The sequence below is a fragment of the Citrus clementina genome, unplaced genomic scaffold, assembly GCF_000493195.1.
Source record: "Citrus clementina cultivar Clemenules unplaced genomic scaffold, Citrus_clementina_v1.0 scaffold_7, whole genome shotgun sequence".
Taxonomy (NCBI): Eukaryota; Viridiplantae; Streptophyta; class Magnoliopsida; order Sapindales; family Rutaceae; genus Citrus; species Citrus x clementina.
In genome coordinates, this window is record NW_006262075.1 from 1178993 (window position 1) to 1318042 (window position 139050).

The 139050-nt window shown below is 34.4% G+C and overlaps 18 protein-coding genes, 2 non-coding genes and 1 pseudogene across 28 annotated transcripts; 13 read left to right on the top strand and 8 right to left on the bottom strand.

Moving 5' to 3' along the window:
• Window positions 1-705: 705 nt before the first annotated feature.
• LOC18037620 (transformation/transcription domain-associated protein) lies at window positions 706-23306 on the top strand. 2 transcript variants are annotated; one of them, XM_006425434.2, is made up of 35 exons: window positions 706-1084; window positions 1433-2151; window positions 2679-2804; window positions 2902-2987; window positions 3299-3407; window positions 4498-4593; window positions 4722-4784; window positions 4875-4934; window positions 5806-5874; window positions 6609-6690; window positions 6810-6862; window positions 6938-7033; window positions 7109-8341; window positions 8718-9719; window positions 9799-10134; window positions 11003-11261; window positions 11357-11579; window positions 11683-12085; window positions 12257-12406; window positions 12533-12754; window positions 12904-13125; window positions 13647-14300; window positions 15244-15504; window positions 15617-15964; window positions 16255-16667; window positions 16743-17172; window positions 17564-18862; window positions 19227-19487; window positions 19573-19863; window positions 19944-20423; window positions 20587-21018; window positions 21556-21834; window positions 22078-22629; window positions 22729-22932; window positions 23070-23306. In XM_006425434.2, exons 1-35 carry the CDS (start codon window positions 1027-1029, stop codon window positions 23205-23207), a joined length of 11709 nt encoding a protein of 3902 aa, XP_006425497.1. In that variant the 5' UTR covers window positions 706-1026; the 3' UTR covers window positions 23208-23306. The 2 variants fall into 2 exon arrangements, 1 of the variants encoding a protein (XP_006425497.1); XR_002904550.1 differs by lacking the exons at window positions 22078-22629; window positions 22729-22932; window positions 23070-23306 and having other exon boundaries at window positions 20587-21196; window positions 21556-21640.
• Window positions 23307-23512: 206 nt separating this feature from the next.
• LOC18037812 lies at window positions 23513-25084 on the bottom strand. The gene is made up of 3 exons (XM_006425435.2): window positions 24912-25084; window positions 24349-24803; window positions 23513-24224 (listed from the first exon to the last, which is right to left on the bottom strand). The coding sequence occupies exons 1-3, from the start codon at window positions 24988-24990 to the stop codon at window positions 23685-23687; spliced, it is 1074 nt and encodes a 357-aa protein (XP_006425498.1). The 5' UTR covers window positions 24991-25084; the 3' UTR covers window positions 23513-23684.
• A 1903-nt stretch (window positions 25085-26987) lies between these two features.
• On the top strand, window positions 26988-27106 carry LOC112097063. Its single transcript, XR_002904721.1, has one exon. It is a non-coding gene; the product is annotated as a 5S ribosomal RNA (ribosomal RNA).
• A 1029-nt stretch (window positions 27107-28135) lies between these two features.
• LOC18036490 (naringenin,2-oxoglutarate 3-dioxygenase) lies at window positions 28136-31782 on the top strand. The gene is made up of 3 exons (XM_006425436.2): window positions 28136-28644; window positions 30491-30919; window positions 31314-31782. Exons 1-3 carry the CDS (start codon window positions 28285-28287, stop codon window positions 31611-31613), a joined length of 1089 nt encoding a protein of 362 aa, XP_006425499.1. The 5' UTR covers window positions 28136-28284; the 3' UTR covers window positions 31614-31782.
• Window positions 31783-35393: 3611 nt separating this feature from the next.
• LOC18037432 (protein WUSCHEL) lies at window positions 35394-36935 on the bottom strand. The gene is made up of 3 exons (XM_006425437.2): window positions 36469-36935; window positions 36265-36362; window positions 35394-35962 (listed from the first exon to the last, which is right to left on the bottom strand). The coding sequence occupies exons 1-3, from the start codon at window positions 36872-36874 to the stop codon at window positions 35591-35593; spliced, it is 876 nt and encodes a 291-aa protein (XP_006425500.1). The 5' UTR covers window positions 36875-36935; the 3' UTR covers window positions 35394-35590.
• A 9417-nt stretch (window positions 36936-46352) lies between these two features.
• On the bottom strand, window positions 46353-47529 carry LOC18036243 (annotated as a pseudogene).
• A 2548-nt stretch (window positions 47530-50077) lies between these two features.
• On the bottom strand, window positions 50078-53991 carry LOC18036244. The gene is made up of 6 exons (XM_024180768.1): window positions 53642-53991; window positions 52859-53476; window positions 51730-51815; window positions 51254-51564; window positions 51061-51132; window positions 50078-50968 (listed from the first exon to the last, which is right to left on the bottom strand). The coding sequence occupies exons 1-6, from the start codon at window positions 53817-53819 to the stop codon at window positions 50686-50688; spliced, it is 1548 nt and encodes a 515-aa protein (XP_024036536.1). The 5' UTR covers window positions 53820-53991; the 3' UTR covers window positions 50078-50685.
• Window positions 53992-54614: 623 nt separating this feature from the next.
• LOC18035824 lies at window positions 54615-55540 on the top strand. The gene has a single exon (XM_006425445.2). It carries the CDS (start codon window positions 54923-54925, stop codon window positions 55439-55441), a length of 519 nt encoding a protein of 172 aa, XP_006425508.1. The 5' UTR covers window positions 54615-54922; the 3' UTR covers window positions 55442-55540.
• Window positions 55541-55623: 83 nt separating this feature from the next.
• On the bottom strand, window positions 55624-60288 carry LOC18037032. Of its 2 annotated transcripts, XM_024180544.1 has the most exons (8): window positions 60128-60288; window positions 59779-60008; window positions 58315-58712; window positions 58187-58217; window positions 57435-57517; window positions 57147-57322; window positions 56307-56387; window positions 55624-55932 (listed from the first exon to the last, which is right to left on the bottom strand). In XM_024180544.1, exons 2-8 carry the CDS (start codon window positions 59942-59944, stop codon window positions 55884-55886), a joined length of 984 nt encoding a protein of 327 aa, XP_024036312.1. In that variant the 5' UTR covers window positions 59945-60008; window positions 60128-60288; the 3' UTR covers window positions 55624-55883. The 2 variants fall into 2 exon arrangements, with proteins under 2 accessions (XP_024036312.1, XP_006425506.1); XM_006425443.2 differs by having other exon boundaries at window positions 59779-60288.
• A 2814-nt stretch (window positions 60289-63102) lies between these two features.
• LOC18035886 lies at window positions 63103-66069 on the top strand. 2 transcript variants are annotated; one of them, XM_006425446.2, is made up of 3 exons: window positions 63103-63389; window positions 64241-65108; window positions 65639-66069. In XM_006425446.2, the coding sequence occupies exons 2-3, from the start codon at window positions 64249-64251 to the stop codon at window positions 65811-65813; spliced, it is 1035 nt and encodes a 344-aa protein (XP_006425509.1). In that variant the 5' UTR covers window positions 63103-63389; window positions 64241-64248; the 3' UTR covers window positions 65814-66069. The 2 variants fall into 2 exon arrangements, with proteins under 2 accessions (XP_006425509.1, XP_006425510.1); XM_006425447.2 differs by having other exon boundaries at window positions 63104-63311.
• Window positions 66070-67082: 1013 nt separating this feature from the next.
• Window positions 67083-69255, top strand: LOC18035922 (transcription initiation factor TFIID subunit 14b). Of its 2 annotated transcripts, none has more exons than XM_024180648.1 (6): window positions 67083-67278; window positions 67469-67557; window positions 67643-67864; window positions 67949-68136; window positions 68259-68380; window positions 68876-69255. In XM_024180648.1, exons 1-6 carry the CDS (start codon window positions 67255-67257, stop codon window positions 68969-68971), a joined length of 741 nt encoding a protein of 246 aa, XP_024036416.1. In that variant the 5' UTR covers window positions 67083-67254; the 3' UTR covers window positions 68972-69255. The 2 variants fall into 2 exon arrangements, with proteins under 2 accessions (XP_024036416.1, XP_006425511.1); XM_006425448.2 differs by having other exon boundaries at window positions 67083-67271.
• Window positions 69256-85975: 16720 nt separating this feature from the next.
• Window positions 85976-87944, top strand: LOC18037444 (60S ribosomal protein L8-1). Its single transcript, XM_006425450.2, has 2 exons — window positions 85976-86562; window positions 87378-87944. The coding sequence occupies exons 1-2, from the start codon at window positions 86123-86125 to the stop codon at window positions 87718-87720; spliced, it is 783 nt and encodes a 260-aa protein (XP_006425513.1). The 5' UTR covers window positions 85976-86122; the 3' UTR covers window positions 87721-87944.
• Window positions 87945-89463: 1519 nt separating this feature from the next.
• LOC18037445 (peptide methionine sulfoxide reductase A5) lies at window positions 89464-92445 on the top strand. Its single transcript, XM_006425452.2, has 4 exons — window positions 89464-89856; window positions 91066-91178; window positions 91305-91449; window positions 91923-92445. Exons 1-4 carry the CDS (start codon window positions 89575-89577, stop codon window positions 92118-92120), a joined length of 738 nt encoding a protein of 245 aa, XP_006425515.1. The 5' UTR covers window positions 89464-89574; the 3' UTR covers window positions 92121-92445.
• An 803-nt stretch (window positions 92446-93248) lies between these two features.
• LOC18035733 (peptidyl-prolyl cis-trans isomerase Pin1) lies at window positions 93249-95220 on the top strand. The gene is made up of 2 exons (XM_006425453.2): window positions 93249-93767; window positions 94849-95220. The coding sequence occupies exons 1-2, from the start codon at window positions 93533-93535 to the stop codon at window positions 94971-94973; spliced, it is 360 nt and encodes a 119-aa protein (XP_006425516.1). The 5' UTR covers window positions 93249-93532; the 3' UTR covers window positions 94974-95220.
• Window positions 95221-95602: 382 nt separating this feature from the next.
• LOC18037388 lies at window positions 95603-97237 on the bottom strand. 3 transcript variants are annotated; one of them, XM_024180730.1, is made up of 4 exons: window positions 97108-97237; window positions 96913-96991; window positions 96390-96653; window positions 95603-96241 (listed from the first exon to the last, which is right to left on the bottom strand). In XM_024180730.1, the coding sequence occupies exons 2-4, from the start codon at window positions 96973-96975 to the stop codon at window positions 95870-95872; spliced, it is 699 nt and encodes a 232-aa protein (XP_024036498.1). In that variant the 5' UTR covers window positions 96976-96991; window positions 97108-97237; the 3' UTR covers window positions 95603-95869. The 3 variants fall into 3 exon arrangements, with proteins under 3 accessions (XP_024036498.1, XP_024036499.1, XP_006425517.2); XM_024180731.1 differs by having other exon boundaries at window positions 96438-96653; window positions 96913-96996; XM_006425454.2 differs by having other exon boundaries at window positions 96913-96996.
• A 2491-nt stretch (window positions 97238-99728) lies between these two features.
• On the bottom strand, window positions 99729-100997 carry LOC18037389. Of its 2 annotated transcripts, none has more exons than XM_006425455.2 (3): window positions 100796-100997; window positions 100100-100363; window positions 99729-99989 (listed from the first exon to the last, which is right to left on the bottom strand). In XM_006425455.2, the coding sequence occupies exons 1-3, from the start codon at window positions 100871-100873 to the stop codon at window positions 99789-99791; spliced, it is 543 nt and encodes a 180-aa protein (XP_006425518.1). In that variant the 5' UTR covers window positions 100874-100997; the 3' UTR covers window positions 99729-99788. The 2 variants fall into 2 exon arrangements, with proteins under 2 accessions (XP_006425518.1, XP_024036616.1); XM_024180848.1 differs by having other exon boundaries at window positions 100100-100366.
• Window positions 100998-116819: 15822 nt separating this feature from the next.
• On the top strand, window positions 116820-118235 carry LOC18037784 (GDP-mannose 4,6 dehydratase 1). Its single transcript, XM_006425456.2, has one exon. It carries the CDS (start codon window positions 116946-116948, stop codon window positions 118050-118052), a length of 1107 nt encoding a protein of 368 aa, XP_006425519.1. The 5' UTR covers window positions 116820-116945; the 3' UTR covers window positions 118053-118235.
• Window positions 118236-118687: 452 nt separating this feature from the next.
• LOC18036560 lies at window positions 118688-121434 on the bottom strand. The gene is made up of 6 exons (XM_006425457.2): window positions 121034-121434; window positions 120840-120923; window positions 120657-120744; window positions 119838-119926; window positions 119197-119308; window positions 118688-119112 (listed from the first exon to the last, which is right to left on the bottom strand). The coding sequence occupies exons 1-6, from the start codon at window positions 121073-121075 to the stop codon at window positions 118883-118885; spliced, it is 645 nt and encodes a 214-aa protein (XP_006425520.1). The 5' UTR covers window positions 121076-121434; the 3' UTR covers window positions 118688-118882.
• Window positions 121435-121980: 546 nt separating this feature from the next.
• On the top strand, window positions 121981-128942 carry LOC18036561 (heterogeneous nuclear ribonucleoprotein Q). Of its 2 annotated transcripts, none has more exons than XM_006425458.2 (11): window positions 121981-122436; window positions 122810-123873; window positions 123942-124031; window positions 124107-124571; window positions 125037-125151; window positions 125234-125398; window positions 125520-125770; window positions 125886-125979; window positions 126073-126125; window positions 126207-126293; window positions 126390-128942. In XM_006425458.2, exons 1-10 carry the CDS (start codon window positions 122235-122237, stop codon window positions 126276-126278), a joined length of 2571 nt encoding a protein of 856 aa, XP_006425521.1. In that variant the 5' UTR covers window positions 121981-122234; the 3' UTR covers window positions 126279-126293; window positions 126390-128942. The 2 variants fall into 2 exon arrangements, with proteins under 2 accessions (XP_006425521.1, XP_024036009.1); XM_024180241.1 differs by lacking the exon at window positions 121981-122436 and having other exon boundaries at window positions 122822-122875; window positions 122965-123873.
• A 1941-nt stretch (window positions 128943-130883) lies between these two features.
• On the top strand, window positions 130884-131824 carry LOC18036949 (histone H1). Its single transcript, XM_006425459.2, has 2 exons — window positions 130884-131156; window positions 131236-131824. Exons 1-2 carry the CDS (start codon window positions 130989-130991, stop codon window positions 131644-131646), a joined length of 579 nt encoding a protein of 192 aa, XP_006425522.1. The 5' UTR covers window positions 130884-130988; the 3' UTR covers window positions 131647-131824.
• Window positions 131825-132820: 996 nt separating this feature from the next.
• On the top strand, window positions 132821-132912 carry LOC112097064. The gene has a single exon (XR_002904722.1). It is a non-coding gene; the product is annotated as a small nucleolar RNA Z223 (small nucleolar RNA).
• The last annotated feature ends 6138 nt before the right edge of the window (window positions 132913-139050 follow it).

Below are 139050 nucleotides of genomic sequence, written 5' to 3' on the forward strand. Positions count from 1 at the left end.
TTTTTGTTTTTACCGCAACCACAACTGTTTACTATGATTGGCATAAATCTTTAAGTTGTACTTGTAGGTGATCAATTCCCTTACACCATCGTGTTTGCGGGGAAGTAGGTCATCCTTTAAATTGTTTGTGATTAACTAATCATTTTAGCAGATTTGCTATTAAAATTTGAAAAAGTAAATTACTATTGAAGCATCAAAGAAATTTGAAGTATTATTTTTCTAAAATCACATATATAATGCATTGTTCTAAATTTTATTTAATGTTTGATTATTTGTAAAGTGAGTCAATTTTTTAAAAAAAATCTAAACTCTATTTAGATTATAATTTTTTTTCAGATTATTTAATTTTAAAAATATTTTTATTATAAAAATATAATTGATCGTAACATTTGCAAAAAAAAATAAATAAATGTTAAGAGTAATGATATACAACTTACAAAGTTTGTTTATAAATATTAAGAGTAATGACATACTACTTACAAAATTTGTATCTCAAATAATTGTAATATTTTATTAATTACTTGAATGACGCTCTTTAGGAAAACAAAAAAAAAACAAAAATTAGGGGTAAAAAGGGTTTTCATGTTATATCGTCAGTTAGTAATTCCAATGAAATTTACGAATAATTTGGGGACGTAAAAGTAAAATGCCAAAATGAAAATCCATGTGAAATTGAAACGCAACGGATGACGGGGCAAAGAAGAATTTCACTGTACACCGAGTGATATTGCAGCCAGAGAAACCGCGAATAAAAAGAGAGGGAAACTAAATCTAAAGCGAAGTGCGGGTATCTCTCCTCTCGTGGACTGCAACCCCCATTCGTTTCTTAAACCCTAATTTCACTCTTAGCCCCCGCAAAATCACCTTAATTTCACCGTAATTCCATATATGTGTACATAATTAGCTCAAAGCAATCTTATTATTGACGCGTGAAGTAGAAATTGCAGAGAAGAATTAGATGGCATGAAGCCCTAAGTTTCGAAACTGAAAGTACAGGAAGCGAAGGGCTAAAATTTTTGCTACAACATGAGTCCTATTCAGAATTTCGAGCAGCACTCGCGCAATCTCGTCGAGCCCGACATTAGTACTCCCTCAACCCCTTTTCGCATCACATTATTGCTCCGTTTCGTTTCTGAGAAAATTTAATTAAATTAAGGAAAAACAATAAAAGAAAATTGGAATCGAATTTTCTTACAAGCCAAGCATGAGGATAACTTAATGAATGCAGAGTGAGATAAGCTAGGTTTAAGTTTATTATTGTCCAAATTGATAGTTCTACTTCGGTTTTGTTAATTTCATCTTAGCCTTGGTCTGTATTTTCTGCTGCATTTTCTCAATTACCAAATTGCGCTCATGTGTATTCCTTTTGTTTACCCGATGAATTTATGCATCATTTTATATAACTTATTACATCTATTTGGTTTTGGAACAGCCATTCAGAGTAGGTTACAGATGGCAATGGAAGTGAGGGACAGTCTAGAGATTGCTCACACAGCGGAGTACTTAAATTTCCTTAAATGCTACTTCCGTGCATTCTCAGTGATTCTCTTACAAATCACGAAGCCGCAATTCACAGATAATCCAGAGCACAAGCTAAGAAACATTGTTGTGGAGATCCTTAATCGGCTTCCTCACAGTGAAGTTCTTCGTCCCTTTGTTCAGGATCTCTTGAAGGTAGCAATGCAAGTACTAACCACTGACAATGAAGAGAATGGCTTGATTTGTATTCGGATTATCTTTGATCTCCTTAGGAATTTTCGGCCTACGTTAGAAAATGAAGTACAGCCATTCTTGGACTTTGTATGCAAAATTTACCAAAACTTTAGATTGACAGTTGGTCATTTCTTCGAGAATGGAGCAGCAGGTGCAGAAGAAGCTAAGCCTATGGATACGTCTTCTTCAGATCAAGTGATTACTGGTACTGGGTACACTGGGACAGGGCAGCTTAATCCAAGTACCCGTTCATTCAAGATAATAACAGAGAGTCCACTTGTGGTCATGTTTTTGTTCCAGTTGTACAGCCGGCTTGTACAAACCAATATCCCTCACTTGCTGCCTTTAATGGTTGCTGCTATATCTGTTCCAGGTCCTGAAAAGGTTCCTCCCAACTTAAAGACTCACTTTATTGAGCTTAAAGGTGCACAGGTCAAGGTGAGTGATTATTGTTTGTGATGTTATTTATTATGGACATAAAAGCATGCTTTTATAGAAAGCAGCTTTCCTTTGAGGGACTCCCAGTACTGACTTAGAGATTGTAAATGTAAACCATGCTAAAACATACTTGATATTCAATCTTATTTCTCTGTGTCTGCTCTCATGTGTGCCAAGATCTGCAACTGAATTCAATATGGTCAATTTGAAAAAAAAAACAAAAGCAAGAAATTTTGAGAATCCTTCTTCTCTTCACAAAAGTGGGTTAATAGGTAGGTACATAAAGAAATAAAACATATGCTTGAGTAGTTGATGGGTGAATCATCTGGGAAAGGTTTGCTTAATCTTATAATAAGTTGTTGTCTAAGATTTGATTGTATCTTTTATGCATAAAATGAGAATGTAGAATCCAGTCAAGTAGACCAAAATACATATGCGCACGTGTTTCCTGAAATTTATAAGTCTGTTTTTCTCCCTTTTTAAATGTTCTGCATGAATAGTTACTGTTTTTTCCTTCATCATTGCAGACCGTTTCCTTTTTAACTTATCTGTTGAAGAGTTTTGCTGATTATATCAGGCCACATGAAGAAAGCATATGTAAAAGCATTGTGAATTTGCTTGTTACATGTTCAGACTCTGTATCCATTCGGAAGGTAAATTCCTCTTGTGTTTTAAGTCTCTCTCTCTCTCTCTTGTCTTGGATGTTTCTCTCCTGGTGTTAACTTGATGGTCTGTGCATATTGGATGCAGGAATTGTTGGTAGCATTGAAACATGTTCTGGGGACAGATTTTAAGCGGGGTTTATTTCCGCTAATTGACACACTATTGGAGGAGAGGTAAACTCTAATTGGTAATACATATAAATGCTGTATTATTAAACACAAGAATTGACCACAATGCAATATTTTGTGCTTTAAGCATTAGTGATTACAAGTAATAACTAAGATGCTAAACAATGAAAGTGAAAAGGTTACCACAGAATTGCACTATGGTCAGTGACTCCAGACAGCACTAAAAATCATTGTCAAAATATTTTGTTAAAATTTTTCATTTTAATTAAAAAGAATTGATATCAGCCAAAGATTTATCTTGAGTGTGCTGTTAATTTCATCTTTTCAACAATTACTCCCTGTTATGTTAATTTCAGGGTTCTCGTTGGAACTGGGCGGGCATGCTTTGAGACTTTAAGGCCATTAGCCTATAGTCTACTAGCTGAGATTGTTCATCATGTTCGCGGAGACCTCTCCTTATCCCAGGTGCTGCTTTTTGTGAAATGTCTGAAACCCAGTTTTGCCACTTCTATTTTCGTTTCCTTGATGATGTGCTTCCCTGGAGTCAAAGATTTAAGCATTTGTTTAGGATATAGATAGAATGGAGTATGTAGTGTGGTTATGGGGGAAGAGAGAGGGAGTCATTGGTTAATACAACATACACCTATATTCACATCTTATGTCCAATCTTATGGCAACATACCAAGAAAAAGAAAAAGAAAAAATTGCCTAAGGAAAACACCCACCCCTCACACCACCAACATTAAGAATGACAATATGCTAAAAATGTGAGAAATACATCAAATGAAAATAAAATACCACCACCACCAGTATGCAAACTTAAAAATTGATCTAGTCTGTCATCAGATTAACAATCTCATTCAGATTGTCAAGAACAATTACAAATAGTATCATTAAACATACTCTATGATTTCTTAAACATGCTTTATGATTTCTTAAAAACAAACTCGCGCACACACGAAAAAAAAAATCCAATTATATGCCATGTTAATGGATTTTGAGAAATGTGATAGTCTTTTTGTTTTTAAGGTACATATAACCTCTAGGGCTAACAGAAGCATACATTTGCTACTTAATTTGAACTGTAATTCTTTAATGAGACTATGAGAGAATGAAAATAAGGTTGTGATTCTATAGTAGATGCAGTCTTAATTTGTCCTGCATTTTGGATTGTATCATGTGAAAACATCTTAAGAAGATAGACTCCAAATCATCAGTTCCCTTTTTCGTTTTGGATTGTATCATGTGAAAACATCTTAAGAAGATAGACTCCAAATCATCAGTTCCCTTTTTTGCACCCTTCGAATTTGTGGCTGTCAAAACTAAAGAGATGTTTGGTGGGGACTGCATACTTGATGGTTTCAATTTGTATCTATGTATAAGTGTGACATTTCCTGATGAACATCTTATGTATTCTTGCCTTTCTGTCCTGCCAATTGTTTGATGGCAAGTGTTTCATTACTCATGTGATCTGTTGCTGCCAAATGTTTTGTCTACAGAGTTATTTTTGCTTCTTATCATCACAATGCTGACAATTTGTATCATTGTGTTGCAGTTATCACGGATTATCTATTTGTTCTCAAGTAACATGCATGATGCTTCATTGTCGCTCAGTATTCATACTACTTGTGCTCGGCTGATGTTGAATCTGGTGTGTATGTTAATTTAATATGTTGTATACCAATATCTTATATACCAAACCGTCTTATATAAGCTTAAAACTTCTTTGTGGTTCGGTTCACATTAGCTTAAATTTATCTACTGGCTTCTTTGAGACAGGTGGAACCAATCTTTGAGAAAGGTGTCGACCAGCAATCCATGGATGAAGCACGGATTCTCTTGGTATGAGTTTTAGTCTGATTGGTCTCACATATTGTTTTTTACTGTAAATCTGTGAACTGTAATTACTTGTTTCATTTTTCTTTTCTTTAGGGTCGTATTTTGGATGCATTTGTTGGCAAGTTTAGTACCTTCAAGCGTACCATTCCACAGGTAATTTGTGATCGCTGTGTGAGGTTCCATTTGGTATCTTGTGGATAGTTGACTAAATTTAGTTCTTAGTAGAGCATGATGCTTAAGTGCAATCTTGAACAACATTCAAAGGAATTTATTTCTGGTGAATCACTCTTGTCATTTTGTTTGTTCTTTGTGCTTTTTCCCTAAAAGGATTTACTTATTGGTTGCTTAACTGAGTTAACTCTGATATTTAGTGTTTTGTGTCTTGTGAAATGCTTTACTTTTGAACCAGCCTAAGGCCCATATATGCTTAAGGCTATTAACTCTTTCCTTTTCCTTTTTGGAGTTAACATGCCATTTCTTTTGGTGATAATGTAAAGTTGATAATATGAGATTTATTGATATGATTAATTTAATGAGATTTTGTAGATATGACTAATTTAATGAGATTTATTGATATGATTAATTTTATCATTTTAGGGATTCCTTTTTACTTGCTGCAGTCATTAAATGAAATCTTAGTACTGCCTTTTTTCCCCCCTTTTGTCTGTGTGTGTGTGTTTAGAATGAGCATGTTTTGTAGAGAATGGTTGTCCATTTTTCTCATAAAAATTATTCTTTTGTGGTCTTAATGAATATGGGAGAAGAAGTCACTTATTCAAACACATTCTATAAAACTTAGCAGAAACCTGTATGCATGATATAGGTATTATTCTATTACCTGCTGTTTCAACTTGTATGGACAATCTTCAATGTGTTTGGTCCTGATGGCCTAAGCAATGATTTGAATCTTTATTTCACTAAGTAAATTCATTAAACTATGGTAGACCTCTTTTGCTTCTTGCATATAATCTTAATTTATTTTCACTCAATGCTAACTAGTAAAAATTTCATTTGCTGGTATTAGTTGTTGGAGGAGTGTGAGGAGGGAAAGGATCGTGGTACTTTACGGTCAAAGCTTGAACTTCCAATTCAGGTTGTTCTGGCAACTTCTTGTTCTCTTTACTGCCCTCTTTATGAACATTCTAACATCTTTTAAGATATGGAACTGCTTAATTGTTTTATCATCTGTTCTTTCCTTCATTTTATTTCCCCTTAATCTTGTTTTTATTGCATTGAAGCTCATTGTCACATTCATGTTGGTTTTTATTGTGACCCTGGTGCTTGTGCAACTTGCAATTTCTTTTCACTTGAGGAAAATGAAATGGAGTCACTCACATGTTATATGTCTGGATTGAATTTTGTGATGCTTAAGGTTTAGTTACGTTGGTGCACTTGTTTTGGCTTTTGCAATCCATTTTTCAAAAAAGAAAAAAAGAAAATAGAAAGAAAGAAAATTGGTGCAAACATTTTATGTGGACTAAATTCCACGAAATGTTTTTGAAAAACATAGAACTGTTTATCACTTTGTGTATGTAGTAAGGAACACTATTTCTATCCAAAAATTGATTTTCAAATAACTAAAAATGTGATGCCACGCATTTTTGTTATACTTTTGCATACTATTATTTTCAAAAGAATATAGAAGAGGCATACCTGGATACTGAAAAGTCCAAATTTAAATATCAAATTTATCTTTAGTGAAGAACTTTGATACCAATTAAAGAATGAGACTAATTGAAATCCTTTTCCTTTCCCCTTTTGAAAGCACCATGTTATCTTTTTTCTGGAGACTTCTTTTTAAGCTCTTCATGCATTATTTGTTTGCAGACGGTTTTAAACTTGCAGGTTCCTGTGGAGCATTCCAAGGAAGTTAGTGACTGTAAAAATCTGATTAAGACTTTGGTGATGGGTAATATGCTTTCTTGAAATCTGAGAATGCTTGATCTACTGATAAAATTCTTTGACAACTATGTTTCTCATGGTTAATTATGCCCATACTAACCAGTCTTTGGCTGGATGCACTTATAGGAATGAAGACTATAATTTGGAGCATCACTCATGCGCATTTGCCCCGATCACAGGTATTTCTATAATCTATTCGTTATGGTTTTGAGGTGTGATTTTCATTTCCTCATGTCACATTCCCACTTGCTTAGGTGTCCCCGTCTACTCATGGAACTCACCAACCAGTGCTTGTTTCATCCTCTAATTTGCCAGCACCTCAAGCATTCAAAGGGTTGAAAGAGGATGAGGTATCATGCAAATTTGATCAGTGTTAGTAAGGTTTCTCTTTGGCATTAGCCTTTACTGACTTTGACCTTGGGTAGGTGTGGAAAGCCTCTGGTGTTCTAAAAAGTGGTGTCCACTGCTTAGCCCTCTTCAAGGAAAAGGATGAGGAGAGAGAAATGCTTCATCTCTTTTCTCAGATTTTGGCTATTATGGAACCTCGGGATCTTATGGACATGTTCTCATTGTGTATGCCCGAGCTTTTTGAGTGCATGGTTTCCAATACCCAGCTTGCTCATATATTTTCGACCCTTTTGCAAGCCCCTAAAGTTTACCGGCCTTTTGCTGATGTTCTGGTTAATTTTTTTGTAAGTAGCAAACTTGATGTTTTGAAGCATCCAGATTCACCTGCAGCAAAACTGGTTTTGCATCTCTTTCGGTTTATATTTGGTGCTGTTGCTAAAGCACCTTCAGATTTTGAACGTATACTGCAACCTCATGTGCCGGCTATTATGGAAGTTTGTATGAAAAATGCTACTGAAGTTGATAAGCCTCTTGGATATATGCAACTTCTTCGTATGATGTTTAGAGCACTTGCTGGATGCAAATTTGAAATGTTATTGCGTGATTTAATTCCAAGCTTGCAACCTTGCCTAAATATGCTATTAACAATGCTCGAGGGTCCAATGGGAGAAGATATGAGGGACCTTTTGCTGGAGCTATGCTTGAGCTTGCCTGCACGCTTAAGTTCATTGTTGCCATACCTTCCCCGTCTGATGAAGCCTCTTGTTCTGTGTCTCAATGGAAGTGATGACCTTGTGAGCTTAGGTTTGAGGACGCTTGAATTTTGGGTGGATAGTTTAAATCCTGATTTTCTGGAACCCAGCATGGCCACTGTGATGTCGGAAGTGATTTTATCCTTATGGTCTCACTTAAGGCCTGCACCCTATCCTTGGGGTGGAAAAGCATTGCAATTACTTGGCAAGTTAGGTGGTCGTAACAGACGATTTGTCAAGGACCCCCTTGCACTGGAATGCAAGGAGAACCCAGAACACGGATTCCGCTTGATTCTTACATTTGAGCCCTCAACCCCATTTTTGGTGCCACTTGATCGATGCATAAATCTTGCTGTTGCAGCCGTTATGCAAAAAAGCAGTGGCATGGATGCTTTCTACCGGAAGCAGGCCTTAAAATTCATTCACGTTTGCTTAGCTTCTCAGCTTAATTTGCCAGGAAATTTTGTTGATGAAGGATGTACGCCTAAAATGTTGTCTTCATTGTTACTTTCTTTGGTGGATATATCATGTTGCTGGTCTGAGACATCAGATGTAAAGGTTGGTTGTATATAGAATTATGTTGGTCAGAGCTGTATCTGCTAGTGACTTAGTGGATTATTTGGGTGTAGCTCATTATGTGCTTGCATTTACAGCTTATATTATCTGGTTGTCTAAAGTTTGGAAGGTTTTTATTGTTCTTATCTTCTTACATTTGCAACTCACACTTTTCTATTTTTTATTTTTGCCTGGTAATTGTTTTGTCTCCTGCAAGTAGTATGAACGGGCTAGAAGCTCATTTAATTTTACAGAATGTCATGTTGGCAACAAATGGCCAATAGGGAATTATGCTTATTCTCATTTATTGTGTTTGCCTAGTTTCTCTTTAAACGAATTTTCTGCTACCTGACTGATAATTAAGGCATTCTTTTTGCAGGCTGATTTAGGTGTGAAGACAAAAACCCAACTTCTGGCAGAGAAGTCGGTTTTCAAGAGTCTGCTAATGACTGCCATAGCTGCAAGTGCAGAACCAGATCTAAGTGAGGCCAACAATGATTTTGTTGTTAACATTTGCCGTCATTTTGCTATATTATTTCACATTGATTATACCTCAACCAGTGGTTCAGTTCCCACTGCCGGACTTGGTGGTGCCTTGCTTTCATCAACTGTAAATGTCAGTTCCAGGTCTAAAAATAACGGTACTTCTAACCTGAAAGAGTTAGACCCTTTAATATTTTTAGATGCATTGGTTGAAGTGCTGAAGGATGAAAATAGGCTCCATGCAAAAGCTGCTCTTAATGCATTAAATGTGTTTGCTGAAACGCTATTGTTTCTTGCTCGCTCTAAACATGCTGACGTACTAATGTCAAGAGGAGGCCCAGGTACCCCCATGATTGTCTCCAGTCCTTCAATGAATCCTGTATATTCACCGCCTCCTAGTGTGCGCATACCAGTTTTTGAGCAACTTCTACCCCGTATTTTGCATTGTTGCCATGGAACTACATGGCAAGCACAAATGGGAGGTGTTATGGGACTTGGTGCATTGGTCGGAAAGGTTACTGTTGACACTTTGTGCCCTTTCCAAGTAAAAATAGTTCGGGGTTTGGTTTACGTCCTTAAAAAGCTACCTATTTATGCTAGCAAAGAGCAAGAAGAGACCAGTCAGGTTCTTACACAGGTTATTCGTGTGGTGAATAATGTGGACGAAGCAAACAGTGAGCCACGAAGGCAGAGCTTTCAAGGGGTAGTTGAGTTTCTTGCTTCAGAGTTATTTAATCCTAACTCATCTAATATCGTGAGAAAGAATGTGCAGTCATGTTTGGCAATTTTGGCTAGTCGTACTGGTAGTGAAGTATCTGAGCTGCTTGAGCCTCTATATCAGCCTCTGCTTCAGCCTCTTATAATGCGTCCGCTTCGGTCAAAAACTGTTGATCAACAGGTTTTTTTTTTTTTTTTGGTACTTATCATCGAGGTAATTTATCAAAACTATTTGCTAAATTTATTGATCTTGCTTTCAGGTTGGAACAGTTACAGCTTTGAATTTTTGTTTAGCCTTGAGGCCTCCTCTTCTGAAGCTGACTCAAGAATTAGTTAACTTTCTCCAAGAAGCATTGCAAATAGCTGAGGCTGATGAAACTGTGTGGGCTATGAAGCTTATGAATCCCAGAGTGGCAACATCATTAAATAAACTCAAAACCGCGTGCATTGAGCTACTCTGTACTACAATGGCATGGGCAGATTTTAAAACTCCTAATCATTCCGATCTACGTGCGAAAATCATTTCCATGTTTTTCAAGTCTTTAACATGTCGGACACCAGAAATTGTTGCTGTTGCAAAGGAGGGCCTACGGCAGGTTCGTTCAAAGATATTAATTTGACATTAATCTATGTAATTTGGATATTAATATTGAACACACTTTGATCATTGAATTACATAATTCATTGTCATTTGTAAATTTTATCTTAAGACTTTTTGTGTATGCATCCATGTGCTTTAATCTTCTTCACCCCGTTCCAGCTCAACAACTAGAATGAAAAAAAAAAGAAGGAAAAAAAAAAAGAAGGAAAAAAAAAAAAGAAATGTCAATGCGTCGGAGAATAAACAGTTGATTTCTATCAATAATCCTGCTAAAGACTGAACCATAGACTACTTAGTACCGATGCCACAGAAAGATATGTTTTTAGTCTCGCATTGAAAATCCTCCTCCTTTTTTGTTTTTGTATTCCCATAGAAAAGAAAAAAATGTAAAAAATATGAAAACCAATCATACTGTTTGTATTTTAAAGATCATATCACCATATCCGACTGGCATACTATAATGTTTGACATTATATGTAGCTCTGGACCATATGTGTAAATAATATTTAGTAAATGCAGTTTTTAGAGGAGGGATGACCACTTTATTCGATGGTTATGCTTTTATCTCCTATATTATTAATATGAATATATAGTTTTACTAAATATTATTTACACATATGCAGTTTTTAGAGGAGGGATGACCACTTTATTCGATGGTTATGCTTTTATCTCCTATATTATTAATATGAATATATAGTTTTATTTTTTACAAGACATATCAATCATTATGGATGGTTTGGCAACTGTAGATTACCATATCATGGATTATCTAATTCAATCAGTTATTATACAATAATCGTAACAAAATTCTATTTGCAATAGGGGATTCATTTGGTGTTCTGATATAATTCATTTTCCTTCAGGTTATCAATCAACAAAGGATGCCCAAAGAACTTCTTCAGAACAGCCTTCGGCCAATACTAGTCAACTTGGCACATACCAAGAATCTCAGCATGCCTCTTCTGCAAGGTCTGGCTCGCCTGCTTGAACTGTTGTCCAATTGGTTTAATGTTACCTTGGGTGGGAAGCTGTTAGAGCACCTTAAGAAATGGTTGGAGCCAGAAAAACTTGCTCAGACTCAGAAATCATGGAAGGCTGGTGAGGAGCCAAAAATTGCTGCAGGTACTTCATCTGACTAGTTACCGCAAGACTTGCTTAACGCTTGTGTTCATGTACATGTATTGATGATCTCTCGTTGATGTTTCTTTTCTTGGCAGCTATTATTGAACTGTTTCACTTGCTTCCCCAAGCTGCATCAAGGTTTCTTGATGAACTTGTTACCTTAACTATTGATTTAGAAGGAGCTCTTCCCCCAGGACAAGTCTTCAGTGAGATTAATAGTCCATATCGCCTTCCGCTTACAAAATTTTTAAATCGATATGCAACACTTGCTGTTGATTATTTTCTTTCTCGACTAAGTGAGCCGAAATACTTTAGGCGGTAAGCTTAAGATGCAGGATTAAAGTTGTTAACATTTACTATATTAATGAGCAATAACAATTATTCTCAATCCCTTCTCTATTTTGTCTGTTGCAACATCCAGGTTTATGTATATAATACGATCAGATGCTGGGCAACCGCTGAGAGAGGAACTGGCAAAGTCTCCACAGAAGATACTTGCTAGTGCCTTTGCTGAATTTCTGCCAAAATCAGAGGCAGCAGTGACTGCTGGCTCTTCAACTCCATCTGCTGCTTTATTGGGAGATGAAGGCTCTTCCATTCCTCCACCTGATAGCTCTGATTTATCATCTGCTGCCCCGGCTGCAGCTTCGGCTGCAGCGTCAGATGCCTATTTTCAGGGCCTTGCACTTGTTAAAACATTGGTCAAGCTGGTACCTGGCTGGTTGCAGACTAATCGTATTGTGTTTGATACCTTGGTTCTTCTTTGGAAGTCACCTGCAAGAATATCTCGTTTGCGTAATGAACAGGAGCTGAACTTAGTGCAGGTATGTTTTATCACTCTAGATTTTATTTATGTTTGAGATTTGTTATCATATGATATGCCAGGGTTTCTCACAAATTAGGGATCTTTGTATTTTCTGTTGTGAAGCTGGTTGTGTATGTTAATGAATATGTGATTTTTGAATCTCGGTTTAATTATGATGTCTTATATGCAGGTGAAAGAAAGCAAATGGCTTGTCAAATGCTTCTTAAATTACTTACGACATGACAAGTCTGAAGTGAATGTTCTCTTTGATATCCTTTCCATCTTCTTGTTTCATAGTCGCATTGATTATACTTTCTTGAAGGAGTTTTACATTATTGAGGTAATTTGTTATCGGGTAATCATAATACAGTCACTAGTTCCCACTTTGAAACCCCCCCCCCCCCAAACCCAAAAAAAAAAAAGCATGGTCGTATGTGAATCGCCTAATAATTTAATCTTCTTTCAGGTTGCAGAAGGTTATCCTCCAAATATGAAGAGACCGCTTCTCTTGCATTTCTTGAATCTTTTCCAATCTAAACAGCTTGCTCATGATCATTTGGTGGTGGTCATGCAAATGCTCATTCTACCGATGCTAGTCCATGCCTTTCGCAATGGACAAAGTTGGGAGGTTGTTGACCCTGGTATTATAAAGACAATAGTTGACAAACTTCTGGATCCTCCAGAAGAGGTGAGCATTTAAACATGCAACTTTTTTTATTTATTTTATTATTGACTTTCTTTTAGCAGTTTTGTGCTTAGAATTTGCATAATGACATCCATCGAATATGATTAGGTCTTGCCTATAATATTCAAGCATTCTGTCCTTTTTTCTCCTAGGTTTCTGCTGAATATGACGAGCCCTTGAGGATAGAACTCTTGCAACTTGCCACATTGCTTCTTAAGTATCTCCAGAATGATCTTGTTCACCATAGGAAAGAACTTATCAAATTTGGTTGGAATCATCTCAAACGGGAAGATAGTGCCAGTAAGCAGTGGGCATTTGTCAACGTTTGCCACTTTTTGGAGGCCTATCAGGCCCCAGAAAAAATTATTCTTCAGGTAAGTTTTCTAGTGATGCATGGACTATATTATAAACCTGATATCTGGTTTTTTGCATTTCACTAATTATACTAATTTTAACCTTGTCAGCAAGTTCTTGATCAGATCTATCATCCAGCATCTTCTGTGCGTTTTTATCCTGACACTGTTATGGGCTGGTTTAAGCTTTCATATAAATGAGTTGTGATGTAGGATACCTCAGAAGCCAAATACTACAAATGGGTTTACAAGAATTTATTAACCTTAGTGAACTAATAAATATTTTGGAATTGTTGAGTTTTCAAGATTCTAATTCTGCATTACTCTCAAATGAACAAATGTGTATGTAATTGCATTCATTATAAAATTCATGTATTGCATTCACTATAAAATTCATGTATTGCATTCACTATAAAATTCATGTATTGCATTCATTATAAAATTCATGTATTGCATTCATTATAAAATTCATGTGAAGTTATCTTTTCTCTTGTTGTATTCTAGCATGATTAAGTATACTGATTTGTGTTTAAAAAATATAGGTTTTTGTTGCGCTTCTTAGAACTTGCCAGCCAGAGAATAAAATGTTGGTTAGGCAGGCGCTTGATATACTTATGCCGGCATTACCAAAAAGGCTACCTCTGGGGGATTCTCGTATGCCAATTTGGATACGATACACCAAAAAGATTTTGGTTGAGGAGGGTCACTCGATTCCTAATTTGATTCACATTTTCCAGCTCATTGTGCGCCATTCAGATCTCTTCTACAGTTGCAGAGCCCAATTTGTACCTCAAATGGTTAATTCTCTTAGTCGCCTCGGATTGCCATATAACACTGCAACAGAAAACAGGCGTCTAGCCATTGAGCTTGCTGGGTTAGTGGTCAGTTGGGAAAGACAAAGGCAAAATGAAATGAAAATAGTGAGTGATAGTAATACCCCTAGCCAGATGACTGATGGAATTAATCCTGGCTCTGCTGGCACTGACCCTAAGCGTACAGTTGATGGATCAACACTTCCTGAAGATCCAAGTAAGCGAGTCAGATTAGAATCTGGTCTTCAATCCCTCTGTGTCATGTCACCTGGTGGTCCCTCATCAATCCCTAACATAGAAACCCCTGGATCTGCTGGGCAACCTGATGAAGAATTCAAGCCAAATGCTGCCATGGAAGAAATGATTATCAATTTTCTAATAAGAGTGAGACTTTCTCTTAAATTTTCCTTTCCTTTGTAGCAAGATTAGTAAGATACAGGTTACAGGTTGCAATTCAATAATGTCTGTTTTCCAGTTAATATCTGCATATGGATTAGAGCTAAGCACAGTACTCAGCACTATTTGTAAAGCCTTTCCTCCATCTGAGCATGGTTTCCCTTTATAATATGTGTTTATTCATTTTGGATTACCTGTTAAAACATTTAAAACTCTTCTTGCAATTGTATCCATATGTTTGTGTATTTGTATGCATTTATGCATGGGGAAGGGTCTATGGTACCATATTTTTACACATTTGTTACACAATTTTCAGTCCATAAGATCAACGCGCTTTCATAGGTTGTGATTAAATCTGACATGTACAGTTAACACGTCATCTTTAATGCACATGAGATGCTTTCTCAAGCATTCCAAATTACACCAATAAAAAGTGTAAAAAGTGAGGATCTTGATCCCTGTATGTGTACAAACACATTGTACCAGTAGCTGTTGCTGGTTAAAAATTGGTTTCCTCAGAAAAAGCTCCCTATCTCAACAAGCCCACCACTCAACCCCTGATAAGCAACCCACCCGATGGTGGAAAGGCATATTATAGAGAGAAATTGTTTTTATAAATATGTTGGAAAGTTGATCACGCTTCCTGTTTGTTATTATTTAAAATATGTGCTTAATGTGTTTGAGATGCATAGTGTCTTATGTTGCAATTTTGTTGAAGGTATAGGAAAATTGGTCTCTTTGCTCATCTTACTTGCATAACCACCTTTTTTTTTGGTTTGGTCTCCTGCGTGTCAAGGCGCATAATTTATCTTGTATTTATGTGTCTATGACATTTTAATGCTGATATAGTTGCATTTTGTATTATTATTAGTCTGAGGTTTTTTGAGTCACAGGGTGACGAAAATTATCATCTCCTCCTGCCTGTAAACAGGTTGCCTTGGTCATAGAGCCCAAGGACAAGGAAGCAAGTATCATGTACAAACAGGCTTTAGAGCTACTCTCACAAGCTTTGGAGGTGTGGCCAAATGCCAATGTCAAGTTCAATTATTTAGAAAGGTTACTGAGCAGTATTCAGCCATCTCAGTCAAAGGACCCTTCCACAGCTCTTGCACAAGGCTTGGATGTAATGAACAAGATTCTTGAAAAGCAGCCGCATTTGTTTGTTAGAAATAACATTAATCAGATTTCTCAGGTATGCCTACATGCAATAGGCTAACAATTGCAAGCTGTTTGTCTTATGATTTTTCACAAGTTTGCTTGTAATTAAATTTTTCCTGTTTCTCATCCTTGCAATATTTTGTCAGATTCTTGAACCTTGTTTCAAGTACAAAATGTTAGATGCTGGGAAGTCTTTGTGTGCCTTGTTGAAGATGGTCTTTCTTGCTTTCCCTCTGGATGTAGCAAGTACACCATCTGATATAAAGCTTCTGTATCAGAAGGTGGATGAGCTTATACAGAAGCAAGTAAATACAATTGTTGCTCCTCCAACGTTAGGTGAAGAGAACACTTCTAATTCAATTAGCTTTGTGTTGCTTGTCATTAAAACGCTGACAGAGGTGCAGCAGAACTTTGTTGATCCTTCCATCTTGGTTCGTATACTCCAACGCCTGGCACGTGATATGGGATCTCCAGCTGGCTCTCATGTGAAACAAGTAAAGAATGCCACTCTGTTCCATGTTCACTGCTTACTCTTTTAGCAAATTTTAGTTTCCTTGGTGTACCCATCTCTATCTGGTAACTCTGAGAAGCCTTCACATTTTCCTGATGGTGCATTTGTGATAATGTTGATGGCATGTGGTTGTATTTCACTTTAAATGTTTGGTCCACTTAGATAGGTTCTTTCATTTGCAAGTTTCATATTATTGATTGGCATGATCCTCAAAAGATCTTTTTTGTTTAACTTTTCTCGAATGACATTGAGCACAATCTTCTTCTTGTCCAGGGTCAACGAGCAGATCCAGATTCTTCTGTGACTTCTTCCCATCAAGCTGTTGATGCTGGAGCAGTCGTCTCTAATCTAAAATCTGTCTTAAGGCTTATTAGTGAAAGGGTCATGCTGGTGCCTGACTGCAAACGATCTATCACTCAAATATTGAATGCTTTACTCTCAGAGAAAGGAACTGATCCTAGTGTGCTTCTTTGCATACTTGATGTGGTAAAGGGGTGGATTGAAGATGACTTCGGCAAATCAGGCACGGCTGGCTCATCTAATGCTTTGCTTTCTCCTAAGGAGATATTGTCCTTTCTTCAGAAACTTTCTCAAGTTGATAAGCAAAACTTCACCCCAAGTGCTCTGGAAGAGTGGGACCGGAAATATCTTCAACTTCTTTATGGATTATGTGCTGATTCAAATAAGTATGTGCTTGCTTTGAATTCATTTGCATTGTATTTTGATCAAGATACCAATAATTCAATTTGATTGACATCCAGATATTCCCTGTCCTTACGTCAAGAGGTGTTTCAGAAGGTGGAAAGACAATTCATGCTTGGTTTACGTGCAAAGGATCCTGAAATCAGGATGAAATTCTTCTCACTATATGATGAGTCTCTTGGGAAGACATTGTTCACAAGGCTGCAGTACATTATTCAAATTCAGGACTGGGAAGCATTAAGTGATGTCTTCTGGCTCAAACAAGGACTGGATCTCATTTTATCGATCTTGGTTGAGGATAAGCCGATAACACTTGCTCCAAACTCTGCCAAGGTTCTGCCACTTGTGGTTTCAGGTCCACTTCCAGATGGTTCAGGAACACAGTCTCATGTTGCAGATGTTCCACAGGGTCCTGATGATATTCCTCTAACATTTGATAGCCTTGTTCTGAAGCATGCACAGTTTCTTAACGAAATGAGCAAACTTCAGGTTAACCATTTCCACCTTTTGGGATCTCATTTTTGTTGTGAAATACTTAGATCTGAATCTTAATTTCGGCCTTTACAAATCAACTACATATATGGATTATAATTAGGATGGTATCGTATTGACAAATTCGTAGTTTGGAAACCAGATTAGTTGGGATGGCAACAACTGGTTCTTTGTTTGCCATATATTTCTTTTTTCATTTATCATTTTTTTAATAATATAAATGAATAAGTAATTATCTTTATTTTATTGTTTGCTTTATACATTTCTTTGGGACAGAGCAGTTCCTGATGATAAATGTTTCGTATGCATACGTTTTGGAAATTTTTCCTGTTCATTTGAAATGCATATCTGAGATTTCATTTAACATGACCTCTACTTTTTCTCCTAGGTGGGTGATCTTATTATCCCTTTGAGAGAGCTGGCTCACACTGATGCAAATGTTGCATACCATCTGTGGGTATTGGTATTTCCCATTGTCTGGGTGACGTTACTTAAAGAAGAGCAGGTGGCACTAGCTAAACCGATGATTACTCTCCTATCTAAAGATTATCATAAGAAGCAGCAAGCCAACAGACCAAATGTTGTGCAAGCTCTTCTAGAAGGGCTTCAGTTGAGCCATCCTCAACCGCGGATGCCAAGTGAACTCATTAAATACATAGGAAAAACTTACAATGCATGGCATACCGCGTTGGCTTTGCTTGAAAGTCATGTAATGCTGTTCACAAATGACACAAAGTGCTCAGAGTGTCTAGCAGAACTTTACCGTCTGCTCAATGAAGAAGATATGAGGTTTGGCTTGTGGAAAAAAAGATCAATAACTGCAGAAACCAGGGCTGGACTTTCACTTGTTCAGCATGGTTACTGGAAGCGTGCTCAACGCCTTTTTTACCAAGCCATGATTAAGGCAATTCAAGGGACATATAACAACACAGTACCAAAGGCTGAGATGTGTCTTTGGGAAGAGCAATGGATTTACTGTGCCAGTCAACTTAGTCAGTGGGATGCTTTGGTGGACTTTGGAAAGACTGTTGAGAATTATGAAATACTGATTGACAGCCTTTGGAAATTGCCTGATTGGACATATATGAAAGATCATGTTATCCCGAAAGCCCAAGTTGAAGAAACTCCAAAACTTCGCCTAATTCAAGCCTTTTTTGCCCTGCATGACAGAAATACAAATGGCGTAGGGGATGCCGAAAACATTGTGGGGAAAGGTGTTGATCTTGCTCTGGAACAGTGGTGGCAGTTGCCTGAAATGTCCGTTCATGCAAGGATTCCTCTTTTGCAGCAATTTCAACAGCTAGTTGAAGTTCAAGAATCTGCTAGAATACTTGTAGACATTGCCAATGGGAACAAGCTTTCCAGCAGTTCTGCTGCTGGTGTGCATGGAAATCTTTATGCCGATCTCAAGGATATCCTAGAGACGTGGAGGCTGAGAACTCCAAATGAATGGGATAATATGTCCGTTTGGTATGATTTGCTTCAGTGGAGGAATGAAATGTATAACTCTATCATAGATGCATTCAAGGATTTTGGGACCACAAATCCTCAACTTCATCATCTTGGTTATCGTGATAAAGCATGGAATGTCAATAAGCTTGCTCGAATTGCTCGCAAACAAGGCCTTTACGATGTTTGTGTGACAATTCTAGAAAAGATGTATGGCCATTCAACCATGGAGGTGCAGGTATTAGATACTATAAAAAACCCCTATGTCATGTAGGAAAGTATACTTTTTTCCTTCATCAGATGCTCAACATCTCCTATATATGTTGGAAATCATCCTAATAAACGTTTCGCATTATACTGAAGAACATATTCAGTTGTGTCAATCATCACAGCAATTTGGTTGTTCATATCCCCAGGTTTAACAGTTCTGCTTAAACCTCATAATATAGTTTCTAGATTCGAAGTTTAATATATAAATTTAATCATTTTGCTCATCCTGGACAAGCCACCCGAAGTGTGAATGCACTTCTGAGCACATTTTTCATTTTTTTTTTCTATGAAGCACTTGAAGTATTTCATTGGTTTTTTATTCCATAATGCAGGAGGCCTTTGTTAAGATAAGGGAACAGGCAAAAGCTTTTCTGGAAATGAAAGGGGAAATTACTAGTGGGCTTAATTTGATCAACAGCACTAATTTGGAATATTTTCCCGTGAAACACAAAGCAGAGATTCTTCGTCTCAAGGGAGAATTCCTCTTAAAGTTAAATGACGCAGATGGAGCTAATGTTTCTTTCTCAAATGCTATCAGCCTTTTCAGGAATCTACCTAAAGGGTGGATAAGCTGGGGACAGTATGCCGACATGGTAATAATTTATATACATCGTTATGTCAGAAGTATCATTTGTGACTCAACTGAGTACATATCTGCTATTTGACTTGTAATTCCAGGTCTACAAAGAGAACAATGAAGAAATTTGGTTAGAATATACTGTTCACTGCTTTCTTCAAGGTATTAAATTAGGCGTTTCTAATTCCAGAAGCCATCTAGCTCGCGTTCTATATCTTCTCAGTTTTGACACTCCCAATGAGCCTGTGGGTAGGGCTTTTGATAAATTTGTGGACCAAATACCACATTGGGTTTGGCTTTCTTGGATTCCACAGCTACTACTTTCCTTGCAGAGAACAGAAGCACCTCATTGCAAACCTGTTCTTCTGAAAATTGCCACTGTGTATCCACAGGTAATGTTTTTAAACTGAACATATGTGCTATGCATTTTCATTTAGCTAAACTTGATATTTTTTCCTTTTAAAACTATCAGGCCTTGTATTACTGGCTCCGCACTTATTTGCTTGAACGCCGGGATGTGGCAAATAAATCTGAACTAGGTAGAATGGCAATGGCACAGCAAAGAACACAGCCAAATGTCCCTACTTCCTCTGCTGGTTCTCTTGGCTTGGTTGATGGAAATGCAAGAGCACAGAGTCAGAGCGGGGGAATTTTACCTTCAAACAACCACATTCATCAAGGCACTCAGTCTGGTGGGGCTGGATCTCAGGAGGGTGGTAATTCTCATGGTCAAGAACCTGATAGGCCAACAGCTGGAGAAAGTAATGTGCACACTGCAAATGACCAACCCATGCAACAAAGCTCGTCTACTGTCGGCGAAGGTGTTCAGAATGTAATGAGGCGTAATGGTGCTTTGAGCCTGGTAGCGTCTGCTGCAAGTGCTTTTGATGCCGCAAAGGATATAATGGAGACCCTTAGAAGCAAGCATGCAAATTTGGCTAGTGAGCTTGAGGTGACCAATTTTGTTTCGATTAATAAATTCGAGACTGGAGAATTATGATTCAAGTTGTCACCGCCATAATTTTTTTCTTGATTGCTCTTTATATTTGTCATCATTTTAATTGATTCAATAAAACTGGGGATACAATGTGTGAACTCTCTGAAATTGTTTGCAGAGTTTGCTTACAGAAATTGGTTCGAGGTTTGTTACCCTGCCAGAGGAGAGACTACTAGCTGTTGTTAATGCTCTGCTGCACCGATGTTACAAATACCCTACTGCCACCACGGCAGAGGTTCCCCAATCCCTCAAGAAGGAGCTTTCTGGTGTTTGCAGGGCTTGCTTCTCTGCTGATGCTGTCAACAAGCATGTGGACTTTGTGAGAGAGTATAAGCAGGATTTTGAGCGTGATCTTGATCCAGAAAGTACAACTACTTTCCCTGCCACCCTCTCTGAACTGACTGAAAGACTGAAACATTGGAAAAATGTTCTTCAAAGCAATGTTGAGGACAGATTTCCAGCTGTGTTGAAACTTGAAGAGGAAAGCAGGGTATTGCGTGATTTCCATGTGGTTGATGTAGAAATTCCTGGACAGTATTTCAGTGATCAGGTAATTGTATCAGTATTTTCACATTTGTTAAACTTACCACTTTCCCCAAAAGCTTAAGGTGATGCATAGGGGGATACAACAAGAATATTCTAGCAACACTCTCCCTAACATACAAGACCCACAGACTAAATACTAGCACAATCATAATGATAATGCAAGTCATTATAATTTAACTAAGGTGGGTGGATTCTAACACAAATCACTTGGTCAAACTAGCTCTGCTACCATGTAAAGAAATCACTTGTTAAAAGTTTAAGCAGTTGATTAAGCTAATAGGTAAATGCATGGCATAGTGTTTACACACTTTAAACAATATTCATTTTATCTCATAATGTTCTCTGCCTTACACATGTTGGCTCAATTGTAGTACTCATATTTATGATGCTAAATATGGATGTGGAAATTGTTATTCCTGTCTTTAAACATATCTAAAGTTATTTTGAAGAAGCCTATTTGTAAGTTGAAGTTGTGCTACAGTTTTGCATTATTACTCCATTTGTAATCGTTCTAGTGAAACTTCTCTATTGGATTCTTCAGGAAGTTGCACCTGACCACACAGTAAAATTAGATAGGGTTGGAGCTGATATACCAATTGTGCGAAGGCATGGAAGCAGTTTCCGGCGTTTGACTTTGATAGGCTCTGATGGCTCTCAACGTCACTTTATTGTTCAGACGTCTTTGACCCCTAATGCTAGAAGTGATGAACGCATATTACAGCTTTTCAGGGTAATGAACCAAATGTTTGATAAGCACAAGGAAGCAAGACGCCGCCACATATGCATCCACACACCAATTATTATTCCTGTTTGGTCCCAGGTGCCGAGTTCTCCCTTCTACAAATTTTGTTCCTTTTTTTAAAAAAATAAATAAATGAATGAAAATGATGGAATTCATAGTTCTCGAATGTGCCTCTGACCGAGTTTTTGTTCCTTTTGTATTTCCTTGTTTTACTTGAAATAATTGAATGGTAATTGCTGACTAGCCTGCACTTTAGTACATGAAAGATTTGAACTAAAGCCAGTGAAATCCTCTTATAGTAACTGATTGATGCATGAACAGGTTCGCATGGTTGAAGATGATCTGATGTACAGCACCTTCCTTGAGGTTTATGAGAACCATTGTGCAAGGAATGACCGAGAAGCTGACCAGCCCATTACCTATTTTAAGGAGCAGTTAAACCAAGCTATCTCAGGCCAAATATCACCTGAGGCCGTAGTAGATCTCCGCCTCCAAGCGTATAATGATATAACAAAAAATCATGTGTCAGAGAGCATTTTTTCACAATTCATGTACAAGACTCTCCTAAATGGCAACCATATGTGGGCTTTCAAAAAGCAATTTGCCATCCAGTTAGCCCTGTCAAGTTTTATGTCTTTCATGCTGCAAATAGGGGGAAGGTCCCCAAACAAGATTTTATTTGCCAAGAACACTGGGAAGATATTCCAGACAGATTTTCATCCGGCATATGATGCAAATGGAATGATAGAGTTTAATGAACCAGTGCCTTTTCGTCTGACAAGGAACATGCAATCGTTCTTCTCCCATTTTGGCGTGGAAGGCCTTATTGTGTCTGCAATGTGTGCTGCTGCTCAGGCTGTGGTTGCACCAAAAGTAAGATTCTCTGCAAACTGTCCTTTTTTATTTTTGTCAAAATACATACTGGTGTTATAGAAGTTTTGATTGGCTTTTTCTCTTTTTGTAATGTTGCAGCAAAGTGAGCATCTATGGTATCATTTAGGCATGTTTTTTCGTGATGAGCTTTTATCATGGTCTTGGAGGAGACCACTTGGTATGCCTCTGGGTCCTGCTGGAGGGAGTGGTTTGAACCCGATTGACTTCAAAGATAAGGTTAGCACCAATGTTGAGAATGTTATTGGCCGGATCAATGGAATTGCCCCACAGTTCTCTGAAGAGGTAACCCCAACCGCAACACCATCACCCCCCAAAAAAAAAAATCTTGTTTTCTTTTTAAGATTAAGTTGTTTGAAATTTTGAATACTGGTCCTAGTTGGTGGGCGTTGATGAGATTTATTTATTTTGATTGCATTCAGGAAGAAAATGCTCAAAAAGAGAGTGTGTTGGTGGAGCCACCACAGTCGGTACAGAGGGGTGTCACTGAATTGGTTGAGGCTGCCCTGTCAGCAAGGAACTTGTGCATGATGGATCCAACATGGCATCCCTGGTTTTAACTTGGCCGCAGTTTCGGCTTGTATAGATAATTTTCTTTTCTCATTCCTGTTCCATTGTATAGACTAATTACAATTCGTAATTTTGACGAATTTCTGTCCTCATAGTTGTGGTATTGTTCAATTATTTTCCAGCGTAACCAAGTGCCTAAAACTACCTTGCACGTATATAAAACGAAAGCACGAACTGAGGTGGAGACATTAGTTCAAAACGTCACATCATTGTGATTATGAGCTTTTTTCTTTTTTTCTTTTTTTCATCAAAATAATTGCTCGGCCAATTTCTTCTTCCTCAATTGCAATGGGAGATTCATCAAATTTCATTAATTCAAAACGTCATCACGTCGTTGTGATTACAAGCATTTTTTTTCTTTTTCTCATCAAAACAATTGCCCAGCCAAAAAATGACGAAACAGCATAAACTCAATGATGGGACATCAGAAGTCAAGTCAAAACAAAACCAATGACAATGAGAGAGCCTCAGTCGACAATTTCTTCTTCCTCAATTGCGAAGCGAATGTGTTTCCCTTTCGGTGTTGGCAAGCCCTTCAAGGATAAGACGTTGGGCGAGAAACCAATTGATAAATTATTATTATTAACAGTTAGTTCTTCTTCAGCTATTTCATCATCGCTGTTGTACAAGTATCTTGTGTGCCGTCCTGTAAATTTAGCCATTGTCTGCTCCGTATTATTCACACTAATCTTGCTCAGTTCTTCGCAGAGTTCATCAAGCAATACTTCATCATACTCTTCAGCTTCATTTTCTTCGTAATTGTCGTTGTAAGATTCATCTACTTCCTCTTCTTCATCATGAATGCTTGCGTTGACCTGAATGGACCAAACAGAAGAGTCATCCTCATCTGGATATGATTTCTCTTTGCCGTCACTCTTTCCCGCGTCAGTCTCCACAGAGGAGCACTCTGTTGATTCTGTTTTCTCAGAGAAATCCAGCAGCAAAGAACGAGATATCGTATTTATATCCGATTCAATTCCCTCTTCGATCTTGATCTCACCGACCACCTGATAATCAGAAACAACAATAAGAATCAATACTGTACACAAGAACGAAGTTCAATATTTAAAAGTCAAATTCTCAAATTTCCAAGGACAGAAACCATTCAGAATTTTCTACTTATACACGAACCAGAGAAATCAATTGTTCTTGAGTAACTGGCGAAGCATTGATTGAGGCCAAATCATTATCGTTGTTGGCATCCTCAGAAAGATTCAAGACTTGCGGCGTATTGGCTGGAGTTGGAGCATGAAGTCGCATTGGAGAGTTTACAAAGCCTTGAAGATGAAGAAATGGGCGACTCTCCAGAGAGATTTTTGAAAGCTCAGCCTCTTCCTCAACTTTTTGCAGGAGAGTCTTCGCTTGACACCTAAGCAAAGCCTCTCCAGAGCCAGGTGTGTTGTTCTTGGCTCTAATGGTCCTTCGCTTGGCCACGGCCGATGATGGAGTCTCCTCCAAGACCCCCGTTGCAAGCCCAACAATCGGTGAATCATTTGTTATATCAATCAGCGCAGACCGATCTTGTTGTTGTTTTGTGGCTCTCTGTCTTGATTTTGAAACACCCTTTTCAGCATCTTCAATTCTCCCTGGAAAAATATCATCAAAGTAAAGGATCACGATTATAAAAGGACTATCCAATCAAGAAGTGGTTTCAAAACTTTACTTTGAACAGATAATTAATTAAGATGACTCACTTGAAATGGGAATATTGTTGACAGCAGCCGAAGTCTGTGACCTGGTGATTCTTCTTGTTGACGATGATGGGGTCTCCATTGAGATTCAGGAAAGATGAAATGAGAGTAATCAAGCGTTAAAGAAAAGTAAAGGAAGCAAGAAAGTAAATCAAGAAGATGTTTTTTCATGTAAAATGTGCGACGGGTATATATGAAGGCAATTAGTGGACGGGTTTGAACGGTAAGGTAATATGACCGTTAGAGCCAGCGCTCGCTGCCACATCCGTTCACACGTGTGGTAAAACTAGCCGTTGGGATTTTATTTCAATTACGCAATTGCAATGTTCACTGGGCCGAGCCGATACAAGATGGGCTGGGCTCTTTTTTGCCAACCCCGTCCGCATTCAACATATGCCACCCTACAATTATTTTTCATGAAACCTTAACTGACATTAAAAAAAAATGCCCCTTTTCATGAAAATCACTACTACGAATATAGCCCATTTAATTTAATTAATACCAACTAAATTTCGTGTATAATTATAGAAACTTTGTGTGAGTTAGCTTGTGTATCAGACAATGCACCTTTACCAATGATTTTGTGGCATTCGTATGTCGGAGCCCAATCAGAGCCCAGGATGTGGACTTGGTAAGAAACCATGAAATCTTAGTCAAAAGAATTTTTTTTTGATACGATCAAAAGAATATTGTTAGAAAACGAAAAGTTCAGCATAATTTAAAAGGTTTAAAACGACAAAGCGAGTTCACATCAATCACAATTCCTGAAACCTAAAGATATAAAGGAGAAGGGAAAAAAAAAATAGGAGATTGGTAGCTAGGCATGGGGATGGTAATGGGGTGGGTTGAGGTTAGGGATGGCAAAATAACCTGGACCCGGACGAACCCGGATAATCCGAGCCGGATTGAACCCGTACCGAAATGTAAAAAAAATTCGGGTCCGGAATAAATTTTAATAACCCGGATATATCCGGGTCCGGGTCCGGGTTTAGGTTAACCCAGACATCCGGAACCCGGACCCGGATATCTAATTTTAATATTATTTTTTAATTAATTTTATTGATTAATCTAGATGTGTTATTGCTTGGAAATGTATTAATTTTTTATTTTTAGAATTTTAGAAATTAATATTTGATTCATTGATCCGGGTTCAAAACCCGGAATCCGGAAACCCGAATTTTTTCGGGTTGAACCCGGACCCGGACCCTGGTGAAAAAATCCGGGTCCGGGAAAAGAAAATGGTATCCGGGTCCGGATCCGAAAAGGCTAAACCCGGACTCGGATTTTGCCATCCCTAGTTGAGGTTGGGAAACGTACCTCATTCTTATCCTCTCATTTTTATTCTTCTAAAAATTTCGTCTTTATTTTCTACTTTATTTCTTAGTAAATTTAATACTTAGAAATGCAGTTGTGTTAAATATATATTGGGAGAGCTTTATCATTCTCGTGGTCTTACCCAGTTTGAATTTATATTAGTCGAGGTCCAATGTAGTCTTTAAATACCACATGATTTAATATACCAAAAAATTAGTGAATTCCTAATATACTTATTTTATAGTAGGTATGGATATATGATTTCAGTAAATTAAAAATTATAGAATTAAATAAAATCATCATCATATTATAAAGTATTTAAATTATTTAAAAAATCTAAAATTTTGAAACAATATCTTAAGATGATATCAAAAGTAAAAAATATTTGAAAAGGAGAGAAAAGAAAACATAACAATATTTTAAGGTTGAATTAATAAGAATTATATTGTATGATTTTCTTTTAGTTATAACTTATTTATATTAGGTAAAAATAAGAAGAAAATTTATTAACCAACAGTATTTATATATAATGAAAATTGAGGTGGGGTGGGAGTTAGGTGGGGAGTACAAAACTATATATCACCTCATAGAAATTATTTGTTCCCCATTATCCGCTCCATCCTCGAAAATTATCTAATTTTTTTTTTCATTTAAGATGGCCCCCATGAGACCCCAAATCCGTAGAGAAATTTCCATCCCCAGCCAGGCAAGGTAAATGCATGCTTCATGAACGACCAGTCGAGCAGTTAAAGTTAGGTTTAAATCGGGTGCGATCATACCAGCACTAATGCACCGGATCCCATCAGAACTCCGCAGTTAAGCGTGCTTAGGCGAGAGCAGTACTAAGATGAGTGACCTCTTGGAAAGTCCTCGTGTTGCACACCTCCTTTTGAAGTTATATATAAAAAAAAAAAGTTAGGTTTAAATCACGTGATGTGGTCTCAACTATACCTTACATATGACCAAATAAATTATTTATTCTATTCAGCTAATTCACTTATATACTTTCTTTCTTAAGCTATAGCTACTTTCTCAAATTAGATATAGTATATTATATGCAACTAATTCAATAGTATTTAAGTAATTTAATCTAGCCGATCACCCAAGTTAAAATCTAATGAGAGATAAAGATGAATTAAAAAGAATTAGATCCTCTCATTATTTGAATTTCTCTGAATTAAAGATCTTATAACATATGTGTATTTTCTATATATGATCAAGATTTATTTCTTTATTTTATTTCTATTTAATGACTACTGAATAAAAAAAATTAATAAAAATTTTACCTGCTTCTCACTTTTTAAAAATTATAATAGGGTAAAAAAAATCCTCCACTTTGTGAAAGGATAAACGGGGGAAGGCGTTGGCAGATAAACTAAAAAAAAAGGTTGTTCGTATAAAATTGGGATAAATAAAACTATGTGGTGACCGAATTTACATGGCATTTGACTTGACAGCCAATCCGTACTTTGCATGCCGAAGACGAATACGGCGCCACGTAGCTAGGTTGCCAGGTTTGTTCGAATTCGTTTATCTGATTTTTATATGTATAACAAAATAATAAAAATATTTATTTCTGAATTTCTGTATACTAATAAAAATTATGTAGTTAAAACTTAAACGAACGCACTAGTCAATAGAGAGTGATCCATTCAATTCAATGCTTAAAAAAAGTTAAAACAATTGAGATAAGATTTTCTATATAAAGCTCCTCCGTTACCCAACCACGTAGACTCTAGAAGCACGTATGCTGATACGCATGTGGGGTGGTAGATGGATGCCACTTGAAGTGTTAAAACATTTAAGAGGATGGTAGTTCACGTGTTAAGAGGTAGCCACAGCTGCCACGCTTTCCAACCGTCTAACATCCGAAGCCGCGTCCCCCTCGTACTCCATATAATATATATAGATAGGTGTAAAACATGCACACATGCACATTAACCCCCACAACACAAGCGGCAGTTGCGCATCACCCTTGGACTCACTCTTTTGCTTTTAAACAGATACTTATACATTTGCTCTAATATATTATTATTATTTGTGCTTCATCGATCATCAATTCATGGCTCCTTCAACCCTCACCGCCCTTGCTGGGGAGAAAACCCTCAACCCAAGCTTTGTCCGCTTTCAAGATGAGCGTCCCAAGGTGGCTTATAATGAATTCAGCAATGAAATTCCTGTGATTTCACTTGCTGGGATTGATGACGTCGGAGGCAAAAGGGCTGAGATTTGCAAGAAAATTGTTGAGGCGTGTGAGGACTGGGGAATCTTTCAAGTTGTTGATCATGGTGTTGATGCTAAGCTTATATCCGATATGACTCGTCTTGCTACAGAATTTTTCGCCCTGCCCCCTGAGGAGAAGCTCAAGTTTGATATGTCCGGTGGGAAGAAGGGTGGCTTCATTGTCTCTAGCCACCTTCAGGTACCAACTCTCTTACTCTGTCCCCTACACACACACACACACACACACACACATACATACATACATATATCAGGTTATTATTAGTTGTTTAGGCAGATTTTTACTTTAGCTATCATGTGTGTATCCAATTTTTTTAAAAATGAAATTACAATCTGCCTAACACAAAAAATTTACAATCAACAGGGTTAACGATATTTAAGATTGACATAATTATATCATTGCGCGCATGTATAGCTCAGAACCCTACGCCCAAATAAAATAGAATCTATAATGATATAGAAAATTCAATGAGATACCATTAGTTTAAACATATCCTCAACTCACAAGTAGTTTATTTTTCTTGGGTTTGCCCTCCTTGTTTTTCTCTTTATCTTCAATTTTTCTTCCTCGTGAATTTTCTAGTTTGAAATCTACTTTCACGTGTATTAGAAATAAGAAACTTGTTTTATGACTTTCACCAAGCATATATTTAAATACTTTTAGGTAGCGTTTACTTTTTGAATTGGATTGGGAATCCTGAGGAGTGGGAATCCTAGGATTGGGAGTGTGAAGTGGGAGTGGGAGTAGGTTGTTAGCTTACACTGGAATGGAAGTATGGAATAGAGATCAGAATCTAATTTATGTGTTTATTTTGTCTTGAATTGAGAGTAAATAATTTCAAATTATAATTTTATCCTTATTTAAAGAATTATAATTTTTAATTACAAAACTAATAAAAAATATATTTAATGAATAATATTTATTTTATTATATTTTTAAATTTATTATAATTATTAATATTCTTAATTATGAACAATAAATTATTAATTTTAATATAAAATGAAACCTTATTTTATTTAATATAATTATATTAAATTTATTACTATATAAAATAATAATATAATATTATTTAGTACAAAATTAATATTTTCTTAGAATAAACTATTTATTATTATTAATATTAAATAAATATAGTACTATTATTTTTAAAATAAATATAATAATATTATATTTATTAATTCTCTATTAATATAATAATATTATTTTAAAATAATTTTAACTTAGAATCAATACAAATTATTATTTAGTTAAATATAATATTATTATTCAAATAAATATAATAATATTATTCAAATAAATATAATATTATTTATTTTATTTTATTAATTATAAAATATTAAATTAAATTAAAAAAAATAAAAGGATAAAAAAGGGAGAGGTGGGAGTGGATTCCCACTCCCACTCCCCACTAAAAAAATGAGTGGGATCCACGGAATTGGATTCTCACTCTCTTCCTATTTTAAGAAAGTAAACGTTGAAATGGGAGGAATCCACACTCTTCACTCTCACTCCAGCAAATAAACACAGTCTTAAGTAGTGCTTGGCTATCAATTTATTTATAAGAAAAATAATTACGGTTGCTCACAGTGACAATTTGAAAGTGACCCAAAAGAAAACGACAGCACATTGGTTTTCTAACTCTTTGAATGAAAATGTCATGGATGTTCTAAAAGTATTGTTCTTTTTCAATTTGATAATTATTTATTATTTTCCACAAGTATATTTCAACTAATTGTGAAATTAAAATATCCATACACGTGTTAAGCAGTAAATAAATAAGGAGGGTAACAAGTGGAGCACGCCCAAGACTTTTAAGACGATTAAAACCAGCATATAATTTAAGACGTGTGTATTCCGAAAATGCATTCAATATTTGACCAAAAGAGATATGCAATATTGACGTTTCATTTTCCATTGGAATATCGTAACGAATTAATTAAAAAGTTATGTACTATTACCCAAATGCTAGACTAACATAGGTAACTGAAAGATATAATGACATTTGGAAATGATATGGCGTAAGCAGGGTGAAGTAGTAAAAGATTGGCGTGAAATAGTGACGTATTTTTCATACCCAAAGCAAAGCCGAGACTACTCTCGTTGGCCGGACAAGCCAGAAGGGTGGATGGAAGTAACAAAAGAATACAGTGACCAATTAATGGGAGTGGCGTGCAAGCTTTTAGAAGTTCTATCAGAGGCAATGGGATTGGAGAAGGAAGCTTTGACTAAAGCATGTGTGGACATGGACCAAAAGATTGTTGTCAATTACTATCCAAAATGCCCACAACCCGACCTCACTCTCGGACTCAAACGCCACACGGATCCGGGAACCATCACACTCTTGCTCCAAGATCAAGTTGGTGGCCTCCAGGCTACCAAGGATAATGGTAAGACGTGGATCACCGTTCAACCTATTGAAGGTGCTTTTGTGGTCAATCTGGGTGATCATGGTCATGTAAGTATATATATATGCTTACACTACTTTAATATTTCTCTCTCTCTCTTTATTAACACACACACACACACACACACAAATTAATTAAGCACTAATAATTAATGAAAATATCCCTAACATTTAAAGCAATGATTTTGTATCAGTTTTGCCATAATTAAATTTTATGTACAATTTGTCGGCGATGTGCAGATGGTCCACTCTTTAGCCAAATCTTTAATGAGGGATGTACAATATAATTTGCAATTTGCTTTAGTCTTGAAAATGAAAGGAAAAGTAACTAGACCAATTGAAATAAATAGCATATTCATTGAATCTGAAAATTGAAGTTGTCTCACGAATGTGATAGTCATACATATACATATACATATACAAACTAATTATTTATGATGATCAGTATCTGAGCAATGGGAGGTTTAAGAACGCGGATCACCAAGCAGTGGTGAACTCAAACAGCAGCAGATTATCGATTGCTACATTCCAAAACCCAGCACCAGAGGCAACAGTGTATCCACTCAAGATAAGAGAGGGAGAGAAGCCTGTACTGGAGGAACCAATTCCATTTTCTGAGATGTACAGGAGGAAGATGAGCAAAGACCTTGAACTCGCCAGGCTTAAGAAGCTGGCCAACGAGAAGCACCAAGATTCCGAGAAAGCTAAATTGGGCACCAAGCCCATTGAGGAGATCTTGGCTTAGAGCCTTTGACCCCTAATTTAAGGCTACCCTACCCTTCGTTGCTTCTTATGCATCGCATTTCCTGCTGCTTATTTACTTTTTATTATTATGGGATTCTGTATGTTTTCGTGAACGATGTCAGTGAAAATAAAATGGAGCTACTTCTTCATTTGTTTCAATCAAATATCAATCGACACAGGGTCTTGCTAAATTAAGAAATTTACAACAAATATCAATGTAATTATTCACAATTTCTCACTTATTTTATTTTGTATCATTCTTGCTATATTAAACGATTACTTTTGAATTACTGTGAGTTGCATATAATTTTTAAAAATATTGTGAATCCCCAATAGTAATTAGCAACAAAATTAATGCTAATTTTCAATCTGCTCTATAGTATTGCACAATAAGATAGTTCTCAAAGGACATTAATTAATCACAGTAAAGCAAACAGAGAAGCTAACAGCAACAGGATTGCCTATCAACCAATAAAAACATTAAATTAATATGAACTATTTGGCATAATATCGATCTGAGTATGCAAATACAGGATTTTCATTACCGTCAAATAGATGAGAGTTGGGTCACTGCATACAAATAGTTGCATGAAATATGTATCTAAAGAGAAAATTTATGAATCAAAATCAAAACAATTAAAAAACAAAAATAAATTAATACCTTACATTTTTAACTGGATATATAGATATGTATTTTCTGAATGCTGTGAACTAGAAACAAATCTAACCAAGAAGTCGTGCTGACCTGCTTCCATCTAGCTATTTACAAACATAATTAATGTTGCAACTTTATTCATGCCCAAAAATCTTTACTATAACATAACACATGCAATTGCTCAGTAAGGAATTGCCTGCACATTGTGGTTACTCTATTTCAAATTACAACAATGAATAACGAACACAAAATTGAGTGGACTAAATTCACACCCCAAAAGCATGTAAAAAAACAAAACAGGGATTTGTGTTGAGTTGTCACTTGCACATTAGATTGTAAACTAACGGCAAAATACTGACCTCAAAACTTGATTGTGAAGCCATTGCCCATCCACTTCTTCCACTTTCTTATGTCGTGCAGTTAATTTCTCCTTTGCCTTCGAGTCCCAATTTCAAGACCAAAATCATCACTGCAACTTACTTGGATGAATCATCCGTATGAAAGATTTTGGCCAATTACATGGAGAGCCACGTTAACTGAATTAAGGATCCATCTCATCTTGATCATGTTGGAGACAATTAAATTACGATTTCAATTTGTCCATATTTCGCGCTTCGCACCTTACACTATCCCTGCGAATATCAATTAATTAAAAAGTAGAATACAGTATAGGGTTTATTCGTATTTACTTTTTCATACATCTGCCCCTTTACCATTAATTAAGTAAGAAACGTTACTAATTATTTGTCTTTTTAATTTCATTCATTTTAATTATCGTGTAATTTTGCGTAGTATTATTTTTCCCAAGTTTAGCATTTTCATATAGGTTTAAGGCATTAGAAGACATAAAAATGCAATCAGCAATCTAATAAAAGCCAAAAAAAAAGAAAAAATTCTATCTAACTATCTTTTAGCTAGGTTCACGTAGCTCTGCTTTTCCCCCAAATCCTTCAGGGGAGGGCTCTCTCTCCGTTTGATGCAGCAAAGGGGCTAGACCGAGCCCTGTTTCGGCCTCTTCAGTCCTGGACGGGCAGGACTTTTTGCAGGCCCATTAATGTTTAATTGTTTTAAAATTTTTGATTTTTTTTTAAGAAAACAACTTTGATATGTTTTTATCATTTCCTTAATCCATTATTAGTATTGTCCAATTTCCTTGTTCAATTTGGTAGTATGGAATTTATCTAACTTCGTTTTGTTAAAATTTTATTTAACAATTTATCAAGCTATGTAATACTAAAACTTAATATTATTAAAAAAAATGAAATTAAAATTGAAATTGAAATACAGATGAATAGAATCCAAAAACAGTATCACTTATCCCAATCAAAAACTAAAGTAACCAAATACAAAACCTAGACAGCAGAATGTATTTAGGATTTTAATTTTATCATTTAATGATCAAGCCAAAAGCTTTAAGATAAAACCCCATGCTCTGCTCGGCCCTTGGCACCTAAAAACTTTGTCAAATATTAGCCATGCCAGATCTGGCCAAGCCAGGCTTTTTGGCCGTCGTAAGTATTCTACGCTGAATTTTCTTTTCCTTTTTAGTTACTTTGGCCTAAATGTATATCTTCTTCTTCTTTTTTTTCTTTTTTTTTGGGTGCAATAACGAGCCTATCTAAAGGTTAAGGCAAAACAGAACGAGGGTATGAAACCCCAGTAACTGTATATCTTCTATGCACTTGTAAATTGATCATAATGTTTAAGAATATGTTAATTTTATTTCTAGGTTGTTGAATTTACTGGCTTGCTGATGGTAACAAAGTTTCTTACTGGTTAAAAAAAAAAAGGGCGCCCGGTTTTAATAAATCATGATTTAAGTTTTTAACTATTATATCAATTGATCTAATTCTTCACCCAAGAGCCGAACGTAAATAAAATTTTTTTTTTAAAAAAAGGAGGAAGATGCCCAGACTGCTTGTAGAGCCACAGCCGCTGACATATACAGAGCAATTTATGTAGAGGACAGATGCGTACACTTTGGTAGGACTTGAATACAACTCGAAAACTTTAAAGACAGCCGTTCCTTTTAAGAAGTCGAAAGGGAAAGCAAACAAACTTATAAAAGAGTCCTTTAAAACACTTTCACAAAATAGGTAGAAAAGCGTGATGCTAGAGAAATGGCTTATATTGCTGTTATTGGACATTACGTAGCCGATGCATCAGAAAGCTCTTGAAGATCTTCTTGGATCCACAACTAAATCTTTAAATATCTATCGTCCATGAATAGAAGCATTCTCTATGCTTTCCTCATTCAGCCCTCCCTCACTCTCAATCCTCACTGCCCTAAACGACACTGGGATCATGCCGTGCCATATTGAGTGTAAATATGCCAAACTATAATAGGGAAAGCATCCATTCACAATCTTGCAGATGTCGACCTTTTCATTGATAAGAGTTGTTGAAGACGCAGGATAAATAATTAATGAACAAAAAATGAATAAAAATAGATTTCCGTTTCACTTGTTTAAATAACTCACAACTGGACCATTTTACAATTTAGAAGAAACAAATCCAATAATTTGGTGATAGTTACGAAGTGGGTTCAGACTCCAAAACATATACCCCGTATTGTATAATAATAGAAGTAATCATTTTAACTTTTGTACATGATTTTCACTAGAACAATTTTTCATGTTAGATTATGCAAATTGATATCATCGGCAAATCATACTTGACGCACTAGCAACACCCTCATCTCTTTTTAAGGGTCCACGTAAATCTCTGTCGATAAATTACACGCCCATTCTTTATGCAAGCGCATGAAGCCACTAGCATTGTGATTAATATATAGTCCTTACACGCATTAATATATATACACACAAACATCTCCTAAACCGGTCAATTTTCCATTATTTTTGTCTATGAAACTGATCTTTTATACAATAACTTAACGAGGCATTGATGGTTGTACTTCGTAGGCTGCTTGTTTGATCCACAAATCTTGAGGTAGTTGAGACAAAGTACAAAAATGAGTACATTTTGCAGTATAATTAATGAATAAGTTATTGACTTTCTTCCTTAATCCGCGGGTTTCACTGTATTAATTATTAAATCACGTAATATGGACAAGGTGAACAGAAAGATATGTATATAATAAACCATTAAGTTATAGGTTAACACGTGATAAATACACAAGAGACCGCATAATTAAAATTTAACTTAAAACAAAGATGACAACAGTACGTTAGTTAAGACAACAGCAGGCTTACATCTTAGCTAGCTAGCTAGCTTATGAATCACATAATTACTAGGTCATTATTCGACTTGATTTTCATCATTCATATTTATGGTACTGATCACCAATGGTTGGGAATATATTTTTATATAGAGCCCGAGGATCCGCTGGTGTAGGAATTGAGGCTGAGCTCAAGAGAAGCTGAAGAAGAGGTGCTGCTACCATCATTGGAACCATACCAGCCGGAGTAGTAGCTGCTTGAATTTGGCTTGCTGTTCCAATAATCGTTGATGCTGTCTTCGCCATGCATGGGAAAGAGAGGGAGCGTTTCAATACCTGGGTGACCATTTTCTTCATCTTCTTCGTCTTCTTTGTCATTTCCTTGGTTGCCATCCGCAGAGTTCTTCTGGCCAAAAAAAATGTATGATGAAGTGTGTGGGTCTATACCAACCCAGCCATAGTTTTGGCTTCTGGATCCGCCAACAACACTGCTACCAGTTGATGATATTGAGCAGTCCTAGTTTCATTAACAAAATAAACATGCAAGAGATCTGGTGAACAAATGGACTTAAATAAAATTAATTAACGAAAAGAGGATTGTTAGTTTTCATTAAAGATGTTTCAAACATGTACTCGTGCCGCTCTCTCCTTTTCAATTTAATTTGAACCAGAAAGCTGTAGAGGAATGATTCCGTTAGCAGATATAAACAATCACAGTACATGCATGGGTACATTTTATGTTACTCGTTTTATCCCACAATTAGATTCCTTTTGAAATTTAGAAAGAAGTAGAGTATATGACCTCGTGTGCCAACTTACCCTAAAATTCTTCTCCATGGTAACAGGTCCATATCCATGGTCTCCCATTTGACCACCAGTATACACAGAATATGAAGGAAGTGTAGCAGAAACCCCAGCTACAAAATCATCATAACCAATTACATAATTATTAGCCTAAAACCTCTGAAACATTCAGGACACATATATATATGTAGTTATGTAAAAGAAAGATGAAACAAGTACCAGAGGTTATAGACTGAGACCGCGATTTGTTAGCGAAATCTTCAGGTTTCCAGTTAGTAGCAGCAGCTGGTCTCTGGTGCATGGGAAGATTATCAGCAGCAGAGGTGGAGCTGCCTTCGATCTTCTTTTTCAGCCTCTCTCGCGCTTTGTAGTTCTGAAACCAATAAAAGACATTTTTACCTTCGATCTTGCCGTACTGTCTAAGCCTAGCAGAGATCTTCTGAATTTGTTCGGCAGTTGGGGACCTTACGCCATTATTGTAGTAAAGTTCCTTCAATATTCGTATCTGGTCAGTTGTGGGAGTCCAGCGTGGGCATGTTGGCCTGCAGTGACAGTTGTTCCCTTTGCCGCTGCCGCCACAAGCCCCGTTTCCTTGGTGTTGGTTTTGCTGCTGTTGAGGCTCCATATGATATTATATATGATGCAATCAAAACAAGGAGACGCAAACAAAGAAAAAGCAAAGAGATAGAAATACAAAAGAGAGAAAGTGAAAGAAAGGATGGTAAGCGAATCCGAATGTGAATGTGCATGAAATGGAGAGCGCTAGGCCAGTGAGTTATAAAAGGATGATCAGAGGGCAAAAGTGGCACATTGGTAGATGAAGTAAGGATATTGGAGTAATTAAAATCTGTCTGAGCACTGAAGTTGACAGAGAGTAGTGTTATCAAAAAGGTAAGGGACAAAAGATGATATAGAAAGTGAGGGTATCAGTGGAAATCACTTCATTGAAAAGGCACGACCAAGTATATATGGTTACCGGTTAGTATCATCAGCTTTAATTTGAGAAAGACAGTGTGAAAAATCATATATTGTGCGGCACGAAATTATGAATTAAAAAGCAAGGAAGAAGACAGTAGAGTGAATGAATGAATGAATGCAAATGTGCAATAAATTAATGTATTTTGTGATTTAGAGTTCACGGCGAGTGGGGACTCTCCTTTTAATAAGGTATGGTACCTGTTTTCACTTAAGGGTGAAAATTTGTATAAATTTATCAGAATTGAAAAGCTACTGCGCTATCCGCCCTCCATTTTCCGATATATAGAGGAATATTACATGACCAGCTAGGCATAGGTCCTTCTTCCTCACCTGTTACATAAATAGGTCGGTAGCTTTTAACAACTGTATCATATATGCAATCTTTTCATTGTCCTAGCTACTTTATGTAAGAAAATCAGGGATTTCAAAAATGAGACGCGAGTTCCTTAAAGAACTTGGAGACGTGTCAGTTGAATAGGCTGTACAAAGATGCTCTACGTGTAGGGTTTGGAAAAAAACAGTATTTGAAATCAATTATGATATTCATGATTGTAGGCGATTACTTAATTACTATAGACGATAAAATGAACAACAGCTTGGCGAATAAGAGTCCATTATGCCCGATTGTCCAAGTGAGTTTTAAGCTTTTGAATATATATATAAAATAATAGTCCGTTGTAGATGTTGAAAAAGCAATTTCGAAACTACTATTTATTGGGCAACAACTATAGGATCTACTTGTTTAATTTATTAAAGAGTATACTCCAAATAAAACCTATTTTAAGAGATAGTGTCTCGTCAATTAATTACTCTCCTTTTCCCTTTCTATTCTCAACTAGTAATAACGTTAAAGCAAGGTGGTTTAAAGTAGAACAACTTTATCTAAAAGAGGAAACCTTTTATTTATTGGAGCCAACTTTGAGCTGAAATGATTGTCAGGAATTGTATTGAGAGAATCATGATATTCAATGGATATCTCTCGTTGAATTTATGGTCGTAACTCAGATTGTAAATAAAACTAATGGGCCAAAATCTTTTCCGCAAACAAGCCGTTTGGTTTCACTAACCCTTGAATGGAACTATATGACTTGAAATTGAATCTAATCAAGGAAAGGAAGCACCGAGAGAAAACAATTGAAGTGAACAAAGAATTAATGAAGGAAAAACGAATTTCACAATCACAAAGTGTACTAGTAGAGCACGCGCCCCTAAAAATAAATACAAAAGCAATAAATTGGTGTGGGGTCATTGGTCATTGTCTTTGAGACTTTAGCACGTAATAGAACATCATCATCATCATCATTAGAAAGAAGAACAAGAACTTACTTTCGCTTCCCTGCCCATCAATTTGTACCCTCACCATCCCCCAACATCCGCATTCAACACTTTTACGGACTCACGTTCTCGAGACTCGAACCTTAAAAATATTCAAGGAGAATATATAAAAACCTTATAGCGCGAAAATATTCTTCAAAAACAGTAAGAATAATAGTAATAATACAGGATTGCCTTATGGCTCCCTATCGAGCTATAGATTTCATGTTGGGATAGGCCGCCCAAAGAAATCGAGAATTTCATCTTGCGTGATTTGTCTTGGTTATTAATCTTGACTAGTTTTCTTTAACAATATTTGGCACTCTACTTTCACTTAATTTTTACTTGTTTATTTAGTTTAATAATTTTTCCCACAATTTACCCTTGCAGCTGTTAGGGTTAATTTTATTTACTTTCATTGGTAAATTAAGAAAAAAGTATAAAGATCGTTAGCTTTATAATTGGAAAGAAGTAGATCGTTGCACTTACGAAGGGTCTTATATGCTATTCAAACAATGAACGGTATACATGGAATCTGGATATTCTTAATATCTTTTGCAGAAAAGAAAAGGGAATAGATTTGCATCTTATGTCCAATCCTTCGTATAGTGACAATTGTTGGCTTTTATGAGATTAGAGTTTCCACGGTGTGCATAGTTTTCAATAATCAAGCTGATATCTGATGATATAAGCCACAGAGATTGCAGCATGTTCTTTTCTTTCTTTTAGTCTTCCTCTCATGATTACTAAGAGAGATAGCTTAAATATTATAATTATAATTATTAGCTCAAAATAATTCTTTTAGAAAGCACTTTTTGGTATGCTTTCATTCATCCTTCTACTGATTGCTTAATTCCTGTGGTCTCGTGTATGCCAGAAAGAAGTGACGGATCCATGGGGGAAAAAAAATAAAAAACAAGATTTCTTGGATTTTTGGAGTTTTTGTTGCTTACTTTAATACAAAGATCAATTCTCATAATAATAGCGTACTCAAAAAGGGTATACTTCTTGGTTTCTGCATTTTTATTTTTGGGAAAATTAAACTGAAATGTTTAGTCTCATTGAAATCCATTCTTCTGAAATACTTGATTCTTTGAGATCTTGTTATGACACTTACCATCATTAGATTTTCCTCTCCTTATCATTCATTTACTTGAACTTTCTCTTAATTAACCTTTTTTTTTATTTTTCCTTTCAGATGGAGCATGGAGGGAGAGCGTTTGTTTCTTGGGAAAATAATCTCTAGTAGTAGTAGTCATTCTCTTGGTCATCAACTTTTCTTGAGAAATTGATTTGGCAGTCCACAATATCTGCCTCTCTCTCTCTTATCCAAAATTTCTGAGGTGCTTACCTCATGAAATTTTCCCTATTAGTTTGTAGCCGTAGTGATACTGTGGCACTGGCGCCCGCACACTCACTTTTCTTACGAGTCATCAATTCCTCTTGGTAGCTTCCTATTGTCACACTCTAGCTATCACATTATCACTTCATATCTCATCTCCTACTACTTCTAGGGCTACGGCTAAGCAGTCTAATTTTCGCTTTACTTTATGTCTTTACTAATTCTAAGACAAGGACTAGCAACCGCATCGAGGAGGAAATCCCCAGCCACAAGATTTTGTCTTTACTGTGTCCCTCTAAATTTCTTTATATTATATTACAGGGAGTTGCTACGATAAGGTACTCTATAGTCTATACTACTACTATTATTTGTTCAATTTCGTAACCCTCGCAATCTTACACACATTTACAACCTTACAATTTTTATTATGAGTGCGCACAACAACACTATGGAAGCATTTATTTCTGGATTTTGAGTGGGAATTTTAAGATTAAAAGTGTGAAGTGAGAGTAGAAATAGATTATTTATTTATTTACACTGAAATGAGAGTGTGGAATAAGAATCAAAATCTCATTTATGTATTTATTTTTATCTTGGATTGAGAGTAAATTATTTTAAATTATAATTTTACCCTTATTTAAATACTAGTAGTTTTAATTATAAAGTGAATAAAAAATATATTTGTAAAATAAATTATTTATTAATATTCTTAATTATATAAATCATAATTTTTTTATTAATTTTAATTTTAAATAAAAATTGTTGATAAGAGCAACACAACTGAAACATCATTATTAATAATATAGTACAAATTAATATTTTCTTATAATAAACTATTCATTATTATTAATTATTAATATTAAATAAATATAATACTATTAAAATTAAATAAAGGCATTAATATTATATTTTCAAATAAAGACAGTATTATTAATTCTCTATGAATATGATTATTTTTTAAGTAATTTTAACTTAAAATCAATATAAATTATTATTTTAACTAAATATAATAATAATATATTTAAATAAGCTTAATATTATCAAATAAATGTAATATTATTTTAGTTTAATAAATATAATCATATTATATTTAATAAGAGAATGGTAAAAAGGGAAGAAGTGGGAGTGGATCTTTATGAGAGTCAAATCTCACTCCTTACTTTAAAAATGAGTGAAATCTATTGAGTGAGACTCTCATTTCTTTTCTTAAATGAGTAAATAAGTATTATGTTGAAAGAAATTTACATTTCTACACTAACAAGTAAACACTGCATCTAATGTTGCATGCACAGAGACTAAAGTTTGACGCTACTATCACGACTGTTAATGAATCACACTATACACCATATAATCATACTGTGCGTCGTTGTAATCCTGGAACCCAAACCTCCCAGCCGTTGCGTACAATGTATGGTTGGACTTGGACCACTCTTAGAATCATCCTCAGTCTCATATTTATTGCTTCTGGTCTTGCTTGCTCCGAGTTAATTACATTGTATCTGTTGGGAAAATATGCTCTTTAAAAGCATATGTGTTTATTTAATTGTAATAAACAATTTTTCTGATTAATAAAATAAATGAGGTATTTTATTCAAATATCTTAATTGCATTAATATTTGTATTAAAGTCCATTTAATCATATTATATGTATTTATGTGATCACCATGTGGATTCACAGAAGACATAAATACAAGTTATCTTATGATTAAATAAATTTAGTTCGCAGTTGATAAATAAAGTTGGGCACTTTATTTAGGTATAGACTGTAATAAATTCATTGAATGATTTGTCTTAATCATGTATGAATTTATTAATATAGTACGACTACATTGAACAGGATCACATATGAGATTTAATTAACTTTGTAATAACTGTCAGACTTATTAAATCTCATAGGCGTTGATTTTACTGTAATCTTAATCTTGAGTTAATTATGATTTCATGATTGTAATTGTTATTCCATTTGAGTTACCAATGGGCACGACACATTCTTGTGGTCAAGATTACCCGGTATCTTGGTGGGAGCAATTATGAGTATTGGAGTTATGGATTAACAATATAGAATTTGTACAACACATCTCTTGATGGGTTTTCGGCACTTGATCATAGAATTCTCTGGCCAGAGTGTGTCAACATATTTAGTATGTTGAAAATGATCATTAGAGAAAACCAGTAAGGATCAAGGAATAAGATATTATTAAATTGATTGGACAGTTGAGATATCAATTTAATTAACGATGTGGTACAAAGGATTGTGCAGTAAAGAAATCAATGTGGCTTGGGACGAATTATTATTCGAGCATACAATTATGGAAGTCAGTTCCAATCTTTTAGTGGAGTAGATTTGGAATTAAATAATTGGGCTAGTTTAATTATAGGCCTAATTATTGTAGCCACTATTGTATGTTCCCAAATGATCCCCGGGTTAGCTCATTTAATTGACTGCACCACTACTGGACTAATAAGTAAGATAACTAGCGATTTGGGTCAAAAGCCTAAATATATCATTTAGTGGGAGGCTCCATTTAATTAGCTTTTGTATAAGGGGCCTTATGTTATTTTACAAGGTGGGTCCCCTATTGAAAAAGTAAATAAACGTGAGTTTTATTTAGGACATTTTTTTGAGCCTAGGGTTTTCACTAAAGGGAGATATATAAGGCTTATTTTTCCCTAAAGAAAAGGAGAGAAGCCACTTTATACAGATCAGAGAAAAAGATTTTTCTCTCCATTGTTGAGAGAAAAATTTTCTCATGCTAGTTGCTTTGGTAGTGATAAAGGCGCCCACACGTCAAGTGCAGATCGAACCTGAGTCATAACCTGGAAGATCATTGGAGACAGTTCGTGATCTAACAAGCGTGGTGGTGACGGATCGTGATCTAACAAGAGTGGTGGTGGCGGATCGTGATCTAGGAGCCTAAACCACTTCAGCGGAAAAAAACCAATTCAGATTTTCAAGGTACGATTTCTGAATTATGTATTCCTATCTATTATATGAGAGCGGTCCTTAAAAGGTTTTATAAAAATTTTAAAAACCTGATTTTTCCCCAACAGTATCGCCACCATGTCAACAAAACATCGCATGCTTCAACTTCATTTGGTAACCTCGTTAAAAGAGGCCCCCCCCCCCCCCCCGCCGGGGGGTGGGGGGATTTCAATTTTCTATCATCTATTGAAACATAAATAAAAGATATACGAACACTTTCAATGGAGATTTGAATAGATCTATGAGCTTTCAATTACGAGTACTATTTCGTATTGTAATTACTTATTTTATTTTTTTAATTTGAATTTTTGTATAGAAGTTGATAAGCAATTCAAATTCTTGTTTAATTCATCAAACTTGTTCATTTGTAGGTTATCGTGCATCGATTGTGAGAAGTTTTGATTGTTTTTCATAAGCGTGATGGAAATCTCACATTTCGAGTTAGTTTTTACAGTTGAAAGAGACACAAGATCATAACACTTATACAAGTGCGCCCAACTTCACCACCTGTGTAACATAGAAAAATGGATTGTCTGGCCTTCAACTCAAGGACCGATGAGCGTGATGGAAAGAGATTCTTTCAGTTAGCTTTTGACGTTAAGAGAGACTCAAGATCATCTAACTTAATTTTGAGTGATCAATATTTTCTTTTAAATTTTTACACCCATGGAGGATACACGTAAATGAAGTATATATTTCTTAAATACTTTAAAATAATTAAAACTACAATGAAAATATCCACCTCTCTCTTAGCTTTATGTGAAAATTGATGACACAGTTGAATATGCTCCCTTCCTTCATAAAACACTGCAGTTGGTTATTTTTGTTGCGCTAAGCATTTTTATTTCTTTTTAGGCTAAAAAATAATGCCATTTTGTGAAAACAAAAATGACAGAGATTTTTAAATGACTCAAATGTCTTTCTTTTTTATTTTTTTAAATCAATGTATTTTGTTTTATTATAACAAAACAAGATAATGAAATAAAATCTCATTTCACTTCTTTTTTTTTTTTTAGAAAAAAGCGAAAAACAGAAAATGCCCACCAAAAAAAAAAAAAACTTACTAAAACAAAGTTTACTCGAGTCATTTCAGATTTTAGGTCATTTCCATCACTTTGCTTTTCTGTCAAAATAGCATTTTTCTTTCACAAAAAGCTTGGAATATTATTAAATATAATAAAATAATACAAAGGAATCCTACATTTGAGTCTTCATGTGTGATGTATTACTCATCTTATTATTTTATTCTATCAATTAATAAATAATATCACATTAATTGGAACTCAAATTAATAATCAAATATGAAGATTTCTAAGGTTATAAAAAAAATAATATAACGTTATCTAGTCAGGCCGGAAATTGCTTTATGGTAGCCCATTCCTGACCTAGACTTAGAACTGACTGAGGATTATCTTGCCCAACGGGAAGAGCCGTGCTGCTTTTTACTCCTTTAATTGTTATTATAATACTGAAGCATTACTTTGCTGCTCATTCCTTCACAAAGTAAAATAAGCAGCAAATACAGAATGAAAATTTTTGTATTCTTCTCAGTTTCTTGGTTTTAGTTTGCTCCATAATTCATCAATTTCCTATCTGTGTGATAAGGTGTTTCATGAGAGAGAAGCAAGATAAGTAATATTCATCTAACGAAAGCCATTCTTTTGGCATACAGATTTCACAAAACTGAATTGAAAATTGTCACGTATGGGGTGCACAAAACAGTTATCGTTTGGGCCTCTTTCAGGACTCGGTAGTTTGCAAAGCCACTTGGATTTTGGAGGAACAGGTGCTATTGGCATTTGCCATCCCCTCAGTATCCTCTCTTTCTTATCTAGTAGTGATTTTCAACCCTCGTATATGAACTCACAAGACGCCACTTTTTTTTTACCTTATTAAGTTTTAAAATCATCCTCTTATCTCAAAGCGATCTCATTTTTTTATCACCATCTACTTCTAAATTCCATTGTGTTTAATCGTAACTATCTTTTTCTTTTCAAAAACTTGGATCAACACACTTAAATGCAAGTCTACTAAAATTATATAATATATAATCAATATGGGACACCTCAACTACTCAATAAGATTTATCCAATTAAATTTCATAGCTACAAAGAGAGTTTAGTTACTGTCAAATATCAAGTGAGTAGACAATTTAGTTGATGCTTTGAATCCATTACAGGCTTGATGCTTTCCTAAATTTATGAAAGATGATTATTCTTGAGTTGTCTCTCACATTGGTTAGTAAAAGAAAGATACTTAGGTTACTAAGTAGGATATGTCACTCTACACAATAAGTTAATTTTTTAGGTTGGATACTTAAAAATTTTAAGCCAACCCCCCCTCCCCAATAATTGGTATTAGAGCTAGACTTTAGTAGTTAAAATGTGGTGGTAAAACAACTCAGGTATGTGTCGAACGAAAGAATCGGATTTCGACAATGGTTTCGTCTGAGGGAGGATTATTGAGTTGCATTCTACATTGACTACACATTAACTAGTAAAAAAAGATACTTGGGTTAATAAGTACGGTAGACCACTCCATCCAATAAGCTATTTCAGCAATTAAGACGTGGAGGCCTTGTCTATTTTAGAGATCAAACACCCCTATTATGATTCAGCCAAATTTCAATTATGGCCAATGAAATTTGTTTATTTATCATTATCATCATATTTAGGAGAGTGCAAGTTGCAAATTCTGTGACAAAATTGCTAAACAATTTGTTGGCGAAAGAATTGGTCAATTGGAGACTTGGAGTGGCGCCATGCGAGCACTGTCTCGCTGGTACCATTTCATGGTCCACAAAAATCATGATTAATACCTACTAATAAGCTAGTGCTCTGAATGTACTTCAACCATCCAACAATCTGCGTTTACTTGTTGTAGAAAAATGTCTTCCACAGTAATTGAGAGACTAATTCAATAATTTTAATTTTTCTTTTTTTTCTTTTTTTTTCGGATGGTAGCATAAATGATTAATTAATGAAAGAAAAGAATTTTAGGTTTATTCTAGATGTGCCTATAAAATATTTTATTTTATTTTTAACTTCGATGAAAGTGATTTTTTTTAGTAAATTAATAGGTATTTATAGATCATTAGACCGCAGGTTTAATGATGGACTAATGCCCTCACTAATATTGAGAATATCCGCCTAACCTTAATATATTGATCATAGTAAAACATTATTTCAAACATTATATGTTACATTAATTTCTTAGAATTATTCTTAAAAAATATGTTTCATAATTCAATATCTAAGGAGTGTTTGGAGAATTATCTCCAACATTATAAATATTCGTCAAAATTTAAATGTCAAAACGTTTATTACAAAGGGAAACTCATGCACGCATAACCTTCTTAAGGCAATATAGGGAACCACGTTACACACGGGCGAAAATTTTGAGCAAAATCAAACTCATTCACATTTGATTGTTAATTCAGCTAGTATTGAATTTGCCTTTGGACAAAGCATTGATCATTGACTAGTTTCAATCAGGAGTAGGTCGGGCGTTTATTGCATCTTCAAAACGATGGTGAGACCCTACTCTTATCTCTGTAGAGGAATCATCGGCGTCTGGTGGGGGGTAGTAATCTAGTTTGATCTGCGCATCCCTGGCTTTCTTAGGATTTGGAGTTGGAGAAATCAACATCGACATGAAATGTTCGCGTGCAGTGCAATGTACGAACACTTTCCTCAGCATAATACAGTTGCCTGTCAACGCAGCTGCAAGCCTCGATAGACTCCTCTGGCTAACATCAGGGTCTTTTGCTGGCCAATTATCAAGCTCTTTCAATGTCAAATTCCCAATTCCATTCAACACAAATCTATCCCACGTGCTCAAATCTGCTGCTCTATAAGGCGCGGCTTGATTATGCCCGTCGGTATCACCAAAATCCAATACCAATTTTAAAAGCCGAGGATACCTTGTGAGGCAGCTTAATCCCCACGCTTTGTCATCTCGCAATAACTGCTTCTCTCGCGAATCTCCTTCCATCTTTATACGAATGTTCTCCAAAATGGGACATTCATCGAGACCAGCCACAGGCAAGGGCGTCAATATGCAGCTTTTGAATTCGATCACAAATTGGCTCCAGAGCTTTGCATGATGCCACAGCGCCAAGATTCTTACAACAATAGATCTTGACCTCCACAAGAGTTTCGCGAAGCAAACAAGCCAGTGTTCTCAACCCATCAACTATAATGTTCTTTCATCCCTCAACTTCAAGCTTAACCAGCTTACTGCACCCTCTTCCAATGGGCACCAAACTCATATCACTCAAGTCCCCGAAATTCTTTATCGACAAAGACTCGAGCCATTTCCAGCAAGGCAACCCCATCAAGCTGCTTCCAATTACTCTCCAAACAAACACATGCAACTGTCCTAGCTTCAACACTTTCAAATTTACACACTTTGACTTCAGCGCTTCCAAAGCCGAACCGCTGCCTCTCACATTCTTTCCCACATCGAGAGCCAATTCTTCAAGCAGAGTCAAGCCATTAAACATCTGTATCAAACCCTCTTTACTGATTCTTGCATCCTCTGCTGTGAAACCGTCGTCGTCAGGATCTTCTCGCAGCGCAGCCAGCGTCGAGGTTTCGACCAGATGAAGAAGCGTTAACGTTCTTTTTTTTAGCTTTTCTGAAACTACTAGGAACGATTGCATTTTTTTACTTTGTTATTACTTAATTAAAATAAGCAAAAATGATTCTACTTTGTTGAGTTTACGAAATCTAACATTATTACCTTTCTCTTTCTTCATTAGTTTGGTGAGAGACGAACAAGAATGGTAACTTAGTTGTTGAAGTTATATATTGATCTGAAGTATGCACTTGTTCGTTGTGAATAAGTAGCTTGGTTGATTTTAACTGAGCTTTTACACCCTCTATCACTTGAGTTCGAGAAAAAATGAAGAAAAATGTTGATTATTAATTCATTGCATAGTAAAATGACTTATGTGGATAATAATTTGATTTAGTTAATATTAGGATTTTTTATGATCATATTTACAAACTTTTAAAAGTTTGAGTACAAATTTTATTGTCGGAAATAAATAACCTTTATAAATTTTATAATTATAGAATTTAGATGCAGTGCTGATGATATAAATTGTGCTATTATTTTAAAGATTTTCTACCACGTGTATATGAGTGTATAGTTAAGATATAATTACATATTTATTTTCATCTAGTAAAAAAATTAAAATTAAAAATTAAAAATTGTGTGTTTAATAATAATTGAAGTTAAATAATTAGTACCAGCAACAGCAATCAAGCATGTAATGGTCAAAATATTAGGAACATACATTTTTTTTAGTAAGAGCAACTTCTAAACTCACCCTTACAAAAAAGAAATGAAAGTAAACATATGAAAACTAATCAAGTACTTGGCATTCAGTCTGACATATAACTAACTAAAAGCTAAGCTGGTTATGTACACTATTAAATGCTATAAATAAGGTAGTAATGCTTTTGATGATAGATGAGTATGAATGTTGATGCTAACAAATTAAATAGGGTTGTGTAGAATTAAATTTCAATCTTTTTGATCTAAAAGCAGGGAAGAACCACCATGTAGAATTGAGAAGGATTTTTCAACAAAGAACTGCTAGCAGCTGTTAGTTTCCTTGAGATGAGAGTACTAGTATAGATTGTAAAGTAAAGATGCTTGTTTCTTTTTCTTCTTTCAAGACATTAATACTAAGGTAGAGATACTTGTTTCTTTTTTTCTTTTTTATTTAAGACATTAATACTGTGTTGTTTTTCAATGCCTCAACAACTCGCTTCTGTTTGTGCTTGAGAGTCAAATTGTTGCAGCTCCAACCACAGTTGTAATAACAACTTAAAATTGAAATTTTAATATCATGCTTTTTGTTATGGTTCTAGTTTGAATCTCTATTATCATTTTGATCCCTAATTTTATTTCCTTTTATTCTATATATATATGTATATTTTGTCTAAGAACGAAAAAGGTAATCACTTATTGTAATTGACTAGTAATTATAGAAAAAATCAAAATGGTTAATTTTGAAAAATCTAAAAACTTTGAACTAATTAAGTAAATTTCCCCTCACTTTTGATGGTGTAAAGCATTATACAATAATATGAAGCTATATTTTTCCAATTCTGAGTTCTCATAAGTTTTTAAAGATCTTATGCCATATATCTTTTAAGTGATAGTGTATTGGTAAGATTTAACTTCTTCATTTTTATTTATTTATGAACTACTAATCACTACATATATTTTTACTCATAAAGAAATCAGATTATGAGAGAATCCTAATTATTTTCCAATTCCCATCTTTTGACACTTATTTAATTCAAACCAAAAAGAAAAAAAGTGAGTGTGTTCAAAATTTATTGGACGAACATGTTTACAATGTGGTATGTCATTTTCAGCTAACAATATCTTGAGAATTATGAGTTGAGTAATGCTAAAAAGAGAGAAAGATGAAAGAAAAATGAAAAATTTTGTTCTCTCTACCCAGTCCACTTTCTCTCTTCATTTCAACACATTTTCTCTCACCTTTCTTTAGTTTTTCTTTTCTTGGGCTATGTTGTTATCATTTTAAAAGGAAGGTATCTCATCAGATAACCTTTTTTTGTTTGAATGAATCTCATCAGATAACTTTAGTCACAGAGAAAAAGTAAAATGATAGGAAGGCCGAAGGCTGTTGCAATTTTTTTTTTTTTTTTTTTGATAGGAAGGCTATTGGCAATTGAAAGGCAAATCTTGTACAAAGTCGGTGATTCTGTGTCAGTCGCTCACTCTAGACCAATCAGATGTTTTTACATAGAAGTTTCACTTTTGCTACCATCAACTGAAAGGCAACTCTTTTGTGTATGTCCTCGTTTGTATAAAATGATTCGTTTCACTCTGCTGTTAGCCTACTCATTAATATAAAAGTTGAGAATTATTATCATGACACTCATTTGTGAATAAGAAGACGCTTTTTCTAGTATTTTCACCTTGCAAACAGCCAGAGAAAACGTCTGCAAAATGTCTGATTAACACAACCAAAACTCTTCACGTTCCAGTACCATCACCTCTAATATATACAACAACCATTTTTCTTCTCATTCTTCTTCTCATTGCATGTTTATAAGCGTTCCAAATCGTAATTTCCATCTCATCATAATATCAATACCTTAAATACAAACCTCATGATGGACCGAAATATCAGACATAAAATGCAAAATTAACTACATGTATAATATACACAACCATTTAAAATCCTAATTGATTCAGATTCTTCAACCGAATAAGAACAGAAAAAATAAATACATAAATTCATAGAGTACCAATACAGGTGCAAAAAAATTGTGCTTGGCATCTCAATAATAAAAAATCAATCAAGGATCTCCTATTTGTCCTTCAAACTTGTACAAAAACCATGCCAGCACCAGCCAACATTTGATGCTAACCTTTGCTATTCAACAACCGACTTCCGCGTCAGGATATGAAAGAAATCCAGAACTTCCAAACTTCTAACTACAGAACCAAGGTTCATGATCATATCTTTGTCGCATGCTTTATATCAAAGCCAAATAGGCTACATATTAAGAAATTGTCACAGCTGCCAACTCCCTATTCAGTCACGCAAAGACTTGTAGATATTGTTAGAATCAAATACGTATGCTTAAGGCATGCATCACCACATATTACTAGTATAAATGCAACCACTTCCTTTTCAGCAGCTTCTTCAAAACCTAAAATGACCTTGAGAAGAAACTCCAAAGAAAACAGCCATAACAAACATCATCTATCCAGAGCTGAGACCAGCAGTTGCACAGACCGAATCTGAGATATTCATAGAAATCCATCAGTTGCCCAGATTTACTCTCACCCTCGGCTTATCCGTAGGTCTACGCTGATAACGACCTGGGTAATGATGTTGTGAACGGGCATCACTTCTCTCCCCATGTTCCCTTCCGTCCATCTTAGGCTCTCTTCTAACTCGCTGCTTCTTCGCTAGGCCATCAGATTTGAAAATTTTAGGTTTCTCCGCATCATAAGGCAATGGCTGAATGCCCTGTAAATCAGGCTCAGGAACAAACCCAAAAGGACATTTCGATTCATCCATTTTTCTGAATGTAATTGATATCCTACAAGAAATGCAAGACGGAAGAGTAAATCAACTATAACAGTAATTAATACAAACAACCATTAATGAATATCACAAGGTCTTAACTTCTACCTCTTTGTAGGAACAGCAGGCACACAATGCTTTGCCACATCAGCTGCATTCCCATTTAAGACGAGAACAGATCTGAAAGAAATTAATAAGTCTCATGCAACAGAAAATCACAAATGCAGCATATAATATATAATTCAAAAGAAAAACCACGCACAGTCCTGCAAAAAGAAAGGGGGTTGCACATCATACTTACCCCACAGGCAAAGCGATTGGAATTGAACCAGCAAACTCACCAGCACCTACAACCTTTAAGTTTGATCCAAAAACAATATTGCACTCACTGAGAAATGAAACAGTACAAAAAGGTCGAACAAAATCGTGGTTATCTATATGAGGTGGTATGCAGTCCCCTTCTTCATAGATGTTAACTATACAGCTATCCGGCACGCATGTTGGAGGAAGTACATGCCACTTGACCAGCCTTCTGATGATCACTTTAAACAGATGAGGCAGAGGATCCACAGGTTCATTTTGAAGAATGCCCGGTGGATTACCATTTTTATCCTGACAATAAAACCAAAAAAAATATCATTAGCTTTAAAACCATTTACTAAAGTAAATTTAATGATCATAATGTTACCAGATACAATTATTATCAAAACCCCATAAGAAAGTGAGGTTTCATCTTATATTCAACCATATACAAGCAACATAGTGAAGGAAACTCACAGTTGCATAATTATAACAGCAACCAAACTGGATAGTTATGCGCCCTTTGCCCCTCATCCACTTCTTGGGTGCTGAATACGTTTTCTCTGCAAATATTCCAACAATAATATTGTCCCTCAGCATCAAAATATGTACATAATTAAAATATATATATTTAATTTAGGGCACATTGAATGAAAACAAACCATTTGCAAGAAAAAATGAGCAAGGAATATCTCTTCAGTTAATCCATCAAATGATAAATGATATTTTTTATTTTAAAATAAAAAAAAATGTTATAAAATCAACTCTCTCACAAAGCATATGAATAAAATAAAAAATCAAATGAAAAATAGCAAAGGTATTAGCTTTTATTAAAGATATTCATCATGAAAATGTGTATGACAACTCATTTTGTTGATTGAAGATCCTTTCAGTAGTATAAATCTGAAAAGTAGAAACCTAAGGTTCTTTTGTCAAAGAGATAAGTATCGCACAAGTCTCCTGGACTAGAAGACTATTTCCATGTCAAGTCAATGAAAGCTGGTAATATAGACACACTGATCTGTCAATAAGTTAATCGTACTCTTGATCATCCAAGACAATAAGTAGATGTAAATAAACATAGCAAATTTAAACATGTTTACAATTATAGTAATGGGTGTTAGCTTAAGTTCTTTTATTCTGGTTAATTTGAACCATCTAGAATCATTAGTAAATGGACACTTTGTTCTCAGGCCAATCACATATTCACATGCATTCACACAAAGAATGGAGCAGTGAGCCCATAGTGATCACATATAGCTAGAAACTAAGCAAATATTATCAAAAGCATAATAGACAAAGAATAAAAGATACAGCTACAAAATCTTTGTACAAACTAATGTGGCATAACATAATTAGTTGAATGAAAACATCACTTGGCCGACATGATTTATTTATATTAGTTCATATTTTATTCAATCAATCATGATAGACATATAAGTTTGTAAAAAATAGAAATTGTAGAAGAGTTTGCAGCTGTAATAATACTCACGGACTAATCACCTAATCATAATATCAAAGAGAAACTAAGCACAAAAGTATGATGATACAGAAAAGCATTTAGCTAAAAGAGCATATACAGAGTGCAGTAACAAGCACAACTAACCTTTCAATTCTCCCTTTTTCCCCATCTCATTAAGCGTATGAACAAAGTCAACAATCCTCTTCTGTTCAGCTGCACTAAAAATACCCTCATGCAGCTCAAGTCCCGCCAAGATATTAACAATTTTCCCTTTAATCTTCTCCAAACATATGAAATCCTTCTTCCTCCTCACATGCATAAACCGCATGTGCTCTCTCTCTTCCCTAGACAACATAGGCTTCTGAACAACCTTCGAAACACTCAACTCTTCCTTCAAAACATTAACACCATCATTCACCTGCTTGTTCACTTTACACTGCTCTTCTTCTCCCTCCTCCTCAAGCTCATCTTCCTGAGCCATGTCTGCCCAAGACATGCGTGGACTTGGGGTTTCAGCCAAGTGTGATTCAAACGCTAACCCACTACTTGCGGAAGCTTCTTGATCGGGTTCGGAACCCCCATTTGTCCCATCTTTCCAACTCCCCATTGAATTAGTTTCTGCAGCGTCTTTCCAACTCCCAAGAGAATTTGTATCACAATTATCACAGTTATCATTCATGCTCCCTGAATCGACATTGTTCTCACTAGTTGAAGCTCTATTCTTAACTACATTCGCAAATTCCCTTTCACCACCATCTAATTCTGAAATCCAATAAATAAAACGTTCAAAGAGAGAAAAAAAAATACAATTCAGAATCACTAAATCCTAAGCAGGAAAAACTAAAATAAACTAATGATAAAACGTTCAAAAAGTAATTGGATCATTAACTAATGATAAAACGGCAGAAAGTTGAGATTATAAATTACCTGGGTCGAGAGAGTGGATGCGATCGGAGAGGGTTTTGGAGCAATTGTGGCAGAGATCGCGGCAGAGGAAAGGGAGCCACGTGGTGAGAAACTCGGAGGCAATTCTGAGTTCGGAGGATTGGTACTGAATAAGGAACGGATCCTCCTTTTTGAGTCGGTTGAGATCGTTGTTATTCATGGCTGCACACCGAGCTAACTCGGTTCAGATCGCTTGAATTTAAGCAGGTGAGTAACTAACTGGCTATAACTGTTCTGTAGGTGAAGACGACGGAGAGATACAAAAATAACGAATAGTGAAAGGTTAATGAATGAATATTAGGAGAACAAGGTTTTCTCCTCTTTATTTTTAGTGCTTGTCCACAAAATTAAACAACCGCATTACCGGATACCGATGTACAAAAGGAAAAAGCCAGGGGTACTTTTGGCAATCCACTGACAGGTCCGAATCCAATTCGGATTCTCGTCCTGCTAACTCGCAAGAAGGGGCGAATATATATGTATGAATTATGGAATAGAATCTTATCTTGATAGAAGTTTTACTGAGTTTTTTAAAATTTTTTATTATATATTTTTTAATAGTTGTATATGGATAAGATTTAATTTATTTATTTATTAATAATAAATCAACAAATGAGTTATTTGCTCATGATATGATTAAATCAAGAGAGAATCATGATCTATAAATTATACATACATATATACATACATATATATATATTAACTCTATTAATAATTACAATAAAAATTGATCAGAATTCTCTTTAATAATCTTATTATGACAGAGTCCGAATATTGACCTCACTTAATACTATATGAATATTTATTGTACTCTAAATAATACAGGCAAATAAACACTTATTAAAAAGAGAATCGCATCCAAACTATTTGAGTGCATGGGTTGCAAATGGGATACCAACCCATTAGTATATGTATCCATTATATTAAGATACATTTTTCATTAAGTTTGCTTTGCTCATATAAAATAATTCAATCATGTTTTTGAGTAAAATTCAAGTATTTTTAACAGTATACCATTGCAATAAAAATAACATCGTAATTCGTAGTTACTAAAAAGTGCTAGAGTTATTGTGGATGATTTCTGCGGATCTTGAATTGGGCAGTAAATGATTGGCCACAGCCTCAGACATAAAATAGATGCTCCCGCACGTGATCAAAGACACGAGCAAGGATAAAATACTCAGAGTAAGCACATCCAACCATTTGCTTGCTTGGTGTTGCCCGTAAGTCTGAAACTAGTTGAAAGCCAAAGAAATAACAGTAATGAACACTAATATCCTCCAAACGCTTGCTTCAAATGCACCACCATCATCATCCATCCGAATCCCTTTAAAACCATCAACAACAGCCACAACAAATACTTACCGTGGGCGACCAATCAGACTCAGACCCATCAGCAGCACCAGCGGCAGTAGCAGCAACGATGCCCCACAGCCAGTTCCTCCACCTATAACACCGCCGGACACGGTGGAAATACGGTTTCGTCGAGGCTCAAGAAGGCAAAGACAGCGGAGAGAGGGCCGTGGGAGAGAAAAACAACCCTTGGAGACGCAAGCTTCAGCAACTCCGAAGAAGTGGGAGGATATGAGTCTGAGTGAAAAGGCAATGGATCTTTACATGGGTGAGAAGGGTTTGCTCTTCTGGCTCAACAAGTTTGCTTACGCCTCCATTTTCATAACGATCGGAGCTTGGATACTGTTTCGATTTGTAGGGCCTTCACTTAATCTTTACCAGTTGGATGCTGCTCCTCTCTCGCCTTCCAACATGTTCAAAGGTTCATGAATCATGATTTGATAGTGTGCCTTAGTTCTCTAATTCTAACTCTTCCCCTTGTAGAAACACTTTCGAATCATCTAGAATATAAATTATAAAGTGTTTTTACCTTTATTATTGGTATAGTCCGTCTGATTTCAAGAATACTCGGACAAGGAACATCCTGTATTTTTTGTTATCAACACAAGAAGTGAATACAAATCTAACTTTGGCAATTCAAGAAACTTGAAAACAACAATGTAGTAGAGAGTAGAGACATAACAAGCCTTGAAAATGAAACGGTACTCACATAACTCACATCCACACTCTTACTTAGAATCGAAGTTATTTTCTAAAGTGACCAACCTAGGGTAATGAAACAGGTGTACAACATTCTTTCATGTTTTTGGCCAGCTTGCTACAATGACTACCAGCAAAACTACAACAATCTAACACCTCTGCGGCTTTGTAACTACGCCGCACTGACTGGCTGAACCACTGTTTCTTTTTGAGTCTTGCACCTGCATAAGAAAATCTTCAAAAAGTCAGACCAACTTAATGATGCATATGCTTTTAATTCCATAAAAGAACTGGTACAGATTAGTTAAGATCAAAGCCACCAAACAGAGAAGACGGGATTCAGGTAAGGGGAAAAGAAGAATTTAACCATAAGGGACTTTAGACAGAAAAGCAAGTCAAAAAAGTACAGAGAAACAGATCACAATTGCATTGAACTGAAAATGTTGAACAGATAAAATAAGGAACAAGATCAGCTGAGATAGATTCAAATGGAGCCAACACAGACTTTAAATGATCCAAGCTTCACAAATTTCCCAAGGAAGAAGCATGTATTTCTGACAATCAATGAGGTTTAAATTCAATCCCAAATACTAACCTATTACACTCTGAACGGGATGCATAATTATGATTGTTGCAATTTGAGCACATCCAGTCTCCATTACGCCATTGCTTCGCTCTGCCATGTGAAAACATGCTTACTTAGGATATCATCAGAAAAGAATTTGTGAAAACCCTTTTGTAACAGAAATATCAAAAACAGAAAAGCCTCTATTATCACAATACAGTTACTGAACATATATATGTGAAATGTAAAATTCAACAGATACCTAAAGTCCCTATTATTTTTCATCACATACATGCCGCCAAAAAACCATCATCTCTTGAAAATTTATTCAGCATGCCAAATTCAAATTGTATACAGAGGTAATAATTGTTAAATGCAACCCCAACAGTAAAATACCACTGTCCAATCAATAGATTTTACTTTCTTCATTTACAAATCGATTATCTGTTTTGACTACAACAAGCTTCCAAAAAACAGACAAACTAAAAAGAAAAAAATGAAAAAGGAGAAACACCTGATCATTTTAATTAACAAAAGGGAAAAAAGAAAGCAATTTGGGCCCTGTTTGGTATTGTGGCTTAAGCTACAGCAATAAAGTATTTGATAAACACTTGCTGCAGTGATTGGAAGCTGAGTTGAATTTATTCCACACTCATATACCTACAATATCTTTACTAATTTTTATCAAAGCTATTATTTAAAAATTATACAACTACACACTATCAACTTTTATTCCATAACTATAGCTTTTTTTCCACATAACTTATGACTTTTAAGCCACAACACTTTAATACCAAATAAGGTCTTATTATCTTAAAAGAAAATGAATTTTTTTTTAAAAGAAAAATGAGATGCATAATAATAATTTACCCTTTTCCAACAAGAGAAGGCACTGTTGGTTGGTATGGAAATTGCATAGATGCTTGCCAACTTGGAACCGCACCTGAGCTTACACCTGCGTATGGAGCATATGCTCCCATTTTCATGTCAACTGCAGATCCTAACACTTGCCCAACTCCTGGATACATCTTCTGCTGTCCATTTGTCTGCACATTCATCCATAAAAAGTGAACAGGGGAGAGGAGAGGTTGAAAGTTTTTAACCATGCTACATTGGTTAGTATAATCTAAAATGCCAAACCAGAAAATGGTTACTCACATATCCTGAATTCAATCTCTTGTTATCCCAGTCATGAACAAACTCCTCTGAAGCCAAACGCTTTGTTCCAAGTGTTGTATACCCTAAAGAGAATAACCATGAGAAAGTAAACATAAGAAATAGCAGATCACTCTAGATGGCCATCAGAATAAGAATACAAAGACGAAGAGAGCATGCATGGTGGTCATTATAAAGGAGATGAGTTTATGAATAATATCAGGTCAAGTATAAAACTAATAAAGGAAAATGGGATGGGGAAGAGAAAAGAAGAGAGGAATTCTAAATGCCATTAAACTTTAGCAGAAAAATTTGTGTAATGCCAGACACATATATAATCTGTCACAGATACAAGTATCCCACTTCAGAATATAGGGGATCATGCTGAAAGCAGACTGCAAAGGCAAACAATGAACAATCATATTAACTACATTTTCAGATCGTCCAAGTAAAAAGATGGTGTCAAAGAAGAAATCAGGAGCATTAAAAAATATTTTACTACAAAATGATAAAAAACTAAGCTACACAATAAATGAGAGGTGTTTTGCAATGTGCATATCTAAACCCATCTTGGTGATGTCACATGTCCTCAATAAGGCCTAACATCAATCAGAAAACATGCATCTTGGCAAATATCGGAAACATTAATTGACATATATCACCAATATTTTCTAACCCAAAAACACAGCTAATTTACATCCAAGGTGCAAAAACTAGAGAAGTATTTATTAGTTTGGCTAGGAATGAGAGTGTACCTGGGGGTATAGAAGCATTGCATTTCTTGCACTGAATTGAAACAAATCACGATCAAATACAAAATGTGATATGACAATTTTCTTGTCAACAGCAAAAGAATAATTAAATAGGGCCAGTATTATCATACCTGTGCACGTGAAGAGTAGTTATGGAAACCACAGTTGCATATCCAGTCACCATTGCGCCATTCTTTCATAACAGGAGGCGCTTGATTACTAGGGTTCTCATATGGAACTCCGGAACTATGGTTTCCAGCAAAAGGCCAAGAAGCAGCAGTGTTAACTCCAAACTTCTCATTCCCTCCCAATAACCAGCTGGAGCTCAAAGGAAGCTGTTGGACAGCACCATTGCTTCCTATACCAATGTTCATCTTTTGTTCCAGTCCTCCAGGGGCCCTATCAAAATAATGTGAATAAGTTGGTACAGAAGCTCCAGGCATTGCAATTGCTGGCATAGCTGCTATCTCCTTTGGTTGTCCGCACTTTTTGCACTTTTCTCTTGATGCATAATTGTTGTTAGTGCAACCTATTGATCCATTGCCACACAAACCCAACCCAAATGCAGCCACGAGGAAAGGAAGCCAATTATACGCACACCAACCAGCCCATCCCACACCAAATATACACATACAAAAAACATAAACAACTCAACCTAATTGATAGCAAGCTCCTGAAACTCGCTTGACAAAATAAAATAGAAATTAAAGAAGCAATTCATCTTGCCCAACACAATATAAGAATTGGAAAACAAAGAACTGCAAAAGCATCAACATTTGGCATGGAAGTTCACAAAATAGCATATCAATAGCAAGCCTTCAAATCAAAAGTAGGTGATCTAGCACCTTGAAAATTAACAATGTTGAGTCTGAAACCACTTCATTCATCCATGCCAGACTAAGAATTCCTTAATCTATAGCATGTTTAGTATATGATTATGTATTGTAAAACCATTCTCCTATTCCTGTCGATGCTCATTTCGCATAAGATTTTATGAAACAAACTAAGAATTAAATACCCAAGGCTATTCGTTAGCCTGTAAAGCAAGCGTTCAGCTTGGAAAACAATAAAACCCTGTTGTTACTAAAGTGACAAAACTGTAAAAAGCAGAGGAAAATAATACTATCCTGTTCCAAAATGGTATAGCCAAACATACCCCAGACTCAAATGTCCGATACAATCCAAATCTAAAATTAAAATTTCCTTTTCATTTTCTTTCTCACTTTGTCGAACAAAAAAGTGAAACTGATTACAGAGAACAAACACTAGAAGCAAGTGGACAATTTCAACTGATTTCAAGCTGCAATTCGTTGCGACATATTACCTAAACACGTGTTCTCTTTCAAGCTAAAATTGTCAGTATGTTACAAGCAAACCTAACGTTACCTATCATTCAGCTCTAAACACCTTGTTTATAAAACATGAAACTCTTCGCTACAACTCCTAAACCCTCAATCCCATCAACAACATAGCAAAATGTATTCCACCCACAAATCAAAATCATTTCCGTAAACAGTAAAAACTAGCAAATCCGGAACTAATAATCTGAATAAATATGGAAAGCGAGAGAGAGACAGAAAGTAAAGAGATGGTACCGGAGCAAATCCAATCGCCAATCCGAGGGAGCCACTTCGAGTCAGCAGGGGTTTTGGTGTCGACTAAAAGACGGGGCTGTTTGCACCTGTTGCAAAAAGATCTAAACGCGTAGTTTCGATTCTTACACCCATTGCACTCCCAATCTCCTTCTCTCCCTTCTCCCATTCGTCTTCTCCGTCAAAAGTCAAAAGAGCTCAGGCAGTCAATGCCCTGATCTTTATATTTATAGCTGCACAGTACAGGTGAAATTTAGAGACAATCAGGCCAAGAGCATGAGGTGTGTTGTTGTTGTAATGTAGTTTTCGAGTTTCAGACAATTGAGTATTGACAACAATGGTGTCTCGATACCAGGGTCGCGGGATTTCAAGGGAGATACGTTTACCGCGGATCATCGAACATCAATCACACTTCTACGACTACGATACATAATTTATACTCGAGTTCATATGGGCTCCTTTAACAACTCCGGTCTCCCGTTTCAATCAACTTCAACCCAAACCTTTAATTATTTCTTCAGCCCAGATACCACCTTTCTGCTAAATACCCCGTAAAAGGCAGGCCATCACTTTTTTATGTCGGTCCAAAGCAACTAACATTTCAATTAGAGTTATTTAATTTTTACCACTTAATTCATCGTGAAATAACAATTAGGTGTGACACGTATTGTACCATTATATTTTACCAATAAAAAATTATAAAATATTATTTTTCCCGTTAGATGACCTATATAGATTATTAATTTTTTCCTTACTTTAATAGGAAAAATACACATAAATGCTAATAAAACGTAAAAAATTTCACCACTGTCTTGAAAGCCCAAAAATTTAAATAAAAGCTTATATTTACACAAAGAACCTGTAACATAAGGTGTCTGTAATGCATTTATTACAATAATTTTTCATCAAATTCAATATTAATTATTAATTATTGATAAAAATTAAAAAACAAATATAATTAACAAACAAACATGGACACAAACACTTGCATGCTTATGCACATACATACATACATACAATTATACAAGCAATCACAGACATTTCAAGTATTGAATAATAAAATTTTATATTTAATTGATAAAATACACATTTTTTATTTTTAATTTTGTCGATAATTAATAATTAAAACTAATTAAGTATTTAATTGAATAAAAATTATTTATTATAATGATTTATATTTAATTCATAATTCATAATTTTTTCCTCAAATTGAGGGCAAAATTGGTAGGTTATATGTTGATTAACGGACAACTAATAAAAAAGTAGTAAAATATAAGATTTTGTACTTTTTATTAGTAAAATGTTACGGTACAATATTTGTTTGCACTTAATTGTTATTTAACAATAACTTGAGTAGTAAAAGAAAAATTACCCTTCGAGTTATAATATTTTCTATCATCCGACTGTATAAATACATACAGGATGTGTATACTTCTTAGATTAAAGAATGAGAATGAGGAATTGCTACTATGTTTTTGTTTACTTCCAACAAATCAATTGTGGAAAGAGAATGAGAGTTATGGTTCCTAGTAAATTTAGAAATAAGGAATAAGACTTCTATTTTAAGGGGGATGTGTGAAAAAATGGGGGGATGAGAATGAGAAATAAATAGACATTTTTACCATTTAAGAAAATTAAATACCATTTAAATTTTAAATGTTAAATAATATTAATATATATATAATATTACGTCTAATGTTATAATAAACATGCATATACTTCCCTAAAGAATACTTAGTTATTTGTTTTAAGGGTATTATGATGTCTTGTAACAAATTATTCCAATTACAATACAAAATAAACAAATTATAAGAATACAATTCATTCTGATTTTGATTCATATAACTCAAGCAAACAATTTATTCTAATTCTCATTTTACATTCAATTCAAACTCATTTTAATTTCTGCCCATTCTGATTTATGAGAAATAAATGCACCAACAATAGAGAGTTAAATTCCCAAAGCAATAACCTTATGTAAGTACATATATTACAAGTGTCCAATCACATCTATTTCTCATATATTGTGACTAGCATAAATTATTATAATTATGTTATGATTTATGGAATTAGTATATTATTAATGTCAATTATTCAGGAGTAAACTTGGTAGACTCTTTTATTATGTGATTAAATGTTATATTAATAAAATATATAATTTTACACCAACACATGAGAAGTCTGTATATTCATCCAAGTATTTAAATAACTATGGCACGATGAGAGTTATGGTTCACTTATTTTTAGATACTTGACCAAGGGTATAAAAAATCCTCTTCTCTTTCCTGATATTGCTGGTGTGTGTGCAGATTTTGAAAGCTTAAAGCTATGATTTGCAATGAATTTAAATAAGGCAGAGACTGTGGAAGAGCTCAACAGCTAATGATCGGTCACGGCAAACCGGTAATGATCCCGAACTTGCCTCAAGTATATGTTATAATAAAGGATCGAGATTTTCTCTTGATCTGATCATATCCTGAGCAAATAACTCAATTACTGATTGGTAGTTAATAAATAAAAAAATAAAAGAAGTTGAATCTTACCCATACACTACTACTAAAAGACACATGACAGAATATCTTGAAAAACTCAGAAGAGATCAGATCAGGAGAGAATCATTTTCCTATAATAAATATACAAAATCATAGGTTTAAGCCTAAAATAATTCAGCATCACAAACATGTGCAAGGGCCATTTAATTGTTCGTGGCCTGTAACATATATGTCCAACATTGTCAACTTTGATTCTTAATATAATTGCTCATGAATATTCAAAATCTCGCCGACATCATTAAAATTAAAAGATAAAGTGATTCACCATTAACTAGTAGGTAATTCTTAATAAACTTAATTAAACTGACAATCCCCGTTTTCAACTTTCTTTTCACTAATATCCCGTTGTCCCCAGCGGTTAATTACATGGTAAGTCCATGGAAAGCAAGATTTTATACAAATTGAATTCATTACTTAAAAAAAAAAAATTCATCAAATAATCCAATTGGAAAATTAAAAATCAGCACAAACAATACTCTAATTTGAACAAAATTACTCTAATCCAATTTCAACGTAAACATGGTTTGAACCTTTAATTTTCAACTTAGATATTTGAATGTAAATATAAGTAAAAACAGAAAACTTCATGATAATTAATTATAATTTTTCTTTAAAATAAAATATCAATAATATTAGTGATCCCAATTTATATCATTATGTGTTGTTTATATATATCATAACTATTAAATTATTATTATACGATTAATGGATGAATGTGTTAGATACAAATTAGGATCTTTAGCTTCAATCGGAATGTTTTGGTAACTTTGAAGATGGGCATTAAGTAAATTAAAAGTCTTATCTTAAATATTTATCTACTAATCAAGAAAAGTAGAAAGCATGAAATAAAAAACAGAAACACCAGCAGCTTTCTTTACCCCCTTTGTTTGGTTTCCTCACTTCTTCTTCATCGGGACGGCGTGCCGACACATTATCTGGTGTAGTCGAGCCCATCGAACTCATCTTCCCTCTTGAAATCAGAAGGTACCTTCGCGCGATCATCATCCATCCAAATCCTTCTTGTTATTTGCTTGATTGAACTCAATTTTGTTCTCATTTGATGTACGTATGTTTACTATTTTCTGCTTTTTTTTTTTTTGGGCGAATCGTCAGCCTTAATTTTGTACATTTCTTTAGCCTAGGGTTTGTTTAATGATCATTCTACATTTCATCACAATTTAGTTAATTAAATTAGGGTTTTGGTAGTTCAGATCGTTGAATTGAGCTTTCAAGTGTGTAAACTTTTATTTATCTTGTAAATTAGTAGACTTTTGACATTGTTGTTAACGAGAAATCAAAATTTTGAATTTATTTTTTTTCGTTTTCTTTTGATCTCATATAAGTGATCATAATCGCAAGCCTTTGGATATCTCACGATACTGAAAATGTGTTCTATTTATCCAAATCCCATTTATTCAGCTGGTATTAGTGTATTTTTTCTGCTTACATATCCATTTTTTAACTCGTAAGTGCAGCTTGGTTCTGATTTGTGGTTTTTAATGTTCAGTGATAGTGTGGCTGGAATCAAATAATGGAATATTTGAAGACTAGAAATTGGAAGTTCTTACACTTTTTCCAGAGTTTCAATGATTATACCTTTTGATATTTAGGAATCTAGGTGGACAGTGCATAGAATACATAGATTGAAATGTTGGAAAAATGTTAAAGTATGGATTGAGATACAATCCTGATTTTATAATCTTATCATGCTTATCAACTTGGTGGAGTTAGCAAATATCAACTGCATGTAGATTTCTTTGAATATACAGTGGGTTAATTTTTGTGCAGGCGTTTCTCAAAATTGTTATGTATAATCATTTTATTACTGTTTGCAAAGATAATTGAGTATTGATTGGGGACAAATTTGTTAATTTAGTGTTTAGACCACTCATATATATGTTTGTATCATGTAGGATAGGGAATGGCAGCCGAGGAAGATGTTGATTTGTCTAGTTTGAAGTCTCAGATAAGTGAAACTCATGAAATTTGGAAGCAAGAGATGGAACGAAGCCAATTCCAAGTGGATGTATTGCAGGAAAAGCTTATGGAGGTAAAAACTTGTATAAAGGATTCTGAAGAAGATGCAAAGAAGGACCTAGAAGTTCTTTGGCGAAGAGTGAAAACTACAGCAACATTATTAACTTACTTGAAATCAAAAGCTAGAATAATGGCTGTTCCTGACTTAGCCCATACATCATGTGGCATCAGACAGTTAGAAGGAGTTGGCCTTGTTGACAAGAATGGCACACCTTTGTCTGGTTGGTCTAGGAATGTTGACCTGTCTTCATTTAATGGTCCTGACGAAGATACATGGATTGGAATTAGTAAGCAGCTAGGGTCTTCAGATGAACAAGATGGAGCTTATATAGGTGAATTACTCAAATCTGTGCAGATGGTTACAGATGTAATGGAAGTTCTTGTTAAGAGGGTTATAATGGCAGAGTCTGAAACTGCTGTTGAGAAAGAGAAGGTAACTTTAGGGCAGGAAGAAATCAGAAAGAAGGCAAATCAAATTGAGAATATGTCTTTAAAGTTGGAGGAGATGGAGCGCTTTGCTTTAGGTACGAATGGTATTCTGAATGAAATGAGGCAGAGGGTTGAGGATTTGGTTGAAGAGACATCTAGACAGAGGCAGCGAGCTGCAGAAAATGAACAGGAGCTTTGTCGTGTGAAGCGGGATTTTGAATCTCTGAAAAACTATGTTAGCAGTCTTATCAGTGTGAGAGAAACACTTCTTTCATCAGAGAAGCAATTTCAAACAATTGAGAGGCTCTTTGAACGGTCAGTATGCGTTGAAATACTTGACTATACTTCATTTTATTGTTGAGTGTTTGTCAGTATTGTCAAGCATCATCTGTAGTAATGCTCCATTGATTTGACGACAGGCCATCAGCTGATCCTTTTTGCTAAGAAGAATCTTGCATGCTTTAATTCCCCTGGGAGTCCCCTCCCCACCTTGCCTTGGAAACACTATATAGACAAAGCTTTTTTGTATTTAACATGATAATAACTTAGTGCCGAACTTATGCTGAAACCATTGTGATTTGTCTGAAGGTGGCCTGGATGTTTCCCCCTTCTTTTATGAAACTCCTACATGCCCCATGTATTCTGACACTAGTAGGCCTCTTTGTTAACCTGAGTCTGAACTCAGTCAATAGGCTTATGAGTCTAGCAGTTAATTTCTGCATACAGAGAATCCTCTTCTATGGAATTCCCTCTCGCTCTTTGGCCAGTGCTAGTTGACATCTTTTTCTCATGTATCAACTGATTTTGTTCATATGGTATATTTATCTAATTATGTTGGGAAGCAGGCTAGTTGCTAAAACAACACAATTGGAGGGTGAGAAGATGCAGAAAGAGGCAGAAGTTCAGAAACTCATGGAAGAGAACGTGAGGTTAACCGCCCTTCTTGACAAGAAAGAGGCTCAACTTTTGGCCATGAATGAACAATGCAAAGTCATGGCCCTGAATGCATCAAACATCTAAATCTCACAGGCTTGTCTCGTTCTGCTCCCTGCTGGCATGTATGCCAGGTTGCTACCCAATTGGCAATTGGCAATTGCCAAGCTAACCACAGAAGCGGCAGGCTACTGAGCAATGCTGTTTGAAGATCTTGGATCTCGTCTTCAAAATGTTATTTATAAAGTGACCGGTCACTTGTTTTTACATGTTGCTACTGTTGGTTCGGAAAACTGAATCCGGAAAGTATAAAATCCAAAAAGTTGTGCCATTAGAATGAAAATTTGGTGTGTTAAAATCGAGATAGCTTTAATGTTTTATTTTCAGTCATGCATCTGTGATGTATATTTCTGAAATACCCGGGTTTCTGGCTTTCTGCAAACAATCAACCCTCACTTCACTACCTCGACTGATCAAATTTCCTTATTTTTTTCCCCCGGTCTGAACATCTTTGTTAATTTTTTGTTATTTGTGTGTTTCTTATCTTATCATACCAGTTTCTTATCTCTTTTAAACATTAATCTCAGGATTCAACAACGTCGAACGTGGGGATGACCAGTTCAAAACTAAAGGGGTCAACTCGAATTTAATGAAAAGCAAAGGCGTAGTATTGAATTTAACCAAACAATAGTAAGTAGTTTTACTATTATAACCTTCAAATATATCATTCAAGTGAGGGTGCGTTTGAAATTATATTCAGGAAATTTAAAAGTGATTTTAAAAAGATAAAATTTAATTTTAATGTTTAGCAAATTTCTTTGTAATCACTTTTAGTAAAATCGTTACATCATATTAAAAAAAATATGGAACCTAACATTAGATTTAAAAAAGTATGGAGCATGTTTTAAAATTTAATTTTAAGAATAAATTTTATACTTAATACAATTTTATATACATCCTTATATATATTATGAAAATCTCAAATTATCGTTGTTAATTAAAAAAATAAAATAATTAACTTTAAAGATATTATTATTACTACTAATCATATTGAAATAAAAAAATAAACTAATAATGTGAAATATTTACTTTAATTGTCAATGATTATATATACACAATAAAAAATATTATATATATATATATATTTATTTATAAATATATAAATAAATTTTATTTAATTTATAGTGCTTTAAAAAAATTTACTAAATTTTTTATTAATTTTATTTATAATTAATTATTTTTATAACACAACTAATAATAATTATTTTAAAAATTACAATAATTTAATTTAAGTTAAAAAAAGAGTCAATAATACAAATTATTATACCCTAAATCCTTAAGTCCTAAACCCCAAATACCCCGTTGCCCTCGAAAAACAAAAATTTACAAAATATTCAAATGTGTCCGATTTCAGAATAGATTACAACAGGAAACAGCTGAGATTCTGAAAGAATGGAAGGCGAAATCGAGCCGGTCGATTGTGCTTCTGCCTCAAAGCCACCTCGTATCGAAATCCCCAAAGTTCCTGATGATAGCGAGAAGCCGGTACTCTGTAAACCCTAATTTTGAGCTCACTCTTACTTCTTTCTCACTGGAGGCTCTTGTTGTGTTGTCAGTTGGCGCTTCTTTAGTTATTTTGCACATTAAAATTACACACACTAGTATTTAATTTTTCGAGTTTTGTATTTTAATTGCATATTAAGCTACTCTTTTTGACAGTTTGGCTTTTGTTTCTTATTTAGATTGCGATCAAGAGACTTAAGGATGTGGAAATTTGTGTTCCAATAGTTTACGGAACAATGGCATTTCATCTTGGTCGAAAGGCTAGCGAGTATGTGTTTTCATCACTTGCCGTTTTTATATTGTTAGTGTATATGAGTATAATTTCTGCTAGCTAACGTTTACTTTGTCGTTAGGTCTCAGTCGCATAGGTGGACTGTCTATGTTCGTGGGGCAACAAATGAGGATATTGGGGTTGTAATTAAGCGTGTAGTGTTCCAATTGCATCCCAGTTTTAATAACCCTACAAGAGTCGTTGAATCACCTCCATTTGAGTTACAAGAATGTGGGTGGGGGGAATTTGAAATTGCTATCTCGCTTTTCTTCCATAGTGACGTTTGTGACAAGCCGCTGGATTTGTGAGTAGTTTTTGCTTTGCGTTACTTTGTTGGTTTATCTGATAAGTTATGTTCTTTACTGATATATTGATTCGTTCTTTTCAGGTACCACCATCTGAAGCTATATCCAGAAGCTGAATCTGGTCCGAAGTCAACCAAAAAGCCTGTTGTCATGGAATCCTATAATGAGATTGTTTTTCCTGAGCCTGCTGAGGGTTTCTTTGCTCGTGTGCTGAATCATCCTGCTGTTGTTGTGCCGCGGCTGCCTGCTGGATTTGTCCTGCCCACCCCAGGTAAAGCTTCTTGCCTTTTTCTTTTTGGGGTTTGGGTTGGGGTGGGGGGGGGGGGGGGGGGTTGCAAATTTTTGCTTGTTAAGAAATCCATGTGGTTATCATTAGTGTTTGAACTTCTGCAGTGCCAATTGATAGCGTGCATGAGAAGGGGAGAGGTGATACCAAGAATCATCCTCTCAGTCACTGGTTTATGAATTTCTCAGAGGCAGATGAACTTTTGAAAATTGCATCAGCTCGCCAGCAGGTTAGAATCTTTTTTTGTTGATTTGATTAGCTAATTAACTGGGTTAAATTGTTTAGAAGAGTTCGTGATACATATAGTTGTAGTTATATTACTAATTGCTATCGAGTTTGCTATTTTGCTTACCAAGTAGTTTGGGAATAGTATCACCCATTACCTCTTACCACCATCTATGGCTACAGCCAGTTCTTATAATGGCGATTAGTTGAAGGTGGTCATTATAACTTGTTTTCGTTCCATGTCTGACTGTCCTGTATCATCTGGGATACAAATTATAAGTTCTTCCACAACCTTTCACATGGTAATGAGTATGACTGTTTTAGAGAGGCCATTTCTAATTACATAAACCATTGGCCCCACTTTACTGATACTTTCTGGCACTTCTGCTTTTAATTACATGAACTATTGGCTCCACCTTTGTGGTACTTTCTGGCACATCTGCTTTAGTTTTGGAAACCTGGAATTTTATTTTATCTGATTGCTTATGCAAATTGCTAGGTGCAAGCGCATATTATTAAGCTGAGAAGAGAACTGAATATGATGAACGGGCTGCCGCCACCACCAAATCCTGCATCTGGGCATGATTATGCATGATCATTGTAGAATATGTTTGGGTTTTGTTAGCAAGTGTAAATTGTGGAAGATTGGTGATGTTAGGTGTAAACAAGTAGATTAATCCTAGTTCAAATGACCTTTTTAGGTTTATCTTATTGTATTATAAATGTATATTTTCTGTAAGAGGCAAGTGACTCAAGTATAGCAGTGTAACAACAATGAATTATTGTGAAGTAGTTTGCTAACTCCCGCCGGGGGCGGGGGGTGGGGGACTATGGATTTTGTATTTGGTCTGATTGTGTAAATTTAAAGAAAGCTTGAGGCGAGGCAGTTAGTTGATTTTTTTGTCTGTTTCGCACAGAGAGAGAGAGAGAGAGAGAGAGAGAGAGAATGCTATTGTTTGATGTTGCAGCTGCTAGTTGCTTGGTTATGCACTTTTGTCCTAGTTCATGTTTTCTGAAGTTGATTGAAAGTGCAACATTGCTTAGATTTAGTTATGGGACGCCAACTTGCTTATGCTAAATTCCTTTTATAGTTAGTGCTTGTTTGTTATGGCTTATCTAATGGCTACAAGTACTTATCCCATAAGCTCTTTTTGAAATTTTTGTTGTTGATTAGGCTCCATTTGGTATAACATTTGAAATAGAGCTCATTTAAGTAGATCTTGTGTTAGTAGAACTTTTACCAAAATGATTTTAGTTATTTAGTTGTCAATAAGAACTTTTATTAAAAATGATAAAATTATTTTAATAGAAAAGTTTTTTAAAGTTATGTCATGAAAAAGATGAAATAAAATTGTTAAATATGTATAGATTGATTGTCTGTGGAGATAAAAGAACTTATTTAATCGTTAAAGTTTTACTTAAAAAATAACTAAACAACCAAAAAATATATATTAAAAAGAGCTTATGAGATTGAATAAGTAAACATGCACTTAGTTGTTTCTTGAGTAAAGTTTTTGGGGTTTAAATAAATTATTTTATCTCTATTAATAAAATTTTAAATTTTGTACTTTTGGGAGTAGAGGTTTGAGAGTTTTTTTTTTTTAAGTTTAACTATTTAAGACGTCTGTTATTTATTTTACATTGTTATTTCATTCTTTTTATAACATAATTTTAAAAATTATTTATTAAAATAATTTTAAAAATTATTTATTAAAATAATTTTAAAAATTATTTATTAAAATAATTTTAAAAATTATTTATTAAAATAATTTTACAATGTTTAATAAAAACTCTCGTTGTAACCAAACGATTAAAATTTTTTGGTAAAAATTTTATTCAAAAAAATTATGTTTGAAAAGTTCTTTCAAACGGAGCCTCAACATTTCTTTCACTAAAAATTATTTTAATAAATAATTTTACAATGTTTAATAAAAACTCTCGTTGTAACCAAACGATTAAAATTTTTTGGTAAAAATTTTATTCAAATAAATTATGTTTGAAAAGTTCTTTCAAACGGAGCCTCAACATTTCTTTCACGCATATACTTCTTTATTCTTCAACTTGTGTGATCTTTATATGTGTTCATTCTCCTGTTGGTTTTTATTTATCTAGGACAAGTCTTAGGAGTAGGACTTGTGTTATCTTTACTTAATCCTACAAATAACTTTCATTTAAATTATGTATGGGTTGATTGCCACCAAAGGGATAGTATGCATAATAACAGACCTGTCTTGCTAGAATTGATTTACAATAAGAGATGTTCTTGAAACAATTAAGACAAAAGTTGATTGAATGGTTAAATCTGTAAGCTGAACTCAGGCGCTTGGGCAATACTGATCATTTTCGGCTTTACAAGTTTGTTCTATTTGGATGTTTTGACGACACAAGTAACATGGGCTTCACATGTTCATAATCGTGCAACGGTCGCCATCTACCGGCCCATTATAACGGACCCGTTATTATGGTCCGGAGAGAAAAAGACGAAGAGATTAAACAAGGGAAATCGTTGTTAGCTTTGCCTCTTGATTGACAACGATTGGCTATCCTCTCGCTTTATCTTTCACACGCCTACTTATTGTTCAGTCCCAGAACATGGGCAACCGCCATTGCCCATAGTCTTTCCTATACTCTCTATCTGCACAAACGTGGCATCCATGTCCAAGAATTTTGATTGAGTTGGGTTTTTGGTAGCAAGTGATAATCAAGATTCTTACCCTCGGAGACTCATAGTTGCCCTTGAATGTATCGAAGATTGAAGGTTAATTTTATCAAGCCATAAAGAAAGATAAAAAGGTAAAAGTTGAACCTTTTGAAAAATAATAATAAAAACAAAAATCAAATGAAGGATGTTGATTAAAGATACGCAGGGTGCGTTTGGGATTAAGGTTGGACAGTTGTAATTTTTTAAATTACAATATTGAAGTGTTTGGTAAACATTAATTACTGTAGTTTGAAAGTGTGTTGATTTAATTTTTTATTTATATAATAAAAAATTTATTATATATTTAATAATTTTATCAAAATTATTATTTAAAATTTATATTTATTATATATTATTAATTTTTATTTAATAATTATATTTTTTTACAATAACTATAATTTAAAAAATATAGTACTTCAATCCTAAAAAAGACTGCAGTAAACTGAAAATATCGGAGGTATCCAAAAAGACAGTAATATGAAAATATGGGTCTAGAAGATATATTGAATGACCTCGGGGGGAATTCGGCTTAAAAGTGGGAAAAGAATGACGCTACTTGCGGGCCCAATTAGTGTCTGTTTACTTCTCTTTTCTCCCTCATAATCTCTGTATTATTTAGCTTTCTGGATTGGGTTTTGATTTGGCCCACTAGGCCAGTCATCATGAAAAGAGCGTTAGACTGTTCATCCACGCGTCCTAAACGTAATTAAAAGAATAATAATAGGGAAATTTACAACCGTCCACCTGTTTGTTTTGCCTTTTTCAAAAATATATAAATACTTTTTTTTTCAACGCGCCACTTGAAGTTTGCTTTTTGTTACATTCGTCCACTTCCGTCTAATTTCTATTAGCGAATTTAACGGAATGACCTTTTTACCCCTCAAAATTATAATTTAACCCAAAATAAATAGAAATTGGAGATCAATTGGATGGATTTAATTTTTTTTCAAAGGTGGATGCTAGAAATTGGAGGAAAATAATGTTTGTTACTAAATTTAGAAAATTTGTATTTATTTTTTTGGAGGAAAATAGTGTTTGTTGCTTGCTAGATTTATAAATTTTGTATTTATTTTTTCTCTTTCAAAAAAATAAATACAAATTTTCTAAATTTAGCAAGCAACAAACACTATTTTCCTCCAATTTCTAGCATCCACCTTTGAAAAAAATTAAATCCATCCAATTTATCTCTAATTTCTATTTATTTTGGGTTAAATTGTAATTTTGAGGGGTAAAAAGGTCATTTCGTTAACATCCGTTAAATCCACTAACGAAAATTAGATGGAAGTGGACGAATGTAATAAAAAGCAAACTTCAAATGGCGCGCTGAAAAAAAAATGTGTTTATGTATTTTTGAAAAAGGTAAAATAAACAGGTGGATCATTGTAAATTTCCCATAATAATGAAGACGTGTGCCCTAAGGTTGCTGGAATTTGAACTTGAAATACACTTTCGGCTTTTCATTAAACATATTTATGAGACTATAGGTTTGTCTTGCCTCACATTGACCTTGTTCATCACGGAGAATATGTTACAGAGTTTCCATAATAAATGCTTTCACTGAAAGAGCTTTTAACAAAAGTCTCTTGGTTTAGCTTTACGAATAGACACTTACAAGCAACTATTACAAAAAAAAAAAAAAAAGACTTTGCAGAAGAAAAAGTTAAAACGACTCTCAATTCTCAAAGTATGTTTGCAAATAATTTTTTTTTTCAATTACATTGCACCTTAATCCCACCTCATTCTCGGATTAAATCTATCCCCCTAAACTTGAATTTGAGGCCTGTTGTTTCCACTGCACGAGTTAAGTCAATAGACTATGACTATGCATGAAATTATTAATTAAATAGAAACACGCAATTGCAAATAGGGAAAATTCCAACCTACCCCTAAATAAATTGATATTTTACACCGCGTCTCCAACAAATTTAACTTGTTGCACCGTGCACTCAAAAAAATTGACATTTTGCACTGCGCCCCCAATTCCGTTAATTTTTCAGTTATTTCTAACGGCTCCGTCTAACTTTTGATTGAATGACAAAAATACCCCTCTATGTAAAAAAACAAAATTTTTAGCTCATTTAATTTTTTTAAGGTTTTTTTTTCAATTGCAATAAAAAAATTTCTTCTTACATGTTCATTGTCACCACTATTATTTTTCCTTTAATTTTTTTAAAGATTTTTATTTTAATTGCAATAAAAAAAATTTCTTGTTACATGTACATTTGTCACCACTATTATAAGATTATTTTCCTTTAATTTTTTAAAGATTTTTATTTTAATTGCAATAAAAAAAATTTCTTGTTACATGTACATTGTTACCACTATTATTTTTCCTTTAATTTTTTAAAGATTTTTATTTCAATTGCAATAAAGAGAATTCCCATTAAAATTAATTTAAGAAATAAACTTTCAATTTTACCCCTCCACCGTTAAACTTAACTGAGAAAATAACAGAATTGGGGGCGTGCTGCAAAATGTCAATTGTTTTGGGTGTGCAGTGCAATAAGTTAAATTTATTAGGGATGCGGTGCAAAATATCAATTTATTTGGGGGTAGGTTGAAAATTTCCCTTGCAAATATACAGTGGGACAGATTAATATAAGCCGAAAAGGGGAAGATGAATAAAGAAAATGATAATGTAAGAGGAGGTGGGCAAGGAAGAAAGTGAAATACTCAGGTTTCTGTTCCCCTAAAAAGGCACAGCGATTCGGTGGGCCTAATGCCTGTTGGCTAGTTGACCAGATGGCTAATTGCTAACCGGAAGAAGGGCTCGTAACTCATTTAAGACAGCGTAAGTTAAGCCCAGCCAAGTCTAGAAGATAAGCCGAAACGACGAAGCGTATAATTACACTAGTAGTACGAGACAAAAGTTTGGCCTCGGTCGCTAACTCGTTATGACGCTATGGGTCGATTTGGTACAGTTTTTTTTTTGTTTTTAGTAGAGTTTTAAAAATAGAGTTTTCGATAAAAAAAAAAAATTGTTTGGATATTAGGTTGCTAATTAAAGAAGTTTTTTTGAGCCACTAAATTGTTTGGTTCCATAATATTAAAAGTATTTTTGTAAAGTCAAATTATCGAAAAGAATAACTAAAAGAATTTATTTTAAATAATAAATTTAGATAAATTACGATATTTATTATTTAATATACTCACTTTACACAAAGATTTAAAATAAACTTCAATTAAATTTTAAATAAATCTCATAATTCAAACATGCAGTAATAAACTTTATCAATATGCACCAAAACTATCAACTAAAAAGTTTAAAATAAACTTCAAAAATCAAAACAAAATCTTGCAAAATGAATAAACAACAAACAAATAAAATAAATACAACAAATAATTCACATAATACATATACTTAGGGGTGGGCAAAATCGGGTTCGGGTCGGGTTCGGGTCAACCCGATCGGGTTTCGGGTTGTTCGGGTTAGACAATGAACAATCCGAACATAACCCGAATTAATGACCCGACCCGAACTATATTCGGGTCGGTTCGGGTCGGGTCATTAATTCGGGTTATGTTCGGGTTGGATTTAAAATGGGTAGAATTGAGTTCGGGTCAATTTGGGTTAGTTCGGGTCAGTTCGGGTCAATTCAGGTCGGTTGAAATAGGGTCAGTTCGGGTCAATTCGGGTCAGTTCGGGTCGGTTGAAATCAGGTCAATTCGGGTCAGTACGTTTTTTTTTTTTTAAGAACCCGATCGGGTATTCGGATTGGGTCGGGTTTGACCCGAACCGATCACAACCCGATCGGGTTTGTAAATTTCAAACCAATCGGGTTTCGATCCTAACCCGATCCGACCCGAACCCGAAATTTATCAGGTCGGGTCGGGTCGGGTAAAATGCCCACCCCTACATATACTAATTTGTGTGGACCACATGACCATATGAATATATTAAACAATAGTAAAATAAGTGAATAAAGTGAAAAGGTAGTTGAAAAATGGCTGTAAAGTGAAGAGAATAAACAATTTATTTGATAAAAGAAAGTATTAGAGACAAATCGTGATTGTTACTGCTTGATAAAATATGGCGCCAAGTGGAGAAATCTTTATTGTATATACAATAGGGTTTTTTGAAATTAGTGAAATATTGTTAGAGTTTTTTTTCGAGATTCTATATGTTTTCAAAAATCTCAAAAAGCTCTATTTGGAGAAGCCTAAATTTTGAGCTTCTTCAAGTATAAGCAAAATGGTTTTTTTAAATCCAAAAACTCTATTACAAATGAAACCAAACAACGTAATATTTTTTCAAGAGAGTTTTTGGGTTAAAAAAAGCTCTTTTGGATAATAGAAAAGCCCAACCAAACATACACTATGCGTAATTGTGCACGCGGTTCATGAAATTTAAAAAAAAAGAAAAAAATGTAATATCATAATTATAATTTTCTATACAAATTATTGATTATGTGGTAGGAGCTTGGTTATTGATTATGTAATAATATGTATGAGACCCTATTCCTCTTTCTGATTTGCCCTAGTCTTTATTAGGCTCGCTTGTGTAAACTGTAAAATATATATAATATCATTGGTTGAATGAAATTATAAAATAATAAAAATAAATTATATAGATTATATAATATTTTTATTTAACAAATTATATTATATCACGTGAATTTATTAAAAAAAATCATTATTAAAAGACTAGAAATTCAGATAAATTGGTGCAGCCTAAACAAAAAATATCTTTAAATTTTAAAAGACCAGAATTCTTCCACAATGTCTGATTTGAAAACAGGCATTGCCATTATCCAATAATTACTAAACTTTCATCCCATCAGATAATGTTTTATAGTCAATCACGTGACTTCCACACAGTATTTTAATGTTAATTTCCCAATCCTAATATTTCTTACAATAACACGTGAGTCTTGAGCATAGCTTACTCTGTAAAATTATAATTAGCAGTGAGTGTTTAAATGATTTTTCTTTTTTCATTTCTTTAGAGAACAAAGAATAATCGTTAAAAGAGTGTACCACTACCAGCGAAGTTGAAAACTCAAGCTCTAGCACATGAGCTTTTGGCTTTTGCTACATACGGACACGAATAACAAGGAGAAAATGACAATTCTTGAGAGAAAGACACGAGCTATAACAGAAAATTGGAATATATGCTCAGTTCCGAATTTTTCCAGTCTCCGAATAATAGATACCAAAGCAATAAACCTTTGAGGGGGAAATACTTGCGACTATATACGGAGCCCCATGTTCCTAAGAGAAGGACACTAGTAATTATAGAAACTGGAATACATCATGCCCAGTTCCGAATTTTTCCAGCCTTATAATATATAATTAGAATTGGATTCGTGAAGACGAAACTGCATAAAACAGGAGAGGGAAAGACAGACTAGGGCCGATTAAATGGACCCCAATTGTCCTCGAACAAGCCAACCAAGTAGGGCAAGCGGCAAGCCCCATTTGAGTTCAAAAGCACCATTTGATCTGTGCACTGTCCCCACATCCCACATGTTCCTTGTTCCAATTCACACTCAAATCTCTCCATAAATACGCCCTCTAATCCTTCAATCCTTCCCTAACATCATCTCTCTAGCTAGTTTTAAATTCAGTAATTGCTCTTCGTGATCCCCCACCACTATTACAATCAAAGCAAAGTTACCTACTACAAATATAATTAACCCAATGGCTATCCAAGAAATTTTCAAACAATGCTCAAGCTTTGGGAAGAAATGCAGCTGTGATCAAGATGGCCATCCAAATGATGTGCCAAAAGGCCATTGCGTAGTGTATGTTGGAGAGAATCGAAGCAGATACATCATTCCAATAACATGGTTGAATCACCCAAAGTTCAAGAATTTACTTGAAAAAGCAGCAGAGGAATATGGGTACAAGCATGATCTGGGTATCATCCTTCCTTGTGATGAACGTGCTTTCCGGCAGTTAACATCTTGGCTCATATGAAGTGAATACTTCTAGGGATATAATTATAACCACAAGGATAAGCTAATTACTAAGCCACGTTTTGTATCGAATAACAAAGAGAAAGCTGCATCGGTTCAGCTGATATATATGCTGATCTCGTGTGTGTGTGTATAAATATTCTTCTAGTCCGCCCGGTGGTTTTGACTATGACTACATTAATTAGCATATATATAATGTATCTATATGAAGTTTTCATCAAGTGTTCTTCTTGAGAAAGCTTAGACTAATGACAGAAATTAATGGAGTTACTCCCTATTTTATTTTAAATCTTTCTCATTAATTATGGCTATAAGTGCAAATATTATATTCCTTGACTTTGAATGCTCAAGAAATTAAGTTACATCTTAATGTTAATTGAAATTTAACCATGTATTGTCATAAACACACACTTGGCAGAAATAAAAAAATGATCAACACAGCTAATATCATAAACAACTTCTTCTTTATCTATTGAGCAATGATATGCATCCTCCCTCCACCCCACTAATAAAAGCTAAAAGTTTTAATAATTTAAGTTACACTTAAAAAATCTGAATCAATGTCAAAGGGACTCCTAATATTTGTATAAGTGAGCTTTGGGTAGAGCTGTTGGGGTGAGTATGATTTATCTTTTTATTAGGACTCATCACTTTGTTTGTCATGTGTGTTTGTCGAACAAAAATAGGTTTGCAATAGTGAAACATGTAGAGACCTAACTAGCCAACTGTTTTAGTGATAAACCATTTACAAGAAGAGGAACCTAAAAAAAAAAAAAAGCAGCAAAAGATACTGATATCTTGGGGCGCATTGTTAGGCTTTCTACATTCTAATCATCAATTTTAGTTTTTTTTGTTCCTCGATATGCATGCAGATTAATTTTTCATCAACTGCGAAAAGATATGCAAACAGAGGAAATCTTCGGGAAACTCTCTGTTTATTTTAACTGAAATTTCTGTTTTTTCGGTTTCACCTGGCTTATGTTTGTCCAGAAGAAACAGCCCTGCACCGGTGAGACCAGTAAAGAGAGAGATTTCTTTTTACTAATAAGACGTCTAAAAGCTATGTTATAACAATTTTTTGCTCCAGTATTGTGGGCTTAATTACTTTTAAGTGAAAGAGGGTAAAAGAAAAAGATACTGAGAAAGATGGTGACAGTTCAAAGTAGTGGCTTTACTGATGTAACACAACAGTGTCTTCACATTTATCTGTCAACGTACGGCAAACATGATTGCATGGCTATAGCTATAACAGTAGCTTAACCTTATGCTGTGCCCGTGCCACGAGCAAGCAAAAGCAATCAACCGTCCCGTGAAATAGTGTACGAGAGTCTCAGTAAATCAATGCACAATGTCTTCAGATTTGATTCTCTCGGGCGGATACTGTTTGAGTCAGCAAGAGTTTTTCTCGGACAGACTCCTTGTGTCTGGAGAATTGCGTTGTCACTTCACTAGAGATTTTTCTTTTTTCAAAAATTTAAAAGGACCAAATATGGAACCCTAGTTAGGTGCAAGTATATGAAACACGTCTTCAAATTGCAGAGGAGATTCAGCAGAGGCATCATCTCAGTTTGTATTTTTTCTTTTTTTCACCGACCCACGAATTTCGAGGGCATATAGAGGCATAATTCCAAGAATACACATAAATTTATAGAGCAGAGTTCAGTTCAGCTTTGATGATATTACAAAGATTGCCATTTAATTTACTCATCTTATGGATTTTGATTGCGTACAAATTTTAGTCATCACTATTTGCGTACAGATCTTATCTATCTCTGAAATGTAACGCCCCTATTTGCTACATTGGTACCTAGTGTTTCACTAGTGTGCCAAGTGTGCGTTTGAGTGATCTCTAATTATTACTTAATAGAAGAACTAAGAAAGGGACGTCAGCACATATTTCTTAATTTAGCAAGCACTTAATTAACCCAAAAAAAAAAAGATAAGGCTCCAAATTAAAATGAGAAAATTGAAAGACCCAAACCGAACGACTGATTTTTTTTTTTGGGGGGGGGGGGGGGGAGAGAAATTGATCAAATTAATTTGCAAAATCCACACACCCATCCAAATTTTTGGTCATTTCATTGCTACGAGCTCTATCTCTATGAGCTGAATAAGGAACTTTGATTTAGAGATTGGGTTAGTTGAAATCCCTATCACTTGCTGCGTTTTGACGTCTGATAAGATGTTGGCCCGATATTAAAGCAGCAAGCTTTAACAATATTCATTTTTTGCGAAGTTGATGCACATGCGAGTGGGGACTATACTGTCAAGCTGGTAGGGTTTTTTCTGGAAGATCTCCTCTTCTTTGTCCCCATTATTTTTAGAACCTTTTAGTCAGCGTGTATAACTTGGATGCCTAATTCAGTTAGTTCTTGCATACAAATGGTTCATGCACATTGGTTTCTATGTGTATGTGGTTTGAATCTTTTACGTATTGAAAGAAACATATTTTGGATGGCCTCTCAATTAGGCTTGGAAGAGAGTACCTACGTAATCAACAAAAAATGGCTCAATTAGTATTTCGCATTCACTTAACATATTTAATATTTTTCTCCATCGTGTAGGGTTAGGTAATAATTAGGTTCACACTCCGTGTGTCTCCTATGATTAATCATTTGATTTCTAAAATAATCCATGCTTAATTCAATTTAATGTATGGATAATCAGTTTCACCTAGGATGGTTGCCAATTCCCCCACTGATTATACTTATATAACTTACCTCCCTACTATTTTCATAATATACAATAACCTCCTAAACACTAAAATTTTAAAGGAAAAGGAAGGCGAATAGGTCATTTATTAATATTTGATTTTAGAAATTTAAATATATATTTATTATAAGAGACAAATGTCTAAAAAAAATAAAAAGTACAAAAATCTTATTATTAATTTTTTATTAACACTGAAACTTATATTTCTTATTTTTAGTATTTAAATTTTTTATTTCAATTTACATAATTAAATATGAATAAAATCATATTTAAAAAAAATGGCAATACTATAAAATTATAGTGTCAGGAGATTACTGGAAAAGGTTGGACTATTTGGACCCATCAATTTTCTCTCTACACTCTCTTTCTAATTAAGAATTTAATTATCTAAATAATTTTTAAAAATTTACTTAATTAACTCTTCACAAATTCTAATCAATTCATTCAGTTATATTCTTTTAGCATAAATTGATATCACAAAGTAAGAGAAATAAAACCCACTATTTAAAATTCAACATCAATAAATTTTTATTAGCCATGAAAGTTAACAAATATCAAGAAATTAATTTTTACCAAACACAAAAGTTAATGAATATCAAGAAAAATTTTCTTATATATAGAAAGTATGAAATAGAGATCATGATCTACTAAGAAAGGAAAAAAAAATTCAAAAGAGAATGAAATTGGATGTTTGGTTTACAGAATATGAGTATAGAGAGAATATATAATTGTAAGATAGAGAAAGAGATTAGTAAAAGAAGATTTTGAGATCTTCAAATTTTAAATTTTTAATAATGAATTTATTTTTAAAAAAATGTGTTTAGAGAGGAATTTTTGTGGATTCAAATAACCCCACTCTATTGGATATTATGAAAATAATATGGAGTACTGAGTGATTTATATTAATTTCAGTAAGAGAGAAACTGGTGATCTACCCCCAAACTAATTACTTTATTTTATTTAACTAAGAGTGACCAGAGCTTATTTTATTTTCTATTAATCATTTATCAATTGCAGACTGTAAATCCTCAGATCCCTCAGCTAGCATTTACTTCATTTTGATTCTTTTAGAACTCCAAGTTGAGCTCTGAAATGGAAATGGAATACGGATTTCTCAAACTACTCTAAGGCAAGATATATAATTCAATTTGATAATTATACGAAATATTGAATCTACTTGACCTAATAGCTTAAAGTGTTAGATGAAGTTTTAATAAAGGTGCTCTTATATTAAAATGAAAATTGAAAATGTACTTGAAGAATTAAAATTGAACTCAATACTTTGACTCTAGTTCTAGTATATATATATATATATATATATATAAATCTAGCAATGAGTCTCAAATAATGTGTCTAACTAACTAGGAAAGTGAAAGAAAATTAAATTAATCAATTTCTTAATATCCAATCTGCAGTATTATTATTTTTTTGATACCACCCCCTTTCTTTGGAACGCACCGTCTGCTTGTCTGATGACATTTGTGAGAATTTCTGGCTGCTTTTCCTCTAATATATATACTACGCCATTTTAGTAGGATTGATGAATGCAATATCAAGGAAATCCCAAGTGGAGGTTTGAAAAACTTTGTGGTGCGTCTACCAGATCTAAATTAAATGTCGCCTCCATCTCTAACACTTATTACTGTTTTTAGGATGCAGTTAAGGGTTCAATTACAACGTAACATATATATGTAATATCCACCACAATTTCATGTTTTTGATAGCATAATTTTCAAACATTGTATGTCGCATTCGCATATTAAATAAATACATAAGTATCAAATATAATGATAAGTTTTTATCAATAACCCAAAAAAAAAATAAAAATTGACGGATATGTAATAAACGTTACATCTTAGCGGAAGTCAAGAACTTTTTGTAGAATGGCTACACTATTTTTTTTTAAAGCCAAAAAAATAAAAGAAAAGAAAAACTCAAAGTAAGCCCTCAAATCATAACACTTTTTGGGTTTGATAAATACCTTGTGAATTAAGTTTATCTAATAAGAAAAATTATCAACTTCAGAGTTAAGACTATGGTAACCACCGGCCACTGGGTACCATACCAACAACCCGGCACTATTAGATAGTTGTAGTTTATTGATTTTTAATAAAGTCTTAATTATTCCACGATGCTCAAACTCTGGTGTACGGTACCCTTTGGGAATCATAGACAAAACCAATTTTAAGGAATTAAAAGCCAAATAGTGATAAATATTATTGTCATCACTAGTTTATTTGAGATAAAAACTATATATTTCTAAAACAGGATGGAATCAGAAAGAAGTTGGGGAAAATGAAAATATTGTCACAGTTTGTCATTATAATAGTGGTAGTTTTGTAAATACCGCAAGGTAATTTTTGTGAAATTACAACATTAGTATTATATAACAAAAATAAAAAAAAAAAATTTATGGCGTGACTATTTGAGCCCGCTAAACTACTTATGAAACTCTATTTTTAAAAATTATTTTTTATTACTAAAATGTCTATAACCTAAATTTCTATTATAGACAAATAAATCCCTAAATCTATTTGTTGTACGCTCATTTTCTTTGATTTTTTTTTTTAAACTCATCTCTTTGGGGTTTCTTTCTCATTAACAACTGTTGTTGGAATGAAGTCTTAATGATTGGATTAGGCGAAAAGCTTTTGGCCGGTAAAGCTCCTCTTGAATTTTGCCAATAAATTATTTCCAGTCAAGTTGCTAAACCACTGCTTGATTTGCTGCCCTCCGCCATAACTCACCAGCGTTCGCCTCCACCAAATTATTCCCCATTGTCAACTCTCTCTTTCTAGTCCACATAACTTCCAGCTGCTGCTTAGTTTACCGAAAACCGAAACCAAACCTCCAACTGCCACTTCACTTTAATTTTCTGATCAGACCGTCATGATTCAAGTCAAAACACCGCAACCGTCACACTCATCAACCTCAAGTCCTCTAGATCCACCCATCCTTGTCCAATTTTCTGATCACAGTCACCGGCAACAAATATCATCTTTTGCTTGTTCACAGTTTTACCCAATGCTTTCTTTTAATTACTTTATGTCCCTTCAATTTTTCAGTCGTCAAGAAAAATCCCCAAAATGCCCGAAAAAGAAAGAGGAAATTAGGAAAAAGAAGAGAAAATTAGAAAAAAAAAAGTGTTGCAATGAGATGTAGAGAAGACAATGATGATCTTTCTATTAAGATGGATTTATTAATACTGAGGATATTTTTTATTCGATCTTCCAAATTGAAGATACTGTTGAAAATATTTTAGAAGATAAACATATCAAGTATGTATCCTCTAAACTAATGGAACATGGACAAAGAGTTTGACATGGAAAAAATAAGATTCAAACTGGGCTAAAAAGAAGACAAAAGGTTATTTTAATTCCATCAATCAAGTAAAATATAAAATTTTAAATTGTGATGATAAATTTATTTAGAAATAAATTTAATAAGTATTTTGGTAGGTTAAAATAATTTTATTAAAAAATTTGTTAAATTTTGACTGGGTTATATCCCATCTTTACCCATGAATAGCTTCGGCCTTGGTTGCGCCTTTCAATTTCTTGGAACAGTTCACGACATCAAGAAAATATCAGATCTGTATCCTTTTTATGTCATGGAAAACACGTATGAGCCGAGAAAATATCATGATTGTCTGTGTCTTGTTGTCCTCAAAAGCAGAATTGCAGGGTGTTCCTAAATTTGAAAGAATTCCCGTTGAATTTTATTAGTATTGCTGGTTTTTTTTTTCTTCCCTTTATTCTATTTGCATGCTACCTTTAAAAAACTTGCTTCGTAAATGGCCATTTTTAAAGGAATTCTGAATGCACTGCGAAACTTTGTTAGTAGACTCGGTGGTGAACCTACATTCATTAACATTGGCCTTGTGGCCCTCCGGTGCTTTTCTAGTGCTCTTTGATGATCCCAAATTGAGGTGTTGCTGACGAATTTAAGATTCTTTTGACGAACAATGGAGGCTTTATCATAGGCTTGATAAGTATTACGTGGATTGGTCGGCCAAATCGTTGGATTCATTAATACAATTATGCCTATTTCGTTATCTCCAGTGCTATATATTATCCATGTTTCCCCATTTGGGTGCCTTACAGATTAAGAAGACTTTACCATACATTCATGGACGGCAGTCAGTTTACATTAACTCCCACTATTGTATCTTCACAATTTGTCCAAATTATCTGAAGATGCAAATTGTCTCCTGAAACAAACTGTCGTTCTCAAATTAGCAATAGTTTTAGTACTGTATATGGATTCTCTTCCATTAATAAATTTACTTACATATATGGGGGCATAATGGATTAATGGTAGTCCCCATTCAGCCATTCTTTCCGCGACAAGGAATGAGCGCAAAATCAATGTAATGCTTCCCACATTGATTTATCAGGATCATGTTAATATTCACAACTAAAACATGTTATAGACAAACAAACATGCCAAATCAAGAAGAAGAAAAAATTGAACTTATAACGACGCAATTTTAAAGAAATGGCAACAATAACATTAGACTAGTCTCAATAATAAACAATTTGTGAGAATTTGATATTTTGACTAGTTGGTGAACATATATATGAAAAAAAAAATTAAATAAACTGATAGTTCAATTACAACAATCACCTCTCTTTTTTAGTTGGTTAGTATCTCATCTCCTTACTCAGGTGAAAGACTAAAGTCTTCCAATTATTGGGGGAGTGAAAAAAGAAAGGAAAAAAAATGAGCTTGGTGAGCTTTAGGCTCTATATTGGAATACAAATTTTAATTGAAAAGGTGGCTGCTAATATATCTCTAAATCTCTTTACTAAGACTCTACTTCAAATTCAATCTATTAACTAGCATGAAGTAATGGTTTGTTTACTTTTTGGATTAGGAAATGAGAATGATTCTCATTCCTCATTAATATAAAGGAATGGGAATGCATTTTTGGTGGAGCTCGTAAATTTGAGAATGATAAATATAAATCTCATTCCCACATAGGAGGTGGGAATAAAAGTGGGGAATGAATTGATATTTTTACTCTTAAATAAAATAAAATAATTCTTTTTTTCACCACATTTAAATATTAAATAATTAGTCTAATTCTAATTCTAATAATTATAATACTAGTAATAATAAAAAACTATTATTATTATTATTAGTAGTAGTAGTAGTAGTAGTAAATAATAATAATAATAATAATAATAATAATAATAATAATAATAATAATAATAGTAATATTAATAATATTTATAGTAAAAATATTTACTCTTTATTTTGCTAGTGAACAAATAACTAAGGGCATTTTAATAACTTTAACAATTCATTCTAAATTATAAGATAAAGTAAACATATTAATGAGAATATATATCATTTCAATTCTAAATCTCTCAGTTCAAATAAATAATTTATTATGAATTTCACTGCTTATTCCGCTTTCTGCCCATTCTAATTTCGAAAAAGTAAATGCACCATAAGTGCATTGTTAGACTATGCACTAACAACATCACACAAAATATTACATAAACTTGCAATCAGTAGAAAGACGAATAATTATTTGATTTCAAATCACCATTTATCTTTGAGAGGTTGGAAGATTCAAGTGAAACTAATACACATTTAAACAAAATTTATGTGTGAAGAAGATGTACAAGTAGAGTAAGAAAGCCCAGGCACGGGCCCGTGGGGAAATACTAAGCCCATATCGTTCATTCACAGAGTAGGCTTTTTGAACCCCCCGCCCCCCCTCTTATTTCCGTATAAAAGTTTTTTTTTAATAGAAATTGCCTAAATAATTAATGATAAGTTAATTTCCTTTATTTTGAATGAGAATTCAATTAAACACTTAAATAAATTATTTCTTAACAATTTCTTTCACACCTGTCTCATTTCATAATTTATATTTATATTTTAAATTTTAATTGAAAATATTCTTTTTAGAAGCTTCTAAGAATTTACAATTATATAGATAGAGATTGCGTAAGAAGAAGAAAATAAGTTAAGATTTTAAGATTTATAAATATTTTATAAATAAAAACTTAAAATAAACTTTTTAGGGTGAAAATTAATGACAAAATGATTAATTTTAATTTTTAGCTTAATCTTCTGTAAATCAAATTGGGGTATTTTAGGGAATAAAATTTAAAAGGGGTGTTCTAAGGATGTTTGAGGGGTGTTAAAAGATCCACTCGCATTCGTAACATTCACATCACACAGCTCGAAGCCCATTAAGGCAGCAGGCTGGAACAACCCTAACCCTAATTGCAAGTTCTTAGAAGCGACCGAGCGATTAAGAACGTCGTCGTAAAACAAAACCCTACTATAAAAGCCGTACAAGAACAAACCCTAATTGCATCTTCCCAAAAACACACACACATATATATATATTCATCAGCCCGCCGCACAAGCTCAGTCTCTTTCGCCCTCTAAAGAAATGGGTCGTGTGATTCGCGCACAGCGTAAGGGTGCAGGTTCGGTCTTCAAGTCCCACACCCACCACCGTAAGGGTCCGGCCCAGTTCCGCAGCCTCGACTTCGGTGAGCGTAATGGTTACCTCAAGGGTGTCGTCGCAGAGATTATTCACGATCCGGGTCGTGGTGCCCCGCTGGCCCGAGTTACCTTTCGTCACCCTTTTCGCTACATGAAACAAAAGGAGCTTTTCATTGCCGCTGAGGGTATGTACACGGGTCAGTTCGTGTACTGCGGCAAGAAAGCCACTCTGATGGTTGGTAATGTGTTGCCCGTTAGATCTATCCCTGAAGGAGCTGTCGTTTGCAACGTTGAGCATCATGTTGGTGATCGCGGTGTTCTCGCTAGAGCTTCTGGTGATTATGCCGTTATCATCAGTCATAACCCCGATAATGACACCACCAGGTCCTTTTTTTTAACTTTTTTTTTTTTTTTGGGTTTGCTAGTTACTTTTTTATATTTAGATATGTGATGTGATTTCAAATATGTTAGATGTTAAGCTGCTGGTTGTTGTTGAGATGCTTACTATTAGTATGTATATTGCGAGGTCTATTTAGCTGTTATATTAAATGTTTTAGTTTTTAATTTCATTTGCTTGTTTAATTAGGGTGGTTTGTAGACATGGAAGTGTTTTGAACAAATTTAATGATGTTCTTTTAGAGTTATGTCCTTTCGTATTTAGGATTGTGCAAGCACCAAGATGTAGTGCAAATTGAATTTGTGGAGCTCTTTGTTTCTTTTAAGTTGTATACACCTAGGATGTGAAGCCATGTTTATGTAAGCAATTCTATCGTGCATTGATTATCCCTTGGTTTCTCTGTCATTGATAAATTTTTACTTGCTGTTTGGTTTCTTAATGAAGCTAATAGAATAGTATAGAAAGATTTTGAAGGGCTTTTGGACTTGGGTGGGGTTTAATGTGTGTTGTTAATTTTTGTAAGGTGGAAGGACTGGTTTCCTTTCCAAATTTAGGAGATAAGGCGACCACTATTGTAGAATGTTGCAATGTCTCTTAAATTTAATATTGAGTTGATTGTGTGGTTGCAAAAACAAATTTCAGTGGAATTTGGGACTTTATTCTTTCAATAATCTTTCTCTGTGATGTCTTAAAATGTTTATATTGTTTGTTTCTTCTGTTGGTTGCTTCTGAAACTGAAACAGTCAGTATTCCCATTTCCCCAAAGTTAGAATACGTAACTTTTGGTATCATATCCATACAGGGTCAAGCTTCCATCTGGTGCCAAAAAGATTATTCCAAGTGGCTGCAGAGCTATGATTGGGCAGGTTGCCGGCGGAGGGAGGACTGAGAAGCCCCTTCTCAAAGCTGGTAATGCATACCACAAATTCAGAGTGAAGCGAAACTGCTGGCCTAAGGTGCGTGGTGTGGCCATGAACCCAGTGGAGCATCCTCATGGAGGAGGTAACCACCAGCACATTGGTCATGCTAGCACTGTTAGGCGTGATGCTCCCCCTGGCCAGAAGGTTGGTCTTATTGCAGCCAGGAGGACTGGTCGGCTCAGAGGACAAGCTGCTGCCACTGCAGCCAAGGCCGACAAGGCTTAAATCCTTTGTGTTACCACAAATCGTCTCTCTATCGCGATCTGTCATTTTACTTTTCCTGCTGCATCATTACCTTGGAAAAATTTGTTGAGATTTGGATCTCTGGGATGATCCTGATGTTAAATTATGTTGGCTTAAAGTTTAGCTTAATTTGCTCTTATCCTAAACTTTAGTTGATTTTGATATTTTTGGATATATTAATGGATGCCTTCATCGAATTAAGTATATGGAAAGGTTATTTTTATCTGAATTGAAAGGTTAACCTTCCTCAATGTTCAAGTTGACTGGCAATATAGCCATTCAATCCCTTCTGTCAAATCATAGGCAGCACCGGGCAGCGTGGAATTGCGGTATAGAAGTGCAAGCAGGCAAAATGGTCTTACTGCGTCGAATTTTGAATTATAAATTTGGATTCGCCGCAATGTAAGATAACCTTTTGCCAGTAGTTTCAATTGATCCAAAACAACCTAAAAGTTTAATAAAGGATCAGTAAAAACGATAAGCCCAGGTCGTTACTACATTTTTTTAATCCAAAATTACCACTAATCAAAGTTTTTTTAAATGTTTGGTTAAAAAAGAAGTGGAGTTTTTTGAGCTCTTAAAAGTTTTTTTTTTAATCTTGTACGTAATGTCAGAATTACCCTAACATAATTTTTCTGATTCCATAATACCGTGCATTTATAAACACCCTCAAAAATAAAAAGTTGGACCACACCCATTAATTTTTTACCCCCTTTTTTTATGCAAGCTTTATCGTTCTGCCTGTTGTGTTTACTGCCCAAATCCAGCGTTTTTTACTGTTTCTTGAATTATTGAGGTAAACTAATGGGTGGTCATTGTGTTATTTGATTTTACGACTCACACCTTGCTTGTTTTACACAAAAGCTGATATGGAGTTGTTGCTTATGCTTCTGTGGACGGAATGGGTGGATTTATCATTTATGAGGAAGGTTTGTTAGTTTGGAATGGGCCTATTAGTTTCTCAGAGACTTTTGCTATAGTTTCATGTAATTTATCAAATTGAATAACTGTTTAAATTAAAAAATTTGGTGAGGTAACGTATAAGCAATGAACTAAATTATTTTACTCATCTTTTTGGTAATTTTCTTTTGGAAAAGCACTTTTAGAATTATAGAACTAAGTAATCTAATAGTTGAAAAAAGTTTTTTAATTGAAAAATAAAATCTTTAATAATTTTTTTTTTCAAAAACTCTATTTCTACAATTTTATTTCAAAAAGTAATCAGAGCCTTAATTTGTGTTTAAAGAAAATTAATAAACTATTAAAATTCAAAAAATTCTATTCAATAAGCTAAACCAATCTTAAGAGATTGTTTGTTAAACTTTTGAAGTCTGATTTTTTTTTTTGTAATTTATATAGGATTTTAAGACATTTACATATGAATAAAAAAGTAATTTTTTGTGATTTTTATCTAAATAAAAAATGTCTAGATACGAAGTAAATATTATATATTTTTTAAAATATTTTACACAATCTATTTATCTCTTAAACTTTAAAATTTATTTTTTTTTAAAATTTAAAAAGGTATAAATATTAAATAAAACTAAATAAGATACTGTTTACATTCAGAAATTAAAAATATATATTATATAGAGATTAATATATGACTTACAAAGGAAATAAATAAATCGTTAAAAAATAAAAAAGCAAATGAAAGGGTCCAGCTATGTTGTAACAGTAGTTTTGCCCAAAAGAAAGATAATAAAACAAGTGTGGTGATGACTTTAGAGCGCAGCGTGTTGGGGACACTCACTCGGCCCTTCGACAATAACCGATTGTCACTGACGGCCGACCCGAAAACTCTCTTACGCTGTTTGAGACTATCTCTATCACTCTATGGTTCTCTCAAAGAGATATCTATTTTTCTCCGTCCTCCATCTTCTTTTATTAACGGATACAGCATTGTGTATTCGGTTTCCGGATCGGGTCTCTACCTCCATTAATGACGAATTGGGCCGGCCCCTAAAAGCGGCGGTTTTCGCTCTTGGTAGCTTCTGGAGATCCGAAGCCGTATTCGGCTGCTTAAACGGAGTGGTAAGGACCACTGTCGGCTACGCTGGCGGATCCAAAACCAACCCCGAATTCCGCAACCTTGGTGATCATGCCGAGTCCGTACAGGTATCCTCATTTGGACTTATTATTATTGGTGTTATTATTATTGTATCTATAATATTGTTTTTTTTTTTTTTGGGCATCTATTCATGATTCGTTTTTTTCCTGATCATACAATAACAGTCTTCGTATATATATGTGTCTCTACGAAAAATCTGGCTGTATTTAGCCATCTATTTGATGTTGATTGATATGAAGTGAAGATTATATAGCATCATGTTCCACTAAGCTGCCTTTGCTTCATCGTTGTGTGGGCTCAATCTTTGATCACTGAGCTGTGGACTTAAGAATTTGAACTATTCAATTTAATGGTAGTTTTCCCTCGGGGCTCTTTTAAAACCCTTATCCATTGGCTTTGTTGCATCAAATCTTGTGGGTTTTTTAATCCATTATTTATTCCATTTTTTGCAGAATAGGATTAAGCATTGATATCATTTCAACATAATTGGTCTCTAATGGAGGGGTTTATACTCCACAGAGGAAGAAATTTACTAATCAAATAAATTTTTCTATGTGATAAAGCTAGTTCCATGGTGTTCTTCCTGAAATCTTTTCTTTCTTATGAAATCAACTTGCTGGGCCTGGGTTCTTGTTCGACTGGGGAAGATGGATTGTGTTTAGTCCTTTGGATTACGGTTCAACCGTTACTGAAGTCAGAGTGGGACAAGAGTTGAATAAAGAGGGTACTGAGACTTGCATTTTTTCCCTTTTTTTTGATTGCTGAGACTTGCATTTTTAAATTGATCAAGTTCTGATCTATGCAGCTGATGGACGTGATATATGCTTACCCTCTCTGTGATTGGTTCTAGAGAGGGGTTATATCTAATCGGTGTAACACTTTATATTAAACTTTAAAAAGATATATGGAAGTATGCAATATGCAATATGCATCAACTCTTTGACACCAGAATCCATATTATTGTTGTTTGCATGGTGAATTTGTCTGATAGCCTATCAGGCTTGGATGTAAAGCTACCGATAGATCTTAATTGCTCTCCAAGGGATATTTCTATCATGTTCCAATGAGTTATATTGGCTGGCACTTTCAACATTTTCTGAAGTTAAAGTGGGGGGAATACTTATCCCATTTTTATGCAAGAAGACTGTAACTAAGTTACATATGCTTCTAACTAGTTCATACAGCTTTCTTCTTAGAAATGCTACTTGAATTTGAATATGGAACTTTTCTGATATGGTTTTGAAAATGCTGTGCAGGTTGAATATGATCCCAGGGTGATCAATTTTAGGCAACTTTTGGAAGTTTTTTGGACCAGTCATGATTGTAGGCAAGTATTTGGGCAAGGTCCTGATGTGGGTAATCAATACAGGTGAAAATATTTGGAGGCTGTAACATTTCTTTGTCAATTCCTTTTTCCCTCTTTTTGGAATGGTAGCTCTCTCTTATGTCATGTCTAAGCCTTTTATATCATCTGTGAACTGTTGCGTTTTGACAGGTCCATTATTTTCACTAATGGAACAGAAGAATCCAGATTGGCCGCTCATAGTAAAGAAAGGGAGCAGATGAAATCGAAGAGCAGCATAGTGACTACTCAAATTCAACAACTCGTAGCTTTTTATCCTGCAGAACCTGAACATCAGGTTTTGTAATTTTTGCTCTCTCTTTCTCTCTCATACTCTGTTCAACAATTGTGGAAGCATAGAGTAAGCTGTTGTGATTAGCAGGATTCCAGCAAATTTCTTATGGTCTTCATAAATAATGAGTTCTATCAGTCATGGTTATGTCAGATTGCGTAAAATATTTTTTTTGAATGGAAATCACTGATGCCATTAGACGGATGTATTTTCTCTACTGTTGTACAATTTTAGATTATGTGTCTTTGCTGATAACCATGTATTTTTGTAAAGAAAATAACGCTTTTCACTCTTTTTTTTCCCGATTCCTTAGTTTGAATTTGAATAATCTGACAGGTCATTGTAGCCTGCTTTTTTGTTTTCCTTTTTTTTTTTTCAATCCCTTAGTTTGAATTTGAATTTGGTTGTTAGGTTCGAGGGTAAAGTATCTGAGAAACCTTCCCAATAAACTAATCAGCTTCCATGTTTTGAGTCTGCAGAAGTTTGAGTTGAAACGAAATCCTTTCCTTATTCACCTTATGGGAAACTTACCTCAAGAGGAGCTCGAGAAGTCAAATCTGGCAGCAAAACTAAACAGTTATGCAGCAGAGCTTTGCCCTCCTAGGATTCAAAAACAGATTGATGCTAAGATCAAAGACATTATTCGAAAAGGTTGGCCTATTTTGAGAGATGAATAGGTACGAACTATAGGTAACTTTGGATCAACGTGCTTCAATGTTGATATGATCAACAATTGATCCACTCCTTTACTTGGTTGTTCAAGTTGTGAGCAATTGAGCCGGTTGATTGATTGTCTTGTTCATCCACATTTCATTGGTTAAATTCATTTCTGCCTTGTAGTTGTATCAAATAATATGTTGTTGCTTCTGTTAGAATGATGTACATTGTACTTTAATCTGATGTCTTCCTTTAAACTGAGGTATCTTCCGGATGGCGATGATCGATTGAATATCAGGAAATTGGAGACAAAGCAATATTGGCAATGAAAGAATTTTACTTTCACCATGGCATTCAAGGATGAATATTACAGCTGTTTTAATGAATTTTCAATTTTTCATTATTCATAATGTCATTGTAGTTATAATGTATCTCATGAGGGTTTAGCAAGTTCACGAACTATGCTTGCTTCAAAAAACACTCATAAACTCAAACCGCTCTGTTGGTTTACTGGTTGGCTTGTCCTCAACACAAAGGAAAGTCTCTCCATGTTTTTGTGAGAGAGTAGAATATATTCTAGTTCACGACTTCACGGTGGGCCACTCCATTGTCCATTCTTTATAACATAATATTTTTTTAAAAAATATATTAGATATTATAAAAATAAAAATAAAAATAGAACACTCATAAAATTTGTAATATCAATGGACTTGAAAAAAAAGTGAACACAGATATTTTATATTTACCCTGTATGTAATGCAGTGTATATTAAATTATTATTTTTGTTTTTAAATTTGTTCTTAACTTTAAAATGGTCAGAAAAATAATATATATATATATATGAATACTTATCTAGGTGATAAATTTTATAGGGTATTATAAATCAGTTTACAATATTCTAAAATTTAATTTATGATTTTGTAAATACATCTTAAAATTTAATTCCAAATTAAAAAATTTTCCCTATACATGACTAATTAAAACTAGTAAATCAGATTTTCAAATAATAAGATTGTATTACAGGAAAAATTATGAGTAAAATAAATATATTAATTTGTCTATAAAAGAGAAATGAAAAATCAAAAGATTCGAACGCCAAGTCGTTTATTTAATAAAAATCTGTGGAATAGCAAAACCAATTAAAATCCAATGGCAAATAAAATGTCGCATGACTAATTATCTAGAAAATGCAAACCTAACCTCTGTTCTTTACTCTTTAGGTTATGAAACAGTTAAACTCGAAAAACAACTGATCCAGTATATATAAAGCACACAAGCCCCGCTGCAAGTGAAATCCTCATAGCGAAAAGCGGCAGCAGCGAAAATAGAGTCAGATCGAAAGAGAAAGAATAGTTCGATCTCATCCGCAGATCGAAGGCCAACAACAAACGACAAGGAAAGAGATAAGAGTAGTCACAAGAAGAAACCAAAAATGTCGTCGGCCAATCAGGTGAGGGCATCTCACATCTTGATCAAGCATCAAGGTTCTCGAAGGAAGGCTTCGTGGAAGGATCCGGAAGGTAGAGTCATCAGCAACACCACTAGAGAGAGCGCCGTCTCTCAACTCCAAGCCATCCGAGACGACATCGTTTCCGGCAAGGCCAAGTTCGATGAAGTCGCCTCTCGCCTCTCCGATTGCAGCTCCGCCAAACGCGGCGGTGATCTCGGTTAGTTCCTAATTCTTTTTCTAAAAATTGTTGTTTTCTCCAGTATTGAAATTTGAATGCTTCTCTCTCTTTTTTTTTAAAGCATATCAGGGATGTGAAATTAGTGTGTTGATGTTACTTCAATTAAAATTATTGCTAATTATAGAAAAGAAACTTCACTTTAGTTGCAATAATAGCTCCAATTTTGTGGTTCTAGTATTACGGTTACCATTATGTTAACTTGCTGCTTTCTGCGCTATGAAAATATGAATATTCCAGATTGAGCTTCTAAACTGTGGCTGTCATGATGCTTATAAGAATTATTATCTGGTGCAAATGTATGCATTTTCCTATTGTCCAGATTGTGACTGAATTCTTTGGCGGAAGATTTGAAGACAAAATTGTGAATTCCAATTTTTTAGCAATTCTTCATATCGAGTTGTTGGTCTATATTTTAAGCAAATGTGGACATTTCAGGAGAGAACTAATCATCTGTACGGTTAGTGATGCATAGAATTATTTTTTTAGTGTAATTTAGCATGGCACTTGTCCGGGTTGTTACACGTCCTCTGTGGGAATTTTATTAATGTATTGAATTGATCTTTCTTAATCTTAACCCATTTGTGAAGACAGCTTGCCTAATGTTTTTGCTACTGTGTACTGTTACTTGAAAAATATAAAGGTCTTGAAAAGGGTCAATGATTTCCGTTTTCTTATTTGATCTCTAACTGCCGATAATGAACTCTCCTTTCTGAGAAGGGCAAATGTTGTTCATTTTCTTATTTGATCTTTAAGTGCTGATGATGTACTCACCTCTCAATTCTTTCTCGTTTTGAAAATTTAGGCGGAATTATTTCTACCAATGTTGATGATATGCTGACTTTTTCATCCCATTTTTTGCATGTGTCCAATTAAAACCTCTCAATTTCTTGTGAGGGCATGTGTTTGTATTTAATTAGTTTCAGTATGTTTTCTTTATTGCATATATGATTACATGTTTTCAAATATGTCCTTAACATTGTAACTTTATAATGATGTTAGGTGAGATTGTGTCATTGAAAATGTTATGTCCGAACTAAACACCATATAAATTTGGCTGCAGGTAATTTTGGTCGAGGCCAGATGCAGAAGCCTTTTGAGGAGGCAACATATAATCTTAAAATTGGTGAGATAAGTGAAGTTGTGGATACTGATAGTGGGGTTCACCTTATCATGAGGACTGGTTGATTATTAATGATAAGCTCATAATGGATTAACTGATTTGTTCAGTATATTCTGGAAACATATTCAAGAATGTTGTCGTTGGTTTTACTTCAGATGAATGTTGGTCTTCTTATGATAATGCTGGCGAGCCATGCTATATTTGGCTCGTTGGAGTTGTTTTCTTAAAGCATGTAGTTTATACATGGCTGATTGTGGTTTGGGATTTGCTTGAATGACTCCAAAAAATTCACCTCGTTTGGTTTCTTTTGCTCTTGTACTGTCTAGCCATTTCTGAGTAATACTCATTATGTGGTGTTTGATTATTAGTTTTTTAACAGCTGGCTAATTAAAAAAAAAATACTATTCAGTGATGAAAAACCTTTTTTTACCTCTGAAAGACTGAAATCTTGGAGGACGAGGTTGAATGAGGCACATGGGAGGGCTTAATTGTCCAACCCAAGAATTGGCCCGATGTTGTTAGGATGTACACTTTGTATGTTGCTCAATTTCATTTGAGTTTTTCATTTTTTTTTCCTCAGAATGTTTTGGGTCATGACTCATAAGTTGTTTACAAAATTATTGTGACAGAAAATAATACGTCTCAAAGTCTTTTCCATGAGGTTTTATAAGTTATTAAATTATTATTTGACCTTATCATTTGATGAATGAATGTCGTTTAGAAACATTGAACACAAGAATTAGTCGTCTTCTCAAGTTTGATCAGGCTTCTGGCTTTAGGATTTTCTGATAGGTCTGAATTTCATTGAGCAAAGCTTACTTGTAGATAAGACATTCACCTCACATAGCTTACCGTTTACAAAAGGAAGAACCATACCAAGTTACAGTTCAAACAGCTTTTTAAGTCTATACTGTATTTACATATGGCATTTCTTGCTACCAATAATTATCTCTGGTGACCCCTAAGGTCGTCCGAACATCCTGACGAGTCTCCTAGCATATTGAACATCATAATCAAAGGAGTTTGGCGTAGGAGGGAACTGTGTCTGCGCTGATGTAGAAGTAGAAGCAGAAGCAGAAGCATGATATGCTTGTGGCACTTGATATTGCATCGGATTCCTGTAACAATTTGTATATGCCGTGGGATATGAAGGTGGAGCATGAGTTCGTAGCAATTGGTAATACGGCGAGTACAAGTTTGGATCTGCATTCGGATTATATGCATAAAAGTGGCCTGGATGATATGGTGGAATTGATTGGTGGCCGAATCTCCTTATCATCTGTGTTGCTTCCCACTTCTGCATTTGATAATTATATGCCTCCGGGACCGGACTCTGAACGAAAGGAAAAACGTGATATCTTTCGAATTAATTAATTAATGTAAGAGAGGAGACTCATGATCAGTAATTATAGAACCATTTTCAATATATAAATATTGAAACCATTTAACTCCTTAGAAACTGAAAGAAATTTAAAATTTACAGGAGGGAGACTGTTGCTTGTTTCGGATGAAGAATCAATGTTGATCACCTCCACGGCTCCATCAGACTCGGCATCAGAGACTGTTCCAAGAATGTTATTACTAACACCGAAAAAGAACTCATAGATTCCAGGCAGAGGCACATTCAAATCAAGCTCCTTCAAATCCAACTCGAGCAGAACCCTCGAAGCAGAAAGATGAAGATTTGGCGAATCACTGATCATTACGGGGCTTTGTCGGGAGCCAGGGCCATACATCCACTCCATCTGCTTCCGAAAACATATATTTCATGCAATGTTGCAATTACGGCTTAAAAAAAAAAGCAAACTTTGACAAAAGCACGAAAGTTACATGGCTCATGCTATGGACCACGCCACAGAGTTAAACAGTTCCTTTACAACTTTTGCGTTTATAATAATAATGTTTTTGTCCGTACATAATATTAAACACCAAAAAGCCACCCAAAAAAAAAAAAAAAACACAAACTCCGCATAAACATTGCAGTTGGTTGCCAAGATCGTGTACCTGGAGAAACCCGTTAGCATTTTCAAAATAATTATCAGGGGCGTTCAAGTCGATCTGATCCATCTTTGGCTAGCTCTGGCTACTCTGCAATGAAACAAAACGTTTTAAGATTCTAGTTCAAGATATACAGAGCAAATTCCAAAGCTAACAAAGCAACTTTATAAGTTAACTATATAGCAGAGAGAAAAAACGAACCTCAAGAGCAGAAAACTTGATTCCTCAGAAGAAAAGAACAGAAAGACAAGTGTTAATGAAGATGCCAAGAACACAGCTTTGTGGCTTTGAGTAAAAAAAGGTACTGGCAATCCCAAGAGGGCGAGAGCTAGCCAGCAAGAAACCTTTTTCTCTCTCCTCTCTTTATTCGATCAATGTGCTAATACTGTGATGTTGACGTTGATCACCCACTAGCCATGCTGACTAATTATGCAATGATAAATGAATCAACGGCTGCGATGAAGCAATCGGAAGCGAGTGATGACTTGGCATAACTCATAGATCGAAACGTGTTACACGTGTGCGTAAGCATTTCTATGACTAATCATGTTTTGGTTAGGGATTATGAGCCTGATTTCAGTGATGAGTGTGACTGTAATGGACACTCGTACACACAATTGGAATCGTGTGGTATGCAGCTTAGCTTTCTTATAATGCGTAGGCCCTACGATGCGTTCCGCGCGCATGGGGTTAACGGCTGTCATTCAGAGTACGAACAAATCCAACGGCCGAAAACCCATCAAACCTTCTCTTGATTGTCTTTTCAAACTCAAAAGGCTCCCATTTTCTATAAATGTGATACTGTTTTTTCCTGACATAAAGAAGGTAACTTTTCAATTGGAGAGTTTTTATTTCTATGAGGAAGCTTTTACAAGCAAGCGATGAATCTGTCAGGTGAGCCTCTAAGTTATAATAATTATAACATACATTCTTCATATAAATTATATAAAATTATAAAATTATATAAAAAATATAATGTTATAATTATTGTAATTTAACATTTGTCATCTGTTAGAAGATTGTTGGGGCGTCGCTGGTCAATTTCTCACCTTGTAATTTTAATTTCCAATACCATTAAAATTTAATTCAAAACTATTATCTATTAACAAGGTCTGATATTGGAGTTGAGAAAATCTTCAGTGCTGATGGATTTCATTTGAAAACGTACGTTTTTTAAAATTTCAATCACAATATTACTTTATATTTTACAATTGGAGACCTTTTAAGAACCATTGAAATTATTTTTATTGCGATACATTCTAAATTACTAGTCTTATATTAAGTAATAAACTATTTTTTGTTTAAGGAGAGATTTAGTTCCTACAACTGCAGGGTCTCGAATTCGTCCTCTCATGCACGAAGAAGTAAATAATTTTGGGCAATCGGCCTTCGGTCCAGCAATGAACCTCTACTCTCACAATTAAGAAGGATTGTGTTCATGGACTCAAAACTTTTTCAATTAAGCATTATGCATTATTGTAGGGAGTTTATTTTGTAAGTTTTTCTCCATTGCGAAATGTGAGTGGAGTAAATACATCATGCGTCTGTGAGGGTTACTTGTCTGGGCATATAATTTATAAATTTAATGTAACAATGTACTTCATAGGTTTAATTTATCAATGTACTTCATATATTTAATGTAATAATGTAAGTCTCAGTTATGTATATCTGATTGTAAATATCAGTGCAATATCTGTTTTAATAGCAATTGTACATATCTATGTAATATAATATTATGACGTGTAATCAGTATTAAAAAAAAAGTAAATAATTTTATTGTTTACTCTTACTTTAAGAGGGGAAAAATGAAAAAAAAAAAAAAAGCCTCTTGCTATGCAGAAACTCGTGTTTTAAAATTTATTCAAACATCCCAAACATTATAATAATTCCCTTAAACATCTTATCTATTAATCATTTTGTTATTTTGTCCTTGGTGGCAGTCTGATCGGAAAATCCCTATGTTTGATCCTTATTGTTGTTGTCGTTGTTAAACTACCAATTATTGCTATGGGCCATGAGTTATTATCATATTAGAGTGATCCCACACCAACAACTTTTTCATTTTTCTTTTTGTTTCTTTTTGTGAGCGACTAAAATGTGGGGATGTGATCTTTAAACAATAATAAATAAATAAATCAGGGTTGTGATAATGGATTGTGGATGTTACTGGTACGAATTTGAATGTAACTTAGCATCTACTATCCGCATTATCATTGTTAAATATATTCTACCGAGCTTGAAATTTAAAAAAAGAAAAAGAAAAAAACTGATTGAGCTTTTAATTTGGGCGTCGAACGTCAACATTTAAGCATTTGGAAAAACAGCCCTCCAAAATCTTTTTGGCTGTCCGGTACTGGTCGTGTATTTGGTTACTTGAAAATAAATATATATCTTGAGAAGGGCCAATGCTTTTCATATTCCAATTTTCTATCCGTAAGAATTTATGAACGTCTAATCTTGGATTCTTTGATGTTAACGGGAATATCGGAATTATTGCTTCAGCTTAATATTAAAAGCATAACATCTAAAATTATTTGTTAAAAACTTTCTTATTTATTATAGATAAAGAATTACTAATTGCATATTTTGAAAAAGGCGAATGAATTCTACCACCCAGCCAAAGGCTGACTGGTTGGTTTGTCTTGTTTGTTAAATGTTTGAAAACTAAATTATTTTAATTTTTTTGGTAATAAACTGGAAACTATTTCATTAATTATTGCTTAAAATGTTCTTGGATATATATATATATAGAGAGAGAGAGAGATATATATATATATATAAATAGAGAGACAGATTATCCTTTAGATTAGAGACTCTAAGGAAACTAGATGCTATTGTATATTAATTAATTAATTAATAATGGGTGAAGTAATACCCTAATCTTAATTATCTTGGTCCTTGGATCCATCAGTGATCTTCAGTTTTTTTGATCTGGGTGAAGAATCCTCATCAGTTTCATCACTCAAGTAAATACTTCCTGCCAAATCAATTAACGGAACATTTACATTATCTAGTGCCTGAGTTGGCATTTTAATCACGGCTCCATTTGAACCACTACCAGATTCTTGATCGCTAACTAATGCCTGCAAATTCAATGAAGTAAGCAATTAATCATTTCACGAAATTTTTTTCATTAATAATTAACACTAATCAAACTACGAATATAAGAGAGATAAAAAGATCGTGTTATAACTTTAGAAGTTGGTGGTTCAAAAATCTCGGGGGAGCTGCCGCTGAGATCAATTATCTCCTGCTCAGGTGGAGGGAACTTAACCTTAACATTACCATAATAATCGCTTCCACCCCCAAGTCCAGGTAATGGGATATTTAAATCGAAATCTCGAATATTCCTTCCATCATTAGATTCCGGAGAATCTTTCACGGTATCAGCTCTAGCTTCAGCTTGATCAGTTCCACTTTTGCAATCTTCGTTTGCAGGCGTGTTAATCTGCTGCTTCTGCTAAAACACGATTTTTATATATAATTTATATGATTATTGCATATTATAATATTTCAATCTGAAATTTTAAAATGCAGGAACCAAAAACATATAAACCTCACGATTTATGCACTTTAAATTTTAAACCTCTAAAATCCTTTGATTTTAAATCTTTTCTAAACTTTTCTACACTATAAAACCCTAAACGTAAATGAAGAAGCCTAACATATTATTTTTGCATTCTGATGACCATAGATTTATCTCTCTTCCTCTCTTTATGTACACACACACATAACAAGAAGCCAAACAAATACTACCCAGCAATATAATTATTAGCTAGTTAAATTTTATGCTTTCAATAAAAACATAAACTTATCTTAACTCAAGCTCTCAAAAAAAAATAAACTACCAGCTGCTAATAATTAGAGCACAGAACTTAGAAACAAATACCTGGCAAGCTCCATTTTCTTTGGGAGCAACAGTGGCAGCGTCGTTGTTGATCCAGCTCTCATCCATCTCTCCCTCCATGTCAAAAGTTTCAAAGCGTTCAGTGAAAAGATATAAAAGGATTTCAGGGAACAATAAAGCGAATGGTTACTTTTCGCTCATAAAAAATGAACCACAAGAAATGAAATACAAAAAGATGCTCCAATGATAAATGGTAAGACAATGAATAAAGACACCACCAGGGCACCAACTCCAGCGAACCCATCGAACTTTTTTTTTTTTACTCCTATTTTCGCTGACGTCATCAAATTTTGATGTGGACGTTAATCGCTGATCACCAACCGTCGATGTTTTTGTCTTGCGTTTCCGTGATGCCAATTAACGGTAAAGATGAAGCTAGTAAAAGTGGATGCTGATTTTGCACGTAGCTTAGGTCGAAACGTGTACAGCCCTGTAAGCTCTTCCATCATTTACTAATTTCTAAATTTGCTTAAAATCCATTACGATACGTCTCTTCAACTGAAAAGTTACCAGGATATCTTAATGTAACTACAGTGGACTGAACTGACAAAATGAGGACAAACTTTTGCATTAAAAAAATAAATTTGTATATTTTAATATTCAATTTATCTTATCAAAATAATAATAATAGTAATAATAGTAATCAATTTGTACAAAAACCATCCACGTGCCATTATTTCTGTAGCTGTATTTTAAATTAATAGAAGGTAATTTTGTTTGTCTATTACGTTCGAGCACAAGATTTAAATATCTGTTTTCTCATTTTCACTACAAACCAACTTGATATATCATATAAAATAGATTCTTGTTCATCTTCTAATTTTAATTACAAGTTTAGAATTTTAATTATAAATATGTCTGTATAACACGATTACAAAAACAAAACCAACTTTTAAAGTACGGAGAGTTTTGTTTATTAACCCTAATTTTCATCTTTCTATTTCATGTTATTCTCTAATCCAAATCCAACCAACTACCACATTTTTTTTTTTGGGGTTCGTACATTCTTATTCTCGTTATTCCTATTCCTTTTATGAATGATATTCCATATTCTATAATCTATTGACAAGTCCAATTCCTTGGTTTTTTTTTTTATATAAGAGTCCGCCTAACTTACGTTCAACGTAAGTTACGCTCAGCCCGTCCAATTTCATATAGTCTCCCTATACTCTATACTATTTATATTTTATTCATAAATATTATAAATTTTTTAAAATATAAAATTTTGTTTAACCCCCTTATACTCAATTTTATTTTATTAAAACCATAGAGTATGAATTCGCCCCCATAATTTTAAATTCTTAAAATAACCTCCATTTAATTAAAAATATAATTATTGTTAAATGAATTATAATTATAATTATAATTTTATTATAATCATAAATATTTTTTTAATAGATTATTGTTATTAAAATAAAATTTTGTTTAGCCCCCTCTACTCAATTTTATTTTATTAAAACCATAGAGTATAAATTCGCCCCCATAATTTTAAATTATCAAAATAACCTCCATTTAATTAAAAATATAATTATTTTTAAATGAATTATAATTATAATTATAATTTTATTATAATCATAAATATTTTTTAATAGATTATTGTTATTATTAATAACAAGAATAAAAAGCATTATAAATTGTTAATAATAATAATAATAATAATAATAATAATAATAATGATTATCTAACTAATAGTAAATATATTGCTAATGCTACCTTCGACTTTAAATACTCATTATCGGGTTTCAAGAGACCAATGAATGATAATTTCTGTCAGAATTTTAAGCTTGACCCAATAAAAATAATTTTGTATTTAAAAAATAGAAGCAAGAAAAATGTGTTTACATCCTCGAATGTGTAACAACTTAGCAAAAAGCACTTAAAAATGACCGTTTAATAATGAGATGCCTACAAAATCATTATTTATGAAGGTAACAAAAAAATCCTAAAAGTACTTGAAATTAAAATGTATAGAAATATAAAAGAGTCTCCTATATAAATATAGACTCAGTGTTTATTCCATTTTATTATAATCATAAATATGTTGATTATCATTAATTATTATTATTACTAATAATTTAATAAAAATATTATTAATTATTGTTAATAGATTAATTAATTATAATATTTTTTATTATCGTTATTAATAATAACAATAATCTATTAAAAAATATTTATGATTATAATATAATTATAATTATAATTATAATTCATTTAACAATAATTATATTTTTAATTAAATGGAGGTTATTTTGAGAATTTAAAATTATGGGGGCGAATTCATACTCTATGGTTTTAATTAAATAAAATTGAGTATAAGAGGGTTAAACGAAATTTTACATTTCAAAAAATTTATAATATTTATAAATAAAATATAAATAATATAGAGTATAGGGGGACTATATGAAATTAGACGGGCTGAGCGTAACTTACGTTGAACGTAAGTTAGGCGGACCCTTTTATATAATTATTTAAGTTCGGTTTATTTCATGACTCAAATGCTAGAATCTTGATTCCATAAGACACCGCTTTCATGGAACTAGCAAGTATAAAAAGGTATCCAGTTACAAAAACTTTGCTCCATATATAATATGGCAATCCGAAGTTTTTCATTCAATTATTACAAATTTAGAAGATGAAAAGTAAAAATCATATATAACAAAGTGAAAGAGAGTTAATATACATATACGGGGCTTATAGTTTATGTTTGACAGAGGAAGCTGAGTAAAATTATTTAACTAATTTATTTATAATAAAACAATTTATTGATTATATACGGGGTTTATAATAATTTATTGAACTAAATTATTTGTCGTCTTCCGTGATTTTGTGGATGGATATTTTAATAACATTATTTTTACAATAGAAAAAAAATGGTGTGAAGAGTATGTATATGGGTGCAAAATAGCCCTCACAGCTCACAAGGGTGTGTTGTTACCAAATACCACAACTTTAGCGACAAATTTGTAATTATATAAAATTAAAGTACTTAAAAAAAATCTGTTGACTAAGAAATGAGAAATCGAAATAGGAATCAATTTCTCCAGCAGCCGGCCATACAGATGTATCAGATACAAAAGTTTACCACGGACCTAGACGAGATTGTAAAATATATCATCATGATCATGCTTCTTCTTCTTCTTCTTCCTCCCCCCCCTCTCTCTCTCTCTCTCTTTTAAATTAAAAATGTTTTGAAATTTTGCATTGTTGCTTTATTATGTGACAAGGTTTCTGATTGGGGCACGTGTGTAAGGTATCATCCTCCAATCACACTCACCTTGCTTCCTTTCCCTTGAAAAATCACAGCCAAGCTTTATTTAACTATGTTTTTAGTTTTTACTTCCTTATTTTTATGTTTTCTTCTTCATCTTATGTTATATTTTATTCAATAAATTGAAGGCAAATAGTATTACTTTTTCTTTTTTAATTTTTCAATCAATTTTGTTTCGGATAACTTATTTTGAGAGAATGTTCATAATAAAAATAAAACAATACGAACAATAAATAATACATTTTGTTAAAAAAAAAATCTTTATTAATCTCGCATTTAGTTTTCTACGTTTATTTTTTAAACAAATAAATTGTGATACATAATTATTTTCAACATTACACAATCACTAATTATTTGCTTGGTTTTTTTAGAGATTATTTGGTTGATTAATTACATAAATTTAATTTTAAAAAAGTATTTATAAATCTCATATTTTCAGCTCGATCAAGCATTACTCTTAAATATATCGTACATCTATTTTATAGTTCCTTCTAGATGATCAGATAACTTTCATCTATTTGCCACAATATATGCTTCCTCAAGTTGATTAACCTCTCACTACTCGTCGGCAATATTCTGATTAATCATATGTCGTAATGGAAATCAAATCCAAGTTCATCATCTCACTGAAATTTACGTCTTAAATTTCGGTATGCTGTTTGTCTTAAGTTTTGGTCAAAAATCATTTATAATCACCTTTTATTTACCTCTAACTGCCAATCCACGAAACCCAGAAAAGGGAAAAAAAAAAAAAACAATTGTTTTCTCCAACTAATTAAAGTTACGGAAACTGTGTCTCCTTTAATTTTTTTTAAAAAAATTATAATATCCCTAATCTTTTTACCGGAAAAGTTCGTTGAAATGAACTATTTTGACTCTTTATAATAATACAGCATCCTCTAATCATCATCTCACTTTAGAAACCTTTGATTTTTGACATTATTAGGTAATTAATAGTAACACCGCATTACCATTGGTTTCGTCGTAAGAGATGCTCTTCTTCGTGCATCGCCACTTTTGTTGGCCAAACTTCAATTACAATTCCTACGCGTACATCAGTTTTGAAAAAAAGGTCAAAAAAAAAAGGTATAGTCTTTGCTTTTCAGCAATACTTGGTAAAGACAAGTCCAGATTCAATCATTGATCAAAAGATAAAATTTGGAAAAAAAAAATGCAAATTCAATCATTATCATTAACTGCAAGAAGCAATGTCAGTTTGATGTTTTAACTTACGCTTCTTCATTAGCAATGTCAGTTTGTAGCTCAAAATTCACAATGAGCAATTAATGACATATTTGCCAAACTTGACTTTCCTTTTTTTTTTTTTCTTTTTTTTCCTTTTCAATTACATTTTCTCTTGACCACTCCCAATTTCTCAATTACCAAAGCATAATACTCATCAGTAACCTGATCACCCAGTTCATCAGAATCTATCATGGAACTGCGTTTAGAACCAATTACTTGATCTCCTTGATCCTCGGAGGATTCAGCATTGAATTTCTCTTTTTGGTCTATTGTAGGCTCCATTAATTCACTTAACTTTCTTTCCTTTCCTGCAGGTCTTGATGACTTCACTTCATGGTCATGCAAATACGGGCAATTGGGTCGATATGGACATCCGTTTGGTTCGCCCGAATGCAAGCAAGGTTTCTCAATCCTACCATTTGGCATAATGTTCCTGTATCCCCGGGTGGAATTTAGGTTCTGCAAGCCAAGATTGGCGCCAGTTTCTAACCTTTGTTGCTGCTTCGAATGGGATATTGGTGGAGCATGAGGCTGTTGCAGCTCATCAGAAGGTGCACTGCTTGAGGACGAGGATCCTTTTAATTTAGGTCCCGGAACAACTGCACCAATCCTTCGATTGAAGATTGGAGAAGGATTTCCTCGGATTGCTCTTATGTAGACTTTCCCTATCATTTGATTACTGCCTTCTCCCATCTCGGATTTTGCTTTAACGTCATTCATCGATGTCTAGGGGAACAAAATATAAACAATCCAGTAAAGACCCCCTTTCACAAACTGCATAATTAATAACGCACTCCGCTTTAATTACAATATATACCAAATTAGATATTAAATTAACGTCGCAGGGCCGGATACTATGCAAGAACATAATACTATCGATTAACCATAATGAAAAAGATTCGACAACTTACTGGATTAGGAGCAAATTTCAGCTGGGACGCCTGAGCTGGAGCGTTAATCACTTTTTTGTTCAGTTTAGTACCAACACGAAATTCATCATCAACTGTCGGAGCGATAGGACAATCTTGTGTTTCAGTTGAAGCAATATTTAAATCGATGGCCGATTGAGCATTGGGTCGGAAATCATCCATACCTACTGGTAAATGAACTGAGCAGTGCTTCTCCTATTACCATGAAAGATTATCTTACCATCGTAGATTTTTATGAGGACATAACATTTTCCTACCGCATACCAATTGGATTTACCATGCTAATTAATAAAATTACATAAATATTTGACATACCAGTACACAGATTAAAAATCATCATGTAACGCATTTTATATGAAATATTTTAGATGTTAGACCGACTACTTTAGATAGGTACGTTGGCTAATTTACTTTCCATATATGTGACTTTGAGAATGCTTTAATTTCTTTTCTATCTTTTTCGTTTGCATTTTTTATGACTAACAAAGTAAAAATTTATTAGAGTGATTAGCAAATGACCAAATAATTGCAAACATTAATTTAAGCACGTACTGCGTAAGAAATAAACTAAATCAAATATATTCAATGTGTCATCAAATTGAGATGAGTAAAATCTCTTATATTGAAAATAAGATGTCTAGAGTTCAACTCCACTCACATGGATAAGGAGAAGATTAAATTGTCATTAGGCTGACTAATAAAAAATATATACTAGATAATTATTGAACTAGACATCAAAGAAAATGAACTCTCACTAATCGTTTAAATCTATTTACAAGATACTTGATCCTTCTAAAAAGTTCAGTTTTGTGAATTTGTAGGGAACTTTAGTTAAAATATAATTAATTTTGTTCATAGTTAAAAAGGAAACTAATTTTTAAATATATATTAGATTTTTTTTATTTAGCAAAAATACCCTTAAATTTATAACATAAACTACTCAACAATGATCGTATCATCATTATTGTCGTTAACTGATATTATGTTACAAGTGGTCTTATCCAGCAACAAAGAGAGCCAAAACTGTACAAATTGTTGAAAAAATTTTATATCATTCTGACAATCAAATAGGTGAGAGTTAGCTTCATGTTCGTGTTGAAAAAAGTAACTCAAATGAACTTTTTGTTTTTTTCAGAATAACTTAAATGTTAAAATATCAAATTTTTTTAATTCACAAATATTACTCCAGCTAGCTAAAATGAACACAAATCCACCTACCTATTCATCATGACAAGCTTGTAGCAGGCATTCAAAGATGAAGCGCTCGTCAAAGACCGGCATTAAGCAGAAAATCGTTTCACATAATTTCACAAGGTCAACAAAGCACTAGGGATCATTGCATCACAACTAACAAGTATGGACAAAAACTGAAGTCACCTAACCTAACCAGTGACACTGGTCAAAAGGATTAAGAAGAAGTAAAATGATTGCTTAAAGTCAGGCTTTGATCAAACTGTTAGTGTTAGGAAATAAGTAAGCGTATAGAAAGGAATAGATCGAATGCTCACAACACATCCTTAAAAATGCTAAAACTAAAAAGAACATCTCATACTCATCGAATAAAAAAAAAAGAAACCGAAACATAAAAATCAAAGTACCAGATCTTCATCTTGTTCATCATCTGATTGCAACGGAGTTCTGTTGAGATCCAGTACTATCTTTTTCTCCATTGTAAAATCTGAAGCTTTCACTCAAAATGAAACCTTTTGGCCAATGTAAATCATAGATATCATATATAGACAAGTAACTAAAATTTGAAACACAATGCAACAACCAATTATTGTACAGTTAAAAAAGGGAACCTCACCCTCAAGCTTGATGATTTGTTGCCAAAAAAGAAAAGAAAGGAACCCCATTGTGTCTGCTGGTAATGGGTAAACCCTAGAGCTAGCTAGTAACTTTTTCTCTTTACTCTCGATTACCCAGATATACAATCGATTACCCAGATATACAATTTTTTTTTTATAGAAAGATATACAAATGTTCTGATGTTGATGTCTATCACTAACTCTAGAGGGAGATGAAGTTGGGCACCAGTACAATCTGAGCTCGCATTGCTTATAGGTCGAAACGTGCCCTTGGTTAAGGTATTCATTTCGGACTTTGAATTATATTATAAGATTATTTCTGATTTGATGTAAAGGTGCGATTAAAAGCTTGAGCTGCGTAGGTTGGGTTCGCGCATGGCTTATGTGGGTCTAAAATAGTACAGACAATTCAAAAGGGGTGATAGAGCTAATCAATAACAAGAGAGGCACTTTGGCAGAGATCTTTTGGGTGATCTTTGACATTCTGGAAACCAAGAAAAATTTTCAGAATTTCAAAGCTCAGCATGTCTGTAGGATGTGTAATTCTTTAGCGTATGATTTGGCTAAGTTGGAACCAAAAAAGTCAGACTAGTATTTGGCTGGATGAATTTCCAGAGGATGTTTTGTATCTTTTCTCTTCTTAATGCAATGAAAGGTGTACTTTCTTTTCAAAAAAAAAAAAATAGTACAGACAATCCAACGGCCATAAATCAAATATCAATCAAGCAAATCCGTGAAAATCTTTTCAAATCAAAGGCTATTCGAAGATTTTTTTTTTTTTATTAAAGTGAGGCCGTAGGCTGACAAATCTATTAATAAAAACGTTCATTATCACTGTTGATTTAGAAAATTATTTACTTCTTTCATAAATTCTCCAAAATTGTCATGCGCATTGTTCAAACACAGTATCACTCATACTTGCAAACCGCGAAATTTCAATTCCATCATGCATCCCTTATGTACATTTGGTTTGATAATTTGAATGTAGAAATTCAATAGGAAAATCATATAAGATTATACGAGGGATTTAGCTACCTTGCACAGACGGTAAGATACCCAAACTTTATTACTTCAGCCCTCCACCATTGCATCCAAGTGAAATGCAGATTAGGTTTAGGAAATTTGCTTCATCATCATTCTTGTACCACAGCGGGATGATTGGTTGCATGATTTAGTAAAGATAGCGAAGAACAAAGAGGTATGAAGAAGAAAATATTTTGTTGGGGACGAATACAATAAATATTTGTTTAATTGGGGCTTATAACATGTTTTCAAAAACTTACATGAGCTAAAAGAATGGCCAGCAACCCCAGCGGGCTTATACGCTACTTACCCTCCGCCTCTGGCTGGTGCCCACAGACCATGCTCCCGCAAAGTTTCACAAGATCAGAATACTTGCAATCTTTTGGGGAGGTATATGAAATTTTCCATTTTGCAAATTAAACCACATGTGAATGTGGTTGGTCAGAGTTCAATCGGTGACCCCCAACAACACGTACTGACGTTGTTACTATGTGCTGGTTTGCAAGAAATAGGAAGAGGAATCGGATTCTTCACCAGAAACAGTAGCGCATATAGCCAATTTCATCGAGCTTCATGTCAGGCGTTTTCCATATGGTAATTACTTTTTAATCAGAAGTTTAGAATGACTAAACAATTCCACCAAAGCTCTGCCACGTACGTGCCCGTTTGGTATGCTTTATTTAATGGTCATAAGTATTTATTTAATCTTATAAGTTCTTATTATAATTTTTGTTGTTATTTAGTTGTTTTTATAATAGATTTTTTTAAGATTAAATAAATTATTTTTCCTCTACTATTAAAAACTCAAACTTTGGATTTTTGGGAGTGGAGGTTGAAAAGTTTTTTTTAAATATTAAAATATTTAAAATATCATCTATTTATTTAACAATCTTATTTTATTCTTTTCATAACATGATTTAAAAAACTTGCCTGTTAAAGTAATTTTAATAAAAGTTTTTATTGACAACCAAACCACTAAAATTTTTAAGTAAAATCTCTATTTATAAAAACTCTACTTATACAAATTCTATTTAAATAAGTTCTATTTAAAAAATTGTACCAAATGAAGTCCCACTATTACCAATCCCTTGAAAATTAAGAAAAATCATTTATCTTTTTGTTGGAAGGACTGTTGACCTGAAATGTTTTGACTCATTAATAAAATAATTTGTGCGATATTAACTGGTTGATGTTAATCTCACTACTCTTGAGATGCTGGTGGGATTCCTATTTGTGTAACAACATTTGTCAAGATATAGACACACGCGCACGCGCACACACACACACACACACACACACACACACACACACACACACACACACACACATATGAGTAGTTTTCTGGTCCGGGATCATAAAATGTGGGAAATGTATGGGAAAACTTTAAAATTGCGGAGTTTTAAAGGATTAAAACTTTAAGCGCTTAAACCGCACGGTTTATGAGTTTTCCCAGACGTTCCTGCACTTTAAAATTCCGAATTAGAATGTTTCTAATATATATATTTCATTTGCGATTCAAATAACATTTAAAGCTATCGAAAAATTCTTCCTTTCCTCAAAGGTCGATAAAGACATACTCAGAATTAAACAAAAAGGGAAATTTTCACTTCACTCGCAAGTTACGACAAACTTCAATTAACTCCACCATAATTGAAGATATCATTACACCTCATTTTATATTTCTATCTTTTTTCCTGTTAACCTTAAGTGACTAAAGGGTAAAATGGGCTTTGCAAATAATATTATCATTATTTAATTTTTTTAAATATAAGATAAATTGATTTTCATTAAATAATTTAGAGTAATTTTCAAATCCTAATTTCAAAATATTTCACCACTTATCAACTCAAATCCACTCATAATTATCTCCATTATTTCAAGTTTGTTATCGAGGGTAACTTTCATCAATTCACGATAATCTATGGCGCTTCGGCTACTGCTACGAAGCAAAGCAATGTGCTACGGCTAGTGCTATAAAGCAAACCGCGAGAGCGGATGCTGCTGCCTTGCACTGTTGTGTGCGCCACAACGGCTGGTGCATCAAAATAGGGGTTGCTACAACTTTGTTAATTTGTGGTTAACTTGGTGTATGAAGGGTTAGGGTTTGTAATTGACGTTAATAAAGAGTTAATTGGATTTGTGGTCAGTTGTGATTAGGGTTAGGATTTCTTAATTTGATGTCAATTGGGGTTAGGATTTGATAATTTTATATTAATTAGGATTTGAGTTTGGAAATTTGATGTTTATTAGAGTTAGATTTTAGTAATTTGTTGTCGAGATAAAAGTTTGGGTTTGGCCATTTCTCTCAAAATTTCATTTTATAGTTTTATTATTTTTAAGGATAATATGGAATATACTTGCCCTCTAGTAATGTTAGAAATGTGATTTTGGGTTAAGTTTCTAAAGGATAACTTAATGAAAATCTGTTAACCATTAACATTAATAGAATCCGCTGAACTTTTGGGGGTGTAATTATGTTTTCAGTTAAGGTGAAGTATTTCTTAACTTATGAAGATGAAGTGAAATTTCCCGTTAAATAAATAAATATAAATCCATATATCGAACGAGCTGGGAGCATGTGATTATCTTTAGGGAAAAAACATCAGATCAGTTATCATTGTGCTTGACAAAAAAAAAAGGTAGCATTTCAGTTGTGAACGCGACGAAAATATTAGAGCATTGTAGCATATATGTACGACATTATTTTAAGCATGTAATCACATGTGATAAAATGTGTCATCCGTAAAACAAGCTAGTGTTCATTAGTCTATGAGCTATTCGATAAGTGGTGCCCAAAAAATAAAAATAAAAACAGAAATACGGTTATTTAATTTACGAGTAACAATCAAGTATAATTCTTTACCCAAAAAATAAAAAATAAAACAAATACTTAAGCGACCGCCTGTTTAAAAAGGGAACGGCCCAAGTACAAGACTCTTGGTTCAAGCCTTACACACTAAAAAAAATCCAAGTACTAATATGCCAACAAGATCAAGTTCATTAACGTGCACACAGCACACACCTTATTAGTACTAGTTTTGAATTTTGATGGAGAAATGCAATCGCTGCAGCCTGCAGCGTCATTTACTACGACCCTTAACAGCATCTAGAGGGTTTGTGCCAAAACCCGATAGGTATGAAACCACCTATGGCTATGGGATTCAGGTTCTCTAAGCGATGATCATTCGCTGCTACCAGCAGGCTCTGCATTCACTGCTCTACTGGGCCTGGACGGGTGTTGTTGCAACAGGTGTGTCACAGTCATTGCTGGAGGTTTGGTGCAATCTTATCGAGTCCATTTAACTTGGGTTCGGGAACGCTTAAACCTTTTACCTTGTTGTAAACTCCAGCTTTTTTCGCCAGACCTCTCGCAAACTCCGGGCCTTTCTTTGGATCACTACTGCTTCCTACATTTGATGCTTGAACTTGAGTCAATACCTGGGAAGCCTATTCATGACTAATGATGAGTCGAATCATTTTTCCATATAAATCCAATTCACTTAATTACATACTAAAAATTTGATATATGTCACAAGGGTAATTAATATGTAAGAGCAGAATAATCAATCTTTTTACTTGATGAGGTCAGAGAGGACTGGAGAATAATTTCCTTCTTCACTTGAGGAGAACAGATGTCTCCATACTCCACTTCATCTAAAGCGACATTTAAATCAAAATCTTGAAGCATCTTAACCGGAAGAATCTTCTCCTGCTTAAAAAGGTTGTTTGACATAGATATAAAGGATTCTTTTCATTAATCATCTTGTGTGCAAACATTCAGAACTCGTAAATACAGATTAACTTTTATAGGTGCAAATCTACACTTGATAAAATGCAGACATTCTCTCTCTCTCTCTCTTTGATTGATATATATATATATATCGTCTTCAATTGTTAGAAACACATTTATCTGACTAATTAAAAAGTACTATGAAAAGAATCTATGATCTATCATTAAAGAGATGTACCTAAAACTTTCTCATATAAAAATTAAATACGACCGGCCACAAATTTAGTGATTGTTTAGGATTTTGATGATTAATTAACAGGCTATGATCCTTAATAGCCTCAACTCTTCAAATCTTTTAAGGATCTTGTACGCCGGTTCAGTACAAAAAAAAAAAAAAACTATTGATATCTAATTAGAAGTGTCTTGTAGTTTAAAGTTTTAAGGCAATATATGCTTTTTTCTGTTGTTAGTTAAAAATAAAAAAGAAGGTGATAAATTACCGCCGATAAAATTTTTTCTGCAATAATCGTTTTATTTGCGTAAAAAAGTACTAAATGGAACTACGAGAGATTTTGCAATTTATAAGAAAATTTTTACATTTTTCAACATATATCAGAAAGTGTACATCTAGTTTATGTGTCATTAAAAAAAAAAGATATAGTTCATGTGAAAAGAGAAATACATATGTAAAAGAAAGCGTATAGATTCAATAAGTGAAGGAAAATGGGTCGCTAACAAATTATATATATATATAAAGAACATTTCAGATTCATTGAGTAAGATAATATGAAAAGTACCTGATAAAGCTGTTGTTCATCTAAAGGCAAAGCAATGTTCAGGTCCAGTTCCATCTTCGATTTCATGTTAGATTTTGAATATTTTCAATCTGAAGAAATCCTTGAAACCTATGTGTTACCTGCAAATTAGACCATTTAAAGAATTTATTAGTTGAGAGCTGACACACTGACACAGTAGCTTTCAGGCTAAACCAAATCTAGTAGTAGCTGGCTCAGTTGAATACTGTGGAGTCGTTTCAGCTTATATAATAATAAACTTGTAGACCCTAGAGCTAGCAAGAAACCTTTACTCTCTTCTTCGTTTTCTTAATTTTCGCCAATAATGCCCTTTAATCACAAGCTTGCATTAGATTTTTATGAAGGAAAATGCTATTTAACCCGAGTTAAATTCCGAGTCAAACCCCGAAATTAATAAACGACATTGTTTCAGTTTTTTTTTTCTTTCATTTTCCTTGAAACGACATTGTTTTAGCTTGGTTAAGGCAAAACCACGTTAGCCCCAAATTGCTTTCTCTTCCTCTTCGTCTCACAGTTATTCTCCTTCTATTTCTCTGTAAAATCACTGCTCTTCGTTTCACAGCCATTCGCAATCCACAACCATCGACACCCACTATCACGCATACCCAACCATCGGTACCCACCATCACGCATACCCAACCATAGGCACCCACCACCACCGACACCCATCAGCCTAGCAGTTGCCATCACGCACAATTCCATCACACAAACCCAGCCATCGACACCACCAACACCGACAACCATCACGCTTGGCAGCCACCATCATGCATACCTAGCCATCGTCACCACCACCACCGATAGCCATCACGCCTAGCAGAAATAAGACTTAATGTGAAATTTAAAAACAAGTTCTCCTTTCTTTCTTTTTGTTCTAATTCAAGAGTAATTAAGCTTGTAATCTAAGCATATGAGAACGAACTAAGAAGTGCTTTTGCTTAGAGAAATGAAGTGCTTTTTATTTTGCAAAGAAGAACATGCATGTGTGCATGTGAAAATCCAATGACACGTTGCTAGTAATAATTCATGTATGTGTATAAATGTATATGGATCTAAATCTATCCTAATAACTTTGAACTTCAGTTTCCTCAGCTTGGCTAGATGAATGTATAGTACAAAGTTGCTCTCTAATGCGACACGAACCTATTTTTTTTTTCTTTTTTCCCTTTTGGAATTATTCAAGAAGAGTCAAAGTAATGAAGAATCTCAAGATGAATGGGTGTTTTGTTTTTTTTTAGGAGTCTGTTGGTCTATCCATGTGGGTTTAGCTTAAAGGGTTTTGCAGTGCTTGGGATCGGTTCTGAAACGAAGATGAAGAGAGAGCAATTGGGGCTGATGCTAACTAAATCAAACGGCGTTGCTTCATTTATTTTTGGGGTTTAACTCGGGATAAATAACAGAACTGTTTTATCAATTATGCAGTGGATCACGAATCAATGACGGAGACGAAATAGGCATGGGTGGGAAGCTGAGGTGGCATATCTCTTATATCAAAACGTGTGCTATATTAAGGTAAGCTTATCGAAGATGATTATGACTTTATGAGTTGTTTAATGTGGGGTTTTTCGTAATTCCAGTTGGGTTGATGGGATTGAATTGGAATAATGGAAAATTACACATTTACCACTAGGGATACAATTATATCCACAAATCCGCTGGTACTCGGCCGACTTGAGTAAGATTTGATAAATATTTTAGCACATTTGATATGATTTTGATAATATAAATCAAAACCCGCTGCATGTTTATTGTATTTGTTAAATTAATAGAATTTTCATTATCTCAATGTTACAATTTATTGAGGTTTCACTGGTTTTTTTTTTATATAATTAAAATAGAGCTATTTAATACCACTGTTTATCTCTTAAAATCTCGTTTTGAGTATACGATATAAAAATCTTAAAATATTTGAATTTCTCAGTATAATTCATGTAATTCCCAAATTACTCTTAATTTCACTTTGTTAACTTTTTTACGCACCCGTCAACAACGTCTTACGTATTTTACAATGTTTGAACAGAATCCATATTATTCTTTGTCTCTAAAGATAGGGTGTCCTAACCACCCGGTGGTTATTCCTCATCCCTATTATCCATTGAGCCCGCTCTAAATAATTCGCTTTCCGTGAGATTATTTCTGATTTAATCATAGGAAATTAGTTTCTCAAGAAATTCGGACCAAACTTCAAATAAATTTTAATTTTCTACGGCTTCTCTCTCTTTACGGCACTGATACTTCAAAATCGAATTCGTATGTTATTCATCCTCTTCGCATTGAATAGTAAGAACATGCCAGAACGTACATGCCCATGGAATAACAATGAAAATACCGAAGACAATTTGCAATTGAACATGAAGATCATCATTGATATTTTTTTCTCCTTCACTCCTTAAGTATGCTGTCAGCCATTTCCTTTTGCCAAATTGACGCTAATTTTGAATTAAAAAAAAAAAAGAAAAAAAGTCAGAGTTGGGGTTTGTAATGAAAAGACATATAGGCATGGCAGAAATGCCTGGTCTAAGTTGAGCTCGAGTGTTACGGGCCGAGTTGGGCTAGGCATGTTTTCTTAAAACTTGGGCTGGGATCTGGTTTCACCTAAAAAGTCCGAACTGAACCCAAAAGTCAGATAAGTATAGAAACATAAAAAAATTATATTATATTTTAATTAAAATACATATTTTAATGTTTATATACACACTCATAACTTACATTTAAAGTTTAAAATAGTTTAAGCTTGAACTTTAAAGTTAAATTTAATATATATATATATATATAATTCGGACTTTTAAACCTAACCCGACGAAAGACATGCCCGGGTCGAGCTCAGCAAATTTTACCATCCGTAAAGACATGTGCTTTTAATATATTAGTGAGAGGGGTAGGGCTTAAGTATCGCCACCCTTTTGGTGATTCTTCCATTTAGATTTGGACAATTTTGAAGTTTCTATTTTTCTCCATAAACTCGCAATAAAAACTACGTCGTGATGAGTCAAGTCAAGAATAGTGAATGTTGACCATGGACATGGTTTTCTTTCAAATTTCCATTTGGCATGTAAATGACAATCTCACCGCCAATAGAAAATTGACAACTGCCACCCTCCCCAACGAAAACCCACCGCGCCATGCTGCTGGTATGAAACTCCCAATTATACATAGACTATATTACCCCTGCTTCACGCGTTAGCCTATAAAATCAAATCAGTCCAGCGCGTAAACTTCTCAACACGACCGTCACTTGCCAACACTCTCACTAGACGGCTAGACCCTCGTTCTCATTCAAGTCTAAAACCCGACACGTCAATCCGGACCATCCATCAATGGCATCCGAGAACGAGTCATCCAGATCGGAATCGACCATTAACGGTGATGCCACTCCTAAACGGAAAATCGCGCTGATCACTGGGATTACCGGCCAAGACGGCTCCTACTTAACGGAATTCCTCCTTAACAAAGGCTACGAAGTCCACGGCCTGATCCGACGGTCCTCCAACTTCAATACGCAGCGTATCAATCACATCTACATCGACCCACACAACGCCCACAAGGCCCGAATGAAACTCCACTACGCCGATCTCACCGACGCGTCGTCTCTCCGTCGCTGGCTCGACACCATTCTCCCCGACGAAGTCTACAACCTAGCTGCCCAGTCTCACGTGGCAGTATCCTTCGAGATCCCCGATTACACAGCCGATGTTGTGGCCACAGGAGCTCTCCGTTTGCTCGAAGCTGTTAGATCTCACATTGCCGACAGTGGAAGGTCCCACATCCGTTACTACCAAGCCGGATCATCCGAAATGTTCGGATCCACTCCGCCTCCGCAATCCGAGACAACTCCTTTCCATCCGAGATCTCCTTACGCTGCTTCGAAATGCGCTGCCCATTGGTACACTGTAAATTACCGCGAAGCTTACGGGCTTTTCGCCTGTAACGGAATTTTATTTAACCACGAATCGCCTAGACGTGGCGAAAATTTTGTTACTAGAAAAATTACGCGTGCGGTTGGGAGGATCAAGATAGGATTGCAGAGTAAATTGTTTTTGGGTAATTTGCAAGCGTCGAGGGATTGGGGATTTGCGGGAGACTACGTGGAGGCAATGTGGATGATGTTGCAGCAGGAGAAGCCGGATGATTACGTGGTGGCGACGGAGGAGTCGCATACAGTGGAGGAGTTTTTGGAGGTCGCGTTTGGGTATGTGAGGTTGAATTGGAAGGATCATGTGGTGATCGATAAGAGGTATTTTAGGCCAGCTGAGGTTGATAATTTGAAGGGGGATTCAAGCAAGGCCAGGAAAGTGCTTGGCTGGAAGCCTCGAGTTGGGTTTGAGCAGTTGGTGAAGATGATGGTTGATGAAGATATTGAATTGGCTAAAAGAGAGAAAGTTCTTGTTGATGCTGGATACATGGACGCTCAGCAGCAGCCTTAGATTTGGTTTTTACCTTCTTGTATTATTTTTAAGCTAATGCTTGACAGCTTGAGTGCTTTCTAGGGTTTGATTTTTGAGGAGAATATTTATTTAGTTCAAGTGTTATTTCATGTTTTAAGTCGTTTGAATCTTTGTAACTTCATTCGTTAATTTCAGGAAGATGAAATTGCTATTTAGCAACTACTATGAGTTTTCCAATTTCTGCTAATTGGGCAAATTGTGTTTGGGTAGATCCAGATTTGATCTTTCTAGTTTACACAGTGCATCATCATCATCGGAAACGACGTGTCGGTACTCTCCATTTACAGCCTCTTTATTTATAGCTCACATGCGTGTGTCTGGACTGTGGGATTCAACATGCATGACGAGTGTATGGCATGCTCACGGGCCATGGGAAGGGAGCATTTTCCAAAAAAGACCTTTAGTAATTGGTAGTTTGCATTAGGATTATTGTTTCTTTACAGCAGATTTGGTTGTTTATTTATAATGTATTTTGCGAAAGGAAGAATTATCAGTGGATTCGCTAGTTTATCACAGGGAGAACGAATTTGCCCTTCCCTTCATGCTTTCAGAGTCGCTATGTTAAACTCCTACGATCTTATCATCAGAGAAAATTCTCCACAAAATGAATAAAACTTTTTTACTAAATCTTTTGTGAGTAAGAATATATGAAACCATAAATATATGCTCTGTGGCACAAATCCAAACACAATGAACAAAGCTCAACCAAATATTAGTCAGAAATAAGTGGTTAGAATGTTCTGACCATCCATCTAAGCTTCAATGAAGTGTAAAAAGAAACAAAAGATCTATACAGAAAAGGCAAAAAGTCAGTCTAGTTTGCCTTCTGTTGAACTGGACTCAAGTTTATCATCCTTTTGCAATGAGGATGAGCTACAGCTAACTTCTGACCTGGTAGTAGTGACAGCAAGTGGCTTGATTGATGCCTTAAGTGAGTCTGGTCCCTCTGCAGCAATTCTCTTGCATAGTGCATCACAATTACTAATAACCTCAGTCAACCTTCCCTTAAGCTCCCCGATTTCCACCTGCAAAGCATGAACTGCATGTATTTTCCAAAGTACATAATTAATAAAACCCAAAAGCTAGTAAAACAGACCTGCAGAATTGACTCTGATCAAGTTACCTTCTGATAGATGCAGTGAACTTGTCTTCATTGCTGACACAGAGTAACCAAAACGTTGAAGAAGTTTTGTTGCCAAAGCATCTGCAACTTCAATCTTGTTTTCTATCTCTTCCTACAACAATTTTAGATAGTCATAGTGCATCGAAATTCAATTCCTAAATTTATTTTATTTAGGGGATGTTTGTTGTTTACAAACTTGATGACAAACCAAAACCAGACTTCTAAAATCAAAAGGCAAACCAATAGGACTTGCCTGTTTATGAGTAATATCAACACAGATTGACTCATCACTCATCACCAGATGACAAACAGTGATCATAGACACTATAATATCTGTAAATCTGCCTTCACTCCTTTGATCATTATCTAGAAAAGCATCTGTTTGACTGCAGGATGAGCTAAATCCATTTCAACCCGGAGATATTTAACTATCAACCTTGAGGATCAAATAAAGTTAGAATTATGTAACAGTGAATTGTATGTCCCCAGGGCAGGATTATTTATTTAATTTCTATAATAATCTTAATTCAAATCCTAGCTGATCTAAGCTGCGCATTTGCTTTCACAATTTTTATGTCATAACCATCCATATTAATTGAATTGGTTTTGCACTCTCAAAATTTATGATCGGCAATGCAAACCTGTCTCTTGCTAATCTGTTTGGCCTTCTCCTCCTGCCAATCACGATACATTGAGAAAAGCTCCAGCAGCACCTTTGGATTCACAGTACCTATATTATTGAACAAAAAATAAAGATGGAAATAAATTAAATCCAACCAAATTATTACAGTAAGATAACTCAAGAGAACAAAATTATTCAGCTTAATGCTTCTGGGGCCATAAACACTTGACAAAAACAAAACCAACATCACATTTCACTTTACCATGAATACTATTATACTTAAAAGAAAAGATTAACAAGAGTACTAATGAAGACTTTTGCCCTTGCTTGTCAGACACTAGACTCAACCACAGGGAACCATACCAATTTCCTCGCACTGCAGAGTAGTTTTGTGAGGAAAATCAACCCAGAAACTATATTCGCATTAAGCTATCAATTATGACTCAAGAGTTTAATAGCTCATTAAAGGTTCCACAACCATAAGGGTGAAAGCCTGATGCTACTTCAATCTAGCTAGCAAATAATGAGCCCGGTAAAGCAGTTATCAATGTTTACATTGTATTTATATATTTCTAAATTCTGACTTTTCCAAAGCTTTGGGACTTTTGTACCATTTAAGAACTGAGAGCAGTCCTCTCTTCACAGACCTTAATTTATCAAATTTTTAAACATAAACTAAGAGTGAAAAACTTACAAGGCAATAAACAAAAGGAACACTTCACTTTGAAACCCTAATTTACAACTCATTGAATCAAATACACCCGATGCTTCACTTTGAAACCCTAATTTACAACTCATGAAAGCAAATACACCCGATATTTGAACTATTAAAACCCACCTGAAGCCGAAGAAGTAGATGATCTTCTTACTAAAATGTCAGTCAAGCTACTCTCCGTTGGTGGTGGTGATGTCAGTATTGGCGTTGTCTATGATCAGCCAAAAATTTAAAATTAAATTTTTATAAGATATTGACGAATGCGAATTCCTTCAGAGGAAAGGAAAAAAAAAAAAAAAAACTCACAATCTTGAGGGATTTGATATTCTCTAATATAGGATCAACGGATTCTGATTTATAGGAGACGGTGGTGATATCGTCTATTGGTCTCTAGAGGAGCAATAGATTCAGTTAATAATAAATTAAGCCGTGAATTTAACGGGAGACTCTGAGAAAATATACGCAAATACAAAGACTGATCAGCAGAATTGAAGGGTTACCTGAGACTGTGGGCTTGAGAGTGTGGATTCTGAGGCACCCATTGCTGCAGACTTTTGTTTTAGTTTCTACACTTACTAGATTTCAATTCGATGCTATACTGTGAGGAAAAAAGTAAGCATAGCAAGCAATTGGCCAGTATTGAGGTGTTCCCGATTAGATATGAATGGTAATCCACTTAGCCTTGTGTCTGGTAATTCCATGAACTATCGAACTCTTAGCCAGCCTCGCAGTGCAGTTCAAGGGATCACCGAGAATTCCATGATCAAACGTTACGACAATAACAAATCTAGTTTCAGAGCTTAAACGTGCGATTCAGGAGTTTGATGAACGGGACTATAATTCGTTTGAGAGCTAGGAGGGTAGTTCCGTCTTATCCGCTTAAACTTGTCCTACTCTTTCAAATGTATTAATCTTGTGTGCTAGAATGTCAAACTTTAGACAATGCCGTACGCTTCAACATTCTGATATGCTGAACGCCTAGAAACATATTTTAGTAATTGGCTAAAAATGAGAGGTTTTTAACAAAAATTTAAAATTCATCTTAATTTTTGTTGTTTTTGTTGATACAATTTGCACATTTGGTTTCTTAATCATAATTCGTAAGAAAATACTGTAACCAATGATGATGATCAATGATTCTCGTCGAGAGAATCATTGTAAGAAAGACATTAGTATAAAATTTTGTTAAGCTTCGACTTTTTAAAAATTTCAGAAAACAAAAATACTGCAGAACTAATAACCAAATAAACAGATTGTGAGAGAGAGAGCACAGAGGATAATCTTGGGACAAAAGTTGGACAAAATAATTCTGTTTTGTTTAAATTTTTTAAATAAATATACGTAAAACTGGGGATGTAAAGGAATTTTGCGGCATCGTAGTGGTACTAATTAACTCAAAATGAAAACAAGGGACAGCAAGGCAGCAGCCCATAATGTAAACAGATTGAAGCCCAACAAGGTAACAACGCAGTTCTTGTGGTACGAAAATGGAACGACGTCGTCAGCACATCCAATTATCTTCATTACAAAACGTCAAAAACTCAAAACCTCCTGCCTCACTGCATGATCTTCTCCTTAGTGATCGCTCTGAGGGCGGTAGTCAAAACATTAGAATTAAAAAAAAAAAAAAAAAAAATTCAGAGTCGCTGACTCGCTGTCGCCTGTTTCACGAAACTCCATCTAGGGTTTCTTGTTACGAACATGAGAACCCGAAACGGTGATTCTGCCAAATCCACGCCCACCAAAAAGACTCCGCCGACGAGGAAAATCGCCACTAGAGCTACCTCAACCCCTGCGGAGACAAAACGCGATTCTGGCAGCAAAGCGAAGCAAGCAAAATCCAACGAAACGACACCTCCCCAAGTTACCCCGAGTTCTGGCTCTAGCCTTGAACATTCAGCTGGTATAATTCTTTCTTTTCAAATGTTTGGAACATTTAATTAAAGCTCAGAGTATTTTCGTTTTCCTTCTTTTTGTTTCTCTAAGTAATTGAAGCCAGTCAATAGGAACTCAATTTTAAAATCATTTATATTTATAAACATGTCAGAGTGATTCGGTTTTCTTTTTTCGGCTAGTATATATTGTAGATAAGTCTAAGCTCTTATAGAGTTATTATTGATGTTTCTATCAGCTGCTACCTTACTTTAGTTCTTGAATGACTTATGATCGCCGAAGGAAGGAAGCTATTCTTCACTACATTCATTATTATTATGGAGTTGTTCTTTTGGTTAGCTTGACTATAATGATGTAACCGTAAGTTGAACTTTACTTTTCAGTTGGAGAAGGGAATGCACCAGCTGATGCTGCTGTGGTGACACCAGTAAAAAAGACAGTTGCTTCGGGTACCAGTTCGGGGGTAAAGAAGAAGCTGGTAAAAACAAGAACTCCATCTTCAAGAAAAGTTATTGCCTCACAAACACCTATTTCTCAGGGATCTCATAAGGCAAGGGCTGAAGAATCCCCAAAGGAGGAAGTAGAGGATGCAATGACAGAGGAAAATGTTAGAGGATTTCCGATGCAGGAACTGAGTAAAATGCAATTAGAAGCTGTGGTTGAAAATGTTGCAGAAGGGACAAAAGAGGAAGAGGAAGATACTGCTCTTGAAGATGATGATGAAGCAGTAAAGGAGGATCAAACATCAATGGAAGTTGTTGAAAACATGGGGGATTCTTTAATTGCAAAAGAACATGGTATGGAGGTTGGAAAATTTAGTGAGGATAAAGTTTCTAACTATGACAATAAGGAACGGCTAGGGGATTCTTCGAAGCAAAAAGAACCTGCCCTTGTGGAGGTTGCCAAGCACAATGACATTATAGAAGCCATATTTCAATACAAGGAGGAAACAGATGAAGACCCTGAAGAGGAGGAGTTAGAAAATGTTGATGACAAAGAGGAGCCTGAGACTGTGCCTGTTGACAAAGAAGAAGATCTGAAAAGCAAGTTGTTGGGGGAAAATTTTCAATCGGAACTGGATGACTATGGAAGTTATGAGGATTATGGTGATTGCGTAGACTATGGAGAGCATGACGAGGAAGAGTTTGCCGATGATGATATGGAGGAGCCTGCTGATGAAGCTGAGACATTGGAAGATGAACGCAGGGAACTAAACGCGATAGCGAAGGACCGCAAGATTAAGAAAGAGCATGAAATTTTTATTGGTGGATTGGATCGTGATGCTACGGAAGAGGATGTTAGAAAGGTTTTTGAGAGGATTGGAGAGGTAATTGAAGTTCGATTACACAAGAATTTTTCGACAAATAGGAATAAGGGATATGCGTTTGTGAAGTTTGCAAACAAGGAGCACGCAAAACGGGCTCTGACTGAGATGAAGAATCCTGTGGTATGGATCTGTTCTAGTTTATGCTTCAGCTATTTTTGATATATATCCTAATTTTTCCTCTCAAACAGATTTGTGGAAAGCGATGCGGGACTGCACCAAGTGAGGACAATGACACATTGTTTGTAGGAAATATCTGCAATACATGGACAAAGGAGGCTGTAAGTATCTGGTTTGTTATGTGTATCTACTTGTTAGGTTTGATTACTCATCCTTAATGTTATGTGGGTTGGCAGATTAAGCAAAAACTGAAAGATTACGGTGTCGAAGGTGTTGAGAACATTAACCTTGTGTCAGATATTCAACATGAAGGGTTGAGTCGTGGTTTTGCATTTGTTATGTTCTCTTGCCATGTTGATGCTATGGCTGCATACAAGAGGCTTCAGAAGCCTGATGTTGTTTTTGGTCATCCCGAAAGAACTGTCAAGGTAGCTTTTGCTGAACCTTTACGTGAGCCTGACCCAGAAATAATGGCCCATGTGAAGACTGTATTTCTTGATGGGGTTCCTCCTCACTGGAAAGAAAACCAAATTAGAGATCAGATAAAAGGCTATGGGGATGTTATACGGATTGTCCTAGCTCGAAATATGTCAACTGCTAAAAGGAAGGACTATGGGTTTATTGATTTCTCAACCCATGAAGCTGCTGTTGCTTGCATCAATGCCATAAACAATAAAGAATTCAGTGATGGCAATTCAAAGGTGAAGCTTGTAGTTTGATATTGGATGTGCTGTGGTGTATATGCTTTTGTGTCTACATCTATATTGTAGGGGCTTTAAGTTTTCAAATGGGTTGCATTTTCTTACTTTTTTTCTTGAAAATGCTAATTTGTTAGAGATTATCTAATTAAAGCTTCCTGAACAATCTGCTGCATTGTCATCCAAAATTAATAATGATAATAAGAAGAAGAACAAGTAGAAGTCAATGCCCCTTTTGTTCTCTTGTAGACTCTTATCATTTTCATGTACATGTCTGTGACTTGCACTTATCAGTTAATGGCCTGGGGTAAATTTTTTTCAGTTACAATGAACCTAACCTAACCCCAAATTAAAGGTATCCCCTTGGGCTTGAACCGCCATCACCTCTTGCTTCCACTGCAAGAGTTAAGCCAACTGGGCTTATACCTCGGGGATAATAGATTTTATTGATTTGTCATGTCCTCCTAGGTAAAACTGAGAGCAAGACTTTCAAATCCGATGCCAAAAACTCAGGCAGTGAAGGGTGGTATGTCTGGTGGATTCCGAATTGGTCATGGTAGCAGCAGAACCTTTTCAAGATATGGTAATCTACTATCTTTTAGAAACTGAGGCTTTAGATTTTCATGTCCATGCCTTTTGCTTATGATTACTTTTATGGCTTATAGGAAGGGGCTCTGGGCGGGCTGGACATCACTTTAACAGGGCAAATTTCCAACGCGGCAGGGGTTTCTATCAACATGGTCGGAATCACAGTAGTAGAATGGGTCCCACTGAGTATGACTTTGACAACCGATACACTGAGTTTCATGGGAGACAATTTATTGGACGAGGTTCTCTCTCTCTCTCTCTCTCTGAGCTTGTTTGTTGATGCATCCATGTGCACAACTACACAAGCATGTATGAGTTAACACATAGAGGCTGGTCTTACAATTTGATATATATTACTTACAGGAGGAAGGAGTTTCAGAGGTGGTTATAATGCACCTAGTAGAGCCGCCGCAGGAGCTGGGCCTTCAAGGTCTAATCCTACTAGACTTTGGCCGGATGGCCCCGATAGAGGCTATGGGGAGCATCATTCTTATAGGAGGCAACCATTTTCTCAAGGCGAAGACTTTGACAGACCTTTTATTGGGAGACAAGTTGATGACCCTTATTTTTATGATGACCGTGCCCATGGAGTAAAGCGGTCATTCCATGTGATGGCAAGCTATTTGTCCAATTTTTTATTATCTCTGATTTACGTTTCTAACATGTTTGTTCCTATCCTTTACCAATTATCCTAGTGTTATTAGTTGGAATTTTGCTTACTGCCTGTAGGACCATGAGCCTGATTGCATGGGGCCAAGAAGATTCCGACCACGACTGGATTATAATGATCCAGTAATTCCATTTCATGGAAGCCATCATCATGGTATGCAATGCTTTGCATTTGTTGACTTTTTTAGGCAGGCTCAATTTCATGTTTTATTCATCCTATTGCTCATCTGTATTTTATTTTGTTTAGATAATGTTGGAGCTTGCAGTAATCACTATTCAGATGATTATCATGTTCCCAATGTAAGCTCGCAGTTTTAGCATGTCCATATTGATGTGCAGATGACATTTTTATAATGTTCCATCATATTTTCATTTTTTCAGTATGGTGCACATCCACCTTACCCACCATATTACGGGGATGATCGCTTATATGGAGGTGGCTATTTCTACTAGACTCAAGATCCTTTGGTAATGGCAGCTGTATTGCAATTTTAAGTTTCCTGAGTTTTATGGTAAATGCGTTCACCTTATAACTTTTAGAGGCTGTTTCACTCTTTTGTCTAGGTGGGCTGGGAAATGCAGGATGCAGTTCATTGTTGATGGGCAGCTGGCTTGCTGCTGAAAATATGGTGGCAGTTGCCTTTTTAATTTTTATTAATTATCTTCATTCCACTTTTTCCCCTTGTCTTCCATTATCCTGTACATCTCTTTCTAGTTATGTTTCTACTATAATTAGCACCATGTTAGGAGTTCAATGTGTCTAGTTAGGTTACATACATGAAGGACCTGGACTAAGAAACTTATATTTCTTCTGTACGTCGGAGATTGTAATAGATTGTGCTCCCTCTGCTCTAGGTATGAACTGGAGGTTTTTTTATATCGGTTGTTGTGGTAAAGGGCAGTATAAGTTTCCTTCTATATTCATGAGTACGTCATGGATCAAGAATACAGATTGATGTTTAATCTTGAAGCTGTTAAAAGGAAGTGGACTGGGTGACTCTTTTGTGGAATTGGAAAGTTCAAGCTATGGCTTTTATTATATCGCGACAGATGCAGAAGTTAGTTTAAACTTTAATTGCCTATGGCTATAGTGCTTTTATGGAGATCTCCCTATGTTTTATGTTTTTGGAGAAACAAAAAGTGTAGACCTTGTATAGGAATATGCAATCTGAAACCTGCCTACCGATCTGGATATATGTTATGGATTGAAGGGGACTGTGCTTTAGAGATTTTATTGGTTACTTGAGTGAATATGGCAGTTCTTCAAGATGATCAATCCTTATTGTATCAATTGAATATGTTTCTTTCTGACTAGATATGTTTCTGGTGGTGGTCAATGTTTTGCATCTGTTCCAAACCTCTTCAGCTTGAAAGTCTTATCTGATAATTGTGGATTTTGTTTTAAAGGTGCTACTCTCTAACAAACTGAAGATTACTAAAACCTTTTGTTTGACCTTTATTTGGGAAGGAGCAGAAGGGATCATATGCAATTTTATTTATACTTCTAGGAGAGATCTTAGTGCTGTTCTTTCCATGTTCAGCTTCAATCTTTGGTTGGATTGAAATCAGATTCACTCTGGGTTTTGCTCTAAGGACGTGGTTAGTTTCATAAATAGCTTTTACAAGGGATCGTTGCTTTTATTCTAATTGCCACTAAATTATACTCAAGTGATATTTGGATGGTACATAGAGGACAATTAGTTACTATTCTGATTCATTGAACTTTTGAAGGTTTAGCTGTGAAGTTGGTTCAAAATTACCATAAATTGTGAAGTGAATACACTTGATTTGCTTATCTCCATTTTCATAAAAAATAGGTGATATAAATCTTGCTTCTTTCTTGCATGGGGATACTGGAACCCACACATTTCTGTTTTCTTAAAGTTCATGATGAAAATATAAAAATTATATTTTATTTACACACTTCTGGATATCTCAAAATTGCAATCAACTAAACTTCTTTACAAATTCTATATATACTGTAGCCGCCTTCAACCCTCACTCCCTGTTTTAACTGATTTTTCCTTTTTTTTTTAGAAAAACCATAAAAATCTTTCTTTTCCATTGTCAATATATTTATCTGCTGTGGTTTGTTTTTAATTTTTTTTGCTATTTTTGCATTCAACCCAAATTTTTGATGATGTCTATTTGCTGTAATTATCATGTTTATCATGTATTGCTTTGTTTACCTAAATATCCCCACCCCTTCTTTAGTAGATCAGTTTCTGTGTTGGATTTTCCTTATGAACTTTAATCTGATTATTGGTTTGCATGTTTCAGCTCCTGTTTGCTATAGCAGTCTTATCGTTCAAGTGTTTTTTTTTTAATGGTTGATACTGTTAAGTTTTGAGTGAGTTTGTTTGGATGTAAGATGTTTTGAATAGGATAATTAATCATATTTTAGTTGAATTTTGGGCGTGTTGGTAAACAGCCAAAGATAACAAATTTGTGGTTGAAGAAATTGACAGATATGAGCGAATTTAAACCCGAGGGATCTGCTGAAAATGTCTTTTAGCTTCTGTGGAATCATTTTTTTTGTTTTAGGCGGTGGAGACGGATACTAAGATAAAACAAAATTGAGTTAGTTAAGTCTTTTGATAATGCCTCTTCACCTTAAATCATAATGTCAGAAAATATCGGAAGCTAGGTGGAGTATAATTTTTTGGTTGATTGGCCTCAAATTTGCCTAGTGTGGTTAAGATATGGATGTGAGTTTAAGGGGGTTTGGGGGGTGGTTTCCTCAGGGTTCACATATTTTCAAACTGTTGTCTATCTAGTGTGTAAATGTTGAGTTTCACTGCAGAAGCGAAACTGTTGTCGGTCCACAGGGGTCTTCCAGCTCATTTATATTTTAAGCCCTGGCTTTGCTCCTTCAAGGAAAAAATGTTGCTGTCCATTTCCAGCTCATATCATTTGTAAAGGGAATATCTGACCTCTAATGTATTTATTTAATCTATTGTAGTTCTATCTATAGGACAGCTGCTTCGTAGTTATTTACTAGCTCTGTGTAATTTGTATTATTCAAATAAGCGGGCGTCATTGACTCTTGCAAATGCTTCAGTTCATTGTATGATTGTGAAAGTCTCTTGATCATGCCGTGAAATGCTGGCAGCCAAACTTTATTGTTGAAGTTGGACTTATTACGTGATCTTACAATTTTCTATTAATATTTTTTTCCTTCACTTTTGACCTTTTTGTTTTATTGAACATTTGATTTCCACTACTGCACCGTAGAATATGTGTTGGATGATATCCCTACAGTTGTAAACGATAAGAGTTTCCGATCTTAATAAGATTTTGTTCATTATGCTACTATGTTGACAAAAGAACACCACTTCAACGCTTGTTTATTTATTTAGTTTCCCTAAAAACCTTGTATATGCTGCCTTTTGTTATAACATCAAATCATTTTTTAGCTTTTGTTAATGTAATTTAAAGTTTTATTACGATGATGAATTCCCAACTTTTCTTCATCTGGATCTATAGCAATTCTGTTTACGTTGAAAACAACTATTTGAAATACTGATCTTGTTGACCTTAACCGGTTGGAACTTTCTTTTAAATCGGAAGTTCAGACACAGAATCTGGATAAAAAAGTAATGTTTGGTGGTGTAGGTCTGTGTTTTCCGAGTTTTCCTAATTGGGTGTGTTTTTCTCTTGTCCCTCATTGTACACTCTTAAAGTGCGAGAACAATGAGTAAGAGTTACTGATTCTAGGGCAATTATCCACGTATCATATTTTTTTTTTAAAAAAAAAAAAAATACACGATTTTTTTTTTTTGGGACAGTGCTATACTGAAAGTTAACATTCTTTTTACTTGTCCACTTCTGTTATAACGGAATTAATAGATTTAACAGAATATTAATTAAACGATCTTTTTTTCCCAGAATATAAAATTATTCTTTTGTCTCAAATAAATGGCAAAGAAATATCATTTAAAATTTTCCAAGATCAATACGACACTGTAGAAGCCCCACAAAACTTCTGTTTCCATCCTTGAGCTTGTTACAATGTTTGGCATATCCAATATCAAAACTAGAACATCCTATACTCACAGTACCGACTCAAGAAAAGAAAAAGATAGGAATTAGAGGCTCACCTTCTAATTTCTATTTTCATTTCTGAATTCGCAAATTCCAAAATCTAGTACACTTTTCTTTTATCCTTTATTCATATTTGAATTACTTTTGCATCTAATGTATATATATATATTTATATTAGAAGAAACAGGGATACCAGTTAATAAAAGAATTTAAATTTAACCAAAAATTTCTAATATCCAAAAATAAAAGGAAATAAAAAAGGAACATAAAATAATGTCGTTTTTTTTGTTCTTGTGAAATAAAAATTTTACTCTTACTATGTCAACAAAGTTCTAACAGTGCTATGACAGGAGTGAACAAATAAAAAAAAATGTTAACTTCAAGTAGAACATTGTCTCAAAAAAAATAAGATTTGTGTATTTTTAAAAAAGTTCAAAAAAAATAGGTGGTCGGTGTATAATTATCTTTGATCTTATTTAGTATGTTAATCATGTGTTTGTAAATAATTGTTGTATTTGAAAGAGAGAAACCTAATTATAAATTTCAATTACGTATTGCTAATAATGGCTTTCTCTAATTTCACAACACAACGGAGTAACAAAGTAAAAAGCAAAACCAACATACACCAACAACATTTTGTTTTGAGAATTCAATTAACTCAACCATTTTGCTCCATGTGACCCGCATTATAATCTGGACTTACTTAGCTTGCATTCCCAAAAAAAAAAAAATGAAAAAAGCCGACTTCATGCCCAAGATATCGCAGTGTAAATCAAAATAGAAAGCACACAACAAAGAGGAAGAAGACCAACGTCGAAATGAAAATTTCAATCCACTCCGCATTCCATTTTAAGCAAAATTAAACCGGTATAGTAAGGGACGGTCGGATATCGTTCCACGTGTGAGTTCTAGATATATCCTTGAACACGCTGGCGATCTACTTTAATTCCAACGGACCAATAACAAAATTTTCACCGGGATGGAGCGCTAGTATAAATTAAGGATCATTTCCTCCGATATTTAATAAATAAACAATCAAGGCTGTAATTCAAAGGCTTTAGTTTTCTTCTAGTAATTCTGCGAGATCGTTTTGAGCGGATTCGTTAGTTGCGAAAGTAGATGGCCACAGAAGGTGAAGCTGTGACGGAGCAGCAGCCGGCTGCGGAGGAGCCGGAAAAGGTCGTCACTGAGAAGAAGGCCAAGGCTGCTAAGGACAAGAAGCCCAAGGCTCCTAAAGAGAAGAAGCCAAAGCAGTCCAAAACCCCCTCTCATCCTCCTTATTTTCAGGTTTGTCAAATTAATCAAATTAAATTATAAGCCATGTTCATTGAAGGAAGTTTTGATGTTATTGTAATTAATTGTGCAGATGATAACGGAGGCACTGATGGCGCTGCAAGATAAGAGCGGTTCAAGCCCATACGCAATAGCCAAGTACATGGAAGAGAAGCACAAGGATGAGCTCCCAGCGAATTTCAGGAAAATATTGGCAGTGCAGCTGAAGCACTTCGCTGCGAAAGGAAATCTCATCAAGATCAGGGCCTCTTACAAGCTCTCTGAAGCGGCAGCTGGCAAAACCAAAAAAGAGATCAAGACCAAGGCCAAGGCCCCAAGGAAAACAAGGTCCGTAACTGCTGCAGCTAAAATCAAAGCAGAGTCTGCCGCCGCCGCTCCTCCTCCGCCTAAGAAGGCAAAGAAATCGGCTGCTGCCAAACCAAAGCAGCCCAAATCCATCAAGTCCTCTGCTGCTAAGAAAGCCAAGAAAGCTACTGCTCAGTAGTAATATGTATGATATAATACTAGTAAAGTACAAACTAGTTTCAACTTCCTTGTCTGATAAGAAGTATCATGTACATGTCAACTCCCGGTATGATCGTGTTTTGCATAAATGAATGTAATGATCTCCCGACTTTTGGTTTGGTTTAATGGGTACCTTTTCGGCTTGTGATGTGGTCCAATTTTCTCTTCTGATGGTTCTGGAACTGGTCCTGGCCGTGACACATTCTAGTGCTTTCTGTGACTGTTGTTACCGGGCCCGGACCCGGAACACATTTCCAAATCCATCAAGAACACAAGCCAATATTCTGCCTTGTATGCTCAATTGGGGGTTGAATCTTGGTGCCACTAAACCTGATTGGCGATTGCAGCGGTAGCTAGTCGTTGTCATTAATTTCCACGAAGTTCGTTCTGTTTTCTTTTTCGTTAACCCCACTTTGATATCCTAACGTCAGGAATTCTATTTAGTCAGAAAAAAAAAAAAAAAAACATTACTGTTGTATAGATGAATGTCCGGGAATGTAGATTAGAATATAGATGTTAGAATTTTTTATATTATTCGTATTAAGAAAAGAACATGATTATCTTAAAAAAAGAAAAAAAAAAGGAGGGGGGGGGGATATGCACTCCTGCAAAATCGTCTTAAAACTAGATATTTACACTCCTACAAAATCGTCTTAAAACTAGATATTTACAACTAATTTTAGACTTAAAATTACTTTCTAAGTAGACTGGACACCAAAATAAATTTGTTTTGGGTTGGGTAAATAATAAAAGAGTAATGATACAGCCACAAACTCTTGTACAAATTTATTTTGTACAAACTGATGTGGCATGATAAGATTGGTTGAATTAAATATCACTTGGCCCACATGATTTGTTTTTATTAATTTATATTTTCATTCAACCAATGAATTAATGCCACGTCAGTTTGTACAAAATAAATTTATACAAGAGTTTATGGCTGTATCATTACTCATAATAAAAATGGGTTAGATTTGTGTTTTATGTAAGAAACTACTTCATTATCTTTTGGATATGGTTTACCTTCCCAAAACTCAAAAGCGAAAATAAATTAAACAAAACAAATGAAAATGAATTAATTCCTGCTTGTATGCCCGTTCTGCTTTAATTCTCCTCTAGTTGGTTTTCGACAGCATTAGACTCTCCGGAACCTAGGCTAGTCACGGAGGAAAATATACAGCTTATTTGCCAGTTCTGCTTCAGAAAATTCCTGATTGATGAAGCAGTTTCATACTGTGAGCCTCTTAAATGCCAAAAAAAGAAAGGAAAAATTTAATTTATCTGACTGTTTGTTTTGAACTTGATATTGTTTGTGTTTTAATTATATGAAAAGAAATTTTAAAGCCATGATGTCAGGTAATTGTTTATCATAACAAGTAAAAAAATTTATATATTTATTTATCACTAGATTTTTTTACTTTATTTTTATTTAATATATAATTTGATTTAAGTGTAACAACGAAGGCGACTGTTTTGTATCGATGTTATGCTCATGATTTTGGTATGTTCCTGTCCAAATTTACTCACCTTTATAATTATTCAACATTATAATTTTTTTTTTGTTATTTGTTTGTTGGTGATCGAGCAACTCGGTTGATCATGAAAGCTTTTGATTAAAGTACTCCAGATGAGAATGATTATGATGAATTGCTTTGATACTTGAATTGGGTTGTCTTATCTTACTTTAATTTGTATGAAAATTGTTAGAATTTGTGTTGCAATATGATTAATACTACTAGTTTTTTATTTTTTTTCTTTCAATTTACTTGTTGATGTCATTCTTGTGGAATTTTATTATTAGAGTTTATGCTCTTATTTATTGAGAAATAATGACTTTTGTGATTAAATTTTATTTTAATTTTCTAGTATTATTTGGTTTAAGGATGAAGTTATTGCAAAATTTATATTTATAATTTTTTATCCACTATATTTTTTATATTTTAACACTAATTTAATTATTGTAATTTTGACATAACAAAATTTATCGAAATATAAAATGATCATAAAATTCAAACTAAACTCAAAATTAATTGATTTGGATTGGTTTGAATTGGGCCCAAACTTTTATGATTTGGTTTGGGTTTTAAACCAAACCAGCCCATGCTTGCCCCTTCAATTATATAAAATATTAATTAAACTCACATGTAAAATGCAATGATATATTCTTTAACTAAAAACTCCTACAATAAACATGTTTTTTGCATTATTTGTTAATTTTAGAAAAATTTTAATATCCTGAACAAGATACCTTTTTATTATTGCTATTTTTTAAACCAAGAATAAGCAAATATGAACAATAAATTTGTATAATAGTATATATACATTATTTTTAAATGTAGGAGTGATAAAAGCCAAAATTAATTTTTATCTTCTTCCTCTTCAGAACTTAAATTTTTGTGATCAATTAAATAAAAATATTCCATGAAAATTTTTAAGAATTTTTTTTAAAGAAAATAAAACTTCTGCTTTGACTTTTAAGAGAGAAAAATTGGGGTTATAAGAATGATTTTAAGCGAGGTTAAATTGGTGTTACCACTAAATGGGTAGGGGTGCTTCAATAAATTATTTGGGCACTCTTATTTGTAGTCAACTAACTCGGGCTATCTAATGAGTCCAATTCAAAAGTTTGGGTTTTACATGGCGGCCCATATTTACCTTAAAGAAAAGGCCTTTGCATGGGGTTTCCTAAGAGGGACAAAATTGTGCTTATTCTCATCATTCTGACAATTGTTTAATAACCCTCCAAAATTGGACAAATGAATAGTGGAGATGTGTGATATCAAACAATTGTTAAACGTACCTATATTATTATTCATCACCTGTGGAGGGTTATGTAGAGTTTACAAGATTTATAAATTTATAATTAAGAATTTTACTGCCTTAGTTATAGAATATTTTGTTAGAGAGTTAAGGAAGGAAGTATATATGTCCCACAGAAAATAAAGTTGGGTTTAAAATGCGTATGCACGAAGGAGATGACACTTCATATTTATCTCCACAGCAGTAACCTGATTGAACAAGACAAATTGCACATGGTTTGTGAATTGTGATTGATGGTACATATCACGACTTCTTTCTCCATTGAATCTTCTTTCATCTTTTCACAGCAAAACACCCAAGAAAATAAAGCCAATTGTTTTCTTACGGGCGAATATTTGAAAGCCATGAAAGAGGTGGTGTTCGATTTTTTCAGTCAAATGGTTGTATTACTGATCTTTAACAACTAGTTTTATGGCAATAAAAAATTATTACTTTAACCTTGGTTAAAATTGGGGATCATGCTTGTCACTGTTGGAACAGTTTTGGTCCATTCTCATCAACATGTATAAACGTGAATTAATATTACTGCTTATTTGCTTTTGAATGCTTGCAGCTTGCTTGCTCCAACGCGTTCCGCATAATCTCATTTCTCGAAAAGAAAAATAGAAAGTGGGGTTAGCAGCTAGCACCCACACAAGCACTTGCAGGCGCACGTCAGATTGTTTGGATTGTGGCCCTAATTTTGAGGCGTGTTGCATGTGTTCCTTTTTCTTTGGTTGGATTTGCAATCCACTTTCTTACTTTCTTTTCTTTTTCTTTTGTTTTATTTATTTTTTATAAAAATATTATAAAAGATTAATTTTTGTGGCGATCACTCTCTCGTCCAGCAGATAACTCAGTTCTGCGCCGTAACCAAAGCTAAAGGACGAAGAATCTCAGGAAGCCTCATAATTTATATACCTGGCCTCAGCTATTGAGCCCTATAAGCTTGTAGGTAACCCACTAAGTTGTGAAAGAGATGAAATTATTGACGGAGCGACATATCTCTCACACCATTGCTTAGTTGCTTGCAATGAAGACAACCTACAGTTTAGGGTCAATGGCTAAAACAGAAGGGCTAGCTGGACGTGAAGGACAATTATTTTTGCATCTCGTGAATGTTTTCACTCTCACGTCTACACACACACTCACGATTTTTCGGATAAGACTACTTATTTTAAAGATTTTTCTTTTCCATCATTAATTTAGATTAGAGGAGCTATCAAATTAAGCTTAAGTAAAATTTTATCCTCCTACTCTCCGCACGATGTAGCTATACAAATAATAATTAATGTGCGTTTTAAGAGTACACATTAAAAAAAAAAAAAAGGTGCAATACGATATCCACATTCAAGAACCTTTAAAAACAATAAAATTACAGACGTACGCATTGATACATCAAATGGTGCATATTATTGTATAGACATTTTTGCATTAAAAGTTTCTCTTAGAACCATTTTCATCTTTGGTTTGCTTAATTAGCGAGATGTTGTTAACTATCATTACATCACATAATGAGCTTAAATCTATTGGTGGAAATCTGCACATATCGTGATGAATTGTTAAGAGTTTTAAGACTGATAGTCCGCAATTATATTTGTTGGCCTTGATCTGTCAATTTAAGCTTTTGAGTTTGGTTTCTTTAAATGTGCGACTGAGATTTAATTAAGTGTTGTGTCAATAACCGCATGTGGTACTGTTTTCCAATCATAGAGGCTAATGATGTAATCAAAGCCCCAGGTTTGTTCCTATTCATGCGTCAAATAGTTGTAGTGTGACTGTAACTCAAAAAATCTTCAACAAAACGATCATTTTCATTCACCTGAATGATTATTCCAATAAAGCTTTAACAGCAAAAGAAGATATAGGGCAGGTTGAATGGCATCGTACAATATGACTTCAATTCGCTCTTGTCATATATTATCACAACTTATCTTTTAACAAGTTTAATACACAGCGTTGGTGATGTATAGCAAATCAGCAACCATTTTCCAGATAAAGGTCTTTGATGACATACGTATGATGATAAAAAAAAAGTTAGAATTATAATAATTAGCGATGATAACAAAATAAAATCCCCTGAAAAAAATTTACATACGAAAATGATGCCGATAAAGGTTAGTGGTGGTAGTGATGGTGGAAGCTGGATGTTGATGAATGGCTTGCTCATTCTCAAGAAATACCAATTTTTTTATCTTTTTTTTTCTTGTGATCATAAATTTCATAAAAAATTATATGTAAACCATCGATTAGGTAGCTTAACTCTTATAATGGAGCCACTTGGGCTTGTAGCCCAGTGGTGAATCATTGTCCTTAAAGTCAAGCATGACTATGAGGGCAATGGTTCGAGTCCCTACGGACTCAAACTCCCTCAATTAATTATAATTGTGTGGAGATTACTTATAACGTCTTTCTCCCTTGCGAAATGCGAGTGGAATAGAGACATCCCTCACCGAGAGGGGTATTTGGCTGGGCGTATACTTCAAAGAATAAAAATGTAATAATGTAAGTCCCAGATATATATCTGATTGTAAATATTATCAATGCAATGATATGTTGTCATTTATAAATATCTCTGTGTAATACAGTAACCTCATGCTTAATCAGTTCAAAAAAAAAAAACGCTTATAATGGAAGTAAGAGATTACAAATTCAAAATAATAGCAACAATTTATCAAAGACCTATAAAAATTAGATGTAGCTATCAAATTGACAATGAAATTCTATCTTAGTTGACAGCTAATTAATTTTTATTATTTTGTGTGGACAGTAGATAACTATATTTTACAGCAAGGGTGGATTTAAGAATCACAATGATTAAAATACCAATTGCCAAAGGGATAAATGGAGTCATAGTTACGCTGTTTACACAGTCTTGAATCTTGATGAGCAGCATCCACATCCAAGCGCTTTCTGCAATGAATCATTGATTCCTTGAAAAAAGAATACACCAAGCAGAGTGAAATCTTCAAGTTTTACTCGATGATTCGTGTGAAACTAAGAAATTAAGGGTGGTGTCAGGCAAAATTTGACCTCCATTAAACAATAGATAATAAACACACTGTGTGGTCCGAAGAAACAATTCAAAGCCTGCCAGCGGGACGTCGTTCGGCATCTTTTACAAAAGTCTAGGTTAAAATTATTGCTTATTATAAATATTATCCTCTGACTGTATCATCATACCAATAATTGTACCAATTTCTATGTCTCTCTCCAATCTATTTCTACTAGAAATAAGATACTCTCGTATCCGCTCGATTTTCAAATTGAAATAAAACATATGGCATGAGAATATGTGGACCTAATCTCCTTCGCCACTGTTGATGATAAAACAAGCTACTTTGATATTCCTTTTGTTTGCACAAATCATGAAAAATATATAGAATACAGTACAAATTTACAGAGAATAATCCAATTTAATTTTATTATGATACAGCCTATATATATACTTATATGCTCACTAATATATACACACGTTATTTTTGTCGTTAGAATTTTGACTGATGCTCGTCAAATTAAGTAAATTTCTTATTCAAGTAATAAGTGATGGCTACTTTTTTTTAAGAGAAATCGATCTTCTGGACCTAAATTTATCATGGATAATATCCATCTTAACTTTTCACATACTAGATTTACTCTTGGCTTAATTTTTCGGGAGCTGACGCACAAGTTTTCATATACTAGCTAGCTAGTTCTATATGTATATGTATATACAGGACCTGTCTATGGTACAGATTCTGTAACAAACATCTCCCGTCATCCCACCATCCGATTTTCTATTGTTTAGTTTCTCACTCCACATCCAACGGCTGATGCTGCAGTCTGTAGCTTACAGATTCTGTAAGCTAGTCAAGTCCGTATATACATATTAACATAGAAATGACAAGGAACTAATCTCCTTGCAGCAGGGAACCACGATTTTGGGTTTGCGGGGGACGTAATAATAAACCATAAAAAAACTGAGAGGGCCATAATGTAAAACAGTGGCTGTAACGGGACTAAACAGTAAATTTACTACATGCAATTAGGCAATCGTTCAATTAACGCCTTCACTATTATTATTATTTTTAAAATCATTTCTTTGACGTAAATAGTTTCACACTTTTACCCATTCTTCACGCACATGTAAACTGGTTTAATTCGAACCTCTCAACGGAGTTAAAACTGAACTAATTGTTATGCACAGTCTTAATCTTTACTTAATCATCAGCAAAACTCCCTAATTAGTTCAACTCACTCTTCCTGCATAAACGCCTTACAAAAGGGATAACAGTTCATATATTAGAGCAGTCTTTGCCTATACAACTCCACGGAGTTTTTCATAGCTCTTTTGCTTAAATGTCGCTGTTAAGAGTAAGAAGAGTACTATCTTGACAAAAAATTGGGTTACAAATTTTTTATAGGAAATAGAAAAAGACTAAAGTATGTTGACAAAAAGCAAATTGTTTATAACTACTATGATATTTTGATTTCTTTTTTATTATTTTATCAAAATTTGATGGACAAAATTATGGTGCAACTACCACAGCTGCACCTAAACATTGGATCCAGTTATAGTACATGTGTGCAACTGGATCCAATAGTT

Bases quoted from the DNA above. Each gene is read 5' to 3' on its own strand.
- LOC18037620 (XM_006425434.2), top strand. From the start codon at position 1,027: ATGAGTCCTATTCAGAATTTCGAGCAGCACTCGCGCAATCTCGTCGAG. The intron at 18,863-19,226 runs GTATTAGATACT...TCCATAATGCAG, and splicing joins ATTCAACCATGGAGGTGCAG to GAGGCCTTTGTTAAGATAAG. The intron at 21,019-21,555 runs GTAATTGTATCA...TGGATTCTTCAG, and splicing joins GACAGTATTTCAGTGATCAG to GAAGTTGCACCTGACCACAC.
- LOC18037812 (XM_006425435.2), bottom strand. From the start codon at position 24,990: ATGGAGACCCCATCATCGTCAACAAGAAGAATCACCAGGTCACAGACT. The intron at 24,804-24,911 runs GTGAGTCATCTT...ATATTTTTCCAG, and splicing joins CAACAATATTCCCATTTCAA to GGAGAATTGAAGATGCTGAA. The intron at 24,225-24,348 runs GTTCGTGTATAA...TCTGATTATCAG, and splicing joins AAGAACAATTGATTTCTCTG to GTGGTCGGTGAGATCAAGAT.
- LOC18036490 (XM_006425436.2), top strand. From the start codon at position 28,285: ATGGCTCCTTCAACCCTCACCGCCCTTGCTGGGGAGAAAACCCTCAAC. The intron at 28,645-30,490 runs GTACCAACTCTC...TGGCGTAAGCAG, and splicing joins TTGTCTCTAGCCACCTTCAG to GGTGAAGTAGTAAAAGATTG. The intron at 30,920-31,313 runs GTAAGTATATAT...TATGATGATCAG, and splicing joins ATCTGGGTGATCATGGTCAT to TATCTGAGCAATGGGAGGTT.
- LOC18037432 (XM_006425437.2), bottom strand. From the start codon at position 36,874: ATGGAGCCTCAACAGCAGCAAAACCAACACCAAGGAAACGGGGCTTGT. The intron at 36,363-36,468 runs GTACTTGTTTCA...ATGATTTTGTAG, and splicing joins GTCTCAGTCTATAACCTCTG to CTGGGGTTTCTGCTACACTT. The intron at 35,963-36,264 runs GTAAGTTGGCAC...TAATGAAACTAG, and splicing joins CCATGGAGAAGAATTTTAGG to GACTGCTCAATATCATCAAC.
- LOC18036244 (XM_024180768.1), bottom strand. From the start codon at position 53,819: ATGAATAACAACGATCTCAACCGACTCAAAAAGGAGGATCCGTTCCTT. The intron at 53,477-53,641 runs GTAATTTATAAT...ATTGGATTTCAG, and splicing joins CATCCACTCTCTCGACCCAG to AATTAGATGGTGGTGAAAGG. The intron at 50,969-51,060 runs GTAGAAGTTAAG...CATTTCTTGTAG, and splicing joins CCTGCTGTTCCTACAAAGAG to GATATCAATTACATTCAGAA.
- LOC18035824 (XM_006425445.2), top strand. From the start codon at position 54,923: ATGAACACTAATATCCTCCAAACGCTTGCTTCAAATGCACCACCATCA.
- LOC18037032 (XM_024180544.1), bottom strand. From the start codon at position 59,944: ATGGGAGAAGGGAGAGAAGGAGATTGGGAGTGCAATGGGTGTAAGAAT. The intron at 58,218-58,314 runs GTATGATAATAC...GTTTCAATTCAG, and splicing joins ACTACTCTTCACGTGCACAG to TGCAAGAAATGCAATGCTTC. The intron at 57,323-57,434 runs GTGAGTAACCAT...ATGAATGTGCAG, and splicing joins AGAGATTGAATTCAGGATAT to ACAAATGGACAGCAGAAGAT.
- LOC18035886 (XM_006425446.2), top strand. From the start codon at position 64,249: ATGGCAGCCGAGGAAGATGTTGATTTGTCTAGTTTGAAGTCTCAGATA. The intron at 65,109-65,638 runs GTCAGTATGCGT...GTTGGGAAGCAG, and splicing joins ATTGAGAGGCTCTTTGAACG to GCTAGTTGCTAAAACAACAC.
- LOC18035922 (XM_006425448.2), top strand. From the start codon at position 67,179: ATGGAAGGCGAAATCGAGCCGGTCGATTGTGCTTCTGCCTCAAAGCCA. The intron at 67,272-67,468 runs GTACTCTGTAAA...TTTCTTATTTAG, and splicing joins CTGATGATAGCGAGAAGCCG to ATTGCGATCAAGAGACTTAA. The intron at 67,865-67,948 runs GTGAGTAGTTTT...CGTTCTTTTCAG, and splicing joins TGTGACAAGCCGCTGGATTT to GTACCACCATCTGAAGCTAT.
- LOC18037444 (XM_006425450.2), top strand. From the start codon at position 86,123: ATGGGTCGTGTGATTCGCGCACAGCGTAAGGGTGCAGGTTCGGTCTTC. The intron at 86,563-87,377 runs GTCCTTTTTTTT...ATATCCATACAG, and splicing joins CCCGATAATGACACCACCAG to GGTCAAGCTTCCATCTGGTG.
- LOC18037445 (XM_006425452.2), top strand. From the start codon at position 89,575: ATGGTTCTCTCAAAGAGATATCTATTTTTCTCCGTCCTCCATCTTCTT. The intron at 91,179-91,304 runs GTGAAAATATTT...GCGTTTTGACAG, and splicing joins GATGTGGGTAATCAATACAG to GTCCATTATTTTCACTAATG. The intron at 91,450-91,922 runs GTTTTGTAATTT...TTGAGTCTGCAG, and splicing joins CTGCAGAACCTGAACATCAG to AAGTTTGAGTTGAAACGAAA.
- LOC18035733 (XM_006425453.2), top strand. From the start codon at position 93,533: ATGTCGTCGGCCAATCAGGTGAGGGCATCTCACATCTTGATCAAGCAT. The intron at 93,768-94,848 runs GTTAGTTCCTAA...ATTTGGCTGCAG, and splicing joins CAAACGCGGCGGTGATCTCG to GTAATTTTGGTCGAGGCCAG.
- LOC18037388 (XM_024180730.1), bottom strand. From the start codon at position 96,975: ATGGATCAGATCGACTTGAACGCCCCTGATAATTATTTTGAAAATGCT. The intron at 96,654-96,912 runs GTACACGATCTT...TTTCGGAAGCAG, and splicing joins ATGCTAACGGGTTTCTCCAG to ATGGAGTGGATGTATGGCCC. The intron at 96,242-96,389 runs GTAAATTTTAAA...CCTTTCGTTCAG, and splicing joins CAAGCAACAGTCTCCCTCCT to AGTCCGGTCCCGGAGGCATA.
- LOC18037389 (XM_024180848.1), bottom strand. From the start codon at position 100,873: ATGGAGGGAGAGATGGATGAGAGCTGGATCAACAACGACGCTGCCACT. The intron at 100,367-100,795 runs GTATTTGTTTCT...ATCGTGTTTTAG, and splicing joins AAGAAAATGGAGCTTGCCAG to CAGAAGCAGCAGATTAACAC. The intron at 99,990-100,099 runs GTTATAACACGA...TTGAATTTGCAG, and splicing joins TTGAACCACCAACTTCTAAA to GCATTAGTTAGCGATCAAGA.
- LOC18037784 (XM_006425456.2), top strand. From the start codon at position 116,946: ATGGCATCCGAGAACGAGTCATCCAGATCGGAATCGACCATTAACGGT.
- LOC18036560 (XM_006425457.2), bottom strand. From the start codon at position 121,075: ATGGGTGCCTCAGAATCCACACTCTCAAGCCCACAGTCTCAG. The intron at 120,745-120,839 runs GTGAGTTTTTTT...GGCTGATCATAG, and splicing joins ATATCAAATCCCTCAAGATT to ACAACGCCAATACTGACATC. The intron at 119,927-120,656 runs GTGGGTTTTAAT...TCAATAATATAG, and splicing joins ATCTACTTCTTCGGCTTCAG to GTACTGTGAATCCAAAGGTG.
- LOC18036561 (XM_006425458.2), top strand. From the start codon at position 122,235: ATGAGAACCCGAAACGGTGATTCTGCCAAATCCACGCCCACCAAAAAG. The intron at 125,399-125,519 runs GTTCTCTCTCTC...TATTACTTACAG, and splicing joins GAGACAATTTATTGGACGAG to GAGGAAGGAGTTTCAGAGGT. The intron at 125,771-125,885 runs GCAAGCTATTTG...TACTGCCTGTAG, and splicing joins AGCGGTCATTCCATGTGATG to GACCATGAGCCTGATTGCAT.
- LOC18036949 (XM_006425459.2), top strand. From the start codon at position 130,989: ATGGCCACAGAAGGTGAAGCTGTGACGGAGCAGCAGCCGGCTGCGGAG. The intron at 131,157-131,235 runs GTTTGTCAAATT...TTAATTGTGCAG, and splicing joins CTCATCCTCCTTATTTTCAG to ATGATAACGGAGGCACTGAT.